Source organism: Lithobates pipiens, unplaced genomic scaffold (genome assembly GCF_037356315.1).
Source record: "Lithobates pipiens isolate NorthernLeopardFrog02 unplaced genomic scaffold, aLitPip1_a1.2 Scaffold_18, whole genome shotgun sequence".
In the NCBI taxonomy this organism is placed as follows: Eukaryota; Metazoa; Chordata; class Amphibia; order Anura; family Ranidae; genus Lithobates; species Lithobates pipiens.
In genome coordinates, this window is record NW_027507758.1 from 347,036,357 (window position 1) to 347,180,535 (window position 144,179).

General features: G+C 44.3%; 3 protein-coding genes across 6 annotated transcripts; 2 read left to right on the forward strand and 1 right to left on the reverse strand.

Annotated features, from left to right (window-relative positions):
- Nucleotides 1-11,053: 11,053 nt before the first annotated feature.
- Nucleotides 11,054-63,458, forward strand: SENP5 (SUMO specific peptidase 5). 3 transcript variants are annotated; one of them, XM_077487423.1, is made up of 11 exons: nt 11,054-11,658; nt 12,628-12,711; nt 16,889-18,363; nt 32,519-32,624; nt 32,948-33,095; nt 33,465-33,512; nt 35,148-35,225; nt 35,365-35,502; nt 42,037-42,120; nt 48,249-48,299; nt 63,167-63,458. In XM_077487423.1, exons 3-11 carry the CDS (start codon nt 16,914-16,916, stop codon nt 63,275-63,277), a joined length of 2,214 nt encoding a protein of 737 aa, XP_077343549.1. In that variant the 5' UTR covers nt 11,054-11,658; nt 12,628-12,711; nt 16,889-16,913; the 3' UTR covers nt 63,278-63,458. The 3 variants fall into 3 exon arrangements, with proteins under 3 accessions (XP_077343549.1, XP_077343548.1, XP_077343547.1); XM_077487422.1 differs by lacking the exon at nt 12,628-12,711 and having other exon boundaries at nt 11,056-11,658; XM_077487421.1 differs by lacking the exons at nt 11,054-11,658; nt 12,628-12,711 and adding an exon at nt 16,046-16,087.
- A 12,537-nt stretch (nt 63,459-75,995) lies between these two features.
- Nucleotides 75,996-90,800, reverse strand: NCBP2 (nuclear cap binding protein subunit 2). Of its 2 annotated transcripts, none has more exons than XM_077487424.1 (4): nt 90,662-90,800; nt 84,489-84,670; nt 81,956-82,094; nt 75,996-76,277 (listed from the first exon to the last, which is right to left on the reverse strand). In XM_077487424.1, the coding sequence occupies exons 1-4, from the start codon at nt 90,725-90,727 to the stop codon at nt 76,206-76,208; spliced, it is 459 nt and encodes a 152-aa protein (XP_077343550.1). In that variant the 5' UTR covers nt 90,728-90,800; the 3' UTR covers nt 75,996-76,205. The 2 variants fall into 2 exon arrangements, with proteins under 2 accessions (XP_077343550.1, XP_077343551.1); XM_077487425.1 differs by lacking the exon at nt 90,662-90,800 and adding an exon at nt 87,901-87,975.
- On the forward strand, nt 90,792-91,447 carry NCBP2AS2 (NCBP2 antisense 2 (head to head)). The gene is made up of 2 exons (XM_077487426.1): nt 90,792-90,912; nt 90,987-91,447. The coding sequence occupies exon 2, from the start codon at nt 91,031-91,033 to the stop codon at nt 91,343-91,345; it is 315 nt and encodes a 104-aa protein (XP_077343552.1). The 5' UTR covers nt 90,792-90,912; nt 90,987-91,030; the 3' UTR covers nt 91,346-91,447.
- Nucleotides 91,448-144,179: the final 52,732 nt, after the last annotated feature.

The window sequence follows — 144,179 nt, forward strand, 5'->3', positions numbered from 1 at the left end:
GGTCATGGTAGCATTGGGATTGTGACAGGGCTGCCGCAAGAAAGGAGGAATTTCCATGCTCAGCATTGCATGTAAGGTTTCTTGAGCTTTCCCCTTACTCATAAGGGCCCTATGTAGCTGTCTGTGGTGTCTGGCTGGTAATTCAGCTTTACATGATCATAAGGCACATCAGCGTGCCAGATATTTTATATTATAACTTCAAGGTTCTGTCTACAGTCACAGACACTATAAAGCCTTTTACATAAAAAAAAAAAGTTAAAAATAAGATCAAGCCATGTTAGTTTGGATCTGTATAAAGTATATATTGTAGATTATGCCAAAAATATGATTTTAGTATACTTTTTGAACCTCTGTTGGTAACACGCACCTACAGTATCTCACAAAAGTGAGTACACCCCTCACATTTTTATAAATGTTTTACTATATCTTTTCATGTGACAACACTGAAGAAATGACACTTTGCTACAATGTAAAGTTGTGAGTGTACAGCTTGTATAACAGTGTAAATTTGCTATCCCCTCAAAATAACTCAACACACAGTCATTAATGTCTAAACTGATGGCAACAAATGTGAATCCATCAGAGAGATAGCAGCAACATTAGGCGTGGCCAAATCAACAGTTTGGTCAATTCTAATGAAAGAAGAACGCACTGGTGAGCTCAGCAACATAAAAAGGCCTGGATGTCTATGGAAGATAACAGTGGTGGATGATTGCAGGATCCTCTCTATGGTAAAGAAAAACCAAGTGAAGGACACTCTCCAGGATGTTGGCATATCATTTTCAAAGTCTACAAAAAAGAGAAGACTTAAAGAGAGCAAATATAGAGGGTTCACCACAGTGGTGTAGTGGTTAGCACTCTCACCTAGCAGTAAGAAGAGTCGCTGGTTCAAATCCCAACCACGACACTACCTGCCTGGAGTTTGCATGTTCTCCCTGTGCCTGCGTGGGTTTCCTCCGGGTACTCTGGTTTCCTCCCACAATCCAAAGACATGCAGGTAGGTTAATTGGCTTCTGTCCAATATTGGCCCTAGTATAAGAATGGGGACCTTGGATTGTAGGCTCCTTGAGGGTTAGGACCAATGTAAGTGTGCAATGTACAGGGATAGGGACAATTGTAGACACTCACTCAGGTTGAACTAGATGGACTGGTGTCTTTATTCAACCTTACTAACTATGAAACTATGAAACTATGAAACCACAAGGTGCAAACCATTTATAAGCTTGAAGAATAGACAAGTCAGATTAGACTTTGCCAAAAAACATCTAAAACATGTATACCAGTTCTGGAAAAGCTTTCTTTGGATGGATGAAACTAAGATTAATCTGTACCAGAATGATATGAAGAAAAAAAGTGTGGAGAAGGCTTAGAACAGCTCATGATCCAAACCACACAACATAATCTGTAAAACATGGTGGAGGCAGTGTGATGGCATGGCCACGCATGGCTTCCAGTGGCACTGGGTCATTGGTGTTTATTGATGTGACAGAAGACAGAAGCAGCTGGATGAATTCTGCAGTGTTTAGAGATATACTGTCAATCCAGATCAAACCAAATTCAGCAAAGTTGATTGGACGACGATTCACAGTACAGATGGACAATGATCCAAAACACACTGCAGAAGCAACCCAGGAGCTTTTGAAGGAAAAGCAGCGGAATATTCTGCAATGGCCAAGTCAATCACCTGATCTGAACCCAAATGAGCATGAATTTCACTTGCTGAAAGCAAAACTAAAGGCAGAAAGACCCACAAAGAACCGAAGACAGCTGCAGTTAGAGCCTGGCAAAGCATCATCGTTGGTAATGTCCATGGGTTCCAGACTTCAGGCAGTCATTGCCAGTAAAGGATTCTCAACAAAATTTTTAACAATTAACATGTTATTTATGATGATATTCATTTTTTCAATTATGTTTGAGCCCCTGAAAATGGAGGACTGTGTATAAAAATGGTTGCAGTTCCTAAAATTTGTACTTGATATTTATGTTCAACCCCTTGAATTAAAGCTGAACGTCCGCACGTCAAATAAATTTGGATTGTTTCATTTTTGTTTTATTCTGGTGGCATACAGAGCCAAAAGTATGAAAATTGTGCCTGTGTCCAAATATATATAGACCTAACTGTATATAGCATAGCTTGTATAAACTATAATTTTCACGCAAACTAATTAATATACAATTATGCCGTGTACACACGGCTGGACTGTAACAGCAAAGGTCAGACGGAACGAGTCTGTCGGACAATTCGACAGTATGTGGGATTCATCGGACCTTTGCTGTCGAAAAATCAAACAGACTTTAGATTTAGAACATGTTTCAAATCTTTCCGACACTAGGGCAGCTATTGGCTACTGGTTATGAACTTCCTTATTCTAGTCCGGTCGTACATCATCACGGTCCACTCCACTGGACTTTGGTGTGATTGTGAGTAGACAAGTCCGTTTCGCCGGAACTCTGTCGGAACTCCGTTGAAAAGTCCTTCGGAGTTCAGTCTGGCCGTGTGTACATGGCATTATTGGGATTTTTATTTTTATCAAAGACTGAAGACTGAAGAATACATTTAGGTCTACCTTTTTGGAAAAAAAAATTTAATGTTTTTATTGGATATGTTTTATAGCAGAAAGTAAAAAATATTAGGTTTCTTTTTGTTATTCAAAAACGTTATTTTTTTTATTTTTTCATTTATAGTGCAAAAAAATAAAAACCCAGTGGTGATCAAATACCACCAAAGAAAGCAGCTCTATTTGTGTGAAAAAAATATGAATTTATTTGGGCACAGTGTTGCATGACCGTGCAATTGTTAGTTAAAGTAGCGCAGTGACGAATAGCAAAAAATGGCCTAGTCATGGCCTTCCGGAGCTTAGGTGGATAATCTACTTACAATTTCAGCAGATCTAGCATTGTTTCTTACAGAGAATATTGTCACTCTCCTCTTACAGGTCTTGTCCTATACCATCGTTCTTGCTTATGTCATGGGGAGCAGGATGCCTCTTCCTGGTTCCTGCAGCTGACGCCCCAATAATGCAGTGCCAGATGTCACACATGCATGGACACAGGACTGGAGCTGCGTCTGTTTACATATTTTTTATATGAATGGAAGATAGAAAGGTCTCCTGGGATACTGCTGTCACACATCCCAGAGGTACTACGGTATATTACTTTCTTACATTTATAGAACAATCATTAAAATAGCGCCACATATTAACCTCCATTTATAGATACAGTGCCAGATCCCTGTCTATATGTGTAGGATCTGTTTGCAAGAAAGCAGAAGGTACTATTGTCTAATGACTTCAGTATCCCAGGAAACAGGAGGAGAAGAGTGAAATGTTAACTTCACCTAGGTAAGAACGATGACGGACAGGACCAGCATAAAAAAGTAAAAAAAAAAGAAAAAAGGAAAAGAAAGGTCAGCTTTTTAATACTGCGGAATAAAAGATCAGAAAGTTTCAGTTTTATTTTTTTAATAAAGGTCTGCTTTATCCACTTTCGGGCCGCCGCACGACTATGTACGTCGGCACTTTGAAGAGGTATATATTTGTTATGACAGCAGCTAGCTGCCATAACCCAGATATCGTCTTCAGGCGGTGGTCCGTTTTACGATAATGGTAGCTTTACAGTGTCCCAGTGTGAAAGCAGCCTTAGACCCCTTTCACAGTGAGCTGTTTTTCCAGGCACTTTAGCGCTGTAAAAAGCTTCATCTGCAATCCCAGTGTAGAAGCCTGATTGCTTTCACACTGGGGCACTGCACTGGCAGGACGTCAAAGAGTCCTGCAAGCAGCTTCTTTGAGGCGCTTTAGGAGTGGTGTATACAGTGCTCCTAAAGCGCCCCTTCCCATTGAAATCAATGGGCAGCTTTGCCAAACCGCCTCTACAGCGGCACTTTTAACCCTTTATTTGGCCAGGGTTGTGGCTTGGGGCCCGCTCCCGTCCTTCACACAGCTCACAGGACCGCGGACAGAACCCCCCCCCCCCCCCCCCCCCTGGCTTACGGCTTACCATACGAGCCGGAGAGGGAACGACACTACCCCCACACCTTGGGGAACCAAGAAACGGGGAAAATCTGCAGTTATTTCCCCGCGAAGGGGCCAGAAGGCAGGACCAAGCCAGCTACACAAACATCCACTAAAGTACAGGCATCCCTCCCACTCCCCCCGGTCCTCAGACCCGGAACCTACTCACCCCAGGAGTCCCTCTCCCCATGAAAGCCCCTCTCCTCCTACAGTCCTAAAAAAAGCTGGGCTATGGAGGCCTATATTAATGCCCTTTCCACCAAACAGGACATAGAATTCTACATTGGCAGACTGGAGAGATCTCATAGCCCTTGTACACACGGTCGGACATTCCGACGGAAAATGTCTGATCGGACTGTGTTGTCAGATAATCTGACTGTGTGTGGGCTCCATCGGACTGTTTCTGTCGGAATATCCGACAGACAAAGTTTTAGAGCTGGGCTATAAAACTTTCCGACAACATGATCCGATCGGACTTTGTCTGATCATGTGTAGAGAATTCCGATCGGACAAAGTGCCACGCATGCTCAGATCAAATTCCTAGATCAAAGCTATTGGCTACTAGCCTGAACGTAGTCCCGTCGTAACGAAATAACGCCATCACATTATGTACGATCGTATCTTCCGACAACTTTGTCCGACCGTGTGTATGCAACACAAGTTTCGGACAAAATCCAAAGGATTTTGTTGTCGGAATGTCTGACCGTGTGTACAAGGGCATAGGAGGGAGGTCAGTGACCTCCGCAAGGACACAGGCCTCTGTATAGAGGACATTGAACATGCAGTGGAGGATTCTGTAACCAGAATCTCAAAGCATGAGAATATCCTACTAGAACATACAAATCAAATCCAACAACTGTACTATGGTTTGCATGACCAGGAGAACAGAAGCCATCGCAACACTATCCACATACACAGATTGCCAGAATGTGTATAAATTAAAGATTTGGCACTGGTAAACTCACCTTTTAGGCAGCAAGGTCCTCACTCTCAAGAAACCCTGGATACAGCGGGGTATACATGCCACTTACTCCACTTACGCCAGGGGGGTGTCAATCCTTATTCACAGGAATTTTCCGTGTGTTATTGAAGAGGTCCGCACGGACCCCCTGGGGAAGTTTGTGATCTTAGTGTTTACCCTGTATTCTCAAAGATACATTTTTGTGAATCTCTACATTCCCCCCCCCCCTTCTCATCCACATTACTGTATGATGTTTTAGACAAAATTTCACCTTTCTGTCCTGGGCGGGTGCTGGTGATGGGGGACTTCAATGCCACCCTGTCTCCAGACCTGGACAGGCCTTTGCCTGCTAAGAGGCAGTGTTTGGAGCTCTCCGGATGGGCTCGGGCGGTTGGTTTGGAGGAGGTCTGGAGGTGGAGGCACCCTGACAAGAGGGCGTATTCTTGTTTTTCAGCCTCTTACAAGACGGCATCCCGGATTGACTTGGCCTTCTCCAACCCCGCACTGTTAGCGGACGTGTTGGAGGCGTCATATCTCCCCAGTGGACTGTCTGACCATTGCCCGCTGACGGTGGTGCTTCGCTCCCCGGCCTCCCGTAACGCGGCACTTTGGCGGCTGGGTGCACACTGGGTTTCGCATCCTGACCTGTCCGACAAATTGCCGGAACATCTGGCGGAATTTTGGGAGGTGAATGTGGGGTCCTCTTCCCCTGCAACTGTTTGGGATGCTTTTAAGGCTTATGCCAGGGGCCAATATATTTCCTGTATTGCTGATATTAAGAAAAAACAGACGGGTATGACTCTCTCCTTACAACAAGCCGTTGATAATTGTAATGCCACTTACACGGCGAACCCCGACCCTGTAAATTTTGACTTACTAATGGCAGCTCAGAGGGACTTGCAGCTACACTTGACGGAAATTACCAGACTTGACATGTATAAGGGGAAACAGCGGGTGTTCGAACAGGGAGATAGGAATGGACGTCTGTTGGCGATGATGGCTCAACATGACCGACCCCTCACTCTGGTATCTGCCTTGCAGACTCCGGATGGAGACACCGTGACCTCCCCCTCGGACATACTGCGGACTTTCAGCGACTTTTATGAAAAGTTATACTCCTCAGGTCTCCCCACCGATTTTCGACCCGATTCACTTCATACCTTATTGGACCAGCTGGCGCTGGGATGGCTCTCGGACTCGGAAAGGGAGACCCTGGTCCGACCTTTTACGGCGCTGGAGGTCCTGGGGGCTATTAGCTCTTTTCCCCCAGGTAAGGCTCCGGGGCCGGATGGACTTCCGATGGCCTTCTACAAGGCCCACGGGACTCTTCTAGCGCCCCTACTGGCTCAGCTCTATACTGCCTGCCTGACTGCTGGTGCATTGCCTGCCTCCATGTACCATGCCCATCTAACATTGATTCACAAAGCCCCTAAAGACCCCACCTTGTGTGCTTCTTATAGGCCCATAGCCTTACTGAACTCTGACTTTAAAATATTGACCAAGCTTTTGGCCTGTAGACTTTACCCCATGCTCCCCTCGGTGATAGACTCGGACCAAACTGGTTTTATGCCCCGTAGGTCTACGGACATTAACCTCAGGAGACTCTTTACTAACATTCACGCCCACCATTTGAACGTGGGAACCCGAGTGGCCTCCTTGGATGTCGAGAAGGCCTTCGACACGGTGGAATGGCCTTTTTTGTGGGGAACCCTGCGGAAAATGGGCTTCCCCTTGTTGTTTATTAATTGGCTTCAGGTGATTTATCGGAGCCCGACTTCGTCGGTCCAGTTGGGGGGAGCCCTCTCCGCCCCCTTCAGGCTTTTTAGGGGGACCAGGCAGGGATGTCCTCTCTCTCCGGCTTTGTTTGCCCTTGCGATTGAGCCTGTGGCTGAGGCACTGCGTGTTTCGCCCCAGGTGTCAGGTTTGCGTATTGGGCTGCTGGAGGAGAAGGTGGCCCTGTACGCTGATGACATGCTGCTCTTTCTTAATGATGCTGGTCCTGCACTGAGGGGGGTGTTAGATGTGCTGGATACGTATGCGAGGGTCACTGGTCTCAGGGTGAACTGGTCCAAATCCCTTCTGTTCCCGATTGATCAGGGGGCAAGGGCCACTTCGCTCTCGGACAATCCCCTGGTCTGGGTTGACTCATTTAAGTACCTGGGGGTTCAGGTATCTCACTTGGCGTCGGATTACCTTACACTCAATCTTACCCCGGTTTTTTTAGATATTCAGGCCAAGCTTAAATCATGGAGTAACCTGCCATTATCGCTCTGGGGGCGTATAAATCTCCTAAAGATGAAGGTCATCCCCAGACTTACTTACCTGTTTCGTCACTCCCCGCAGTGGTTGCCTAAGTCGTTTTTCAAAAAACTGAACCAGATTTTTTCCTCCTTTATTTGGGGCTCCTCGTCACCCAGGTACCGCTTGACAACTCTGATGAGACCACGGACGCAGGGGGGCATGGCCTTCCCAGACTGTTAAAAATACTATCTGTCCGCACAGCTAGTCACGGTTGCCTGGTGGCTGCAGCCGGACCAAACGAACTCCTCCACTGCTCTAGAGGCCTCGGTTCTGGGTTCGTTGGAGGCCCTCAGGCTCCTAATATACCGGGGCCCTCGGGCTCCTTTTTCTTTGACTCCCTCCATGGTCGCTACTCTGCGAGCATGGCGGGCGGGGCTGGCCCTGGAGAGACGTGAACGTTCTGATGTGTCCCCAAATGCCCCACTGTGGCTGAATCCTGGCCTGTCTCACCTATACCAGATCCCTGACCCATACGCATGGACTAAGCTAGGGATTAAGCTTGTGTCGCATGTTGTGGAGCAGGGCTCTTTACTCCCCTTTACCAGCCTAATTTCCAGGTACAATGTACCTGGACACTATCTATTCCGATACCTTCAATTGGTCCACGCGTTCACAACACAGTTCCCAAACTCCTCCTGCAATCTGACACAATCGAAACTAGAACACACGCTTAGGACTGACTGTGACAGGAAACCTACTTCGGTTTTATACTCCCATCTCAAAACTGTGTCGCTGCCGGCTCTTGATAAACTTTGGGCCAGGTGGCAGACTGACATCCCATCACTTGACACGGATGACTGGGATGATGTGTGGGACCTTCCTTTCAACTCCCTGGTCTCTATTAGGGACCGTCTTGTGCAATTTAAAATTGTACACCGGGCCTACTATACCCCGTACAGACTCCATAGGATGAACCCTGCGCACTCTCCGAGCTGTTGGCGATGTGGTGCCTCCCCTGGGGACTTCTCACATATTTTCTGGCTGTGCCCTAGGGTCCAGCAGTACTGGGAGTCAGTGTTACATGTGATCAACAAGGTCACCAAGACCACGGTGCCTCTGGCCATGGAGGTCTGCATGCTGGGACTCATTGAGCCCGTGGTGCAGTCCACGGCCAGACGCACGATGATTGGTCTGCTACTCTTTTATGCTCGTAAAAATATTGCTATGCACTGGAAAAAGGCAGACCCCCCGTCCGTGGTGCAATGGAAGCGCCTGGTGAATAACAGTCTTCCCCTCTACAAAGATACTTACCTGCATCGGGGATGTCCAAAGAAATACGATAAGGTCTGGCATGTTTGGGTAGCTGACCCCGAAACTGCTTAGCTGGGGATGATGGTTGTGGTTGAGGGAGGGTATTGTTCCGTTTGTTCTATACCGCCATATATGTGCTCCCCTCCCCTTTTTGGGGGGAGCTGTCTTTTGTTTCTTGCTCTTATGGAACACGATGAGGGACTGTATATACTGACAGGAACTATGGGGGCAGCCAGTGGAGTACCCTTGTTGCTTTTTGCTATGACTATTGAGGTATTATGTTGCATTGACTATCTCTGTGTCATGAAACAGCTTTTGTATACTGTGAGCACTGTTGTTTTTCTATGTTGTTTGTTATGAAACTTTTAATAAACATATTTTTCAAAAAAAAAAAAAGATTTGGCACTGGTGGCCGCCTCCATATTTAACTAACTGCTGAACAATCCCAAGGAGACACCGATCAAAATTGACAGAATCCCCAGATCACTGGGGCCCCGCAATCCAAACTCTGTTTATCCCAGGAATGTCATATGCAGAATTCATTTTTCAATGTAAAAACTGCCATCATGCAAGCTGCCTGCACTCAAGACAGAGACCAGCTTGTTCAATGATACCCCCTCTCATGCTACTGACTGATTTGTCTAGACAGACTCTACACATGCAGAAATCCCTAAAGCCAGATACAGATGCTCTGCAAGCAAAATAGATCAAATACAGATGGGGATTCCCGTTCCAACTCTCTGAGTCCCACAACGGCAAGTCGGCTGCTTTCCACACCCTCTGGGACCTGGCTAACTTTATGGGGACCTTTGAACTAATACAGGTACCATACTGGCCCCTTAGATCTGCATTTGCATCGCATACTAGCCCATTATGTGGCACTTACCTGCAAACAAAGCCTGCGTTGTCCCTGCTGGTGGCAGCATCCATCTTCGCCCCTCTTCCTTGCTGGGCTGCAGACTCTGGCTCTGTGACTGGCAGGAGTTGCGTGACATCACTTTGCTGCATTTGATGGCACAGTGGCTGCGTTTGATGGGACGGTGGAGGCGTTTGATGGGCACAGTGGCTGCTTTTGAGGGCACAGTGGCTGCGTATGATGGGCATGGTGATGAAGTTTGATGGCACAGTGGCGGCGTTTGATGGGCACAGTGGCGGCGTTTGATGGCACAGTGGCTGCATATGATGGGCACAGTGGCTCCGTTTGGCACAGTGGCGATGTATGATGGGCACAGTGGCTGTGTTTGATGGCAAAGTGGCGATGTTTGATGGCACAGTAGCGGCTTTTAATGGGCACAGTGGCTGCGTACGATGGGCACAGTGGCAACGTTTGATGGCACAGTGGCGGCGTATGATGGGCACAGTGGTGATGTATGATGGGCACAGTGGCTGAGTTTGATGGCACAGTGGCGGCATATGATAGGCACAGTGGCAGCGTTTGATGACACAATGGCTGCAATTGATGTTCTTCTTTTCAGAATTCTTCAGTTTGTTTGCCCCCCTAAAAAAATCTATATATCTATACATACATATATATAAAATCTATATGGTATCTTTTATTATTTTTGGGAAAAATAGATGATTATAAGAGAAATAATAAAAAATAATTGTGATTGATGATGATAATAATGAAAATAGATGGTAAGGGATGAGTTGCCCTCACTGATAGAGACTGATCTCCCGCCTTGTGCTTGCAGCTCTGTATAATCTGTCCTCTCTGGAGCTCCAAGGACAACACACTACTGCTGGAAGTCTTCTGCCAGCTATAGTATTTACCCACCTGGGGCCAGTGACATCACAGGGGGCAGCCTTTTTTTTATTTATATAAAAAACTTTATTTAAACTTCAAAGTGGCCCACTGTGTAAAACCCTCAGCAGGGTCTTTGTCATAAGAAATGTAAATGACGGGATCGGGGCGGAATTTATAGGGATTGTCAGTGACCAGTGGCGAGTTTTTTTTCTGCTCGCGCTGGTGAATAAAAGACAGCGCAGATGGACCGGTGTTCTGACGAGACAGGTCCCCCCATCGGATAGTGTCCGCCCTATACTGCGCTTGCGCAGTACGAAGGACAAAGGAGATGCTCAAAGTCTCGGAAGATGACGATCAGCTGTACACGGTGCCTGTGCACTTAATAGTACATTTTGTCAGACGCTGCCGATGTTGTAAGCACGTCATGGGCTCGCATCGCTCGGCATATTTATATTCTAACTCTATGTCCAGTTGGATGTTAGGGCTTGAACCTGGGCTCAAGGCAGACTGTAGTATTAAGTGCGCAGGCGCCGTGTATAGCTGACATCAGCAGGTCATCTTCGGAGACTTTCGGCGTCTCCTTTGTCCTCCGTACTGCGCAAGCGTAGTATAGGGTGGACACTATCCGATGAGGGACATTACTCGACAGGACACCAGAAGATGTTCGCTGTGTTTTTCCTACAATGCTCGCGCTTTAGATGACGTCAGTATCAATAACAACTATACACATTATATCGCCCCGCCCCTTTGAGGGGCGGTGTTTCGTCAGATTATGCGACCCGGGGCCGCAGTACACAAGCCAGCGTCAGATGTAATCGCGGAGTTGGTGCTTCTCATAGGAAGACGACGTGAAGCAGAATGACGCTCTCTCGTGGACGCGCATGCGCAAGAGATTCGGTTGGAGAATTTGACGAGTTGGAAAATATGACGGAACAGCCGCCCTCCTGCCGATAGCGGTCACGTGCCGTGTTTCCTGGCTGTGCAGCGCACGGGCTTGTTTGTCCCTTGTGGTGAGCCGTACAGGAGGCGTCGCTGGGTGTTTTGGGCCGGGAGGCAGGCCAGTGTTGTGTATACTGGGGACGCCGTGTAGAGCGGCTCTTGTGTCGTGTCCAGCAGCGCTCGTTCAATGCCTTCTCCCCTGTCAGGAGCTTATGTGTAGCGCGGGACAGCCATTCCCGGAGTGGCCGCTCTCCCAGAGCATGTATGAGCCGTACTCTTCCGCTGTGCTCCGGCCTCCAGCCAGCCTCGGCTACTAAGCTGTGCTGCTGGTGTATGGGCCTGCTCCCTGTGCGCCTCAGCCGCTCCATGGCCTTGTAGCCGCCCCTGGTGTGTATCCGGTGCCTGCTCTTACTATGACAGGGGGACACCACTTAGCTTGCTCTTTCCAGGTAATTGCCACAACACACACACAACACATACCTAACTGTGTCATCTAATGATTGCAGACAGTCTTACCATATCATCCAATGGGTGGGCTGAGGACAAGCAAGGGGCCTAACCTGCCTGTTATATAGCCACGACCTGCCAGAGAGTTCTTTGTCATTTAGTTGTGATTAGCAGGCCTGTCAGGTTTTTATTACTGTCTTCTGTACCTCCATTACAGGGGAGAGCCAGGCCGAGTTCACATATACGGCTTCAGTACAGCGGTCTCATTTTGTTCACCGGTTCTGGTGCAAATGGTTACCTGAAATCGCACCTGAACCCAAAAACACACGGGATGCTTTTCAAAACCGCACGTGTGTGAACGGGCTGCATTAAAAGCCGTTTGCATGTTATGCAAATTGGATGTGGTTAACTTATCCGTTCCGCATATATGTGACCCAAGCCTTACTCTTTTTCTATCCAAGAGACAAAGAAAATCCCCACATTTTTGGGTTGTTGCCAGAACAGGAATAGAGGGGGAATCTTCCAGTTCAGGTGACAACAAGGGATTTTCCCTTCACTTCCTGTTTTGGCTATGGAACAGAAAGTGAATGGAAATTTCCCCCTATGATTAGGCTTATAACCCTTCCTTAAAGTGGAAGTAAACCCTCCTATCGTTTTCAGTCAAGGAAGCTGCCACCTTGGCCTCTAACAATTCAACTGCCATGATGCTGCACATGTGATCAGTTATGACACCAGCAATTGGATGGTTTGAAAATTTGGTTGAGCGCTCAACCAATGTGAAAGTTAGCATTTCCGGCATGCCGGGAATGTAAGTGTTTTTTTTTTTTAAACTGGGTTTACTCCCGCTTTAAGATCCCTTCACATTCAGTCACGTCTGTCTTATTTTAAAAAAATGGATGCAGTTTACATAAGTTTGTACATCTCTCTTGAGTTCAGTTTGCATCTGATTTATCTATTTTTATTTTTTTCAGAAACCAATCATGGGACAAACAATACAATGTGGAACTTTAGTCAGATAATCTTGCTAGATCACGTCAGGCTGCCCCCTTTTGCAGGTATAGCTACCCTGTTTCCCCAAAAATAAGACCTAGCGTGATTGTCAGCGATGGCTGCAATATTATTATTATACAGGATTTATATAGCTTGGACAGTTTAAGCAGCGCTTTACAACATTAGGGTAGACGTTACAATACAATACAATACAATTCAAGATGGGGAATCAGAGGGCCCTGCTTGTTAGCGCTTATAATATAAGCCCTACACCCCCTCCCCTTCAAATAAGCCATAGTTAAAGTCCTTGTAGGTCTTATTTTCAGGTTAGAGCTTATTTGGGGGGTAGGGTTTATATTGCAGCCATCACAACAATCATGCTAGGTCTTATTTTCAGGGGAAACGGGGTGTTAAACATAAAAAATGTCTATACTGTTTAAAATCTAGTAATACTGTTTCACCATGCTCTGCACATGCTCAGTTTCTTTCCATTTTAAAGTGATTGTAAAGTCTCGTTTAAAAAACAAAACAAAAAACTTTATAGTTCCCTCTGTGCAGTTGGTTTTGCACACGCAGTCTGGATCCTCATCTCAGGACCCGGCTTTGCTGCTCTTGCCCCATCCCTTCTGTCCAGTGCCCCCACAGCCAGCAACTTGCTATGGAGACATTAGAGTCACAGCTCCCTGTGTCCATTCAGGTACAGAGCCCCACCCCCCTCTCTCCCCTGATTGGCTAACTGACGTTGATGGCCGTGGGAGCCAATGGCGGCGCTGCTGTGTCTCAGCCAATCAGGAGGAGACACTCGTGGACAGGGATGGGGCTCAGGTAAGTAATTAAGGGGTTGCTACACACAGTTTTTTTTTTTTTTCCTTAATGCATTAAGATAAAAATAAACCTTCTGCCTTTACAACTCCTTTAAGCCTAGTACACACAATAAGATTAACGGAAAAAAATGATCATCCATATTTATTTTATTCTTTTGTCTTTGCATGCTAGTCTCCATAGCGAAAGCCAATAGGTTACTAAACTATGAAAGTTCTCATATGACAAAATGAAAATTCAGAAGTGATGTAATCTATTTGCATTGTATATTTGGACAAAACTGTACTGATTAAATGAAAATCGTACAAAAGTAAATTTAGTGTGTGTCCCTTTGGAAAATGTTGGACGAAAGCTGTGTACTAATGATCAGAATATGTTCCTTGCTAAAGAACATTATCACATTCTTATGGGTAAAGTGCTTCTTTTAAAACAGACATAAACGTGCGGCCCCTGTTTACATCAGTTCAGATTTGTCTTAAAAAAACAAACAAAAAAAAGGATGCGACCTTGTTTTCAGACCTGAACTGAAACGTATGTAAAGATGACCATCCGTTTACATCCGCCTTACCATAGACATACATTCCAGGTCAGTCTGGATCCCTCTGAAAAACTGACAGATCTAGTCTGAACCCCTGCGTGGAAGGTTCTTTACTCTATTACATCGGCTCCAGTTTTGATAAATTCTCAATGTATGGAAAGTAACACAAGTGATTCAGTGATTTTAGGATCAACCAGATTTTCATATTTTTGCATACGGGTGCCAGGTCAGCACAAGCATAGTTGCCTACGATTCAGAAATGTGACAGCCCATGAAATGTATGATTAAAGTGTGTATAAGGCTTGGTTCACACCTCTGCAGGTTTCATATATATTCCTGCACCCGCCAAAATTTTGAGCACAGGGATGGGGGTATTGTTTTGAGCATGAGAAATACAAGGAACAATGCCATCTTACAGATTGCACTACCGTATCAAATAATTACACACCCCCCTTTGTCCCTAGTGGTTTGTCCAGTGCCCTGCATACAGTTTTATATTATAAATACTATTCTTTCTGCCTGGAAACTGGAGATTGTCCATAGCAACCAAAAAGTGTCAGTTTACATTAAAAGTTATAGACCAGCTAGAAAACAGCGATAATAAATTGGAATCACTCGCAGAATTGAGCGATAGTAATTTGTGGGGAAGTTCGTCATCAAACACTATAAGTAATGACAGTGGCAATTCTGCAACTCAGCATATTTCAGTGTTTTTGATTACATTATTGAATAATTTTTATTATAATTTATGATTTAATATTTCAAATTTTATCATACCCGGGATGTCTATTAGACTCTTGTTTGGACAGATTTAAGTGAATTATTTCAAGAATTACAGGCCTACAATATAAAACGCCAAATTTCCATGCAAAATAATTGTACCGCTATCAGCACCTAAAATCTGAAATAATCGTACCGCCAGGGAGGTTAAAACATGTTAGCTGGAGTTCTGCTTTGTTAGTCAAGTCCATCTAATGAATAGTAAATGCGATCAAAAAAATACTTCTTTCAGGGCGATTGTCTGTCTGATAATCTGATCGTTAGTACAAAGCGTTTTGGAGAGCCGATCACAACAATTCTTGCAAAATTATCCAACGGGATAAGCACAATTTTTTTTTCTCATACGATAACAGAAGGTATGATTTTAATTTCACCAGTGCAGTATACTCCCATACAAAATCAACCGTGGAACTGTAAGAATAAATTACGTCATTGCAGGAAGTTGGATCCTTATGAGAATTTTCGTACAACTAGTAACCTATTTGTTTTCGATTATAACAATAGCATGCAAAAAAAAAATCGTTCTTACAATATTCTCATCATATGTACCAGGCTTAAATTTGCTAGTCTAAAGCCCCGTACACCTTATCAGATTTTCTGTTGATTTTTGTCTTCAGGTTTACCAAAACCATGTAGTGCAAAGGCTTGCCTGATTGTATACAATTTGAAACTCCTAAGGTTTGACCTCATATTATATGGTTTTGGTAAATCTGAAGGAAAAACTCAGCAGAAAATCAAAAAGTGTGTATGGGGCTTAACACTACCCTCCCCCTAGATTGATGGGGTTTCTGTTGCTCTTCCATCCAGTTTAGAGATGCCCTAAGACAGGAACTGTTTTACTGGCAGGATCACCAGGTTAAAATAAAATGTAGATGCCATATTTAAGCATGGGTAACCTGCAATATAATAGTTTTTTTGGGGAGCAGAGTGTTGTTTACCACTTTAAAAGAAAATACTATTTTAACAAACATAGAACTAAACTAGTAGAGATAAAGGAGGGAGGGATAGAGGAGAGATTTAAAAAACGAGGCTAGTCCTTAAGTAGTTAAGACAGGCAATAAAATCCATTATAAAAGTTTTATATTTTAGTGGCAAAACTAATCTGTACGGTTTAGACAGAATTTTTAACAGCAGTGGACAATTTTTGTGAGGGGGTTTTTATTTATTTTTTTGGACGGCACTAATCTGTAATGCATGCTGGGCTAGTTTATGGAATGTATACATCGTCATTTTTATATTTTTTAATTTTTTTTCAATAGATTTTTATTACGTTTTTCAAGTGAGAAGTACAAACGAATGGGGTAAGCAAACATAGCTTAAGAAAGTAAAGGTACTTCGTGAAAGTTTCCGCATGGACTATAAAGACAAAATATATTCGGGCACGTTCAAAGATGAAATAACTCTTGACATACCATCAGGTGGAGGAGTCCTTATAACCAAATATTCTCTAAACAAGAACTTATAAAAAAAGCTTTGAGTGAGGAGTAGTCAGACTGTATGTGTGTGTGTGTGTGTGTGTGTGTGTGTGTGTGTGTGTATATATATTTATAACATTTTGAAGCTCATCTAAACCCAGAAAACAAAAAATGATAGTATTGCAACCTCACATGTGATGCCTGCATTTGGTTTACTTTTTTCATATTTTTTCCTTTTAATTTTAATCTGGTAATCCTTCTGTTAAAACACTTCCTATACTAGGGTGACAATTGTACTGAGTAGCATTGTCAACCTAGGACAGGGAGTGTGTTAGGACTATGTAATACTGTTAGGACTTCATAATACCTCCCTCTATTCTCCATAAGAGGGGAAGGGGTTTAGTAGTCCTCAGATAGTTGGGAACAATGCTGAGAACAGTCCAGGGGCATAGAGTTTTTGGCTGAACAGCAATTTGATTTTGCACTTGTTGAACAGGTATAATATGCTTTTAATTATTTGCCAGACCAAAAGGAGAAGCAAATGAGACATTTGTTAGTTTAAAAAAATCCTTAAAGGTAAAACATCAGTAAAGATATTTTTAGTCCACGTAACTAAATATTGGAATGATTGTGATGGTGATTTTTGTCTAATAAGGTCTGTTTTTTTTTTTTTTTTTGTATGTTTAGGATATCCTCCGGTTCAAAATGGAAAATGACAGCAAATAAAAAGAGTCTTTGCAGAAAGGGTAATTTTTCAGACTGGTCTACATCATGGTCTTTATGGGGAAGCTTTAGTGGTTTTATCTTTAAAAGAAACAATGCTTCTTTACCCAAAAAGTCAACTAGTAAAACTGCTAGGCCACTGAAAAACATCAGCAAATGTCAGCATATTGGAAGCAGCCTTGTTAAACAAGTGAAGAAAAGAAAGATTGCACATCAAACCTCTACATCAAAGTGTGTGAAAAATAGCAGCAATAGTGGAAAAGTAGAGCCTGATAGAAAAAAGAAGGTTGCAAAAGACTTGAAAAAGATCTCCAACAACTCAAAGCTTGAATGCAGTAAGAAATACCATAAGTGTTCAGCAAACACTGAAGCTCAGACTGGCCTATTAGTGAAAACCAAAAAGCAAGTAAAAAATGGTTTAATTAATACTCCTGTTTCTGGCAACGCTGCTTTTGCTACAACAAAAAAGGACAATAAAAGGTTTCAGCTGAAGTTAGAATGTCCCTGCGCCCTTGTGACTAAGGAACACCACAAAAGACAAGTGTTAAGGAAAAAATCATTTGGAATTTTATGGTTGCGGAAATGCTGTAATTTGCTTATGATGCCTAAAAAATCATCTCCGTTTACAGGCCGTAACAGATTACACTCTCATAAGCTTGGTGCAAGAAAAAGCCTTAAAATATTAGGTTTGTGGCTGTGGTTTTGCAAACGATTTTGGAAGTGCCGTAAAAATCTAAACAGTAACTTTGAGAAATTAATTTCACATTTGAAGCTTAAGATTCGACGACCTATCAAGGTGGTAAGTAGGGCATACGATATGAACAATAACACATCAGGAATTTTATGCGAAATACAACCACGCACAACCAACACTTGCCTACGAGATGAGACTGTTAAGCTACAGAGGGTGGACAGTGAGACTCAATTTTCAAATGTGGCAGCAAACAGATCGATATCAAAAGATAACCAGCAGCCGGCCCTCTGCATAGGTGCTCAGTGGGGTTCCGAGGACAATTTGCAAAAGAAATTGATTGACGTTCCCGGTATTAATAGTTATCCTGATGATATGTGTTTGCTCTTAACAGAAAAAGAGGTATCTATATCTTCCCAGGAGGAAGGAGATGCACAGGGAGATCAGGATGAAGAGACAATGCTCCTGGCTCCTGATAAAATAAAGCCATGTACTAGTGAAACGGTTGACTTTCAGTACAATACAGAAGGAATGGAAAATGGAGATGATCCCTGTCCCATGGAAGTGGATGAGAACAGCAGTTCTGATGTATTTAATACAAAGCTACTAGACCACCCTTACTGTAAAAGTCCTTTGCAAGAGACTTTACTTGAAGAGCGATTAGACATTGCAGAAAAACAGGGCTTAAAGAATGGCCATAAAATAATCAGTAATGTCACTGATGATCAACTGGTGTCCTCGATTTGTGGTATATACAATCTTAAAATTAACTCCTACATCTCCAGTATGCACATCTTACGGTTTCTTAGGTGTCGGTTAATGGTACTGTTCTGGTATCAAGAAAATTGTACACTTTTAGGTGGTATAACCCAGAGCTGGACAGTTTTACTCCCTAATTTGGAACTGTTCAGCTTTGGTTTTGCTAATTTTTTTGTCAGCATAGGATACTTCTGTTTATGATTTTCAAACGCTTTGCATTTTACGTAGAACTAGTATGTTTGTTTACCTGTCTGATAGCAATACGAGGAATTGTAGTCTGAGCCAGCCAGGCACTATTGCTTTGAACAGTGCTATATGTAAACGTGCTTACATGTAGGTACACATAGTACTAAGGCTGGAGTTTGGGCTCAATCAGGTGGAATTGTTTAGAGACTTGGAACAGTAGTGAACTCTGCTTTTTCAGTTGTAGCTACAGGTAAGCCTTTAAGAAGTGCATGAACACTGTGCTCTCATTGGAAAGCATGCTGTCCATTGAGAGACCTGCGCTGAGGTAGAGACCCCCACCATACATGCGCGGATGTGAAGTTTTTGTGAGTCCGAACCTGGAAAGAAGACCAGGTGAAGATGGATTCCCTGTTCTTGGAGGCAAGTTTGTCAGCATGTGCTAGTATGCGATGCATGGAGGTTTACCTCCTGAGTATATTTTTATTTTTTTTCCTCAGAAAAACCTACACAAAGGCTGGGTTCACACTGCAGCTCGGAGTGACTCACAGCAGGTGTGTCTCTGGTCACAGATTCAGGTCCAATTTCAGTCGAAATTTTTGGCTGAATTTGGACCTGAATCGGACCAAAAGATGCACAGAACTCCTATACAATTCGCACTGGAGCCACTCTGGAGATGTGTGAAAAGCATTGTATGTCATAATGCACATGTGGAGGTCGGAAACTATTTTTTAAACATCAGTGAAAAAAAAAAAAAAATTATAATATATATATAAGTTTTTAAGGCGACTGTGTCGAATGCATATCATTACTCCAAGTTAACAGGTTTTACATAGTATTACAAGCTTGAGTAACACTCAAGGTTAGCGCTGACTTTAAGCAATACAGATAGATCACCTCCCTGAACCCAGGCTGTGATTAATCAGCAGCAGACTTATGAGTTTATCCCTCTCCTAATGCTTCCTGTCAGCATGCTTGCATGCCCCATACCTGATTAGGTTTCCTTTTTTGCCTCTACTCTAAAGAGGAGTACAGGGGGCTAATAGTCATATTTTATATAACAATTAAAAATACATTTATTTTTAATGGACACAACTAGAGCTGTATATACTTTTTCCATGGCATTTTTGATCACATACCAGTCTTTTAGATATAAAATTGATAGAAGGGATAAATCCTAGAACTTTTGCTTACCTGGTTCTGCTGCCATTCACAGGAATGTTTTGTCCATTAATGCTAACGCAATTGTCAGCAATCATACTGCTGGTAGCAATTGTGAAAATTCGTATTTGGCAGTTGGTAGAAATTGGAAAATGGAATCAGTGTAGGCAGTGACCCATTTGAATCGTGGCAGTTGGCTAAAAAGGAGCCATTGATCACACAATGTGAGCATGCACACCTTTTTATATGTAGACCCAGGATACTGTATTCATACATGCATGTGAATTACCCTCTTGCTCTCGGCGGGGAGGAGATATGTACATTTTCTTGGTATTTTGTCCAAGGATATAGGTGTTGCTCGTTTGTCAGCAGTAAACACAAGAAATCTGGTAACATTTTTCAGCTGAAAAGGTGCCGGTCACAGGGATCAGGTATTTTAAGATCCAGAGTATCTGCATTGCTTGTCTTTTAGTGTAGTATAGTGGTTTTCACTAATGTGGTTGTTTTTGGCTCAGGCTTCAGAGGGTTATTGGCCTTCCTCTGGATCAGCTGTGAGTAAAGGATTGGTTGAACAAGATAGACTTGTCCGTTTTTTTTTTTTTTTTTTTTTTTCCAATCTAACTATGGGGAGTTTGGGGGCCAGAGATGTCAACATATATCAATGTTCAACACAGATTGGTTTTACTAAATGTTGTATACATGTATGAAATCCTCAAATATGTTATCACTTCTGTAAAGGATCACAGATTGACCTACTGACTATTAATGTTAACCTCTTCCCTACCGCGCATAGTGATATGACGGCGGCAGGAACCCTTTGTCCCTCCAGGCTGCCGTCATATGACCTCTTTTACTTCCTGAGCCTCTAGGGGGCTGCGCCACTAGGCACCCGATGCACGCGGGCACCTGCGATTGCCAGTGAACACACAGATCCACGTCCTGTCAGAGAAGAGACCAATGGTGTGTTCCCAGTACGGAGGAAAACCGATCGGTCTCCTCCCCTTGTGAGTTCCCTCCCCCTACGGTTAGAATCGCTCCCTAGGATACACATTTAACCCCTTCCTCGTCCCCTAGTGTTAACCACTTCCCTGCCAATCACATTTACACAGTAATTGGTGCATTTTTATAGCTCTGATCGCTGTATAAATGTGAATAGTGTCAAGTGTCCGCCGCAATATCGCAGTCACGTTGAAAATCGCCACCACTACTAGTTAAAAAAAAATAATAAAAATGCCATAAATCTATCCCTTATTTTGTAGATGCTACAACTTTTGCGCAAACCAATCAATATACGCTTATTGTGATTTTTAACAAAAATATGTAGAATACATATCGACCTAAACTGAGGAAACCTATTATTTTTTTTTTATTTTTTTTTATGGGATATTATAGCAAAAGTATTGTGTGGATTTTTTTTTTTTTTTTTTTTATAGCACAAAAAATTAAAAGCCACAGAGGTGATCAAATACCACCAAAAGAAAGCTTCTCTATAAAGAAAAAAAATGATCAATTTCATATGGGTACAGTGTTGCATGACCCCCCAATTGTCATTCAAAGTGTACCAGTACTGAAAGCTGAAAATTGGTCTGGGCAGGAAGGGGGTGAAAATGCCCTGTATTGAAGTAGTTAAAATCCCCCAAATCTAGGCTTTAACTCAGACTAACCTGTGATCCTAGACAAAAGAATGAACCTTGCACCTAACCCTGAACCTCAATTAACATTTATGGTATAATCACCATAATACCATCATGCTAAAAAAGTTTTTTTTTTTTTTTCTTTCTTTATTTTGGGTTGTGGTAAGGACGTAGGCCCTCAGTCAGGTTTTTATTGCTGTCTCTAACCCAGTTAGAGCGATTTTTTTTATTTTACACTCTGTCCTGGAAACGATTGTCACCAGGAATGACAAATTAAAGGCGTATTGAACCCAAAATGTAATAATGTGGTGGCTACATTCATTTTCTTAAGCTTTTTGGCTGTTTTTACCTGTTGAATCTGGCCAGTAACAAACCACCTTTTCTTAGGCTGTGTGTGATATATATATATATATATATATATATATATATATATATATATATATATATATATATATATATATATATAAAATTCACTTTAGTACTGTGGGTCCTTTAGGCTCTTGTCGTAATGTGCGTGCTCGTGGGGAGTTGCTTCATTCCTGTGCCAACTGGATTGTACACGGAGCTGCACATGCATGGCTAAGTGTACCATTACAAGAATTGCTGGCAGGCAGAAAAGCATCTTTAACCACTTTCAGACCGGACCATTTTGCTGGTAAATGACCAGAGGTCTTTTTACACTTTGGCACTGCGCTGCTTTAACTGGTAATTGCGCGGTCATGCAATGTTGTACCCAAACAAAATTTGCGTCCTTTTCTTCCCACAAATAGAGCTTTCTTTTGATGGTATTTGATTGCCTCTGCGATTTTTATTTTTTGCGATATAAACGTAAAAAGACCGCAAATTTTGAAAAAAAATGATATTTTCTACTTTTTGTTATTAGAAAAATCCAATAAACTCAATTTTAGTCATACATTTAGGCCAAAATGTATTCAGCCACATGTCTTTGGTAAAAAAAAAGTCAATAATTGTATATTTATTGGTTTGCGCAAAAGTTGTCACATCTACAAACTAAGGTACGTTTTCTGGAATTTACGCAGCTTTTAGTTTACGACTGCCTATCTCATTTCTTGAGGTGCTAAAATGGCAGGGCAGTACAAAACCCCCCCAAATGACCCCATTTTGGAAAGTAGACCCCCTAAGGAAATTGATAAGAGGCATGTTGAGCCCATTGAATATTTTATTTTTTTGCCTCAAGCGATTGAATAATGACAAAAAAAAAAATTTTTTTTTTTTTTTACACAAAGTTGTCACTAAATGATATATTGCTCACACATGCTATGGGCGTATGTGAAATGACACCCCAAAATAAATTCTGCTGCTTCTCCTGAGTATGGGGATACCACATATGTGGGACTTTTTGGGAGCCTAGCCGCGTACGGGGCCCCGAAAACCAAGCACCGCCTTCAGGCTTTCTAAGGGCGTAAATTTTTGAGTTCACTTCTCACTACCTATTACAGTTTTGAAGGCCATAAAATGCCAAGATGGCACAAAACCCCCACAAATGACCCCATTTTAGAAAGTAGACACCCCAAGCTATTTGCTGAGAGGCATGTTGAGTTCATGGAATATTTTATATTTTGCCACAAGTTGCGGGAAAATTACAAACTTTTTTATTTTTATTTTTTTTTTAACAAAGTTGTCACTAAATGATATATTGCTCATGCATGCCATGGGCATATGTGAAATGACACCCCAAAATAAATTCTGCTGCTTCTCCTGAGTACGGGGATACCACATATGTGGGACTTTTTGGGAGCCTAGCCGCGTACGGGGCCCCGAAAACCAAGCACCGCCTTCAGGCTTTCTAAGGGCGTAATTTTTTGATTTCACTCCTCACTACCTATTACAGTTTTGAAGGCCATAAAATGCCAAGATGGCACAAAACCCCCACAAATGACCCCATTTTAGAAAGTAGACACCCCAAGCTATTTGCTGAGAGGCATGTTGAGTCCATGGAATATTTTATATTTTGCCACAAGTTGCGGGAAAATTACAAACTTTTTTTTTTTTTTTTTTCACAAAGTTGTCACTAAATGATATATTGCTCACGCATGCCATGGGCATATGTGAAATGACACCCCAAAATAAATTCTGCTGCTTCTCCTGAGTATGGGGATACCACATATGTGGGACTTTTTGGGAGCCTAGCCGCGTACGGGGCCCCGAAAACCAAGCACCGCCTTCAGGCTTTCTAAGGGCGTTACAGTTTTGAAGGCCATAAAATGCCAAGATGGCACAAACCCCCCCCCAAATGACCCCATTTTGGAAAGTAGACACCCCTAAATTTAGGGGTACACTAGTGAGACTAGGTAATAAATGGCGGGTGCCCTGAAACTATAAAAAAATAACTAACCAACCAGCGTCACCTGTAACAGTTATATGGTGATCACTGGTGAAAGGGTTAACTAGGGGGCAATTAGGGGGCTTTATGCGGTAGTATATGGGGGTCCCTGGCGCTATAAAAAGCTGCAGCGAACCTAAATACCTACCTGCCTAACTAGCGTCACCTGTGACACTAATACAGCGATCAGAAAAACGATCGCTTATTAGGCTGGGTTCACACTGGAGCGATGCGGGAACGCCACGAATGCGCGGCGGGTTCCCGCATCGCATGCCTCCCGGCGGCAGTTCACACTGCCCTATGCGAACTGCTGGGAGTGTCAGTGAAATGTTACTGACACCCCCAGATCAGTTCGCATATCGCAGTGCGATCTGCAAACTCGGATCGCATGGTGTGAACACCCATGCGATCCGATTCTGCTGCGGGCCAAAAAAAGGGTCCCGTGCGAATTTGCGGCGGGTGCGGCGGGTGCGGCGAATGGCTGAACTCGAATCGCACAGAGATCGGATGTGATTTGCACTGCAGTGCGGTGCGAATCACATCCGTTCTCATAAACCGCTGCAATGTGAACCCAGCCTTAGTGACACTGGCGACGGGGGGTGATCACGGGGTTAAACCTTTATTGGGGGGGTTAGGGGGGTACCTTAGAACTAAAGGGGGCTAACCCTAACTGCCCTAACAGTTATTAGTCACAAATGACACCCGCCGGGTGATCAGGGGGTTAAACCTTTATTAGGTAATAAATGGCGGGTGCCCTGAAACTATAAAAAAATAACTAACCAACCAGCGTCACCTGTAACAGTTATATGGTGATCACTGGTGAAAGGGTTAACTAGGGGGCAATCAGGGGGCTTTATGCGGTAGTATATGGGGGTCCCTGGCGCTATAAAAAGCTGCGGCGAACCTAAATACCTACCTGCCTAACTAGCGTCACCTGTGACACTAATACGGCGATCAGAAAAATGATCGCTTATTAGGCTGGGTTCACACTGGAGCGATGCGGAAACGCCGCGAATCCGCGGCGGGTTCCCGCATCGCATGCCTCCCGGCGGCAGTTCACACTGCCCTATGCGAACTGCTGGGAGTGTCAGTGAAATGTTACTGACACCCCCAGATCAGTTCGCATATCGCAGTGCGATCTGCAAACTCGGATCGCATGGTGTGAACACCCATGCGATCCGATTCTGCTGCGGGCCAAAAAAAGGGTCCCGTGCGAATTTGCGGCGGGTGCGGCGGGTGCGGCGAATGGCAGAACTCGAATCGCACAGAGATCGGATGTGATTTGCACTGCAGTGCGGTGCGAATCACATTCGTTCTCATAAACCGCTGCAATGTGAACCCAGCCTTAGTGACACTGGCGACGGGGGGTGATCACGGGGTTAAACCTTTATTGGGGGGGTTAGGGGGGTACATTAGAACTAAAGGGGGCTAACTCTAACTGCCCTAACAGTTATTACAGTCACAAATGACACCAATGCAAAAAAAAAAAAAAAAAAATGACATTGGTGTCACTGTGACTGGGGGGCAGGGGTAATTGGGGGGGTGATCGGGGGGTAAAGGGGGGGTGTGAGTGTGCCTGGCATGTTCTACTGTGTGTGTGAGTGTTGGTGCAACTTACTGATCCGCTCTCCTCCGTGTCGGAACGAAAAATACCGACACGGAGGAGAGAATACATCACTTCCTCTCCTGTGTTTACATTACAGGAGAGGAAGTGATGTCACCGGGGATTTCTATTCGTCGGGAGCGATCGCGAGGGGGTGGCCATGAATGAATGGCCGTCCCCTCGTCCGGGATCGCTCCCGAACGAATACCGACCGCCGCAGGCACCGGGCGGGGGCCCGATCGGGCCCCCGACCCGCGGGAGGCAAGGGACGTACATGTATGTCCTTATGCCTGCCCGTGCCATTGTACCGACGTACATCGGCGTGCGGCGGTCGGCAACTGGTTAATGAAGAGATATACAGAGTCTCTCTTGAGTAAAAAAAATAAAAATAAAAAACCTGCCTGCTAGGAATTTTGAACAGCTGGTTGGCTTGATCCTCTGCTGATTTTATCTGCGATTCAGTAAAGGTTTTGCTCGTTCCCATGGATTTATATATTTTCAGTACTTTGAACATACCGAAAATTAAGATTCTTTACCCTAAAATGTGGATTTTCATCCTGCTTCCACCACTAGGGAAATTTTATAACATAACCAAATGTGTGGGGCAAAGTGGCAGGTCAATGTACCTAGTGATTTTGGCTGATAAATCTGCCCCCAAGTTTTTATAGTACAGCAGTATAAAAAGATCTCTTTGGTTGTTTAATATTTGATAAACTAGGCCAGGAATAAAACGTTGTTTTTATAATCTGATGATTCTTGTGTTTTTAAAGAGAATTTGTCAGTATAAAATATGGAAGCTACCATTGCTAATCCAGGTCCATGGTTGTCAATTTTAGCCTTGCCTGTACTTGGTGTGTAAAAGGAAAACAAATCTGTGAAGTTTTGTCAGCAATGGCTGTTCCTATATTATTGTCCTGGCAGGTTCTTTTTTAACCCATTCAGTGCTATCGGTCCTGGCTGCATTCTGACCTTTTGTTGTACCTGTAACAGGCTAATGTCATGGTTTGTGGCCCCTTTAGGCCTCATGCACACTTGAGCTCAAAGGCACCTATTTTACAGGCGTTTGACACTACTTTTCTGCTTCTAAACACCTCTCCATGTTAACCTGTGTTCAAGCACACACAGGCATTTACAGGAGTTTAGAGACTGAAAAAAAAATCGGATGCGCATCCAAGAGGAGCATTTTGGCAGAAGAAAAATTCCAAAACGTGCCTAAAACGTTTGAGCGTTTTATTTCAGTAAAAACAAATGGAGCTGCACTGTGAAAATAAACGAACAAATTAAACGTGTGTATACAAATGATACACAAATATATAAATTGATGTGTCACCCCCACCCCCGATACACCGTAGCGTATATAGTTCCAGAAAGTATATTTCAATGAGTGGACTTTTTTTTTTTTTTTTTTATATTTGTGCAATATTAATCCAATATATAGACTTTCTGGGACTATATACACTACGGTGTATCGGGGGTGATGCATCAATTTCTATATTTGTGTGATTTGTCTATCATTTGTACACACACACTTACACTCACTTTGTTAGTTTATTCTCACAGCGCAGCTACATTTGTTTTTATTGTTCATCTGGTGTTGTATATCACTTTGCGTTGCAGCGTTAGTTGACACTGGAGCGTGGTTTGTTTTGTGGGTTTTTTTTTATTTTTTTATTTGTTTTATTTCAGTGGCCAATAATCTGGCCAATTAAACGCCTAAGCGTTTGACGTGTCAAAAATGTGACTTAAGCTTGCTTTTTTTTTTTCCTGCTAGGAGAAAAGCATTTAAAAAAAAAAAAAAAAAAAAAAAGCCTGTGTGTGCATGAAGCTAATTGCCTGCTTGCATTTTGTGATCAGTATTTAGGCACAAGTAGAAAGGAAGTCCTCATCCTGTATAGCAATAGTAGTAATATGATTGTAATTTTTTTGGGGACAGATAAACCTAGGTTTGGTAGATAATCTTCATCCCACAGTGATGCAGTATGTATGCATGTATGTATGTATGTTAGTGCTTAATCACTTCAAGCCTGGAAGGTTTTACCCACTTAATGACCAGGCCATGTTTTGCGATAGGACACTGGTACTTTGACAATTGGGCAGTCATGCAACGCTGTACCCAAACAAAGTTCATGTGTTTTTTCAGTGGTATTTGATCACTCCTGCGTGGTTGTTTTTTTTATTTTATTTATTTATTTTTTTTTAAAAGAAAAATGCCAACAGTTTATGAAAAAAAAAGTCCTTTCTGCTATAAAACATGCCCAATAAAAAAAAAATGTGATCTAATTTCTTCATCAATTTAGGCCAATATCTATTCTGCTATGTATTTTTGGTAAAACAAAACACAAAAACGATTGGCATATATTGGTTTGGTTTGTGCAAGTTGTAGCATTTGCAAACTATGGGATAGATTTATGGACTTTTTTTATTTTATTATTTTTTTTATTATTTTTATTTTTTTTAATTTTTTTACAAGTAATTGCAACTATCAGATTTTTATAGGGATTGCGTGAGCAAATTGACACTTTTTGGGGACCAGTGACACCAATACAATGATCAGTGCTAAATATGGTACACTGTATAAATGACACTGGCATGGAAGGGATTAACGCCAGGGGCGATCAAATGTGTTCTCTAAGTGTGATTACTGTTTGGGGGATAGTGTTCCTGATTAGCAAGAATCGCAGATCTCTCTGTTCCTGTCTGACAGAATGACGGTCTGCTTTGTTTACATCAGCAGAACGCTATTCGGTCATTCCACAGAGCGATCTCAAGAAGCCGTCGGCACCCCAGATCAGGTCACACAGACAATGTACAAGTACGTTGTTTTGTGCAGCCAGGCCGCCCTACCACAGTGTTTGTGCGGTGGGTGGTCCCGAACTGGTTAAAGCTGATTTCTAGTAATTCAGACCCTTTGTAATATATGCTTGCTTGCTAAGAGTTAAGTCCAAGAAGGTGCATGTCACCTTATGAGCTTATCTTTTATTTACTACTGACCATTTTATGGGGCTCCAGGTAGTAAAGCTATTGCAAACTCCTGGAGCTCCAACGCTGAACGTTCTGGATCTGAGACAGAATGTTCCCTCCTGTCCAATCAGAGTGCTTTGTGTTATGCAAACCCAAATCAGATCATTGGAGGAGTTCCGAGCACAGCCAGAGAACTGACCATGTTGTGCTTCCATACCTGGTGTAGTCATTTTTTTCTTAATAGGATAGCAGAGGGACTGGCAGGACCAGGAATTTTGCACGAAGGAAGCAATTCAAAGAGAAAAGTTTATATATATATATATATATATATATATATATATATATATATATATATATATATATATATATATATAAATATAAATTTTTTTTTTTTTTTTGGTACACAGCAGGCACATATTAGGAATATGAAATGTTGGGTTTACATATTCTTTAACCCCCTAGTATACCTGCACATATTACAAAGTGGCTGAATTCCTGGAGTTCGGATTTAATGTCTATGGGTAGGGAGATATTGGCTAGTGTGGTGTTTTTAGAAAAAAAAAACTTTGACCATTTGCCGACCAGCCACTGCAGTTTTACAGAATGGCATGGCTGGGTGAAACGTTGCCTTAAATTGCTTCGCCTTTTGGCCACTAGGGGCGCGCCCACAGCATGTACCTGTAGCTGGCGATCGCTCGTGGCAGAGCGAGAACCGGAACCTGTGTGTGTGTGAATGCACAGATCCTGGTTATCTCAGGAGAGAGGAGACTGAACGTGTGTTAATACAATGCATGAACCTCTCCCCAGTTAGAACACACCTAGGGAACACAGTTAACCCCTTTACTGCCAGTGATATTTATACAGCAATCAGTGCATTATCATAGCACTAATCGCTGTATAATTGTCACTGGTCCCAAAAATGTCAAATGTGTCCACTGCAATATCTTAGTCCCGATTAAAAATCGTAGATCACCGCCATTACTGGTAAAAAATAATAATAATAAAAATGCCACAAATCTATCCCCTATTCTGTAGACACTATAACATTTGCGCAAACCAATCAATATACGCTCATTGCTTATTTTTTTTTTTTTTTTACGAAAAATATGTAGAAGAATATATTGGCCTAAATTGATGAAGAAATAAAAAAAAAAGAAATAATAAACTTTTTGGGGATATTCCTTATAGTAAAAACTGTGTTGGGTTTTTTTTTTTTTTTTTTTTTTTTTTTTTTTTTATGTGCAGAACATAAAAACCGCAGATGTCATCAAATGCCACCAAAAGAGAGCTCTATTTGTGGGAAATAAGGGACGCAGACTTTGTTTGTTTGGGTACAACATTGCATGACCGTGCAATTGTCGGTTAAAGCGACGCAGTGCCAATTTGTAAAAAGTGCTCTGGTCAGGAAGGGGGTAAAATCTTCTGGGGCTGAAGCAAACTTCAAAATTATATACATAGTAACATTACTGCATTTGAAGAAAGACAGTTACAAAGATTTGTACAATGCAATTTTACGTACTTATTTTCCATATTTTTGAAATCATATTCTATATTGACAAACCAACATTTCCATTTAGTATGTCTCCAGATAAGCTCTGCCTTTTTTCTCCCATTTTGTTTTTGATCCAGAAAACATTACTGTTCACATTTAGAAATTATGAATTTGCATGCCAGATATGACTTTTTAAAAACTAAAAGGTTATGGACATCCCATAAAACTTTAAGTATGCAAAAGAAGATCCATGCTATTCTTGCTTTGTACTTATTCTTTTCCGTGCTGTGGTAAACAAAAAATAATCTAAGCATATATCCCAGCTACTTCTGCCCGAAATGGCTTTGTTATCCCTGACTTGGGATACAAAATCGCAATGCTAGAATAAAATATTTTACAGTTTCTCTCTCCCCCCACATTCAGATCTAGGGCATTGCTCTGTTGCAGTAAGGTGTCTGGATTTTAGGAAATTTTTGGAAGGCAAGCATTAAAGCAAGCCCATCCATACAATCTACCACTGTCTTTTTGTGACCCCCTTTACCTGTGCCGCCTTCTTCAACACTAAACCTGGTTCATTTAGAGTTTAATCCTGATATTGAGGACACCAGTTCTTTTCTTAGCCAGTTCTTGAGACCTTTTGTTCTCCATCTTATCTCCTAGTTAATCCAAATGATTTTACTCTCTGATTGAATGAGTAAAATGGAGGTACCACTAGTGCATATGGTTAGAACTTTTTGAACCAGTCCCTATTTAATGAACCACCAACCTGCTAGATATCTTATCATAATTGCTGTCCGCTCTCCCACTTTCTACATTCTGAGACCAGTAGTGCATGTGTATAAAATCTCTTGTATTCGGGGAAACCAAAACATTGGCCAGTCCTTTTTTAAATCGTTTGTTCCAGTGCAGGGACACATTCCCACCTTCCTCAAATCCTTACGTGATGCTCACAGTGTCACTTGTGAACAGATTAGTGTGAAGGTTTGGCAGGTATGTTTCTCGCCACTTTGTGACAGACTGCTTTAACTGTGAACAGAAGATCTCTAATCTACCACAGCCCTAAAGTAATTCTAAAGTCATGGTGTTTTTTTACCCTAATGCATTAAAGTTGTTGTATAGCCTTAAAGACCACTTTCACCTACAGATAAGCCTAGATTAAGGCTTACCTGTAGGTGCTTGAAATGTATTGCTTTAATATATTTACAATTGCCCCCTACGGTGATGATGTCTGCGCATGAGCACTCTAGAAAGGGCACGCGGTGCCGTTTCTAGATGGGGTCATGCCGTGACTGCCGGCTCCCGCACGCATGTGTCGGAGTGACGTGACCTGCCGTCACGTGACTCCGGCCAGTCACAGAGCCGGAGATTGCAGCCCTGGAAGCTTTGAGCCAGCGAGGAAATCGGGGACATTGCAGGCTTTAGTTTCAGGTAAGTGACACATAATGTGCTACTATGCAATGCATAGTAGCCCATTATGCTTTACCTTTGCAGGGAAACAGAGGAAGTAAAACCCATCAGGGTTTGCTTCCTCTTTAAGGTAAATAACACCCCACTATTTTCCTGCCCTCCATCTTTCAACACTTACCTGAGCCTGTTGGCGATCCAGCACTGAGCCCCATCTGAAGTCTTCTCTTGCTATTCTCACAGAGACTTGGGCAGGAGCCATTGGCTGCTGCCAGTCAAATCCTGTGAGTGGGCCAAGCCAAACCACACAGTGTATCTATAAGAAGCACACAAAGCGGCTCTAGAGTGAGCCCTCAGATGTGCCACAACAGGAAGCCGCTTTCTATGGTAGCACACTGAAAAGGAGGAGACCTGAGTGCTGGTGGAGAACCACAGATGAGGGTGATCAGGCTCCTCTGTGAAAAATTGTCTCACAGTAGGTAACTATAAACCTGTTCGGGGGAAAAAAATTTTAGTATTTACAATCACTTAACTTTGTTTTGCCTTCTAAATTTCCTGACAATATTTTCACTAATCGCTGTTCTATTCGAGTTCAAAATGGTTGCAATTTCTGCTTGGCATACATTTTTCAGGTATAATACGTTGTACTATTAGTATAATGGAAATTAACATTTTCTTCGACTTTAACTGTTCCCAGTATTGTGGCTCTGTGTGTATTGAAATTGGTTCAGCTGCCTTGATGGAAGCAACAAATGGGAACCCTCTGCTTTCTGCATGTTCAGTAAGCTATGATGCTGTAGCGCTCAGTTTTGTTAAACCCTGAGATTTGAGTTGCTGTGAGTTTTTGGTCACAGCTAAAAGGAAGCACTGAACAAAATCCTTTCATTTTAGTGCATGGGGGATCTCGCGAGTGGCTAAATCTGGGCGTACACTAGCAGAGTCTCAAAAATGAATATGAAAATTTGTACATAAATTCTTAGTACATTTGATAGTCATTCAATAGTAGTTAAAGATTTTGATTTTGGAATGAATTGAAATTGCCGAACAAAAACCACATTCACTGTTAGTCATACATATGAGAATATTTTTCCATTCTGCTCCTTTGCATTTTCTCTTCACAGCAATAGAAAATGAACATCAATTTGACGCCACTAATAATTAGAAAAACAAGTTTTTTTTCTTGCGGTGAAAAATGTCAAATCTGCTAGTGTATACACAGATTAAGAGTTAATGTTTTTTTCAATTTCTCATTTATTAATCTTTAAAATGCAAGGAGAATCTTTATCCTCATGTTCATGAATCTGTATTGACATGTATGTAGGTATTTAAATTTTTTATATTTTTTTTCCTTTTATATCCCAGGTCTTCTAAATGAGACTATGAAGAAATATGGTAGTTTAATCCCATTGTCTGAGAAAGATGTTCTGACTCGATTAAAGGAAGTCTTCAATGAGGACCTCTCCTACAGGTTTGATATATTGAAATTGGAGCTTTGGTGGTAGGTTTGATATATTGTTTTCTGTGAAAAGGAAATTTTGTCAGATTCCAGTGCTTTTTGTTCGATTCCACTATGCAGCAGCAGTCCCCAATCATTATGGCACCAAGGATCAGTTTCATAGAAAACAATTTTTCCATAAGGGGGAGGGGAATGATTTTGGGATGATTCAAACACAAGTGAACTAAAATAAGTGTTGAATTCTGACTTTTTTTTTTGGGGGGGGGTTATTTGGTTACAGTTAACTCCAAATTAGGGGGAATAAAATCATTTGACTTTATATTTATATTTCCAAGGGCTTCCTTCATCAACAAAGAAATATCAAAATACAGAGCCAAGCATTCCAAGACTACTGCGTGCAGTTTCCGTGTCTTATACAATAAACATGTGCTTGATATGGATGACCTCACTACCCTCGATGGACAAAATTGGATCAATGATCAGGCATGATGTGTTTGAATTTATTATCAGGTTTGATCACTTTGTAAAGTTGTAGTGAAGTGGCCTATCTTTGACCCTCGTTTTCCTGTAGGAAGTATAGATGTTGCTCTTTAGATGGCCTATAAATGTTTTTTTTTTTTTTTTTTTTTTTTTTTTATCTTAGCCTGTTTGAAAATATTCATTGATAGTCCACCAGAAAAAAAATAATGAGCAATTGTAAAATTGCAGCAGATGTGCCTGGTTGAATCTACCTTTTGTTGATTGGTAGGATAATTGTCAATTAGGTCTCTTAGGTGACCAGCTGAATTGGCTTTGGTTTAAATATCATCTTCTTCCTTTTTTAAAATTTTTTCTTTTTTTTTTTCTTTACAGGTTATTAATATGTATGGTGAGCTAATCATGGATGCTGTTCCAGACAAGGTATGTCTTACCATTAACCCCTTTCCAAAAAGTAAGTTAAAGATACAGCACTATAGTTCTTGTTTTTCATTGCATATGGAGAGAAATTGTGTACTTAAAGTGACACTAAAGGTTCGTGTGTGTTGTTTGTTAAAAAAAAAAAAAAATCATACTTGCCTCCACTGTGCAGTTTTGCACAGAGTGGCCCCAATCCACCTGTTCTGGGGTCCCACAGCGTCTCTTGCAGCTCCTCCCCGCATTAGGGAAGCTCTCTCCCGAGGGGGTTACCTTGCAGGCGCTCTCCTGAGTCATACACTTGGCGTGCATAGACACTGAGTGTATGACTCCGCCCCCCTAGCCTCCGCGTCATTGGATTTGATTGGCAGGAGCCAATGGCTGCTCTGCTATCAATCTATTTACTTGCCTGAGCCCTGAATTTCGGAGAACGCGCCCATGGAAATTCAGGGCTCAGGCAAGTAAAACTGGGGGGGCAGACACTGCAAGGATGCATTGATGTGAAGAAACGCGTAGGTTTAGACACTTTAAAGCAAAGGGTGTTTTTTTTTTTTGTGGACTTTTTTTTTTTTTTTGCCAGATCTTTTGCAGTGCATGTCTTTCACACCTTAAAGCTAAACTCCAGGAAGTAGAAAAAAATCTACCCTTGCAGTACACCACTCCTTTAATTCTATTTATAAGTAACCAATGTCTGGAAGTTGGCAAGCTCTGGCTTCTTCATAATGCTCTATTTGTGGGGGAAAAAGACATCAATTTTTTTGGGGGGGTATAACGTCTCACATCCATGCAATTGTCAGTAAAATCTACGCAGTGCCTTATCACAAGAATTGACCTGTCATTAAGGGGGTAAATCCTTCCGGGGCTGAGATGGTTAAAGAAATGTGAGTTGCCACAATAGTATGCCTATAGTATGTTCATCTTCAGGCATCCATTACCCATTATTGTACTCTTGGTTACAGAAGAACTCCAAGAAGGAAACTTTTTTTTTTTTTTAAATGCTTGCTTTACAAATAATTTAATCTTGGGTGTATACCACCCTCAGGATCACTGACTGTTATTTACAATTTACACTTTCTTTGAACGCTAATGTATAGTTTTTTCTAAAGTCTGACAGCAGACTTGAGGTTCTCCCACACACAAGCCCTGTCCATTCCTCCTCTCCCTGTCCGTTTTTAGAATGCTTTTGTTTTTAATGAGTGTCCAGAATGCAGGGTGTTCTGTTATTGGACAAAGGGAGAGGAGGGATAGCTAAATGACAGGGTAGCAACAGGTCCTTAAGTCTGAGTGCCCAAAGTATAGAAAAAAGCTATAAAATCCGCACCCAATGAAAGTTTTTATATTGTAAATAACAGTAGCGATTCAGTTTGTAACCCAGCTAATAAAAAATAAAAAGCCCTAGAATTCTTCAGATTGGAGCTCCCAGGTTGCAAACATGTTAGTGAAGCTGAGGGGACATCATGACTACAAAACAATAGGCGCTTTTGAAGAATTAGGATAGGTCTTTCTTTCTTTCCCTTTTTTTTTTTTTTTTTTTTTTTTTTTAATTTTTTTTTTTTTATGACCTGTTTGCTACCAAATGTAAACATTTTGTTAAAGTAATGTTTAATGCTTGATAATAGCTGTTTGTATTCTTTCAAACAGGTTCATTTCTTAAACAGTTTCTTTCACCGGCAACTTATGACCAAAGGTTATAATGGTGTAAAAAGATGGACTAAAAAGGCAAGCATTTTAATCTCGCCCATTTACATTTTTACATTACATGTAAAGATTTTGTTATCACAGCACAAATGATATGGTCTTTGACCTTTCTTTGATTTGAGCTTTTGACAATGATCAAATCTGTTTTTTTTCCCAACAGGTGGATGTGTTTAAAAAGATCTTGTTGTTAATTCCAATTCACCTAGAGGTCCACTGGTCTCTCATTACTGTGAATATACCCAAAAAGCTAATTTCCTTCTATGATTCCCAAGGCATACATTTTAAATTCTGCGTAGAGGTAAAGTGCATTTTATAAATTGAAGTTCATAATCTTATTTTTCTATCCTTTTTATTCTTAGGCCCCTTTCACACATGCGGACTGTTTAGGTCCGCCTGTCAGTTTTTTAGGTGGACCTTTACGGACGCTTCATGCATATCTATGGAACAACGGATGTCATAGGTGACATGTACTCTGACATCCAATTCGCTCTGATCCGCTGAATCCAGATGGAATGTGTTCCGTTCGATCGGATGAAAATGAACAGGCAGGAAGAGCGGAGCTCTGACAGGTCCATCCCTGCACAGTGAGCAGAGAAGGACCTGTCACCCGCCGGCTCAGGTGGGTTCAGTGGAGCGATCCCTGCTGAGCAAGCGGAGTCCGTCAAAACGGACGTGTGTGTGTGTGTAAGGGGCCTTCATGTTTGATGTCCTTTGTGCCTATGAAAAATACAGTAAGGGGGTCATAATTTCCTTATATAGAATAATGGCTCCTGGTGTTATAGTATGTTTAATTTTTTTTTTCAGTTAAATTGAACAGATTCCTTTATCACTGGCAACAAATAGAAATTAATGATATAAAATTTTTTGTAAAGTTTGGGAAATTATTCTTTACAATCTTTTTATTGGGAATTTTTTTTTGTTTTGTTTTTTTACTCCCAATGAGAGATTCCCACCCTTTTCTAGCCCTGTGATGCCAGAACAAACAATTATGGTGATCAGTCATGAACAGGACAAAAGGAACAGCAATTAAAAAAAACTTTAAAGGTTCTCTTCTTTCCACACTCTGTTTAAAAACCTGTTACTGTTTTTTCATTCAAAGCAAAGTAATATGTTCTTTGTCCCATCTTTATCACTTATTTCTCTAAGCGTCTTCCAGGACAGCCATTAGACCTAGGGCTCCTCCTACCAGGACAGGAAACACATTAACCCCCACCAGATAAATGGACGGTCCTCTAGGCCACATATCAGTATTCGTGTTTTCCTCTGGATGAGGGTAACATGTTTCCTGCAACTGGGTCTCATGAGCGTGGCAATGGGGTGGTATTCCTACCACCTTCTTAGGTCCCAGAGCAGCACATCCACCAGGGGAGTAGGTTTGTGGCTGCTGTGCCTGCTTCTCGGTGCATGTGGAATGCCAGCACCACGTGTTCGTCTGAGCTCCTGCCTGCAAGCCGCATGGTGGTAGTCTGCTTGTTTTCCATGCTAAACAGCCTGGCTGGAGTGTGCAGTGAAAGGGGAAGCCAAGCGCGTGGAGGGGCGGAACTTGAACTTGCCTTCCCAACTGGCCCACAGGAAGTACCCGGCAGGGGTCACTTCTTGTGCATGTGACGTCACCAACGGGCGCCGGAGACGGTAGTTCCAGTCTCTAAACGGCGAAAACTGGAAAGCTGGTGGTTTTTAAAAATGGTGAAACCCAGCAGAGGCTGCGGACCACTACAGGGGTGGGATGGACTCCTCTGCAATACTTGCACAGGCAGCGGAAGCAGGCCCTAATACCAGCACCTCACAGGTAAACACGAAGTGTATTTTGCTTGCACATCCTGTGAGTGTTCTCCCCCTTGTATCCAGTAGGGACTAGGTGAAGGGGGCATATTTTTCCTTTTCTCCTGCACAGGGTGTTATGGAGTGTATGTGGCGTAAAATGTATTGGGGGTAATTTGTTCTCTTGCAGGCCAAGATTCGGCACAAGGCCCAAGCGCAGCCACCAAAAAGGAAATGTGCAGTTTGTGGAAACAAATTGAGCTACTCATGGAGCATAGCAGTTTGGTGCACCTGTATAGACAGATATCCTAGTTAAGGATGACCTGGGTGTCTCCTGTCAGAAAATGCTGGCTTCTGTTTTGAGATGAGCTTACGTCTATGTTTAGCTCATTTAAAATGATGATTGACAAGATTCAAGTCCCCTCAGAGGGTCCATCACCAATTAGGACTTCAGCCGGTCCTAGCGCTCCACAGCAGGGTGAAGACTGAGGCTGAAGCCGGATCTGCCTGTTCTTCTCTGGAAGAATCGGTCAGATACAGGGCCCAGGGAAAGAGAATCTGCAATGATAAAGTTATCATTGGAAGATGTAGATGACTTATTAAAGGCTATCTATATGACACTTGATATAGAGGAGAAGATACAATTGTCTGAACATGACCTTATGTACAAAGGTTTGCATAAGAAAAAGTCTAGAGTTTTTCCCGTGCATAGTTCCCTCCTTGACACTATCAAGCTGCAGTGGGAAAATCAAGGGAGAAAACCTCTTTTGCGGTAACCTAAATAGGTGATTTCCATTTGAAAAGGACACAGCGCAACCATGGAACAAAAATCCTAAGTTAGATGCACCTCTTTCAAAAGTTTCAAAAAAACTCGGACCTATCGATTGACGATATGGGCACACATAGGGATCTGATGGATAAAAGAGGAGATATCCTTCGTCACAAAGCCTGAGACTCAGCCATTGGGAATCCTAAACCAGCTCTGGCCTCCACTTGTGTAGCCAGAAATTTAGAAGTACGGTTGACACAAATACAAACACATTTGTTGGGGGGTACCTATAGAGAGCAGATTATGCAATCTTTCCCTCCCCTCTTTTGTGCAGTGGAGTTGTTGGCTGATTCTTCCGCAGTCGGTAAGAATGACAGCAAGGACCTCAGCCTTAGTGAATTCGGACAGAAGATGCTTATGGCTTAAAACCTGGTCAGGCGACGCTGCCTCGAAGTTGCGCCTATGTGGTCTTCCTTTAACAGGCGATCATCTTTTTGGCCCAGGTCTGGAATACACGGGCCATAGAAAAAAGGCCTTTTCAGAGAAAGGGACAATAGGCACAAAAAACATTTGGACAGGGCAGAGGTAGAGTGGATGTCTTGTTTAACCCTCCTCAACAACCCGCCAAGCCACAGTGACTCGTGTCTCCCAGTGGGAGGAAGATTGATGGCCTTTCTCCCACAGTGGGCAGCAGTCACCTCAAGTCCATTCATCCTGGACCTAGTGACCAATGGGTACAGGCTGGAATTTTCTTGCCAACCACCAGAGTGATTATTGGTCACCTTCCCTTCCCAAGATCAGGTAAAAGCGAGGACCCCGGGTCTCCAAAACTGTTCCCCGTCGGATCAGGCAAGGGATTTTATTCACATATATTTGTCATCAGAAAGCCGTCAGGAAAATATCGGCTTATCCTGAACCTCCGGTCTCTAAACTGTTCTCTCAGGTACAAGCATTTTCGTATGGAGATGCGTGTTCTCAATCAAAAACCTGCTTCATGGCCAGTTTGGATTTGAGGGATGCCTATCTGTACATCCCTATTCATCCAGCCTTCCAAAGATTTTTAAAACTAGCGGTCAAGATGAGATTCAGCACTTTCAATTTCAAGCCCTCACCTTCGGTCTGTCAGCAGCCCCACGCATTTTTACAAAGGTGTTGGGGGTGGGGCTGGCTCCGCTAAGGTTAAAAGCGTTAACGATTATCCCTTACACGGACGACCTGCTAGTGGTGAGAGAGTCATACCAAAAGTTATTAGTGGATCTCCAGACTGTGCAGGACTTCAGTCTCTAGGCTGGTTAATAAACAAAGTCTTCCTTAATTCTGGCCCAGAAAGTGTCATATCTGGGTTACGACTTTTGCTCAGACCATAGTTTTTATCCCACAGGAGAAGGTCTCAAGAATGCTGCAAACAATATCAGCCTTACAGACCAGTCAGTCGGTCTTGCCGAGAGACGTTTCAAGAGCAGTGGGTCTGATGACCTCTTGCTTTACCGCAGTGACATGGCAAGATTTGATCAACGCCCATTACAGCTGTTTCTACTAAGGGACTGGGATGGAGGCGCAAGTTCCTTGGAATCAAGGGTCTTGTTACCCTCCAGGATAAAAAGAAGCTTGTGGTAATGAACACACCTAACGAGATCTACCATGGTCCATTCCTATATCCCAGAGGATCACAACGGATGCGAGTTCCTGGGGATGGGGAGCCCACCTCAGCAACACAATTGCACAGGGAGAATGGTCCTCAGGGGAAGCAAGAGCTTAATCGAATCCGAGAGAGCTTCTAGCGGTTCAGAGAGCCTTGCAGGCATTTCAGACGGAAATTGGGTCACAATCTCCAGATTCTATCCGGCAATATCGATACAGTTGCGCACCTCAACAAACAGGGAGGTACAAGGAGTCGGATACTTCAATCTATCGCCCAGGAGATTTTATCATGGGCAGAAGGCCTCAATTACAACAGTGCACCTGAAGGGGACAAGATACTAAGCTCCCAGGGTTTCTTCTGACAAAGTAGTCAAGATCCTGTTGAATTGCGGAAAACCAGTCACTAGAACCATATATTCCAAGGTTTGGAAGAAATTTAGCTAGTGGTTATCTGAAAATCAAAGATTAACTCGTGATGTTCCTTCAATTTTGGATTTTTTTTTTTTTTCAAGAGGGTGTCGACAAAGGTCTCGGTACTTTAAAGGTACAGGCGGCAGCTATCAGTATTTATTTTTTTTCTTTTGGAAAATCCCACTATAGCTAGATTCTTCAAATCAAGTTCTAGGTCCAGGCCAGTAGTGGTTAGAAGTTGTCCAACCTGGGTCCTGTCCCTGGTGCTTCAAACTCTGGTAGAATTCCCTTCTGAGCCCCTAGAGGATATTTCAGTTAAGTTACTTACCTTTTTTAAAAAAAAAAAATATATATTATGTCCATTACCTCAGCTCGTAGGGTAGGGCCTGTAACTCAGTCAGTGAGGGAGCCTTTCCTCACAATTTGAGGATCAGGTTGTTTTGAAATATGATCCAACATTTCTGCCTAAATTGGCTAGTGCATTCCATATATCCCAGGACATTGTACTGCCAACCTTTTTGTAGTTCCCCAAAGGGCGACCAAGAAACAAGATTTTGTTTTTTTAGATGTGAGAATTCTTGTCTACCTTGAGGTCACCAAGACCTTTTAGAAAAAAAAAACGCCTGCCTTGTTTTCTTTTCAGCAAAACACAAGTGAAAGAGCTTGCTTTATCCATCTAGCCAAGGTGGCTTTAGATGTGCTATTTCTATTTTTACAAAATTAGGGAAGTTCCCCACCGCCTTTTGTCAATATGCACTCAACAAGAGCCTTGTTTGCTTCTTGGGCTGAGAGGGCTGGAGCCTCACCGGAACAAATTTGCAGGGCTGCTGCATGGTCTAGTTTTTCGACCTTTATTAAACATCATCGCCTGGATCTCCTATCTGCTCAAGGTGTAAGGCTGTTTAGGCAGTAGTCCCTCCCTAGAATGGCAAGTTCAGGCTCATCTGTCTGTCCCGGAAGACGCTTAGAGAAAAGCTGAGTTAGACTTACCAGTAACTCCTTTTCTGAGAGTCTTCCAGGACAACTGGATTCCCACTTGGTTTTGTCTTGCAGTTATGTTTATTATGCATATATTTTACAGGGACGTCCTATGGTTCTCGAATATTGACATGGGGATGAGGCCTGGATAACCGCCCTTTTATCTGGTGGGGGCTAACATGTTTCCTGTCCTGGTAAGAGGAGCCCTAGTTCTCATGGCTGTCCTGGAAGACTCTCAGAAAAGGAGTTACTGGTAAGTCAAACTCCGGCTTTTCTATTCCCATTGCTCCCAAATTGCTTTGTTTGCCAGTCAAAAATACTTCCTTCCAATATGTTTTACATGATGCCTGATCAGCAAATCTCCAGACCTAAGCACCATTGCATGGTAGTGTGGGTTCCTAAGATTTAAAGCAGAGTTCCATCCATTTTGACATGTTCCTCAGGCCGCAATGCCCACTCGCAGTGCAGTCCTTAATGGATCTCCTATTTTATTCCAAATACCTTTATTTTTTTTTTTTTTTTTTTTTTTTTCTGTAATTAAGCGATTCCACCTCTATCACCAGGAGTCTTCAAGAAGCCTTCCCGACTGCACACTTGCCTTCTGATTCTCTGACAAGTTGCCATAGCAATGAGGCAGGAACTTCTGCCGGCACTGCTATAGCAACCTGTAATTAACAAAGTGCGCCATGCAATGTCATTAATGCGCAGGTGGTGCAAGCTGGGTAAACCGTTTCACTTAATCCCAGAAATACACAGGAGCAGCCTTCAGATGCCCACATCCTCAATGACCCCTGCCTGCCCAGAATAAATAATGAAAAATGTATAAGTTTAAAAGCTGAGGACAGTTATCACAATATCCAAATCGGATAGTACGAGTACTAGGATTCACAGGGGTGCTTTAGGTTAAAAAATGGTTTAGGAGAATGGAGCTCCGCTGTAACAAGTGGGGAAGGTAATTGCAGCAATGGAGGTTGGGTATAGAGAGAACTATTACTTTGACCTAATTGGGCAAAGTGACTGCTCCGCTTTAAAAACTGTCTTGGTGTTGTCTGTTTCCATTGGGGGTTTTTAATGGAGAAAATCTAACTTTTACCCCCAACATACTTTTGTAAGTTTTATGATTTCTATATCTGTAAATGAATCAATAGAATTTGTATTGCAATTTGTTGCTTGTTTTTTGTACGTTTTTACGTTTTTTTTTATTCTTCTCCTTACTGAAGTCTTCGCTAATTTATTATTTTTTTTTTTTCCCTGAATGTGCATCACTTGCAGAATATTCGCAAATACCTTATTACAGAAGCCAAGGAGAAAAGTTACCCAGAGTTTCTTGATGGATGGCAGACTGCTGTTACCAAGGTTTGTTGCAATTACAGTGCGGTTTTTGTTTTGTTACTGTTGGTGCTTGGGGACACTGTCTCTCTTTACAAGATTGACTACAAGCTACTAGTTGCTTTGGACACTTTGTCACATTCCTTTTACAGCTTGTGCTTTAGGGGTAGTTTTCAGTGCAGCTGAACTCAGGGTTGGGAAGCTATTCCTTTTCTGCACTGTTCATTGAGGCAAGCAGGAATTTAGAAAAAGCAAGGTTTTGCTGCCGTCACTGGCAAACTATAAAGATGAATTTCATTTTTTTTTTTTTCCTTGGTGACCTCAATCTATAGTCTTGCGACACCCCTGGTGCTTTGTTTCTCAATTACTTCAGTAAAAACTGTCTGCTACTTAAGCTGGGCTCTACATAATGGCTATTTGGATTGGTAGCTCCTCAGCACTAGCTTTGGAGACTACCTGGTCTCTGATTCCCCCATGTGCTGGGCTAAACGGGAATGTGCAACCAACAACTATTGCAGCAAAACACATTAAAAAAGGTAAAAAAAAAATCAAGCAGAGGCCCATCCTAGTATCACCCTGTAAGGGATGGTTATGAGCCCAACCCCCCCCCCCCCCCCCCCCCTTTCCTCCAGTCATCTTCCAGGTCAGCCCTTGAGAGATGGAGTTCCTCCCTTCAAACAGGAAACATGTTGCCAATTAATCTTTTAAGGCTGTCCCTGGTCAGTCTTTGTGTTTCCTTGTTTCCATGTTGCCTTGGGGACTGCTGGAGGCGCCATCTCTCAAGGGCTGGCTGTGGCATTGGTCTCAGGCTACAGCAGGGAGAGGGAGGTGTAAGCCTCTGAGCTGTGGGGGAGAGGTGTCCTTACTGCTTTCTAGGTGGAGGAGGTCAGGCTCAAGGTCGCAGGCAACTCCCCCTTTGCAGTGAGCCCCCCCCCCCCCGAGCCCAGAGATGCATTGTCCCCTGTGGGAGCTCTGGCGGGGGGGGGGGGGTGTAGCTTGAGCCGGAAGACATGGTGTGTCATGTCACAGGTGGGCGACGGGGAGCTGCGCAAGTAGGATGGATGGCCGGCTGGTGCCATTACATGTGGATACAGCACGGATGCCGCAGAGATTCCAGGATGCAGGAGAATGATGACATGTGTCCAGTATAGTGGGGACAGCAGCTAGGTGTGACAGTGGTCACTAGCTAGCTGGGGCTCAGCGGTGGGTTATTGGTGTCATCTGATGTGCAACTGTATTCATGATGTGGTGGAGTGTGCTTATTTCTCACCGTCGTGGAGTCCCCTGTGGTTTTTTTTTTTTTTTGTTTTTTGTTTTTACTTCTGGCAGGTCAAACTGTTGAATAACCCAAAGCCCACTCCCAGGAAGCAGTGTGCAAAATGTGCTACCAAGATGTCCTTGGAATACACAGAACCGCTATGTCAAGTGTGCATAGACAGACTGGTTAAACAGTCAGATGCAATCTACACCAACATTTTTGGATCTGTGGGGGATGACATGGCTTCTACCTTTTTAAGGATCTCAAAAAAAAAAAAAAAATGGAAAATTCTGAGGTAAAACCTCATACAGCTCCCTCGTGGAAGTTCCTCTCCCATAGCCTCACTAAGATCAGCTGCCTCTGGGTCGCAGGAGACCATGAGGGAACGAGCCGGTAGGGGCGCAGTTAGCAAAATAGCCACAGACAGCTCAGATTTGGAGCAGGAAGATGGAGAAGAAAAAAGGGGCCCAAAGTATAAAATGTCCCTAAAACAAGTAGCGTACTTGGGGCTATATACGAAACATTGGACATAGAGGAAGAAAAAGAACTTCAAAACCTGATTTACTGTACCGGGGTCTAAGGAAGAAAAAGTCCAAGGTATTCCCAGTCCATCAGGTCATGTCGAGAGTTTTGAGGAATGAATGGGCAGACTCGAAAAAGAAGCCCTTTTTTTGCAACTAGCCACAAGAAGCAGTTCCCTTTCGATCCCGATCCACAGGCAATATGGAATAAGAATCCCAGGTTGGATGCTCCATTAGCTAAAGTCTCCAAGAAGTCCTAGTTGGCCTTTGAAGACATTGGTCATCTGAAGTATTATATGGACAAGAGGGGTGATATTGTCCTGGGAAATGAGTGTTGGAAGCCTGCGCTTGCCAGCACTTGCGTGGCAAACCTTGACTTTTGGCTCGCCCAACTTCAATACCATATCAAGAATGGTACGCCTAGGGAAGAAATGTTTTGAAGACCCTACAGGTTCTCTCCAAGGCAGTCGGTTACATCCGCAGAATCCGTCAAACTGACAGCCAGGTTAGGGGGTCTAGACGTGGCAGCCAGGCGGGCCATTTAAATGAAGACTTGGTCAGTGGACCCTGCATCCAAGATGAGATTATGTAACCTCCCCATTTTCCAGAGATCTTTTATTCAGAACAGGCTTGGACGAAGCCCAAAAAAAAAACCTTCCTGCCCAAAAGTCGCAAATCTCCACAAGAGTTTTTTTTTTTCGTGGGCAAAGAACGTCCGCAAGAGAGATTATCCCAAGAAGCATTGAACAAGGTCACAAGGGGAAGCCAAACCCCAAAACAGTGACTCCAGAACACCAGTAGGGGGAAGGATGGCTACCTTCCTGCCTCAATAGCAGAAGACAGCCATCAAATTCATCCTAAACCCCATCGTAAGGGGTTACTTCCTGGAATTTAACGGTCTTCCTCCAGAGAGATTTCTATTGACGAAACTTTTCCAGGGATCCTGAAAAGGCAAGGGCTCTTCCACTGTTACTGGGGGGAGATGGTAGACCAGAAGGTCCTTACTCCATTCCCAGAGGAAATAAAAAAAGAGAGGGTTTCTCGCACGTTTTTTGTGATCCAAAAAACCTTCCAGGAAGTTTTGACTATTTAAATCTAAAACCCCTGAATCAAGCGATACAATACAGGAAATTACGCATGGAATCGGTATTCAGTCAAGAACATTCTTCCACCGGCAACCTTCATGGCGACCATGGCTCTCAGGGATGTCTATCTCCACATTCCCATACGAGAAAATTCCCAGAGATACTTGAGGTTGGCGGTGGAGATGGAGGGAAAGGAGTATCGTTTCCAAAGCAGGACTCTTCCTTTCGACTATCCTTGTCAAAGAGGATATTTACCCCAGTAGAAGCCCTGGCCCCTGTGAGGTTGAAGAAAATGACATTAGTGCCTTACCTAGATGACCTGCTCTTTGCGGCACAGTCGGCCAGTACAGCTGGTAAAGGACCAGGCAGAAGCCCAACTATGGCTGAAGTAGTTAGGCTGGATTTTAAACATTGAAAAATCCAACCTGTGTCCAACCCAAAACATATGGTTTCTGGGATATCTGCTTAACGCCACAGTGCAGAAAATGTTCCTACCTGCAGAGAAAGTTCAGGGTCTTAATAGGAGAGAGTTCTATACAGAACAACCTCCCAATATCTATCAGAGCTGATGTTGGTTCTGGGTCTGACCTCAAGAGGCTCTAGACGGAACAATCTTACTTCCAACCTGTGTGAAGAGGTCGCTCTGGTGGTGGAGGGACCACATAAATCTGAACCAAGGTCTGACTTGGTCTTTCCCAACCTCATGGAAGTTAACCACAGGCGTGAGCAGTTGGGGATGGAGGAGCCCACCTAGCAGGTCAGCCTGCTCAGGGGAAGTGGTCCCCGGAAACCAAGGCATCTTCAAACTGGAGGGAGCTTATGGCAATGGCCAAAGCCATAGAACACTTCCAAGACCAGCTAAGAAGTCATCACACCTTAATCCAGTCAGGCTACTGACGTGGCGTTGTCTATGTGAACAAACTGGGGCACGAGGAGCCACTCAATCCACATCTCCAACTGGATCTGTCGATGGGCAGAAGGAAGTCTGACGCTGGGAGCGGGGCGCTCCACCTAAAAGGGGGAAAATTATGTGACGGACTTCCTCAGCCACAAAGAGATCTCCCAAGAGGAGTGGGGGAAATTTACAGCCCACTGAGAGATGCCCAAAATAGATCTATTTCCATCCTGAAAAACCACCAAGGTGAAGCGTTTCTACTCGCTGGATCTGCAAGAATGGTGGTGACACTTCTGAGCACCCGGAAGCCTAACACCAGGGCAATCCACAGAAAGACCTGGAAACCTGGTGCGCTGAAAATTGACAAGATGGATACGCCAGCTGTCTTAGAATTTCTACAGCAAAGTGCTGATAAAGGTCTAGCGCTCAGTACGCTGAAGGTTCAGATAGCATCGCTTTTGGCATATCTACAACAGACACTACAAGAAGACCAATTGGTCTCTCGTTTTTTGTGGAACGTTGGCTAAGTACAGACCACCCAAGACAAAAATGTCCCACATGGGATCTGTCGGTGGTACAGAGGGGATCATCAAAAGCCCCTTTGATCCTCTACAATAAACATCTTTACGCCTGCTGACGCTCAAAACTGTCATCCTTGTGGCTATCACTACAGCACATAGGATAGGAGAAAGCCAGGCTCTGTCTTTCAGCGAGCCTTTTCTCAGAATTCATGATGACGGAATCGTTCTTCAAATGGACCCTGGATTCACACCAAAAGTGACATCTGCTTTCCACGAAACCCAGGACAATAATACTACCTTAATTTTGTAGTTCACCAACTAATAGTAAAAAACAATAACTAAGCTTGCTAGATGTAAGAAGATGCCTATTACAGTATGTTGATGTTATAAATGAGTTCAGAGCCTCAGATGCCCTATTCATCCTGTATGCAGGAAAACCAAAAGGTAAACAAGTGTCCAAGAAAACGCTAGCCAGATGAATCAAGTCAGCTATACTGGAATGCTACAGAGTTATGCAAGTAATACCGCCAAAAAAACTCCAGGGCTAATTCTATAAGGGCTTCAGCGGCCTCATGGGCAGAGAAGGCGGGAGCCACCCTGAAGCAAATTTTGCAGCGCAGCAACTTGGTCAAGATTCTCTACCTTTTTTTGTTCAACATTTTACAGACTGGATCTGATATCCAGTCAGGACCAGACCTTTGGTAGGAAAGTCCTCCAAGCCGTTGTTCCAGCCCTAGTCTGGTGGGTACTTGGTTATCCTTTCAAGGGCTAACCTGAAAGACTGGGGAAAAAAACAGCGTTAACCTTATCGGTAACGCTACTTCCAGTAGTCTTACAGGGCAGCATGATACTACCCTAATGTTTAACCATGTGGGGTTGTGTTGTGTTTTTTATGTCTTTCAGATTCCGGCCTTTGGTTCTCTTGGATGACTGACCAGGGACTTGAGAGACCCCTTTAAAAGACTAATTGGCAACCTGCTTCCTGTTTGGATGGAGGAACTCATCTCTCAAGGGCTGCCCTGGAACCCTGTTACTGGTAAGACTAACTCTCTGTTTTTTTACCTTGTGTACTGGGTGATATTGCCTAAACATGCTACCCACTTGCTCATGAACACTTCTCTGATGCCTGCTTGTCACTTGGTTTCCTTTTTTATTTGCTGTTTATGCTGATACATTGGACAGTGTGATGCTGTTTAGGCTAAGTACCTCCTCCCTTGCCCTCAAATGCTCAGATTTATGCAAGTGTTGTGGGGGCGACACCTGTGTAACATCCAAACTGTCAATGTTTTTTCTACTTTTTGAATGTGGTGGTGTGTGTTTTTTTTTTTTTATTTATTATGTTTGTGCTATTGTCTGACACCAAATTTCTATAAATAAAGATTATACAAAAAGAGAAAAAGTGAAATAAAAAGAAAAATTATTTGTCTACAGTGGTAGCCATGGAACAATTTCTGAGTCCAATGCCGTGACACAGATCCAGGCACGACTCTCTTTGTAGACGCTGTAAATAAGGCAACTCAGGCTAAAGCATCGGGAGCATCTACGTGCGATGAAATTGTTTTTGGGTCACTCCAGTCTATTGCAGCGAACTCCAGTTTACAGTGGTTTGTTTTAAACTTTATAGATGGTGTGTACTACCCTCCTGGTACACCTAAGCATTCAGAGCCCCTGGTAATCCTTTTGCATAAAGGTGACTGCCGCTGAATATCTTTTTTGACAAAAATAAAGTTAATCCATTTTTGTATAAAATGGTTATTTAAGAAAATGTACCGAATATTAATTTTACTTGCTATAGAAAAAGGTTTCATTCCTGCAGCTACTGATGACATATGTTTTTGTTGGGTTTTACTTTTTTTTTTTTTTTTTTTTTAACAGTGCATTCCACAACAAAAGAATGACAGTGACTGTGGAGTTTTTGTCCTTCAGGTGAGTCATGACTTTTTTTCTTTGCACTATGTTCTGTACTTTAAAATGATGAACTCCAGGTAAACGGTAAATACACAGATGAAATACATATGAGAACTGTTCTACCTGCCTTACAATTTTGTTCTTCAAGCTTTGAGATTTACTCAGCTCTGTCACACTGTACAACCCTGTCTAGCAGAGGAGACCTGATATTTCTGCTGCATCTCAGTAATACGGGTCTCCCCCATCATGTGACTGGACAGTAAAATGAGACATAACAGGCTTCCAATCTTCTGGCAGTCTGCACTTATCTATCCTAGTGTTATACTGCTTAGGCTACTTGTCCCTGTTCCAACTTAAGATACTTGTCTTGTATTTAAAAAATATATTCAAGGGTGTGTTAATGAACATAAGGTGTATGTTTTGTATCTTCTTGAAGTTCAGGTTTAAAGCCTGTCTCTCATCTTCATATGCATGTGATAACAGATTTAGCCTCACGTTTTGGGTGAAAGTGCGTTTTTATTTGTGTGCATGCTTGTGTAATATATGTATACCTCTAAGGCTTGATATTAGAATTTCTTTGTCATACATCATGGTACACAAAGCAGCTTCTAGTAATCCTTTGTAACAGGTTAATGCACCATGTACACTGGCAAAGTAACAAAGTCCTTTCCTAGGTATAACTTCTTCCCTGTAAGAAGGGCACCGTTTCTCTGTCAGTGTCTGAAGGTGATGATTACTGTTGAGAATCTGATAGAATCATGTAGAGAACTGCGCAACAGTGACTATCGCCTTCGGACAACTCTATAGGGTAGGGTGGATAACCCTGTTCGTATTTGTTGCTGTGAGTTTAAGGATTGATTTTATTTATTTTTTGCCTGGGGGGGGGGGGGGGCATTGGGGTATTGCAGCTGGACTAGTGAGTGCCCCCCGGAAGCCCTGCTGACACCCCTGCACAATCTACCTGTAAGGGTGATTTCGGACATAGTGCAGTGACAGGCGTTTTACTGCAGTGCAAGGTCTCACAAAATTGTGTGTCCCATTTGCCAAAACATCTTTCAGGACAGCACCCGAGAGATCATGGCTGCTCCTCCCTCAGGAAATGCCTCATCAAATCAAGAGGCCTCTATGTTGCTTACATCAGTGTTTTTTTTTTTTTGTTTCCTTCAGCCGGAGGAACACCTCTGGTGGGAGCCATGCTCTCAGGGCTTTCCTGGGAAACAAAAGGTTCTCACCTGTTAAATTTTTTTTTCATTTTTTTTTTTTGAGGAGAGTGATCCTCCCACTTGCCTCCTGCTGGACGGTCCGTGCGTTCCCTCTTCCTCTTCCATACTCGGGGATAGCCTGTACGGCCTGGGTGTGCTGCCCTTTTTTTCTCCCAGATAGGCGGTTTGCTGCAGTTCTCCACTGCCCGCACGCAACGTGGGGTGGCAGCGGTGCAAGGCTGAACTGCCGCCATTTTCTGGTGGTCGAGAAGAGCCCTCAGCTACATCCTGTGTAGTATATAGGAAGCGACAGCACTTCTGTGTCGGCACAAGGCATCCTTTCCACCCGCAAGTGCAGGGGGAGAGGGCAGAGTCACCTTGTGCCGTCTTAAGCTTCCGGGTTGGCGGTGGTTTTGAATCTGGAACCGGCTTTCTTTCACCACGTGTCTGCAGTGAACTCTATTTAAGAAAATGCAGCGTATAAGGGGGCAAGCCAAGGCACCAGCAAGGCCAAAGTAAGGGACTGTGTCCTTTGTTACTCTAGGCCATTTTCTCCTGTGGGGTCAAGAAAAGGTGCTCTGTCTGCGAAGAAAAAAAATAAGCGAAACTTGGACTAAATCACTATGCGTAGTTTGCATTTCAAATGTAGTCAGGGAGGAGTCTCCATCCATTTGTGGCGATCTGGTTACAACTATTAAGGATGGGCTCCGCACCACCTTTCAGGCATTTAGGTCAAAAATAAGAAGGAACCCAGGGCTATGCAGCTATCTTCAGAATCCCAAGGGGGCTCCCTAATACCAGCAGGGGGTCCGATCTCTCAGGACACTTCCAGAAAACCTGGAGAAAAATGGCAGATAACGCCTCTAAATACAAGATGTCACTAGAAGAGGTTGGTGGACTCTTGAAAGTAATCCATGCTACTTTGGGGATGGAGGAGGAAAATAAAGAGCTCTGCCTGCACGAACGCATGTATGCAGGTTTGGGAGACTGAAAAGGCCATACTTTTCCGGTCCATTCAATAATCCCAGACATGATTAAAAAAGAAACCATTTTTTTTCTAGGGCTCACAAGAGAAGATTCCTGTTTGAGGAAAATCCAGACTGTCTGGAACAAGGTTCCAAAACTGGATTCCGTCTTTTCACAGCTCTCAAAGTCAACCGACCTCGCCTTTGAAGATATGAGCCCATGAATAAAATGATGGACCTGATTCTTAAAAGAGCCTGGCAATCAGTGATGAACCATCTGAAACCAGCAATGGTAACAACCTGTGTTAGGAATTTGGAACACTGGATTAACCAGATGAAGGCCCATGTTATGGCGGATTCCCCGAAACAGATTCTGGACTCCTTTTCAACCTTGTCTGCAGCAGTATCCTACATTGCTGATGCCTCGGCAGAATCTATACGCATGTCAGCCAGGTCAGCAGCATTAACAAACTCTAAGAGGGCATTATAGCTATAAACCTGGCCAGGAGATGCATCAAAAAACAGGCTGTGTAGCATTCCCTTTGCAGGGGATTTGCTGTTCGATTCTGAGCTGGAATCCATTCTTGATCAATTGGCTGATTAAAAAGTAGTTTCAGGTGTAAAAGAAGCAGATGCAGACCCATAAAGGTTGTTTTTTTTTTTTGTTTTTTTGGGGGGTGTTTTCGGTCTCAAAGGACAGCAGGAAGGAAAAACGCAGAGCAAGAGGAAGCCATGGTCCTTCCAAAAGCCTAAAGGTAGGAGTGGAGTGCTCTTCAATCCTCCTGCAACCTCTGAAAAACCGCAATGACTTGTGCCCCCCCAACCCACCCCCCCCCCCCCCCCCTTTGGGGGAAGACTCCAGGAGTTTCTTTCTCAGTGGAGAGGCATTACATCAAACCAGTTTATTGTAAACATGCTCTCCCAGGGATATGTGATAGAATTCACGGAAGAACCTCCAAAAAAGATTCTTGGTGACAAACGTCCCAAGTGATCTGGCCAAAGCTCTCGCCATGAAGTCCCTAATCCGCAAACTGAAATCCTAGAGAGTCATTGTTCTGGTCACTACAGGGGAGTTCTTCCAGGGTTTCAGTTTGCATGTATTTCTTGTTCAGAAACCTTCAGGAAAGTTTCGTCTCATCCTAAATCTCAAGAGTCTAAATCAATCGAGTACAGAAGAATTCGGATGGATTCCATTTTCTCAATAAAAAAAAAACCTTGAACCAAGGGTGCTACATGGCATCAATAAATTTGCAGGATGCCTATCTCCACTTTCCTATTGCTGCCAGGTCCCAGAAATATCTGAGGTTGGCACTGAAAGTAGGGAAGAAGGTGGTACAACCAATTCAGAGCACTCCCATTTGTCCTGTCATCGTCCCCAAAAGTGTTCATGAAGGTATTGGCCGAAGCGTTGGCACCTCTCTCCGTCTAGAAAGAATCTCAGTGATTCCTTATCTGGACGACCTGCTGTTTTTTGTTCAAACCAGAGGAGTGCTTCAGAAGAACTTGGTCAGAGTCCGTGCTCACTTTGAATCCATAGGATGGATCTTAAACCTCCAGAAGTCAAATCTGATTCCCTCGCAGGAGGTGTTATTCCTGGGTTTCCGTATAAACTCATTGGAGCAAATGATTTTTCTTCCAGAAGAAAAACGGAAAAAGTTGGTAGAAGTGGTGTCGTTATTACAGTCCAGGCATGTTCTATCCATCAGAAAGATCATGTCCGCATTGGGAACCCTGACCTTTTCCATATTGGCAATTCAGTGGGCAAGGCTCCACTTCAGACCTCTGCAGAGTTTTTGTTAAAAACCTGGGACCCCCAGCAAGAGTCGCTGGATTCGTTAGTGAAGATCCCCACCACAGTGAAAAGGAGTCATTGGTAGTAGAAGAACCAGACAAGGTATTCAGCAGGTCTGTTATCCTTCCCAATCCAAGTAAGGTTTACAACGGATGCCAGCTCCTGGGGTTGGGCTCACATGAGCGGCCGTGAGCTCGGGGCTCATGGTCCACGATAGAAGTGGTAAGGTCCTCATTGGAGGGAAATAAAGGCAATAGAAATGGCCTTACTATCATTTGCAGAAGTTCAGGGACTGCATATACAGATCCTGTCGTACAACACCACGGCAGTGGCCTACATAAACAGACGGGCACCAGAAGCAGAGTTCTTCAGTGCCTAGCTGGAAGCATTCTAAGATGGGCAGAGCTCCATACTCTATGCTTAGCCACGGTCCACCTAAAAGGGGACTATAAATAGGGTGGCAGACTTCCTCATCAGCAACCAAGTATAAGAAGCAGAGTGGCGATTGAACCCAGATGTCTTCTATATGATCGTGAAGATATGGGGACGGCAAAGGGTGGATCTCTTTGCGACTCAGGAAAATACACAGGTGCCTCTCCATCTCCTTGAGCAGAAACAAGTCATCTCTGGGGGTAGATGCTCTGGCACACAGTTGGAAATGTCACCTCTGCTAGGCCTTTCCCCCTCTTCAGCTTATCCCTCGGGTCATAACAAAAATCGGGAAAAAGGATACAATAGTAATCCTGATCACTCCTTTCTGGCCCAAAAGGTTTTCATCCCTTCTACAGATGCAACTCGAACCGTATTGGCACCTTCAGTTGCGGCAAGACCTGATGCAAGGTCCCCTGCTTCACCAGAAAGTAGCAAAGCAAAAACTCACAGCTTGGCTTCTGAGGAGCAGCTTTTGAGGAGAAAAGGTTTTTCGGATAGGTTGGTTGCTACCCTCCTATCTAGCAGCAGAAAGAGCAATATATTCTAAAGTCTGGAAAGTTTTTCAACTCCTGGTGCACAGTATCCGTCAGATCCTTAAGAGATTGCCTCTATCCTGGAGTTCCTTCAAAAAGGAGCAGACAAGGGCCTAGCTGTCAGTACCCTCAAAGTTCAAGTTGCTGCACTGAGGGTGTTCTTGGAAAAATCTATTTCGTCAGAACCCCTAGTGATCAGATTATTTTAAAGCCCTCAATTTGAACCTATTCCAGACCTTAATTTGGTGCTTTTGATGCAGAAGGTTGTTTTTTCTGGTTGCCATTACTTTTGGCTCCTGGGGTTTCAAAACTGGCAGCCCTTCCTTGTAAGGAGCCACTTCTTCTTCATGTTCTTGAAGCCATTTCACCCCTTGTGTTCTGTGCTTTGGGATATCCCAGTTTGTAAGGATTACTAAAGCTCTGTATCCCATGATGTATACCAAGAAATTTATTTTACAAGTAAGCCAAAAGTTCAATTTCTTTTCATACATCAGGGGACACAGAAAAAAAAAAGACAAACCGCACGGCTGCTCAGCTGTGTTTTTTGCCATCTCGGCTGTTTGCAAGGTGCCTGAAGTTTGCCGCTCACATGGGAAAACACTTTCCTTTTGAAAGAAGGAGGGGGCATAATTAGCACGGGGGCAAGGCTATCAGACCTCGGCCACACGTGGAGGAAGTTTTTAAAGCACACTGTGTGTAGCTGCTGCTGGCTGTGGAGGGACACATGAGCAGGAGGTTGGCTTATTTCAGGTTTGGTGACACAGACATTGCCTTTGACACATTACTTTACTAGGCTAGGTATTAATAGCAGCTTATAGCACTGGACTATAACCTAGCAGTGTACATTCTTTTTGGTAGTGCCTCTGCTTTTGTGCTTCAGGCTATGAATGTAAAAGGGACCAGGAACTCCTCTAAGGGTTCTAAAGGGTCAATGTTTTCACAATAAACTAAGTCCATTTCCAAAAGAATGTCATCCTCCTGAGAGTGATGTGGCCGGTTAGATTGAGTCGTCGGGAGACTGTTGTTGCAGCTGCACTAGACACTTCAGTCCCTGTATATATCACACAGGAGATTTTCTCTTCTACCATTTGGAAAAGATCGATGCTATGATATCTCTCCATATTGGGTCTAAACATAGCAGATCCCCATCCAGTGCTCAGGACCCTCTTATTGAGGTGCAAGGCGATCAGGAAGATCTTCAAAAAGATTTGGAAGATACTAATATAGCCTCTTCCGAGGATCCTAATATAGAGAGAGTAGCATCACAAGACTGGTTGCTTGTGCACACTTACTAGTTTGGTTCGTTCAAACCTTTTTTTGCCTGTATCGCAGGCTCTTGATGAACCCACCTCTGGTTTGGGATCATTTAAACCTCCCCCATCTGGGGATGATTTTCCCATGCATTCATGGCTAAAAAAGCTTATGTATTCTGAATGGGAACATCCAGTAATGGATGCTGCAATTGCCTCAGTGAACGGTGGATAATGCTTGCCCTATCAATATAAGGCAAGATTCTGTCCAGGGGAGATGGTCCAAGTTAGAGAGGACCTTGCCTATCAACATTTTGGAGATTCAGGCAGTACGTCTGACCCTAGAATCTTGGACAGTCAGACTACGGGATTGTCCTGTCAGGATTCAATCCGACAATGCCACGGCTCTGGCTTGCATCAATCACCAGGGGGCACGAGAAGTCGTGCAATCCCAAAAAGAGGTGAATCATGTTCTAGCTTGGGCAGAACACAACATCCCTTGTCTATCGGCAATTTTCATTACAGGAATAGAAAATTGGCAGACTACTTGAGTCACCAACAATTATTTCTGGGGGAATGGTCTCTCTTCACCCCGACCTCTTCCTAGCGAAATGTCAGAAATGGGGTATTACACAAGTAGACCTGTCCGCGTTCAGGTTAAACAACAAAGTCGACAACTTTGTGTCAAGAATGAGGGATCCACTAGCATGCGGAACAGACGCTTTAGTCTTCCCATTGAATTAGTTTTCACTGATCTATGCGTTTCCTCCAGTTCTGCTACTTCCGTGTCTTCTTCGCACGACCAAGCAGGAACAAAAGGAGGTGATTCTGGTGGCCCAAAAGATTTTGGTTTACAGAGATCATAAAGATGGCGGTAGGAGTCCCTTGGAGACCTTCTCGCGCAAGGTCCGGTATTCCATCCTACCTTACGGATGCTAAATTTAATGGTTTGGCTATTGAAACCCACATTCTAAAGGATCGTGGGTTATCTCCTTCAGTAGTGTCTACTTTGATTAATGCCAGGAAGCCGGCTTCCAGAATCTGGAAGGCATATGTTTCTTGGTGTTGATCTAGGGGTTGGCACCCCAGGAAGTATGTCGTAGGTAGGATCCTTGATTTCCTGCAAATGGGATTGGAGATGAAGCTGGCCTTGAGTAATATCAAGGGCCATATCTCGGCCTTGTCAGTGTTTTTTTTTTTTTCAATGGCCTCTTGATTCCCACTCTCTGCTGCGTAGCTTTATTCAGGGGTTAACATGGATTATTCCCCCTATCAAGGCACCTCTAAATCCTTGGGATTTAAATTTGGTCTTATCGGCTTAGCAGAATCAGCCTTTTGAGCCTTTACGGGAAATTTCCTTGGTTCTTTTGACAAGAAAGATAATCTTTTTGGTTGCCGTTTCTTCTGCTAGAAGAGTATCGGAACTAGCAGCTCTATCTTGTAAAGAGCCATATTTGATCATGCATAAGGATAAGTTGGTTTTTGCATCCTCATCCTGAATTTCTACCAAACATAGTGATAGGTTTTCATTTAAACCGGGATATTATTCTTCCTTCTTTTTTCCCAGAGCCTCAATCTAGGAAAGAGAAGGCACTACATTCCCTTGATGTAGTAAGAGCAATCAGAGTCTATTTAAAGGCGACCGCTCAGGTTTGCAAAACAGATATTTTGTTTATACTGCCAGAAGATCCAAAAAGGGGACAGGCAGCATCAAAATCTACTATTTCCAAATGGATTTGTCAAGTGATTGTTCAAGCTTACGGCTTAAAGAAGAAAATGCTTCCTTTTCATGTTAAAGCACACTCAACCAGGGCGGCGCATCATCAGGCCTCTATGGCTCAGATCTGTAAGGCCGCAACTTGGTCTTCAGTTCATACGTTTATCAGATTTGATCAAATCGATGTTAACGGTCATGAGGATATTGTCTTTGGGCACAGTGTACTGCAGGCTGCCGTATGAGTCCTCTGGCCTCCTTTTTGCCCTACTTTTTTGTGGTCTCCCTCCCTTCAGTTGCCATTGCTATGGGACATCCCACATAGTAACCCATATAGCTCTGTGTCCCCTGAAGTATGAAAATAAAACAGGATTTTTAAAACGGCTTACCTGTAAAAATCCTTTTCTTTGATGTACATCAGGGGACACAGAGGTCCCTCTCTTCTTGGTATACATTTGTATTGCTTGGCTACAAAACTAAGGACTCCCAGTAGTGGGAGGAGTTATATAGGGAGTACACTTATTGCCTTAGGGTGTGCCAGTGTCCATCACCCATCGGTGGCCCTATAACCCACATAGTAACTACTATGGCTCTGTGTCCCCTGATGTACATCAAAGAAAAGGGTTATACAGGTAAGCTGTTTTAAAAATGCTATTCTTTTTTTTTTTCTTCTTGCTGCTTAAATGTTAGATGTAAACCTTTATGGTGTATAAAATGTGAAAAATATGCAAAGACCAATAATGGGGTTATTGTGTCAAATGCAACTTCAAATTCAGATTCTTATCCTCCAAAAAAGGGATTTACATGACCATGATCTAATGACAATGGAGCAGCAAGGGGCTTTTAGGGAAGCCCTGGTTGGCAAAGATGCCCCTCTGTTTATGGTTAGCTTTAAAGGATAAGTTCACCTTTTTCTAAAATCAATTCTCTTTTCTCTAATATTCACCAACCGACTCGGCTCCTCTCGTAGCCATTGGGTTGTATATCTTACCTCTAGGAGAAATACTAGGCAAAGTTGTAATACAACACTCAGAACTTTCAGTTCCTCCCATGGGTGCGATCTCTTAGGTATCAACCCTCCTGCCTGCTAGCAGACCTCAGTTTTATTTTGCCTAGTGAAGGAGAAAGACCTAGGAACCCTGCGGGCCCATAGGTGTGTGTGTGTGTGTGTTGTTTTTTTTTTTTTTCAGAAGCTTCGCTTTTTGCGCAAGATGAGAGTGATCCTGTGATCTTCTATCAACAGCTGGCTGTGTGACAGGCTGGTTCACTTATCCTTGTAATCTCTCCAGTCCGGCCATCGAGCGTGTGCAGGTCGCAGCTACGGCTCGGCAGGCCACAACATACCTCTGCTCCAGAGGTGGTCGGTGAGCTTTTATGCTCCGGGGCGTAAATATGACTGAGCTACTGATGTCTGCATCACAGTATGCCGAGGCCAGTAGCCTTGCCTGTACTGATCAGGAGTAGGTCTACAGTGGAATGTCTCCCAGCTCTTCAGAACTGGTAAGTACAGCTCTCCCTGTACTGACGGGGTTGAGCAGCTGGGCATTCCCAGGGAAGTCGATTCAGGGGCCCCCCCACCTCCCTATCTTATCTCCCCTTTCCCTATCTTTCCTCCCTTCCCGCCTCTGGGGGGGAATGCTGCATGTGGCTGCTGAGCTGTGTGTGTGTGTGTGTGTGTGTGTGTGTGTGTGTGTCTATATAAGGGGCTCTCTGTGGGCTTGCTGCTTCATACCCTGAAGATTCAGGAGCCAGCCGGTCCCCCTGCTGAGGTACCGGTCCCTTTTGGGTTCCGCAAGCCAGCATGTTCACCTATGGTGTTCCCGTATCTGACTTATTAGACAAGTTCACTTACAGGGAATGGGGTCAGACGCATGGACCTTTTGGTCCCCAGACACAGGGCGGTGCATTACCCCTTTGAGGAAAGCCTTCTCACGAAGTGGTTGGTTCCTCCGGTCGTGGACCCTCCAGTATCTAGGTTAAATAAGTAACCAGGATCCCGGTAGTGGGAACTCCTGCATTTAAGGATCCCGCGGACAGGAAGGCCGAGGCAGTGGCTCGTTCCTTGTTTACAGTTTTGGGGTCCGCTTTGCGACCAGTACTGGCATCTGCACTTGTGTCGCAGACACTGAGTGCGCAAAACTTTTTTTTTTTTTTTTTTTTTTTTCATTTGTGACATGGCCCTGGATACCTCCCTCTGTATCTAGGGCTTCAGTGTCGGCTGTGGTGCTGAGGCGCCTGATTGGCTGAAATGCTGATCTGTTGACCAGGCATCTAAAAAAGCCCTGACGGATCTTCCCTTCCTTGGCAAACGGCTCTTTGGAGCCTCTTTGGATGGCATTAATAAGCATGCCACTGGTGGTAACAGTGTATTACTCCAACAGGCCAGGAAGGCTAAGGAGTCGCGCTGTAGGCAAGGGCCCTTTTTTTTTTTTTTCGTTCGCTAACGGCTTTTCCGTCCACCTGGAGCTTTGGTATAATGTCCCCAGCCTGACAGGACAACCATGGATGGACAAAAACGTCCCTGGAACTGCAATTCTAACAAGCCTGCGATTATAAGTACTACCGCATGAAGGTTTGTCCCCACCCATGTCCCGGGTGGGGGGTCGCCTTTGCAAGTTTGCAGCCAGGTGGTCCCCTCGGTTTTCGACCAATGGACCTGGGACCTGATTTCTTCAGGCTACAAGATAGAGTTGCTCTCTTGGTTGCCAAACAGATTCTTCCCTTCCAGCATACCCGTATCCCCGACTCGCCGGGAGGCCCTCTTGGGGGCAGTAAGGGATCTGCTGAGTCACAGGGTGGTTGTACCGGTTCTGGAATCGGAACGTTTCCAAGGATTCTTCTCATATGTTTGTAGTTTCCAAGAAGGAAGGGGTACGTCCAATCTTGGACCCAAAAGCCCTCTATCACTTTAAGATGTAGAGGTTCAGAATAGAATCAGTCGCCCAGTAGCTGCTGCTCTCCATTTCGCCCTTAGACATCCAGGATAAGTACCTGCACATACCCATATGCCTGTTGCAGCAGAAGATTCTGCGATTTGCAGTCGGGGAAGCCCACTACCAGTTTGTGGTTCTCCCTTTTTGGTCTGACATCAACCCCCCCAGTCTTTACCAAGGTTTTGGCTCTGGTTTTGACGTTGCTACGGCAACGTGGGATCGCGATCGTGGGATATCTAGACGATCTCCTCCTGAGAGCATCTTCCACCTTAGACTCTGCAAAAATTTGAGTGGCTGTTGAACCTAAAGAACTCAGTGATTGTACCGACTCAGCGTTTGGAGTACCTAGGCTTTCTGCTAGACTCCATGGAAGCAAGAGTTTTCTCCCTTCAGACAAGCTGCAGTCTCTCAGATCCACGGTAAGACTGCTGATGAACCACAGGTGGTTGTCGCTTCCTGGGGCTCATGGTGGCCTCCCTTGTACCGTTTGTCCAGTTCTACACCAGAGTCCTGCAGAAGGAGATCTTGTCTAAATGAGACAAATCTCAGTTGTCCCTGGATCGTTCAATTCAGGTGAGCCAATCAGAGTATCACTGATCTGGTGGCTGAGGTCCCCGGTGATTCAGGCCGGAAAGTCGTTCCTACCTCTAAAGTGGACAGTGATTACAGCGGACACGAGTCTTTTCGGCTGGGGTGGAATAATGGAGGTTCAGTCGGCTCAGGGCCTCTGGTCGACGAAAGAATCCGATCAGGGTCCAGTCAAACAACGCCACTGCAGTGGCGTATGTCAATCACCAAGGGGGGACAAGAAGCTCAGCCGCAGCACGGGAGGTCGCGCACATACTTCGGGGGGCAGAGCAACATGTACTGGTTTTGTCGGCCATTTACATTCCCCGGGCGGAGAACTGGCAGGCGGACTGAGTCGCCAGATGCTGGACCCAGGAGAATGGACGTTGCATCCGGAGGTATTCAGGTTACTGTGCATGAGTTGGGACAAACCAGACGTGGATCTTCTGGCCTCCCGTCTCAGAGGGTGCCAAGATTCATGTCCAGGACAAGAGATGCGTGGGCGGACGTGTTGGACGCGCTGGTGGCTCCGTGGGATCAGTACCAGCTGATCTATGCCTTTCTTCCACTGAAGCTGTTACCACGTCTGATTCGCAGAGTGGAAGCCGAGGGGATCCCAGTAATACTGGTGGCCCCAGATTGGCCTTAGCGTCCATGGTACGCAGACCTGGTGATTCTGGTGGCAGACGCTCCCTGGCGACTGCCATTGCGAGAGGACCTTCTGTCTCAGGGTCTGATTTTCCATCCTGCTTTACCATCACGGGCTTTAAAGCGGGATTCCGCTGCTTTTTTTTTTTTTCCTTCTTACCTGTGTCACTGGTGGGCGATTGCTACCGTCGGTTAGCATTCACGATCGGCGTGTTTTTGACCCCCGGCGTGACTATGCTTTTGCTTCGGATAACTTTTAAAAAAGTAGTCAGGCGTTTTCCATTTTAAGTGTGGGCGTCTGAAGCCCACAGGCATTTACTTCCTCTATTCTGTGACGCTTGGCTCCCAGCATGCTCCGGTGGTAATGGCAGATACAGCTGCCTGCCCACTTTAAAAATGGCAATTTCGGGTACGCCCTCGTCACGTGACTGGCGTCCTCCCGAAATCTCACGAGATTTTGCAATTTCATTGTCCCCCATGGATTCTTGGGAAATAGCTTAGAAATTTCCCAGGGACCATTGCGAGGATGATAACCATGCCTACTCCCACGGGAGGACAGCCCGGAAGTCAGCACAAACATCTGAAATATAAGGTAAGTACGGAAATATTTTTTTTTTCAGGGTTCATTTAGGTAAGTATGCTATCATGTGCTTTTAATAACAAGAAGTTAAATTTTTAGGTACAAAACTGCTTTAAACGGCATGGCTATTGAGAGCCAGGTGTTGAGGAACCGGGAGTCTGTCAGACTCTGTGATCCCAACTACCGTATTTGCCGGTGTATAAGGCGACCCGGCATATAAGACGACCCCCTAATCTTACAGGACAAAAATGCTTTTAAATCTGTACTTACCATATAAGACGACCCGGCTTTCGAGGCTTCATATTTCTTCCTTCTTCCTGCATTTGCTGGAGCCAATCACGGTGAGCGATGTATTCTATTAATGAATACAAAGCCTGCTTGGATTGGCAGAGGCTGTAACATCATCAGCCCGCGCCACTCTGACTCTCCAAGCCAATCGGAGCAGGCTACAGAGTAGCCTGCTCGGATTGGCAGAGGTCGTTACTCCAATCCGAGCAGGCTTTGTATTCATTTGAATACATCGCTCACCAGGATTGGCTCAGCGGTATATACTGTATGTAGCCGAAGCTACATACAGTATTACCGAACACCCAGCCAGCATCCGAGGAGCTGACCCGGCGTATAAGATGACCCCTGCTTTTTGGCCAATTTTTTTATGTGTAAAAGGTCGTCTTATACGCCGGAAAATACGGTATGTTGAGAGCACGGAAATCTTCTTCTAGGAAGATATATCATCGTACCTGGACGGCTTACATCTCCTTATGTGAGGAAAAAGGTTGGCATCTGCGCTCTTTTTCCATATCCATGATCCTGCTCTTCAGCAAGGAGTAGACCAGAAATTGGCGTTAAGCACTAGGGCAAGTTTCAGCTTTGACTGTCTTTTTCAGCGACCCCCTGATGTCTCACTTGTAGTGAGTACCTTTTGTTCAGGGGGTCTGTCATGTAGTCCCTCTGGTGCGTCCACCATTACCCCCATGGGATTTGAACTCCACAAGGGCAATCAGAATGTCGTGGTCTTTCCAACACCAAGCGTCTGTTGCTCAGGTGTGTAGGGCGGCGATCTGTCCACACGTATACCAAGTTCTACAAGGTAGACGTCGGTGCATCGGCTGATGCCTGTTTTTGGCCGCAAAGTTTTGCAGGCGGCTGTATAGTTGCAATTGAATATGCAATATTTTACCTTTTTTTTTTTCTCTCCTGGTTTTTCAATAAAAACACAGTACCTTTAAGTCAATGCACTTTTGCATTACATTACGCAGTTTTTTTGCGGTTGTGGGTAGTCACTCCTGTTGGGGGTACTCTGATTTTTGTGGTGGATTTCTCCACGCACTGTTCTTTTTTGTTGGGTAAAGTTTCACTTGTTCCCACTTGCCACGGTGGATGAAGTGTTTATGCTGTTTTCCCACCCCTCGTTTGGCATTGCTTGGGGATGTCCCAATGGCTAAGAGAGTAGCTGTGTCGGTCGGTGAATATAAGAGAAAATAGGATTTTTTGTACTCGACGTAAAATCCTTTTCTCTGTAATTCACCGACTGTCACAGCACCCATCCCTCCTTTTTTTTTTTTTTTTTTTTTTTTTTTTTTTTCTTTACATTATACTGCTTGTTGATGTACTGAGGTCTGCTAGCAGGCAGGAGGGTTGATACCTAAGGGACCGGCCCCATGGGCGGAACTGAAAGTTCTGAGTGTTGTATTACAACTTTGCCTAGTATTTCTCCTAGAGGTAAGGTATACAACACAATGGCTAAGAGAGGATCTGTGTCGGTCGGTGAACATAAGAGAAAAGGATTTTGTGGGGAGTACAAAAAAATCCTATTTTTGTAAGTTAAAAAAAATGATCAACAGATTGTGGGTGCTATGCAGGGCTCAGGCAGACTCTGCCTAAGCTGTGTACTTGTACCTCATTTGAGCATTTTGTTACACGCTGTCAGGAACTTTCAATGGACTACCAAAGTGCTGTTGGTAGTTGTAGTTCCTCATTCACAGTACACTGTGAATGAGTGACGTGGCTGTGTCCCTTTTTTTAAATTCTGGCAGCAGACACGGAGAAGATCCCTGGTCTGCTGTCACAGCTGGGGACCTGTGCATGCATAACATGTTACATGTCCCTCTCTGAATATAGGTGTAATATGTTATGAAGGGTGAACTTATCCTTTTTAAACTTGATGAAGCACACACATCAAATTTTGTTCTAATTGAGGGCCCATGTATGTTGGCTTTCCATTTTTAACTTTTTTTATTTTTATTTATTTTTTTACCCCCAATCATAGTATTGCAAGTGCCTCGCTCTTGAACAGCCTTTCCAGTTCTCCCAAGAAGACATGCCTCGCGTGCGGAAACGGATATACAAAGAACTTTGCGAATGCAGACTTATGGATTAAACATCAAAGCTGCTCTTTCTTGACCTTTTGGAAAAGTTCAAGCTCTACTTGAATTACTGAATACTTCCACAACTTTAAAACCATGATTTTAGAAGGGTGGATAACCCTCCATCGTTACCTCAGATGTTTAATTTTCTTGGGACATTAAAATGGTCAGCATCACATAGCTGACGCTGAAATATTTGTGGCTTCAGTTTGTTTTGTGTATTTAATATTTATTATGTAAGCATGGAAATATGCAGACGCATGCAGCAGTAAAACAGAACTGTAGATTCAATGCACCTTTTGACTTGTAGATAAGTTACAAAGAAAGTTTTAATTTTAATGAAATGTATAAAATTAGCAGGTACATTTTCCTGTAAGCTCAAAAATCTGTATTTACTTGTAAATGTTATTCCTGTGGAAAAAAAAATATCATGCATTACATATATTTTGACCAGACCTGTTTATATTTACATTTTGTTCCATCTTTTATAGGTATTTGCAACACTTGTGTGCAAACATGTATTTTAAGAGATTTTCTTCTGCCTTAGCCATAGTGTTCTTTTAGTTTATTTTTGTGTGACTAAATCTAATCCTTTTTTTTTTTTTTTTCCTCAATGAAAGTTAATACAGATTAAAACAGGATCTCCAGGAAGTTTTTTTTTTTTTTTTTTTCCTCCAAGCTGTTTTTTCTGATCAACATGTTTTATATTGTAATATATAAACATTTTGTTAGAATATATAAACGTTAATCTCCAAGTAGAGCTCAAGCCAAAAAATACTTTTTTAGTTTTGAATAGTGTAAAGAGTGAGTCAGGTGTTAATGCGCTTTGTCCAAGTTGATATTGTTCTGCATATTCTGTCCATCCTGGACACCACCATTAAAACATTTTTTTTTATTTATATAACTGTCAGGTTGTTGCCTGTGGCCATACTGAAGAGGTTTCCTCCAAGTTTTGTGTCGATGACCTAAGGAAAGGAAGTGATCTTTCCAACAGGGCAACTGAAAACTGTAAAAACCTGATAGTTCTAACCTCGCTTCCATTAAGAGTCTCTATTGCGATCTAGTCAACCCAGAATGCAGTAGCTGGAGTTAATGCCATAGAGGGTTAATCAAGAAAATAAATTGGACCCAGCCATAGCCCTACCATTCATAGTATGGGTAATGTCATTTTAACCAAAAATAGCTTGCTTTTTTTTTTTTTGTCTATGCTGGTTTCATTTACATTTTCCACATGCAGCCTTTTTCTTGTTTGCTTAGTTCTTAACCATGTTGTCGGATTGTCATAGTGGGATCCCATACATCTTGGTCTACTATGGGTTACGGTGTGTTTGGAGGCAAGGCTACATTGCACCATGCAGGGTTTAACCCTTTTACCAATTGTTGCTATTGTTTGCTCATCCAGGCATTTTAGATATGGCACTTCAAATGAATGCCTTTTATCTTAATTTTTGCTGTTCTTGACAACTCAGGTGATGAGGAAGGCAATGCTATGCAGCTTAGGGTTGAACATGTTCAAAATCAGGCCAAAACTTGCATTGTGAGGTAAGGAGATATTAAAAATGGCCAACTTGAAAGTTAACTGGACCTGAGTTAAGCCTTGTACATGTGATCGGATTTCCATCGGACAAATCTGTGGAATTTTGTGTGAAGGGCATTGGCCGTGAACTTGGATACAGATGACAGAACTTTCTCAGCCAACTATTTTTGGTTAAAATGACATTACCCATACTATGAATGGTAGGGCTATGGCTGGGTCCAATTTATTTTCTTGATTAACCCTCTATGGCATTTTTTCAGCTCTTTACCACCACCCTTTGGGCAACTTCTGCTACTGTTGTGCTATGGTTAGCATTGGTTTGGCACATGCGTGTTTATCATTTTGGATTTTATTCGGACTTGTGTATACAAGATCGGATAATCTGACAAGACACATTTGTTGGACAGTTTTAAAGCATGCTATAAAACCTCAGAAATTATTTTTAGGGGGGGGGGGGGGGGGGCGGCGCTCACCTTGCCACTTGTGACAATGCATTGAGTTATATGCAGGGTCTAGAGCTTTAGTCAATCACTGTGGAACCCAGTCCCTGAAAACGTTTTGGGCGTGTGCCCTTCATGGGGGGGGGGGGGGGGAGAGCCTGGTTTTGTATACAGTCCAGGGTTGTGCACCAGTAATACAGGGTTATTGGGATATTTGACCATTACAGTGTAAAACAGTTCTGTTTGGAATGTACTCGCTTCACAATGCAAACCTTTCAAACTTGGTGCTAAAATTCAACCGCTCAGTCTCAGGTTGATGACAAGGTATTGCATCACACCACTGGAAGCACACTTTTAATGCCACTTCCACCTAGAGCCCTTATAAAGCACTCAGTTGCTTTCTCCTGCCTTTTTCCCCCATGAGGATTCTTTGCAGGATGCTCTACACCTTGGTTATTGTGTACTCCTGGATGCGCTGACCCTATATCCCACTCTACTTTGTGAAAATCCCACAAGGTAATACCTGCACTTGTAGCTATAGCAGAGACCAGGCAAAAGGGAGCCAATTTAAAGCAGCAGGCAAACGCACGCACAGAACATAGTCACCATGTATCCTTTGTACCAGAGCAGGACCCGGTTTTAACATCATTCCCAGTATATGATTCTAGCTCGAATTCTGGAGCGCAACAAGCAACCTAGTTGACAAAAGCAGAGTTTTCTGCATATTTGCTAGCCTTGCACAGATTGTGGCCTTAACCACTTCAATACCAGGCACTTAGACACCTTCCTGCCCAAGCCAATTTTCGGCGCTGTCGCACTGTGAATGACAAGTGTAATGACAGTTCCCACAAATAGAGCTTTATTTTGATGGTATTTGATCACCTCCTGTGATTTATTTTTTAATTTTTGTGCAACAAATAAAAGACCAAAAAACATGTTTTTTTTTTTTTTGTTTGTTAAAAAAAAAATATCGTAAATAAGTACGTTTTTATCAATGATGGGCACTGATATGGCTGCACTGATGGGCAATGAAAGGTGGCACTGGTATGCAGCACTAATGGGCACTCATAGGCAGCACTGATGGGTACTTATGGGTGTCACTACTAGACACTGACAGGTGCCATTGCTGGGCATGACTGGTTTTATTTTGGTACATGATGGTGCCAGTATGTTTGATGTGACCTTGGACACGGCCCCATAACTCTCTAAAACCTCTGTGACAGCCGTGGTCCTTCGCCGGTTGCTTTGGCTTAATTGCTGGTCTGCGGACCAAACGTCTAAGAAGGCTCTGGCGAATTTGCCCTTCCAGGGTGGGCGGCTTTTTGGGGCCACTCTGGGTGACATAAAGGATATTACTGGGGGAAAGAGTACTTTTCTCCCACAGGCAAAAAAGGCGAAGGAGCCCGTCACAGGCAGGGCCCCTCTTTTTCCACTCACAAGCGGTTTTTTTCATCCACCTAGTTCTGCGGTCAAGAGTTCCCAGCCCAACAAGGCTCCCGCGGGGGGAATTGACGCATCCATGGCAGCATAAGCCAAACAAGCCTTCAGCATGAAGGTTTACCTCCGCCCGCCTTCAGTGGTTTGCAGACTGGTGGGCTTCCCTGATTTCTGACCAGTGGGTCTGCAAACTCATTTTGTCCGGCTACAAAATACTTTCTTTCCTGTTGTCCTATAAACAGGGTTTTTTTCCTCCGTCTCGTCGGCAGGCTTTGTTTGGGGTGGTGCAAGACCTGCTCCTGCGGGGGTGATAGTTCCTGTACCAGCGTCAGAAAAGTTTCAGGGTTTCTACTCCAATCTTTTCATAGTGCCAAAGAAGGAAGGAGTCTGTCCGATTCTGGATCTCCAGGCCCTCAATTGTTTTGTGAAGGTACGGAGGTTCTGGCGTTACTAACTATGATCTCCTGCGAGCGATGTCCGCGTCAGACCTGAGGGACAACGTGGTGATCGCCTTGCAAGAGTTCGGCTGGGTGTTGAACCTCCAGAAGTTTGTGTTGCTCCCAGCCCAGTGCCTGGAATGCTTTGGGGTTGATTATGGACTCTGCGAGGGCAAGGGTTTCTCTTCCGCCAATCAAGCTTCAGACCCTTCACTCCGCAGTGCGGTTGCTGCTGTCCCACAAGTGTCATTCTCTGCGTTTCTGCATGCAGGTTCTGGGCCTCATGGTATCCATCTTCAAGGCCATCTCTTATGTCCAGTTTCACACTTGGGTTTTGCAGATGAAGATCTTATCTAAATGGGACAAATCCCCGGCATCTCTGGATTGCCAGATGTGCATGGGCTGTCTGTCCAGGGCTTCGGTCAGGATCCAGTCGGACAATGCCACGGCGGTGGCTTACGTCAACTACCGGGGGGGGGGGGGCTCAGGAGCGGCGCTGGAGGTCTCTCTGCGGTGGGCAAAACTTTATGTGCCAGCTCTCACTGCCATCTACATTCCGGGCGTCAAACTGGCAGGTGTACTACCTCAGCCGTCAGTTGCTGGATCAGGGGGAGTAGTGTCTGCAGCCGGAAGTGTTTTGTCTCATTTGCCAGAGATGGGGCACGCTGGACGTTGATCTCCTAGCCTCCTTCTCAATCGGAAGGTGCAGAGATTCGTGGCCAGAACAAGGGATCCCTTGGCGGATGCGTTGGATGTGCTGGTAACGCCGTGGGGATATTATCAGCTCATTTGTGCCTTCCCTCCTCTCAAGCTCCTCCCTCGTCTTCTGGGGTGTGTGTTTACTACCCGTAAGGACCGCTCCTAGGCGGTGCGGTGCTTTGCTTTTCTTTCTTCCTTCTCTTGAAGGTGTTGATATAGCCCTAAGGTCAATAATGTCAATTTTGTGTGGATACAGCGTTGCACGACCGCACAATTGTCATTTAAAGCTACAGTGCCATATCACAAAAAATGGTCGGGTCATTGGGCAGCCAAAGCTTCCAGGGCTGAAGTGGCTAAACAAACATTTTACTTTACTTAACCACGTCAACTCCGGAAGATTTACCCCCCTTCATGGCCATTTTTTTGCGATACTGCACTGCATTACTTTAACTGACAATTACTTGGCCACGAGGCACTATACCCAAATAAATATTTGATCACCTCTGCGTTTTTTTATCTTCTGAAAAAATAAAATTATTTTGAATTTATTTTTTTCCTGCTATAAAACATATCCAGTAAAAAAAAAATCGAATTTCTTTATCAATTTATGCCAATATATATTTTGTTACATATTTTTGGTAAAAATACCAACAAGCATTTATTGGTTTGTGCAAAAGTTACAGTGTCTACAAAGAATGGGGTATATTTATGTCTTTTTTTTTTTTTTTTTTTTTAAACTAGTAATGGCCGTGCTTAGTGACTTAGAGGACTGCGATATTGCAGCGGACACCGACGCTTTTTTTTTTTGGGAACCAGTCACTAGTCTTGGGTGTAAGGTTTGGCCCAAGCATAAATTCAGGCCGAACATTGGCTGTTCGCCCATTTGACGAACACCCGAATTGTCAGGGCTTTTTGACCGTTTGGCCTGCCAAGCGTCGCACAGTGCAGTGGAAGCCCTGATTGGCTGAAGCAATGAAAGTTTTGCCCAGTCAGTACACAGAACACTGTCAAAGCCATGATTGGAGAAAGTAATTATGACTGTGCCCAATCATGGCTCTTTGATCATAGCCCCCACACATCTCTATAAAAGTATCCTTCCCAAAGCAGCCATTTGCAGTGTGATATTGGAGTGGAGATAGAACAGGGCTCTGTTTATTGCTACTAGCAAATTAGTATGCTATTGTGTAAGTGAAATGTGAATATTCATGTTTACTTTAGTGTCAGTTTAGTGCCAATATAATGATAGTGCAGTGTGAGCTTTGCAACCATTCATTTTTACTTTGGTGTCAATTTACTGTTTCAGGCAGGTTTGCTACAGTCTATTGATGTGCGTTAGTGCACGTTTACGGCAGTATATTGAATTGGGTTAGTTCACTTTTACTGCCGTCGTTATACGGGGACAGTATGGCATCCTGCGCAAATTAAGTATACTGCAGGTCGGGCGGACGCGATCTCCGCCGTGACCTGCGATTGCCTTGTACACAGGCAGAACGGGGAACTGACAGTTTAACCACTTGCTTACTGGGCACATAAACCCCCCTCCTGTCCAGACCAAATTTTCAACGCTGACACACTTTGAAGGACAATTGCGCGGTCATAGAACACTGTACCCAAATTAATTTTTCCCCACAAATAGACCGTTCTTTTGGTGGTATTTGATCACCTCTGCGGTTTTTAAATAAAATTGAAAAAGACTTTGCAAAATTTTATCACAAAATCTTGTTTTTTTTTCTCCTTCAGTGATGTATGCTGATGAGGCAGCAGTGATGGGCACCACTTGTGGGCATTGATAGGTGGCACAGGTGGGCACTGTAAGGGGGTACTGATTGGCACAGATAAGGTGCCTGTGTTCCCTAATCTTAGGCACAGTTGTTACCTTAAGTCGCTTCATCTTTTGGCCGCCAGAGACAATGTGAGTACTCGGCAGCCGCCGGGTACCCACAATTGGTCATGATAGAGCGAGAACCGGGATCTCTGTGTGTAAACACACAGATCCCAGTTCTTTCTTTTCAAATGTTTTTATTGAGATTTTTAGCAGAGTTAGTTACAACAAGGGTTACAAAACAAAAAAAAAATAATAATATATAGTAATAAAAGTAACATAACACAGTATAATGTAGGGACAGGGTTTTCTCAGATTCAAATTTTGTAGGTTCACAACATACCTGTCCCTTTGAATGCTATGAGTTGTGTATAGGATACTGTGAAGAAAAAAATAAAAGTAAAAGCACAAACAAAAATATAACCAAACATTAAACTTAACTTGCAGTGGTAAACATTTCAATGTATACTGCAACATTAGAATGGGGAATTAGTTCAAAGGTCAGCTGTTCCAAAGATTTAGTATCGCACGGCGGGCAAGCTGATAGATCGGTTTCCTATAGATAGGATTGTATTTTGACCGGATCTAGTCAATGAAAGCTAATGCCATTGTGGCGTAAGTTTCTCCAGATTCTTCTTAGCTCCGATAGGTGGAGTTGGTTCGGGGATAATACCCCATGCGTGAAGTAACTTAATGCCTTGTTCCACAGAAGTGATTGTATGGTAGGTGTCGTTCTTCTGTATCAGTAGTTTAGATGGTTGTTTCCAACGGTATTCAATTTTATGATTACGCAGAGCTTTTGTAATCGTGGAAAGTTGTCTTCTCATATCTAGAGTATGTTTAGACAAGTCAGCATAAATCTGGATTGTATTATATGGTTGTGGAAGTGGTCCTAGATGTCGCACTTTATATAGGATTTGTTCTTTAACATGGTAGAAGTGTACTCTAAGTAGTACATCACGTGGTATCTGTGGAGGGAGAAATGACGGTTTCGGAATCCAATGGATACGATCAATTGTGAGCTCTAAGGCTGCTATAGCTGGCAGCAAGTTGGAGAATAAGTCAGTGGCATATTTTTTAAGATCAGACTGCTGTATATTTTCAGGGATACCCCTGATTTTGAGATTGTTCTTCCTTGAGCGGTCTTCTAAATCTGCGATTTTAAATTTAAGCCACTCTTTTTCAGCTTTATTTTCTTCATGAGCATCTATTAAATCATTAATAGTATTGGTCATGTCTCCCATAGAGTTCTCAATAGTGTGTACTCTTTCACCTAAGGAGTTCACTGCTTTGGAGAATTGATTTGTGAGTTGTAAAATATCCGTATGAAGCGAAGTATGTAAAGTTAATAGCATTTCTTTTAATTGGGTGTCCAGAATAGGCTGGTTATTAGTGGGGAATGCGGCTATAGGTGAAGCTATAGGAGTTATGACTGTGTTATCTTGACTAATATGAGGTATTTTATAGCTTACCTCCTGGCCTGTGAAATCCAGTTTGATACGAGTTTTAGCCGGGCTGCGACATGTAGGACTGAGGTAATCTTCCTCATGAGGAGATTCCAGATATGTTTTCTGAGGTGATTCCTCTAGAGCAGCATCAGGCCTGTCAGTGTATTGCGCTCTCCCTGAGGAGGCTGTTGCTGGTACAGCAGCTGTGAGAGGATCTGTGCCATCTTTTTTTTCTCCCTCCCGCTGACTGAGAGGAGAATGTCGTTAGTTTTTTCATTTTCCGTTCGTCTTTCCGCTTTTTTGACATCACCTTCGGATTCAGGAACTCTTCCGTTGTCTGTTCATATCTTTTTTACCGATATTCGCTGTGAATTGTCGCTAATATGCCCGTTCGTGTCACAGAGCTCTCTCACAGAGCTTCCATTCAGCTCATGCGCTGGCCACACCCCCCCCCCCCCCCCAGATCCCAGTTCTTTCAGGAGAGAGGAGACTGATTGTGTGTTCATACAATGTATGAACACCAATCTCTCTCTTCCTCTAGTTAGTCCCATTCCCCCTACAGTTAGAACACAGTGAGGGAACACAGTTAATGCCTTCATAGGCCCCTAGTGTCAACCCCCTTCCCTGCCAGTGACATTTATACAGTAATCAGTGCATTTTTTATAGCACTAATCATTGTGTAATTGTCAGTGGTCCCAAAAGTGTCCACAGCAATATCACAGTCCCAATAAAAATCGCAGCTCGTCACCGTTAAATTAAAAAAAAAAAAAAAAAAAAAAAGCCATAAATCAATCCCCTATTTTGTAGACGCTAAACCAATCGCTTATTGAGATTTTTTTTTTTACCAAAAATATGTAGAAGAATACATATTCGGCCTAAACTTTAAAAAAAAAAAAAAAAAAATGTTCCCTCTAAAAATGTGGGATATTTATTATAGCAAAAAGTGAAAGATAGTGTTTTTTCAAAATTGTTGCTCTTTTGTTTATAGGGCAAAAAATTAAAACCGCAGAAGTGATCAAATACCACCAAAATAAAGCTATTTGTGGGGGGAAAAAAAATTTAATTGTCAGCTAAAGCGACGCAGTGCCATATCGCAAAAAATGGCTTGGTCATTGAGCAGCCAAATCTTCCACGGCTGAAGTGGTTAATACAAGGGGAGCCTTTCAACCTTTGTGAATGTGCCTTATGGGAGGCTGCTGCTTTTGCAGAGTTTAATAGACTCGACTGATACATCCACCATATATCCTGCGGCTTTCTTAAATGAAGGGAGCAAGTCTAGAACTTCTTTCCACGAGGTTCTCCCCCTCTATATGGGCCCGAACTTGGTCTAACTAGACCTCCAGGTTGCACACCACTACCATGGTAGCCATTGCTAGCTTAACGTTGGTCCACTTCCCATGACCGCTTAAGCAACACCTCAATTTTTTTTTTTTTATCTATGGGTCTTTAGACCCCCATGTCTTCGAACGTGAGGTCTGTTGAGTTTGAGACTTGCGAGAGAGGCCTGTCTAGTTTAGGAACCTTATTCCATGAGCAAGATGGATCCTCACTAAAAAGGAAACCTGCTCAGAAAATATATTTTCTCCTCAGGAGACTACAAGGCAAATCCTGTCCTTATCTTCCTTCAATGTCTGGTACATTTGATCATACCGAGAAACATGTTCCTCCTTGATCTGCAGCATTTCGTAATTCACGCCTAACAAGGCATCTAATTCCTTGAGTGAGAGCTTGTATCTCTGCAATTTTGATCCCTTATCCAGAGCCTCCTTGGCTGAAGCAACCTCACTCAACTCCTCCAAGGAATCTGGATCCTCTTCTCCCGTTTTGTCACCCTCCTCTGGAGCAGAAACAGGGGGTGCTTCTGCTGGCTGGTGCCGGGCGTTAAAATCTGAAAGCATAGATTTAATTGCAGACATTTCTTTTTTTTACGTCTGAAAGCAAATCCTTGAAGACCCCGGATTTTTTGCATACTAGTTTGTCAATACATGACCTGCAAAGCAGCTTGTTTCAGTTCTCTTTAAACTTTACAGGACAGGAATCTCTTCCTCCCCCCTGACTTTCCTGGGGCTTTGGTATAAACCTGTAAAAAAAAAAAAAAAAATAATAAAAACAAACAAGGATAAGGCAAACCCCAAAAACCCCCAGTCAGTGGTCCCTTTACCATAAAGGGTACACCATCACAAAATCACCCCTGTGCTCTACCCCAGCCTGAACCTCTGGACTTCACAGCTCCATCACCTGGGTCAAAACCATTAACAAAAAGGGAGGGAGCCGGAGCATACCCACTCCCAGGGGAACTCCTTCTCCCCCCCCCCCCCCCCCCCCGCCTGATAGGATCAAACCCCTGTTGTCTTCCTGCCTGGGCCAGCACCACTGCCACATGGTTCAGCTGCCGGTTCTGGGATCACATGCTGCTCCTCTTCCTACAGCATATTGACTCCCACCAGTCTTTCCCCATTGTGGCCGGCGTTTGAAATACCTGCCGATGGCTCCAGCGTCCATGCTCCCTGCAGAACCCGGAATGGTGTGCCGGAAGCCCCCACCCATCCTCCTGCTCTCCACAGGCTGGATTTTTTTTTTGCCAGTGCCCACCTACCACCATCACCCGTCCCAGCACCTGTGTGCTTCCAGTTCGATAGAGGCAATCACTACCCCCTGCCGAAAGCCCTTCAGCAAACGTACAAGCCCACCACCCTGGGCTGTAGGAAAAGGTACCGGAATGCAGCCTCTCATTGCTGCTCCACCAGGGGGCCCAGGGCCTTGTGAAGCAAAAACGAAGTTCTGGACAGCCGCACTCCAGAATATAGCCTTTATTTATAAAAAGTCCACACAAGTCACAGCAAAAAAATAAATAAAATAATAAATAAAAAAAAAATAAAAAAAAGGGACAAACAAGCTGACACGTTTTACACATAGCTTTGACTAAGCACCGTTAAGTGTGAAACGCATCAGATCGTTTGTCTCTTTTTTTTGCTGTGGCTTGTATCTGTTGGACTTTTTACAAATAAAGGCTATATTTCGGAGTGCGGCTGTCCAGAACTTTTTTTGCCTCATGTTGCTATATGCTTAGCCAGCACTGGTGTTCCAGTTCCGAGGAGAGTTCTAGACCCACATTTCTACCTGGAGCGGTGATCCCCCTTCCCTTGGCCCAGGGCCTTGTCGACCTCTCCTGCAACCACAGGTAACTGCCCCCCCCCCCCCCCCTCCAAACAGTATCCCTCGCTCCGAGGAGAGGAGTTAAGTGACTACACAACCGCCTTCTCTGGGGGAGGGAGCATAAAATACTGAAGAGTGGGGATGCCGGGCCTCCCTTTAAAGGGTTTCCTGGAATTTGTGCGTTTCCTGCCTCTGGAGGTAGAGCCTGTCTCTCCTGTGCTGTCCTGGACAGACAACTGGAGAAAGTACGTTTTTTTTTTCTACACTCGGACAGACAATTCTCTCAAAGGGCCCACTTCTTGCAAGTTTACCACCCATTGGAGCCTTACAGATATCCTGTGCTAGTAACTAAACTAGGAGGCAGTAACCCGCAGTGAAAGCTTACTACATTATGATCAATTTTGTCTGAACTACTCGTTAATTTTTTTTATTTCATCATGGCCCTTATATGCAAACATGCTGGGTTCTATCACTAAAGCTCAGCACTGTCAATAAGCTTGTTGGCAGTCTGCATATAACTGACTAATTAGTCATTGGTTAGGTAAGATTTTAAATAAAGCAGTATTTCACTAGTAGCAGAGCTTTCAGGTGCCGATGTCATCACATGCGCTGCATGTCATACAGTTTGAGTATATGGAAGTGTTCTACATGTGTCATGCTTGTACTAACCTCTTTGCTTAGAAGGTCCAACTTTCTGGTAAACCTTTGATCCAAACATGGTGGTATTTCTTCATCATTCACAGAAGTCTCACACATGTTGCAGAATTTTTGGTGAAGCAGAATGATGAAGTTTGACATTTGCCACTTTTTTTTTTTTTAACCACTTTCCTCCAGTTCTGGGAGAGTGTCCACGGACATCCTCCCAGAACCCCACTTTCCACACACAGACTGTGGCACTCTGAAAGCTGTATCCATTGGACACAGCCAATCACAGATCGTGGTAAAAAGTCAATCACAGCGGGGCTTTACCATGTGATCAGCTTTGTCCAATCACATGAAAACAGACTTGCAAGTTATCGGGAGTCCTTTCTTCACATATTGTGTCAGTGTAAAATGTACCTACAGCCTTACTGGTTATCGGCACTCCTTTCCTCACACAGATTATCAGTGTCCTGATTATCAATGAAGCCTCATTAGCGAATTTTAAACATTTCTTATACTGTATTGTTATTTTAGAACTGAAGCTGGGGGGGGATCCCCAAATTTTCGGTCTTTTTTTCCCATTTTTTAGCAAAAAAGAATAAGGAACGCTCTGCCCTCTTTTTTTTGCATTTAGCATGGATTTGTGATGTAATCTGTACGTGGATATAACCAGGTCTGGCGTAAACTCTTGTACAGGTATACGCTTGTGCGCGAGTTTACACCAGCAAGGAATAGACCCACTATTATTATGGGCAACTGTACTCTGCAGCCATTGCTCATGGGTGCAGAAATATACCCACAATTTACACCATAAGCCCCATGTTCATGGGGCCTAAGACAGTTAACCTAGGCAACACCAATAATAGTGTAAAGTTTTTACTCTAGATTTTGGCTTGTAACTACTGTTGGTTTTTAGAAGATATAATCCATGTTCTAAAATATACCAGGTTAATCTTCATATGAAGATATTATTCCACACATGAGGGAGCGCAAAACACTATCAAAGTTGAAAGAAAAATAATTGCTAGTTATCAAACACACAAAAGACATGAAAACGTGTGCCCGTGCTACACAGATTACAGAAGAACCAAAAAAAAAACTTTACAGCTTTAAAGCCATTTTTAAAGGTTTATTTTAAAAATGTGAATAAGTGTATATGAACCTTCATTTTCATGTAGTAGGACTTAAAATATAAAGCCAAAATGAACAAAACACACCCTTATTTACTTGGGTCAAAAAAGGGAAAGAAATAAAAAATGTAAAACACCGCTTTCGCAAATAAACTTAACATCCAAGGAGAGCTTGAGCTTGGTTGTGGGCGTCTTCAAAAAGTCTGTACAACTTTACCATAGCCTCCCCTTCCTGCATCATAATCTTCACGGTACTCATCTCTGACCTGGAAAAAAAAAAAACTCCATTAGTTGCTTTGATTTTGCATATCCTACCCCAGACAAGTTTCATAACCCTTAAAAAGAAACTTGTTGGGGTATTGCTGACCTTTTTTTGTAAGTGCATGCTCCAGGGCTGTCAGAATTCCTAATTTCTGCACTAATGATCAGTGACTCAAAGTGCTGTATAAAATAGACAGGCAGGCATCTAGCACATTCAAAAAGGGAAGATTAGCAGTGCAAGGCTGCATATTTTCTTCATGAAAAGTTCCCTAGCCACCTCAAATGTACTTTGTAGTAAACTTGTGATGTACCTTCTACAATCTAAATATATTTTATATATTTTTAATGGAGAAAAAAAAAAAAAAAAAAAAAAAAAAAAAAAACAACTTTTGGGGGTCAAACAAGCTCCCCTTTTATTTAAAAAAAAATAAAAAATAAAAAAAAGGAGAGTGCAATCAATGTTAAAAGTGAAGTAAGCAGACCTCAGCAGCCCTGCACATGTGCAAGTGTAACATAAATGTAGGATGGAGTTACCGGGTTGAAGCGTCTGCTTACCTCCGTGCTGCTGGCACTCTGTAGCTTGAGGTGTTAAGGCTACAGCCTCTGCCTCAAAATTGCCACATCAGTGGTGGACAAGAAAACAAAGCACACCCCACACTACACTTGTAAGGGGCAGGTAAAAACACCCATAGCAACCAACACCCAAAGACATGACCTCCCCCTAAGTGCACTCCAGACGGTGCCTCCCCTACACAGTATGGGGTATAGTAGAGATCAACCAACCTAACTAGGAGCCATCTGCCAGATTATAGCATGGCAGAATCAGACCGTATGGTAATGCATTGTTGACTGGATGAAATCTGTTGAGATACTCCCGGGAAAATCCAGGTATGCCTACTGCTCCATTCCCCACTGGCCTGCGCTCCCTACCCCTCTGGTGTCTGAATGCCCCCACCATATTGCCATATATTGCCTATTCGGGGCCACATTCTATCCTGGCCCATGCTTCACCTGCCACAGCAGACATGTGTCAATCAACTACCTGGAACTCCAGATGCCTCTGCTCCAACCTCGCTGATACACAAGGAAAGGCCTGCTGTTAGAAATCATTTGGCCCCCGTACAACCAACCTGACGGGGCCCCCAAAATAATACAAATATGCAGCTTTGTCTGTGAATGAGATCTTCTACAGGTGCTCATATGGAATGCTGTGTAGCCCAATCAGAAGCCCTGAAAATGTATCTTTCTGGGCTTAGCTCTAGAATAGATGCAACAGCTATCTGAAAACCAGGATCTAGCGCTAAACCTAGGAGGCTGAAACAAGCATTTTCAGGGCTACCGATTGGGCTACACAGTATTCCATATGTATCCTGTAGAAGATCTCTGCTTTCACAGACAGCTTGTGATTCCAGTGCTAAATCGAGCAGGGGCCACAGAAACTGTTGAAGGTAGACTAGCCATGTCAAATGGCACAGGGATGGCTGTGGGATTAATGGCTGCTCTCCTTATACTGTTTTAAAACTATTCCGGGACTAAGGCCTCATACACACTGAGGCTAAAAATATGCTGGGCATAAAATTCCTGCCCTTAAAGTGGTTGTAAACCCTTTACAACCACCTTATGCTACAGGTAAGCCTATAATAAAAAGGTAGCTACCCAGGATATCTCCTAAACCTGCACAGTTTAGGAGATATTACATGTATGTGCCGATGTCATCGGGACATGCACACTAAAGCCAACTGAAGCAACGGCATGTATGTGCCGTTGCTTCAGTCAGCGTGCCGTTAGCAGTGGCTACCACGCACGGGAGTGACATCGCAGCTCTTGCCAATCACAGCGCCGGAGCTGCGATACCCGGACGTAACCCCTGGGAGAGATGTTGCCGGTGGGTGGGGATTTACAACCAGTTGCTACAGGGCCACCATGTACAGCATATGATGCTGTGTTGGCTAAATAGATATTAAACATATCAAGATTAACAGGCGTGTGCAATTTTGTAAACTGCACCAAACTATGGTATCAAATTGTCCATAGGCATTACTTTAAAAACCTTTACGTTAGCCGTTGAACAGATCTGATGCTAGAGTTATTGTTTTTACTTTTTTTTTTTTTATTGCAATCACAAGGGATGATTAACATTCCTTGTGATAGCTGGGTGAGTGGCAGGTCCTCTTTATGGAAATATCAGTGATCTATTAGACCCCCCCCGATACCTCCCCTGCTCTCCAAAGTAGCAGATAAGACACAGATTGGTTTAATTGGCTGCTTACCTAGCTGGTACCAGCCAGGTAAACACAGAACTAAAATCTTAAGTGATGTAATCCTCGTAGCCTCTGGCTTTATTGGTAACAGAAGGAATGCTACCAAACTGACCGCTTACAGTGAGAGCCTGAGAAAACAGGGGCGGGCTGTGGGTAAACAGAACAGCAGTGATAATTTTAGGGCCACTTTATACTGTATATTACTCTTCCACGGCTTTCCAGTATAAGGGGCAGAATTTGGGGGGGGGGGGGGGGGTGGTAAAAACACGAGTGCACATTCGGCCTAAGGCCCCTTTCACACAGTCTGAATGGGTCTGTCAGTTTTACAGGAGCCTTTGGATGTATTCCACGATCCATCAATGATAGTTATCGCGATAGTAATCACACAATACAGGTGCTGTGGCTCAAAGCACCTGTACCTGCTATATAATTCACCACAAGCAAAAGCCAGGCCATGGCATGGAGGAACGGTGGTACCCCCTTTGCAGCTCTGCCCAAGGAGGTGAAGCATAAATCTGCTTCAGGCATGCATACCTCCATCCAAATGATTTGGAGACACCAGCTCGTACTTTGAATGTCCGATTGGTTTTAGCATTTGCTTATAAGGTGAAACTTGGGGATGGGCTGTGGAAATTTAGGTATTTACATATACAAGCAGTAAATGAGCTTTAAAAGGCCAAGTTCACCAGCTCCCCTATGTACCAATATAGCATTAATGTACCCATTTTGCTTACTGGGCACTTAAATCCCCCTCCTGTCCAGACCAATTTTCAGCTTTCAGCGCTGTCGCACTTTAAATGACAATTGCAATCATACAACACTGTACCAAAGTAAAATTATTATTTTTTTATTAAATATTTTGTTAGAAAATTTTAAAACATGTAATTTTTCTCCTTCATTGATGTACGCCGACGAGGCGGCACTAATGGGCACCGATGGGTGGCAGTGATGGGCACCATTGGTGGGCATTGGAAGGGGGCACATATGTCTCCTTCCTCTTCGGGATCGATGTTCCTTGCAGATGAGCTGATCAGCTTTTTTTTCTCCTCACACTGTCAGCGTGAGGGGGGGAAAAAAAAAAAACACAACGATTACCGAGCTTTTGTTTACATCATGTGATCAGCTGTCATTGGCTGACATCTGATCACATGGTAAGGGGCCGAGACCAGCCCCTTACTCGGATCGGTGATCACCCGTGTCTCAGTGACCGTGTGATCACAGCGTGCACAGACAGCGCGCACAGGGGGAGGCCGTCATATGACGGCATCTCAGAAATTCAGGTCTGCGCTGTGGCTGTCAGTCGGCTATAGCACGGACGTCAAGCAGTTAAACACACTGCTCGATTACTTCTGCCTTAATTCCTGGACAGACTTTAGGTCATGACACAGGGAGTTGACCAGCTGAGGGTAGATGATGCAGGGTGTGTTCTAATGAGATCAGCTGATCAACCCTCCTGTGTCATGATCTACAGACTGTCCAGAAAGTAAGACAGAAGCAATTGAACAGTGTGCTTAAACAACTATGAAGAGATTGAAGTAAGCCTGTGTAACATTAATGGCAAGGTTTTTTTTTTGTTTTTGGTTTTGCAAAATACGTGCATTGGGGAGATGAAATTTGGGTGGGGGGGTGGGAAGAAGTGAACAAAGCTGAAAAATTTTATTTATAATTTTCCCCAGACACCCTAGAGAATAAAATGGCGCCCATTACAATACTTTAGGTCACACCGTATTTGCGCAGCAGTGCCAAACGCACTATTTTGGGAAAAAATACTCCACTTCTCCTTACCCAGCTCATGCCACACTTTATCTGTTTAATGTTACGCCATGTAAGTGGATACCAGAGATGTCATGCTTCAAAATTGCACCTGCTCTTGGAATGGCGACAAACTTTGACCCTTAAACATCTCCATAAGCGACGTTTAAAAATCTCTACAGGTTACCAGTTTAGGGTTAGAGGAGGCCAACTACTAGAATTATTGCTCTCGCTCTAACGATACCTCACAAGTGTGATTTGAAAACCGTTTACATATGCAGGCGTAGCTTATGCAAGTTCACGTTAAAATTTGTTTATTTTACTTTATATTTTTACACTGTCCCTTTAAAAAAAAGATTTTGACTCACTTTTATTCCTATTACAAAAAAGGCAATACAAAAAGACCTCAGATCTCACATTTACATATATATAAAAAAAAAAAAAGGACAATTTGTTTTTTGTATTGCCTGTAAGGCCGTTGGGCAGAAGTGATGTTTGACGTTGCTTCCGTCATCCAATGGCATTGAGTTGAGCCGGGCCATCATTCCCTCACTTACCTTCTTGCCTCACAGGGGAAAGGCCTGGATCATCTGCACCACTACCGACAGCTCCGGTAAGCGGCGGAAACAACCGGGAGGGGGATGGGGACCCAAGTGTTAGGGGGAGCTGCTGCACACAGAAGGCTTTTTATCTTATTGCATAGAATGCATCAAGTAGTAAAAAAAAAAAAAAAAAAAAAAAAAAAATAAAAAAACACTCCTGCCTTTACCACCACTTTAAGCTCATTTAGTGTTCGTTAAGAATATGTACCGTATTTAAATCGGCGTATAACACGCACTTTTTCCCCCTTAAAATCAGGGGAAAATCACGGGGTGCGTGTTATACGCCGATCCTCTACTGTTTTGGGGCTTCTGGGCGGCTTTCAGTCGCCTTCGGCGGCCCAAAACCATTGAGAATGGCCGAGAGCCGACCGAGATACACAGGACATCTCGGCAGCGCCATTTTTTTTAAATAAAAGCTGAAAATAAAACTGACAAGGCTGCAACGATAGACAAGGCTGCATATGACACTGACAACCCTGCATTCATGGGCATTTAAGTGTAAGTTTTTTTTTTCCTTAAACTTCCCTCCTAAACTTGGAGTGCGTGTTATACGCCGATAAATACTTAAACATCCAAAGCCTGGCCACAGCTTAAATTTAAAGCTTTAATATAACTAATGTTTTTATTTCACTCCCCAAAAGGACCAAATGTATGTACAGAACTTGGTTCTGTTCTGATCAGGGGCCCAGGTTACCAATGCTGCGTCATCCATCAACCTGGCTGTGTATGTGTAAAAGCAGCCCTAATAGATACATAGCAATGCTGGCTGTTATTTGTGAATGAGCATGTTGGTCCCCCTATCTGACCACACTGCTTAGAGCTAAAGGATGCATCTGAACGAGACCCTGACCATGGTAAAGCAGTGGTGGCAGGAAATTTTAAACAGTGCCTGACATTGCCATAAAGAATTAGCTTCCGGTACGTTAGACCAACTTGCTGCAATAAGCAGTTGGTCCCCTAGGGGGTAAAAATAGGGGTTTGTACTTGGAAAATTGTCATTTCCAGCAGACCACAATCACATAGGTGCTTTGGTTTGTGACAAATTCCCCCCCCCCCCCCCCCCCTTACCTGGCCACCCGATTTGCCACGTCCATATTGCCTTCCTTCTTTGAAGCCAGCATCCCAGTCTGTTCTGATAATCCGATCATCCAAGCGAGTACCATTGATGAATCTCATGGCATGCTCAGCGTCAGCTCTGATATAGTATCTTGAGGCAGAGTTGAGGCAAAACCTTTTTTGTATTATAAATAGAAGCTCTAGTCAACTAAAACTTATTTAATGACCTGTCAACATCCAGTAAATATCACTATGCTTAAAGTGAAAGTTCCCCTGCAGGAATATCCCCTATGCAATTTATACCCAATGAATAAATACATACCATAGCTCCTCCTGTTGGAAAAGGTGAAGGTCCTCCCAATAGAGCTGCAGCTGTTGGGGGGCCCTCTATAGAAAAATAGAGGAGCTCTAGTCTCTTGTGTGAAAATTAAAAGTCAGCAGCTACAAAAACTGTAGCTGCTGACTTAACAGCCTCTCACCTGTCCCACAATCCAGCGATGGGCTCACGCCAGCCAGGTTCACCTCCTGTCTGTCCTCTGCACCGGCATCTTCACTGTGGGCACCTGGCTATGACAGTTTGCTGATTCACAGGCAGGTGCACACTGCCCATACGCAAGTCATGCTGTGCATTGGTACCACAGTCTTCTGAGACCTATCACGTGTCCCAGAAGACTGCGGCAAGGGGGTGTGGGGGGAGACAGAAAACGTCCTCTTCCAATCGCCTAGGCAGTCAAAAATCAGATGGGAGGCCTTAAAGTGGAACTTCCCCTTTTGGGTGGAACTCTGCTTTAGGCTGTAAGCTGCTGAATTATGTTCAACATCGTTCATTCATTTTTTCAGTCATTAGTGGGGTCAAATCAACATTTGTTTTTTGACTGCAGCAACGAGGAAAATTGAAGGAGTAGGATGGAAATATTCTCTCAATCGTAAAAATTTCTAAATGTGGGTTTCGTTCGCTAAAGTTCATTCATTCCAACAATTCAATGTTAAAAGCAAACATATGAGCGTTTATACTGTATTAAGTATAACTACTGTAATGGTTAATGAGTTATACTCTGAATAGTCTAAGGTTATTAGTGGTGTACCCCAAGGTTCAGTATTGGGACACATACTTTTTAAATATACCATTTATATAGAGTTTGGAATTAAAAGTACAATTTCAGTCTTTGCAGTGGACACCAAGCTATGCAGCTTACAAGCTGATAATGCACTGTTTGAATGTAAATGTATGCACTTGGAGGCTTAAAAAGCACATATACATACTAGGGGGGAAAACTGGAGGAATCAATGGTGAAGAAGCATCTGGGTGTTCTGGTAGATCATAAACATAATAGTATGCAATGCCAAGCTGCTGTTTCTAAAGCTAGCAAAAGCTACCTTCTTGTATTAAGAGAGAGGTATGGACTCCAGAGAGAGATCATTTTGCCCGTGTATAAATCATTAGTAAGACCTCATCTGGAATATGCAGTTCAGTTTTGGGCACAGTTCTCAAAAAGGATAATTGGGGAACTGGAGAAAGCGCAGAGAAGGGCAATTAAATTGATAAGGCATGGAGGAGCTCAGCTATGAGGAAAGATTAGATGAACTGAATTTATTCTCCCTTGAAAAGAGGAGATATGATCAACATGTACAAATATATAAGGGGTCCATATAGTGAACTTAGTGTTGAGTTATTCACTTTAAGGTCATCACAGACAAGGAGGCATTCTTTACATCTGTGGGAAGATATTTCATCTCCAAATATGGAAAGGCTTCTTCACATTAAGCTGTGAAAATGTGGAATGGATTCCCTCCAGAGCTGGTTCTGGCCAGTTTAGTCGATTGTTTAAAAAAGGCCTGGATTCTTTCCTAAATGTACTGTACATCGTATAACTGGATACTAACATTTATAGGGAAAGTTGATCCAAGGAATATCTGATTGTCTCTTGAGGGATCAGGAAGGATTTATTTTCCCCTTGTTGAACTGGATGGACCAGATTAACCATGTAACAAAACAAAATATTATACTACTTTCAAACGTTTGAATGTACTGAACAATTTCATATGAATTTTCATGCAAAATTCTACTAGCGTATTATCAGCTTTAGACTCCATCCACACAGGCATTTTGCCACGGTGCAAATCCCAGTGGTTGGAATCTAGCAGAGCTCAGCTTGAGGAGAACTTGCATGGTTTGAATGACCTGAGATGCCTGGAGGAAGGGGGTGCATTATTGTGAAATTCAGCCTAACTGGCATTTGTAATGGGAGGACCTCCACCATTTACAACAGGCATAGCTCTGGTATGTACTGTTTATTCAATGTAGAATTGCAAAGTGAGGTTTCCTGAAAAACTAAATAGTCTGTTCCATAACCTCTCTAAAAAATGTTAACATCAGCTGCAGCTAGATTGAGGTTTGCTGTTAGAATGACCCCTTCACCAAAACAGACATACACAGGTACATAAACTCTTAGAATTATACATGTTTCAACACTTGGGTTTGCCTATTCAGCAAGGCTTGCAAAGTTAATTGTTTCACACCTAAAACCATCAACAAAAAGGATACTCTACAAAGCAGAATCCACAAGCAGTTTTCTTAATTTTATCCAGACCCATAACGATCTTTTTTACATCTCCACTCTTGCTGAATAATTCATGTATCTGTTCTTCTGTTGTATAAAATGAGAGGTTTCCAACATACAAAGTGCAGCTTTGTTTCAAAAGTTTATCTTGCTCATCTCTTTTGCCCTATAGTGAAGAAAGAATAATGAATAATTTGAAATATTTACAAAATAAAAAGTCTGTATATACAGTGGGTATAGAAAGTCACTCCCTTTAAAATAATCACATTTTGTTGCTTTGCAGAATGAAATGAAGACAGACACGGGGAGATTTAGTAAAACTGGAGTACTAAGAATTTGGTGCAGCTGTGCATAGTAGCCAATCAGCTTCTAACCTCAGCTTGTTCAGTTAAACTTGACAATAAGACCTAGAAGTTGATTGGTTTCTATGTAGAGCTGCACCAGGTTAGGCTCGCTCCAGTTTTAGTAAGTGCCTGTTCACACTACCGCGACTTGTCAGGCGACTTAGCCGCCTGACAAATCGCGCTCCGTTCTGTACTATGGAACCGTTCTAATAGGAGCGACTCAAGTCGCTCCGACTTAGAAAAAGGTTCCTGTACTATTTTTGGGGCGACTTCAGGCGACTTGCATTGACTTCTATACAGTAGTCGTTTTGCAAGTCACTGCTGAAGTCGTGTGCAGGTCGCGTCTGAGTCGCGCTGCAAGTCGTGTTGCCCCTGTGTGAACGGGCACTAAATCTCCAATGTTTTTGTTTTATCCAGCTGTATTTACACAGTGCGACTTATAACATCCAAGGGAAAGATAAACACCAACATGTCAGATTTGGGGAAAAAAAAAAAAAAAAAAAACACACACACACACACACACACACACACACACACACACACACACACACACACACACACACACCACAAAAAGCACAGGTCTGCAAAACAAACAGCCACGTATGTTTCAGGTTCATGCTACCAGTACAGAAAACATCAAAAGGGGAGTAGAATGAAACGGGAAAACGTTTTTCTACCAAAGTAGTCTGCAGATGGGGCTGAGCCTGCTAAATCCTGACACCTCCCAGCACCTGCGTTTAGCCCCTCCATCTCCCTCCCAACAAGTGCAGTGGCAGTAGATCACCGTTGCTTCCGATACATAGTACACAAAACAGCAGTGTTAGCAAGACCAGGTCTTATCTCTGCTAGCACTAGCAGGTACATTTTTATTTGTAGCAGTTCACACAATCCCTGACAGTCAGCAGCTTTTTTTTTCCCCCCTACTAGGTACCTGTAAAATTTAGTGTTCAAAACATCCAAAGAAAGGTACACTAGTGAAGGGGCCTACATGATTCTGAGCATATCAGAGAGCTAAGGGGAGTCCTCTCTGACAGAATCCCCCTTAGAATATGAACCTGTAGAGAGCAGCAGCACCCTGACAGATAGCTCAGACGATGGAGAAGAAGTTCCTGACCCTGTGCCCAGGTTTCTGAGGTGTTAGAATTGCATGATTCTTCTCATATGCAGCTGAGTGCCACGCTAACTTTTGGAGGACTAGGGAGTACCGGTGGTCTAGTACATCCTGGCCTTTTACACACCAGCCCTGCATTATCACTTGGTTACGTGATGAGTCCCATAAGTGCAGCCCAAGCTGATGTGGTGGTTAGCACAAGTAGCACTCCCGCAGCCACCAAGAATTTGAATACAGGCCCGTAGAGCCCATAGAGTCCTTCCAGATGCGTTTGCAAGTCCTATCTGGTAGCACATAGATTGTGCAGAATCCGTACCTCCCCCCATTCATTGGCCAACTCTGGAATTTAGGTGGAAACAGCAAAAAAAAAAAAAAAAAAAAGTAACTACTGCTCTCGATTTTTTTTAGCGTTTTTTTGCCCCCATGGAAGATCTGTATAGATCGATTGTGGACCAAATTTTATATGCCAAGCAGTTTTTTCGCCGCAACCCAAATTCAAACCTTGCCAGACTTAGCATGGAAGCCTGTAATGCAGGGATATGCAATTAGAGGACCTCCAGCTGTTGCAGAACTACAAGTCCCATGAGGCATAGCAAGACTGACAGCCGCAAGCATCATACCCAGAGGCAGAGGCATGATGGGACTTGTAGTTTTGCAACAGCTGGAGGTCCACTAATTGCATATCCCTGCTGTAATGGTTCGAGAGTTTAAAAAAAAATTTGGGCATAGCCCTCAACATGGGCATTACTAAAAAGAATAAGTCACTGTAATATTGGTCCACAGACCCCATTCATCACATGCTTGTGTTCTCTGCTGCCATGGTCAGGGGTAGATAAGAGACTAGAGTATGATTTATGCTTTTTCGACGACAACACACGATCATCCTTGGGGTGACCCCGAATATGATCGGCTCCACAAAATTTGGCCCCTCATAGGTCACCTTATCCAGAAATTTGCAAATGCGTGTACTCCCCAGCAAAACATCCGCATCGATGAATCCCTGGTCGCCTTGCATTCAAAATAGTATCTCCCCAGCAAGCGTACCAAATCTGTGGTCAAAAATGTATAAACTCTGTGAGAGGGCAAAAGGCTATACATGTGATTTTCAGGATTTACGAGGGAAAAAAAAGATAGTCACGTGGAGCCCCCCAGGTGTCCAGACTACATGAGGAGCAGTGGCAAGATTGTTTTGGACTTGGTGTCACCCTTGTTCCATAAGAGGTACACCTTTTATACAAGCGTGGCACTTAGACACCTCATGTGGCGCTGTGTAACCTAATCGCTGGGGCTTCAATCAATGGCGTTTTAAACACCTGACTTATAAAGGGGGAGAAAGCCTGCTTGAGAAATAATATATTGCTTGCAGTGAAGTGGAAGGACAAATGGGACATTTTTGTCCTGTCTTCCATTCACACAGACATGTCCAAATTACCACGACATCTGCTGTGGTTGAGAAGCCCCTCTCTGTCCACGACTACAACCTTAACATGGGAGGGGTGGACTTCAAGAACCAGATACTGCTACAATATAGTGTCTAAATAAATCAAAAAGAAAACCTTAGCGCCTAGAACGTGATAATGGGGAGCCTAAAAATCTGCTGACACTATATTTAAACAATCAGCTGTGCAGCGCTTAAAACTAAATACATTAAATGCATATATAGTGAAAATATATACATTTTCTGATGGCACAAATATCACTTCATATGTGAAATAAATACTGATCATGCAGTGAACACTTACATTTTATAAAACAATAAAAAAACTGAATTCATATAAAAACATAATTAAAAATGGAATATAGAATAAATTAGTCCATAAAGTCCCCACAATGTAAGTGCTCCATAAAAAGTGCTCAAAATGAATCCACTCCTCTGTGCTCAAAAAAGGATCCAGGATGTGCATCACCACAGTTGCTCCCCACCTGCAGGAATATTCTCACCTGTATCAGTGTGACCACTACAGCTAAGTAGGGTCCAAAACAGCCTGCTAGCCTCACCATGGGCTATAACAAGACAACTCCAGAGCTCCTCTCCACTCCTTGCTCCCGGGTGGCCAGTGATTACCAATGATAAATAGAGAAAAAAAAAACAAAAACAGATAGTACTTGTTTAAAAAGCATTTATTTGCATACAAAGCGATAAAGTACTCAGGTTTTTCTGGTGCTACAAGCACACCAGTCTGTAAACAGCAAAGATAAAAATCCATGTTTGGGAATCGCCTCTCCAATTCACACAAGCCCCACCGACACTTGGGGGTGGGTGGGGGGCTCCACGCCAATTAATAGTACCGAGCTCATCCATGCCCCTCCCCAATACGCGTCAATACAGGGTATCGTATCTTCCTCAGGATTAATAGCCCGCTCATCCTATTGAAATCGCTTTTCTTCTCATTTTAGTATTTGACCGCAAGTCTTTAAATGCCCTTCCATGGAAAAGTTTTAGCCCCATTGTGGTGTCACCAGTACGATATTTGCACATTGAAATTATATCCCCTCTCAAGCATCACCTCTCCATAGAGAATAAGTTCAGTTCTTGTAACCTTTCCTCATAACTAATGTCTTCCAGTCCCTTTATTACTTTTGTTGCCCTTCTCTGGACTCCCTCTCCAGTTCCACATTTTCCTGCCCTGAAATGCCAGGATAGTAAAATCCCCCCCACAAAATGACCCCTTTTGGAAAGCAGACACTCCAAGGTATTTGTTAAGAGGCATGGTGAGTACTTTGCAGATTTCATTTTTTGGCACAAGATTTTGGAAAATGAAGGAAAAATAAAGTGCCTTATTCTTTTTTTTTTTTTAAATCTTGTGATAAAAAATGATATCTGTAAAATATTCACCATGCCTCTTAATACTTTGGGGCGTCTACTTTCCAAAATGGGGTCATGGGGGGGGTGTACTATTTTGGCATTTCAAGGCCTCCAAAAAAGTCATAGCGAGGAAGTACACCCTTTGAAAGCCTGAAGGCTGTGATTGGATTTTGGGGGCCTGTACATGTGGTATCCCCATAAATCAGAAGAAGTAGTAGAACGTGTTTTGGTGTAAAATGCCATATATATCCATGGCATGTGCGAAAATTCTTAATAAAGTTACAATATTTTTTTTTTAACAAAAAAGAAGGAAGGAGTCATTTTGGGGGGGAGTTTTTATACTGCCATGGCATTTCAGCTCCTGAATAAATGTGATAGGCAGTTAGAAAGTTAAAGCCGAGTTCCAATTTCAATATGCATACCACAGTTTGTAGACGCTATAGCTTTCACACAAACCAATTGATATACGCTTGTTTTGGGTTTATTTTATTTTTTTTAATGGCGAAATTTGTGTTTTTTTTTTGTTTGTTTTGTAACAAAAAGTACAAAATATCGTTTTTTTTTTTTTTTTTTTTTTCAGTCTTTTTCCATTTATATCATTTAAAAAAAAAAAACACACAACAGGTGGTGATCAAATACCCTAAAAAAAAAGCTCTATTTGTGTGGGGGAAAAAAAAAAATAAGTGTATAAATTTCATTTGGATACAGAATTGCATGACTGCGCAATTATCAATTAAAGTAGCGCAGTGCGGAATAGCAACAAATGCCCTGATCCGGAAGAGAGTAAAATCTTAAAAAGTGCATCCTATGCATTAAGGTGAAAAAATGCCTGGCAGTCACCGGCCCCCTAGCCCCCCCATTTTACTTACCTGAGCCCTTTCATCTCTCCGGCAGGGACATGCTGTCCCCCTCTCCATGGGGTCCTGGCTCTTGATTGGAATGATAGCGCAGCCATTAGCTCCTGTCAATCAAATCCAATCACATGGGGGGCGGGGCTAAGTCCGGCATTCGTGTCTGTGGACGCAAATGCTGGACTCGAGAACGCGCCCACAAGGTAACCCCCTTAGGGAGAGCACTTCTCCTAGGGGGGTTATCTAATGTGGGGGGAGGAGCCACCGAGCTATCCCAGAAGAGGATGTTCTGGGCCACTCTGTGCAAAATAAACTGCACAGTGGAGGTAAGAATGACTTTTTTTTAATAAAAAAATAAATAAAAATCACACACATACATACACACACACACACACGGTCCTTTGCAATCACTTTACCTGATTGGCTTTACTTCCTCTTTTGCTCACTGCAAACCCTGCAAATTAAAAGCATAATGAGCTAGTATGCATCACATACTAGCTCATTATGTGACACAATATGTGACACTAAACTGCAAACGAATCCAGCGCTGTCCCCTGTGCAGGCTGCATCCATCGCCTCGCCCCTCTTCCTTCCAGGGGCGCAGACTCTGGCTCTGCGATTGGCTGGAGCCGTGTGATGTCACTACCTCACATGTGCACAGGAGCCATCAGAAATAGCACACGTTAGGGAAGAAACGGCATGGAGGTCCATGCATGTACTGGTTACATCAATTGGTGTACTACAAGTGAAATATCTCCTAAACGGCACACGTTTAGGAGACATATCCACTACCTAGAGGTAAGCTTTATTCTAGGCTTACCTATAGGTAAAAGTAAGGAGGGAGGGTTTACAACCACTTTAAGTCAAGTTGTTCAGTACAGTAAGGGATAAGCAGGCTTTCATTGAGGACCTCATTCTGAACGTGCTACCTACCTGACTTTGTCTGGTTTCTATGGAAACACTGACCAGGGCTAAAGCATGCAGAGCTCTTAATGGGTCCCTTCCTAAACACAGCACACACTACTGAACCGCTCCCCTCGCCTACCTTGAAATGCTGGTCCCGGTACTGACTCAGCTCCACATAGCTATCAGTCTTTAGAATGCTCAGCATCTTCCCGACCTCTCCAGCACGCCGGCCACCACGGCGCAACTGCGGTTTTCCGATTCCTCTTCTCGCGACAAAGACGAGCCAATGAGTAGAAGGCGCACACTATCACTTCCGAGTTCACCTAGGCCGCCATCTTTAAAAAGGGCAAATACTTATCTGCGAGTCAGGAAGAGTGCTGTGACTGACGGGTAAGTAGGTTGGTAGAAGTGGGTTGTGTACGGCCTGTGTGGGATCGGTACTGACTGCTTGGCTCTCTCCTCAGGGCTCCGTTGTCGGTGGACTGTGCCCGGACACAGGAGGGCAAACATGGTGCTCCGTCGGCTTCTCTTCAACCTCCTGAATAACCCTCAGGTGATTGAGAAGCTCTCCGAGTCTCGGCCTATCCGCAGAGCCGCCCAGATTACCGCCTTCGCCATCACCAAGGCCCAGCTGACCGGTAAGGACGCGGCCCAGCGCCTGCTCCGCTCCGACACCGTCCGACAACTCACCAAGGAGGCGGCTCCCCGGAACCTGGAGGACATAGGGCGGAAGATGGAGAGGGTGAAGGACACGTTCATGAGGGAGCTCAGGACTGGCATGAAGGAAATCAAAGGTGGCACAAAGGGGCCGGGGAGCAAGTGAAGAGGACATGGGGTGCCATGAGGAGCAGTGTACCTCCCAAGCAGCCTGCTCATTCATTTTAATGTATTCTAATCTTCACAATAAAAGTACAAGTTCACTGACTCCACTCTAAATGTCTACTATATCTCTGGGGAGGCCTGCATTATGTTCTGGGCAGGCCACCTTCCCTCTGAAGTACTCCTTTCCATCATTCCTAGGCCTCTTCTACATGGAAGCTTCTCAGATGTTTTCCTGGAGGTGAAATGTTCCCACTTGTCCTAACCCTCCAAATGGCACGCTACCATAATTGCTCTGTGAGGTGCCAGTTCCCGCTGTTGGCCAGACTCACCACCACAGTGTCGCTAACTTCCCTGCTTTCGCTGCTGCGGGGGATGTTTCAGGATACAGGGACTAATCAATGTCATTTAATCACTTGTGTTCATTTATAACTGAGGCATTGTAAACTGTGCTTACGATGTTTCAGTTTGTGAATGAACAGGAAGCCGATCAGTACAGAGCACTTCCTGGTCATTCACTGTCCAGTGCAGCTAAAGGCGTGTGTCTTTTGAGCTTTGGAGTGCACACTCTAATGGAATAGGCTGCGCACACAGTACCATGCCACCACTACTTGTGTAGCAAAGCGGCCCCATTCACATGAATGGGTCACAATGGGTGCCTGCCCCCACCAAACGTATAATTCCTTTTGAAAAGCGCTGTTGCATGTGTTAAACCCCCCGCTGCTGCCTTTGCAACCTAACTACCTCAGTACCACTGTACAAGTATATACGGCCTCATATTGAGGTGGTTATACCAGGCTGTTAAAGCAGGGTTCCACCCTAAAGTGGAACTTCCGGTCATCGGAACCCGACCCCCCTCCGGTGTCACAGTTAGCACCTTTCAGGGGGAGGGGGATGCAGATACCTGTCTAAGCCCCTGTACACACGGTCGGATATTCTGCCAACCAAATCCGACGGATTGTGTCCGAAACTGTTGCATACACACAGTCGGACCAAGTTGTCGGAAAATCCGATCATTCAGAACGTGATGACGTTATTTCGTTACGATGGGACTACGTTCAGGCTAGTAGCCAATAGCTTTGGTCTAGGAATTTGATCTGAGCATGCGTGGCACTTTGTCCGATCAAAATTCTCTACACATGATCGGAGTATGTCCAATCGGACCAGTTGGTCGGAAAATATTTCCAACGTGTTGGAAAATTGGGTCCGACGGATATTCAGACGGAATCAGTCTGATGCATACCACACACAGTCGGATTATCCGACAACACAGTCCGATAGGACACATTCCGACGGATTCTCCGACCGTGTGTACAAGGGCTAAGACAGGTATTTGCACCCTCTTCCGGGCATAGACTCCCACATGCCGTTTCCTGTCCCGTCACGCTGTCTGCTGGGACACATATGGGTCCCAAAGACAGTGCGGACCATTCCTATTGTGCTGCGCGACTCGTGCATGCGCAGCAGGGAACCGGGAAGTGAAGCCGCAACAGGTATTTGCACCCTCTTCCGGGCATAGACTCCCACGGGAGTCTATGCCGTTTCCTGTCCCGTCACGCTGTCTGCTGGGACACGTACGGGTCCCAAAGACAGCGCGGACCATTCCTATTGTGCTGCGCGACTCGTGCATGTGTAGCAGGGAACCGGGAAGTGAAGCCGCAATGCTTCACTTCCTGATTCCCTCACCTAGAAAGGCGGCAGCAGCAGCCGAGTGACTGCTTGGCTTCGGCTGCCGACATCGCTGGATCCTGGGACAGGTGAGTGTCCATTTATTAAAAGTCAGCAGCTGTAGTATTTATAGCTGCTGGCTTTTTTTTTTTTTTTTTTTTCAGTGACATTTTTGAAATCTTTTGAATTTTTTTTTTTTGTTCTCCTGGTGATCCGACCAGATATACATTTTAATCCCACCACCAACTGGCAGCATCAGCTTCCCTGCATACTGTAAGAGGAAGTGATGTTCTTCCCACTGTGTGACATCAGAAGCAACAATGACTGTCGCTTCTGCTTTCATTTTATTTTTTTTTCCTTTCATTAACAAGCCATTACTGGCATGTACAGTATCTGATCAAATCAATCTTGGTTTGATCAGATGCTTTGGAAGTCAGAGGAAAGCTTTGGGCTCCCACAGAGCTCCCTATAAAGAGGAGCTGTCGGAGCCCACGCTAAAATAAATTGTACAAATTTAAAGAAATAAATAATACAATTTTAGACCCCCGGCTGCAGCCTTTCCAGCTAAAGGAGCGTGGCAAAAATGTGGTATTAGCGCCCCCAATCACTAGTGTAAATAATCCCTAAGGGTACTTTGTCACAATTTTTTTTTTTTTTTTTATAAAAAAGCTGAGGCTTTCAGTCACATTTTTAAAATAAAAAAAATTATAGATAAATCCAGTTTACTTTTTTTTCTCTGTTTTGTTTCATAAACCAATTATAGGGGACAAAAGTATAAACATAAATGTTTCTTAACCACCTCAATACAGGACACTTTCACCCCCCTTCCTACCCAGGCCAATTTCCAGCATTTAGTTCTCTCACACTGAACTAGAATTATTCAGTCATGCAACACTACACAAATTAAGTTTTTATCACACAAATAGAGCTTTATTTTGGTGCTATTTAACCACTCTCCGCCCCGCCTATAGCAAAATGATGTCCTGGCGGTGGTTCAGTTATGCTGACTGGATGTCTTTCAGGAAACCAGCCGGCATGTGCGTGTGGCGCCTGACAGAGGCTCTTTACCACGTGATCACGGCTGATCACAGTGTAAACAGGAAAAGCTGTTTATCGGCTTTTCCTCGCTCGGGTCTGGCAGACTGGAGTAGAGGGATCGGCTGCTCTCCTTACAGGGGGGATTTGCGCATCCCCGCGGATACCCACCCAGGACCACCAGGGATGCTGATCATGGATGGCCACCAGGTGTGCCACCCTGGACCACCAGGCATGCCAGTCAGTACCCAAACATGATGCCAATTAGTGCCCATCAGCAGTGCCGTCAGTGAAGCCTATCGGTGCCACTCATAAGTACCCTTCAGTGCAGCCTCCTCAGTGCCCATCAGTAAAGGAGAAAACTTTCTTATTTACATAATTTTATAACAAACAAAGTAACTTTTTTTTTTTATTTAGCCAAAGAAAAAATACAGAGGTGATCAAATAGCACCAAAAGTAAGCTCTATTTGTAGGGACAAAATGATAAAAATTTTGTTTGGGTACAGTGTAGCATGACTGTGCAATTGTCATTTAAACAGTGACAGTGGTGAAAATTGGCATGGGCAGGATGGGTGGAAAGTGCCTGGTATTGAAGTGGTTAATCACCGCTGAGGTTTTTTTTTTTTTTTGCACTACAAATGGAAAAAAAAGACAGCGTTTTGGAAAAAATTAGTTTTTCTTAGTTTCTGTTACAACATTTTGCAAATAAGTAATTTCCCCCCTCATCTTCCAGGACAGGTACTTGAGACATGATTGGCTCCGCCTTCTGCAGGAAACACAAATCAGACACAATTTAAAAGGCCCCTCCCTTTCCCCTGACCCTCAGTTGTTTTGTGTTTCCAGACCTCCAGGAGTACGCACCGTCATGTTTGTTTCGTTGACTGATCTGGTGACTGTGGCTTGTTCAGATTACTTAGAACGGTTATGGCCATGTCTGCAGTATTTTCTGCTGTTTCAGAAGTCTGAGAAGGGTTCCCCCTGTTTTCCTGGTGGTTACTTGCATTAGGGAATCTTCTGCAACTTCCACCCCCAGCGTCATGATCCACCTTAGTACACCCAGAGAGCGCCAACTATTTTTTAGTTCGGCTTTAGAGGAAGTACTTGCTCGGTCCTCGGAAAACGGTAAACGTTTCCCATCTCGGAAGGTTAAGCCTCAAAGTAAGAGGCCTTTTCGTAGTTTTCAGGGAAAAGCCAACTTCAAACCAGCAGGTCAGCAGGCAAAGAAAAAAATGGTAGTTTAGCAAAGACAAAGCTAAAGGGTCTCTCTTTGCGCCTTCAACCCAGGCAAAAAGCACTCAGTGACGCCAAGTTAGGGGTAGGAGGAAGGCTGACCTTTTTCAGCGAGGAATGGGCAAAGGTAACAGAAAATCCTTTTATTCTCAAGATAAGGTTTCAGGTTGGAATTCAATCTCCCTCCTTCCCAGAGGTTTTTTCTCCCTCCCTACAGGTGTTTCTTCTGCACTGTTGAGATCGCAGAAAGGCCTCTCTAGACCAGGTCGTGCGGCTTCTAGGATACAATTATCTCGATCTATCCTTGTTGGTCTGATCGGAGCATCTGCAGGTAGGAAATGGCTTGGGCCCAGTGTTTCCTGGTAAAGATTACCACAGATGCCAGCTTGTGGGGTTGGGGGGCACACTCACAGGATTGGCAGGCTCAAGGAGCCTGGCAGCCAGAAGAGGCAGCCCAAACCTCAAACTACGGAGAACTGTTAGCAGTAGGAAAAGCTTTGGTTATTTTGAAAACCAGGGTTCATGCAAAGGACCTGTTGATTTTTTTCGGACAATGCCACGACATTAGCTTACCTCAACAAGCAGGGGGGTACTCGCTCAGACAGCATGCTAGGGTTGAGTCAGGAGTTCCTTTCCTGGGCAGAGGACAATGTTTCCTCAATCGGGGCAGCCCACATCAGTGGGTTGGCAAATATAGTAGATTATCTGAGCAGAGTAACTGTCACTTCCAGCAGTTGGGAGCTGAACCTGGAAATCTTCCGGAAGTTAGTGGTCAGGTGGGGAATGCCCAAAGTGGATCTGTTTGCTTCCACCCATAACAGGAAGCTTCCAGCTTATTTTTCCCTGGAGAGAGAAACAAGTCTCTAGGGAAAGATGCGCTCTCTTTCCAGTGGAATTTTCCCCTGGCCTACGCTTTTCCTCCAATTCCGCTATTGCCTCTGGCGCTCCAAAAGATTGTGCAGGAGCAAGCAGAAGTTATTCTGATTGCCCCATGGTGACCCAGGAGGAGTCGGTTCTCTGCACTGAGAGTACTCTCAGTAGAGTCCCCCTGGCCCCTGCCAGAGAGAAGAGACTTTCTACACCAAGGGCCAATGCTACATCCAAACCCTCAGATTTACTGTCTGACGGCTTGGAGGCTGAGCGGCGTATCCTACAATTGAAAGGATGTTCAGCTAAGATTATTGAGACTATTCTAGACAGCCATAAATTAGTCACAAAGAAGATTTATGGCAAAGTTTGGAGGACCTTTGTAGCCTGGCAAAAAAGGGCTGGAGTAGACTCGTTTTCTATTCCCTATGTTCTGGACTTTTTTCAAAGGGGAGTGGAAAAGGGGCTTGCTGTCAGCACTCTTAGGGTTCAAGTTGCTGCCCTATCTATGTTCATGGAGAAAAGACTGGCTGAGGATCCTTTAATTAAGAGATTCTTCCTAGCTAGGGCTAGACGTACATCCAGAGTAGTCAAGCAGGATCCCCCCTGGTATTTGTCGTTGGTATTGGACGCCCTTACCAGACCCCCTTTTGAGCCACTGCATGACGCCTCTTTAAAATTAGTCACCCTAAAGATGGTTTTCCTTTTGGCGATAACTTTTGGGAGAAGGTCTCTGATTTAGGTTCTTTCTTCTGTAAAGATCCTTTCTTAAGGATTTTAGACGACAGAGTAGTGATCAGGCCTGACCCTTTGTATTTGCCCAAAGTTTCGTCTGACTTTCACAGATCCCAGGAAGTAGTTCTTCCTAGCTTTTGTTCCTCCCCAGGAATCCAGAGGAAGAAAGGTTTGTTTTTTTAGATGTAAGAAGATGTCTTCTACACTACTTAGAAGTTACTAGTAAATTTAGGAAAGATTCCCAATTGCTGTTTACTTTTAGTGGCCCAAAAAGGGTTCCACGGCTTCCAGAGGTTCCATTTCCAGATGGATTAGAGAAGCTATATGTGGGGCCTACAAATCTTCAGGACAATCCCCTCCTTCCAGAGTTAGGGCTCACTCTACTAGGTCGCTAGCTGCCTCTTGGGCAGAAAGAGCAGGTGTATCATGGGAAGATATTTCCAAAGCTGCTGTCTGGGCCTTCTCTCATGCAATTTCAGGCATTATAGTGCAGATGCTCTCCAACCAGGACCTCTCCTTTGAAAGAAAGTACTTCAGGCTGTCGTCCCTCCCTAAGGCTGCTTTCACACTGGGGCGGTATTCAGGCGTTACAGCGCTAAAAATAGCGCCTGTGTAACGCCTGAAAAAAACCGTCCCCTTTAACTCCAGTGTGAAAGCCGGAGGGCTTTCACTCTGGAGCGATGCGCTGGCAGGACGGTGAAAAAAGTCCTGCTAGCCGCATCTTTGCAGCGGTGAAGGAGCGGTGTATTCACCGCTCCTATACTGCTCGTACCCATTGAAATCAATGGGACACCGCGGCAATACCGCCGGCAAAGCGCCGCTGCAGCGGCGCTTTGCGGGCGGGTTTAACCCCTTTTCGGCCGCTAGCGGGGGTCAAAACCACCCCGCTAGCACCCGCACACCGCCGCTAAAACGTCGGTAAAGCGCTGCTAAAAATAGCGGCGCTTTACCGCCGACGCTGCTCCCGCCCCAGTGTGAAAGCAGCCTAAGGTATAGATCTTGCTTATCCTCTAAAGTAAAACGGGGGGGGGGCCGTGACAGCAAGGTGTTTTTTCACCTTAATGCATAGGAGGCATTAAGGTGAAAAAACACAAACCTTTACAGCCCCTTTAAAATTGTGCACGCTTGTGAAATGGTGTCAAACTTCGGTATTTAAAAAATCTCCACCCAGCCGTTTATGTATGGTGACCAGGGGGGAAGTAGTTAACCTAGTACACATAATGATAAAATTGGATGAAAAATGACACTTTCATGGCGATCACGACAGTTCGTGTAAAAATATCTGCAGGGATAAAGACACAAATACGAAAAAAAATTGTGTGACCAGGACTATGCATGCTCAGAATGAAAGTGTAGTGCCTCCCCTGAAGGCGCTGCTTGGAAATTTTGGGTTCCACGCCTTGACTCCCAAGAACAATCTAAGCCCCTCTGACACACCTTCTGCAAGCACAAGTAACACCAGAAAGGTAAAATACCTTTCACCTAGCTGTGAGTTATTGCCAGTAAATAAACACACACACACCAGGTTAGGGATAAACTTAATCTATTAATGTAGATTAGCATAAATGGTAATTACAATAAAATTAAACACATATCAGACAAATTCAGACACAGGCTCCTAAACAGGGTAAAAAAACTATACCCAAGTAGAAAAGGGGAAAGAAAAAAAAGAACAGTACACTTCTATATCATTAGTTAAAATAAATGTAAATGCGTTCAGAATGATAGCTGCTCTATAATGGTTTTGAGTGCGCTCAAATGAATAGATGGGATACCGCCTTAACTGTCCAGATAAAGCTTCAAGGTAATTACAACTTGGGGCAGTCCTAAGTTTTGTAGGAGCTCATTGGTGTGAATTGCAGCCGTCAGTAAGGCCTGCAGGTAGCTATTTACACCCGCTGGTCCATGGGGATGAAAGGACCACCCGATCAGGTCTGCCTGAAAAACTGACAGGCAAACCTGATCAGAATGGTCATGTGAACGGGGTCTAACACCCAATACTGTGTGCAGTGACCTGTTAGCCCTTGTACACACGGTCGGACATTCTGACAACAAAATCCATCAGATTTTGTCCGAAACTGGTGTTGCATACACACGGTCGGACAAAGTTGTCGGAAAATCCGATCGTTCGCAACGTGATGACATTATTTAATTACGATGGGACTACGTTCAGGCTAGTAGCCAATAGCTTTGGTCTAGGAATTTGACCTGAGCATGTGTGGCACTTTGTCCAATCAGAATTCTCTACAAATGATCGGACAAAGTCCGATCGGATCATGTTGTCAAAATTTTTTATAGCCCAGCTCTAAAACTTTGTCGGTCGGATATTTCGACGGAAACAGTCCGATGTAGCCCACACACGGTCGGATTATCCGACAACATGGTCCGATCGGACATTTTCCGTCGGAATGTCCGACCGTGTGTACAAGGGCTTAGTGTTATCTCACTGACATTTTATGTTATATTTGTTTTATACTTCCTACTTTTTATTCATGTGCCTTATTGTCTGTTTTTCTTTACACAGCCCTGATTGTATATTCTAATATTCACTAGGTGATTAATATATTTCTGTGTGGGTTTTCTAATGCAGCAGCAGTGTGACACATTTATAATCACTAAGTTGTATTAACCACTTCACGCGAAATCTCGTGCCAAAGGCATCACCACAGTACCATTTTTTTAGAGCTATCGGTTGGCTTTTTCATGATAACTGATGCGGCTAATGAACCGCTCAGTCATTATGACTGGGTCTCCTGTCCTTCCGGGAGACCTGAGCGACCAACCAATGCGTCCGCCGGCTGGCCGGAGGCCCAAACGCAGACAGAATCGGCTGCAATTGTGTCTCCAATGTAACCCGGAACAACATCACTTCCGGTTTACTCGGCTGCCAAGGACAGTATTCCAAAATGCAGATTTTGGCATTTTGAATAAGTAAAAGTGCAAAAGAGGGATTTGGGGTCTTTTAGACCACAGATCCCTCCATAAAGAGTACCTGTCACTGTCTATTACTGTCACAAGGAATGTTTACATCCCTTGTGACAGCAATAAAAGTGATGAGATTTTTTATTTTATTTTTTAACCACTTGCCGACCGCCGCACGACGATGTACGTCGACAGAATGGCACGGGCAGGCATATGGGCGTACATGTACGTCCCTGCCTTCCCGCGGGTGGGGGGCCCGATCGGGCCCCCCCCGGTGCCAGCGGCGGTCGGTTTTCGTTCAGAAGCGATCCGGGATGAGGGGGCGGCCATTCATTCATGGCCACCCCCTCTCGATCGCTCCTGACGAATGGAAGTGAGGCGTGACATCACTTCCTCTCCTGTAATGTAAACACAGGAGAGGAAGTGATGTAATCTCTCCTCCGTGTCGGTATTTTTCGTTCCGGCACTGAGGAGAGAGGATCGGTGAGTTGCACCAACACGACACTTCACAGTAGAACATGCCAGGCACACTCACACCCCCCCTTCACCCCCCGATCACCCCCCCAATCACCCCTGCCCCCCCAGTCACAGTGACACCAATAGCATTTTTTTTTTTTGCATTGGTGTCATTTGTGACTGTAATAACTGTTAGGGCAGTTAGGGTTAGCCCCCTTTAGCTCTAGGGTACCCCCCCAATAAAGGTTTAACCCCGTGATCACCCCCCGTCGCCAGTGTCACTAAGGCTGGGTTCACATTGCAGCGGTTTATGAGAACGGATGTGATTCGCACCGCACTGCAGTGCAAATCACATCCGATCTCTGTGCGATTCGAGTTCAGCCATACAGATAGTATGGCTGAATTCGCGCCGCACCCGCCGCACCCGCCGCAAACTCGCACAGGACCCTTTTTTTGGTCCGCAGCAGAATCGGATCGCATGGGTGTTCACACCATGCGATCCGAGTTTGCAGATCGCACTGCGATATGCGAACTGATCTGGGGGTGTCATTAACATTTCACTGACACTCCCAGCAGTTCGCATAGAGCAGTGTGAACTGCCGCCGGGAGGCATGCGATGCGGGAACCCGCCGCGGATTCGTGGCGTTCCCGCATCGCTCCAGTGTGAACCCAGCCTAATAAGCGATCGTTTTTCTGATCGCTGTATTAGTGTCACAGGTGACGCTAGTTAGGCAGGTAGGTATTTAGGTTCGCCGCAACTTTTTATAGCGCCAGGGACCCCCATATACTACCGCATAAAGCCCCCTGATTGCCCCCTAGTTAACCCTTTCACCAGTGATCACCATATAACTGTTACAGGTGACGCTGGTTGGTTAGTTATTTTTTTATAGTTTCAGGGCACCCGCCATTTATTACCTAGTCTCACTAGTGTACCCCTAAATTTAGGGGTGTCTACTTTCCAAAATGGGGTCATTTGGGGGGGGGGGGGTTTGTGCCATCTTGGCATTTTATGGCCTTCAAAACTGTAACGCCCTTAGAAAGCCTGAAGGCGGTGCTTGGTTTTCGGGGCCCCGTACGTGGCTAGGCTCACAAAAAGTCCCACATATGTGGTATCCCCGTACTCAGGAGAAGGAGCAGAATTTATTTTGGGGTGTCATTTCACATATGCCCATATCATGTGTGAGCAATATATCATTTAGTGACAACTTTGTGTAAAAAAAAAAAATATATATATTTTTTTGTCATTATTCAATCGCTTGAGGCAAAAAAATAAAATATTCAATGGGCTCAACATGCCACTTATCAATTTCCTTAGGGGGTCTACTTTCCAAAATGGGGTCATTTGGGGGGGTTTTGTACTGCCCTGCCATTTTAGCACCTCAAGAAATGAGATAGGCAGTCGTAAACTAAAAGCTGCGTAAATTCCAGAAAACGTACCTTAGTTTGTAGATGTGACAACTTTTGGGCAAACCAATAAATATACAGTTATTGACTTTTTTTTTACCAAAGACATGTGGCTGAATACATTTTGGCCTAAATGTATGACTAAAATTGAGTTTATTGGATTTTTCTAATAACAAAAAGTAGAAAATATCATTTTTTTCAAAATTTGCGGTCTTTTTACGTTTATATCGCAAAAAATAAAAATCGCAGAGGCAATCAAATACCATCAAAAGAAAGCTCTATTTGTGGGAAGAAAAGGACGCAAATTTTGTTTGGGTACAACATTGCATGACCGCGCAATTACCAGTTAAAGCAGCACAGTGCCAAATTGTAAAAAGACCTCTGGTCATTGACCAGCAAAATGGTCCGGTCTGAAAGTGGTTAAAGGGACAATGGTAAATAAAAAAATATTCTTAAAGCGCTACCGCATGCTCGCCCACCAAAGAAAACGCATACATAAGTCATGCCCGCAAATGTAAACGGTGTTCAAATCACAAGCCACAATTGTTAGAGCGAGAGCAATCATTATACCAAAAGACCTCCTCTGTAACTTTAAACTGGTAACCGTTAAACATATTTAACCAGTTGCCGACCGCCGCACGACGATGTACGTCGATAGCATGGCACGGGCAGGCATATTGGCGTACATGTACGTCCCTTGCCTCCCGCGGGTCGGGGGCCCGATCGGGCCCCCGCCCGGTGCCTGCGGCGGTCGGTATTCGTGCGGGAGCGATCCCGGACGAGGGGACGGCCATTCGTTCATGGCCACCCCCTCGCGATCGCTCCCGACGAATAGGAATCCCCCGTGACATCACTTCCTCTCCTGTAATGTAAACACAGGAGAGGAAGTGATGTATTCTCTCCTCCGTGTCGGTATTTTTCGTTCCGACACGGAGGAGAGCGGATCGGTGAGTTGCACCAACACTCTACACACACAGTAGAACATGCCAGGCACACTCACACCCCCCCTTTACCCCCCGATCACCCCCCCAATTACCCCTGCCCCCCAGTCACAGTGACACCAATGTCATTTTTTTTTTTTTTTTTTTTTTTTTTTGCATTGGTGTCATTTGTGACTGTAATAACTGTTAGGGCAGTTAGAGTTAGCCCCCTTTAGTTCTAATGTACCCCCCTAACCCCCCCAATAAAGGTTTAACCCCGTGATCACCCCCCGTCGCCAGTGTCACTAAGGCTGGGTTCACATTGCAGCGGTTTATGAGAACGAATGTGATTCGCACCGCACTGCAGTGCAAATCACATCCGATCTCTGTGCGATTCGAGTTCAGCCATTCGCCGCACCCGCCGCACCCGCCACACCCGCCGCACCCACCGCAAATTCGCACGGGACCCTTTTTTTGGCTCGCAGCAGAATCGGATCGCATGGGTGTTCACACCATGCGATCCGAGTTTGCAGATCGCACTGCGATATGCGAACTGATCTGGGGGTGTCAGTAACATTTCACTGACACTCCCAGCAGTTCGCATAGGGCAGTGTGAACTGCCGCCGGGAGGCATGCGATGCGGGAACCCGCCGCGGATTTGCGGCGTTTCCGCATCGCTCCAGTGTGAACCCAGCCTAATAAGCGATCATTTTTCTGATCGCCGTATTAGTGTCACAGGTGACGCTAGTTAGGCAGGTAGGTATTTAGGTTCGCCGCAGCTTTTTATAGCGCCGGGGACCCCCATATACTACCGCATAAAGCCCCCTGATTGCCCCCTAGTTAACCCTTTCACCAGTGATCACCATATAACTGTTACAGGTGACGCTGGTTGGTTAGTTATTTTTTATAGTTTCAGGGCACCCGCCATTTATTACCTAATAAAGGTTTAACCCCCTGATCACCCGGCGGGTGTCATTTGTGACTAATAACTGTTAGGGCAGTTAGGGTTAGCCCCCTTTAGTTCTAAGGTACCCCCTAACCCCCCCAATAAAGGTTTAACCCCGTGATCACCCCCCGTCGCCAGTGTCACTAAGGCTGGGTTCACATTGCAGCGGTTTATGAGAACGGATGTGATTCGCACCGCACTGCAGTGCAAATCACATCCGATCTCTGTGCGATTCGAGTTCAGCCATTCGCCGCACCCGCCACACCCGCCGCACCCGCCGCAAATTCGCACGGGACCCTTTTTTTGGCCCGCAGCAGAATCGGATCGCATGGGTGTTCACACCATGCGATCCGAGTTTGCAGATCGCACTGCGATATGCGAACTGATCTGGGGGTGTCAGTAACATTTCACTGACACTCCCAGCAGTTCGCATAGGGCAGTGTGAACTGCCGCCGGGAGGCATGCGATGCGGGAACCCGCCGCGCATTCGTGGCGTTCCCGCATCGCTCCAGTGTGAACCCAGCCTAATAAGCGATCGTTTTTCTGATCGCTGTATTAGTGTCACAGGTGACGCTAGTTAGGCAGGTAGGTATTTAGGTTCGCCGCAGCTTTTTATAGCGCCAGGGACCCCCATATACTACCGCATAAAGCCCCCTGATTGCCCCCTAGTTAACCCTTTCACCAGTGATCACCATATAACTGTTACAGGTGACGCTGGTTGGTTAGTTATTTTTTTATAGTTTCAGGGCACCCGCCATTTATTACCTAGTCTCACTAGTGTACCCCTAAATTTAGGGGTGTCTACTTTCCAAAATGGGGTCATTTGGGGGGGGGTTTGTGCCATCTTGGCATTTTATGGCCTTCAAAACTGTAACGCCCTTAGAAAGCCTGAAGGCGGTGCTTGGTTTTCGGGGCCCCGTACGCGGCTAGGCTCCCAAAAAGTCCCACATATGTGGTATCCCCGTACTCAGGAGAAGCAGCAGAATTTATTTTGGGGTGTCATTTCACATATGCCCATGGCATGCGTGAGCAATATATCATTTAGTGACAACTTTGTGAAAAAAAAAAAAAAAAAAAAAAGTTTGTAATTTTCCCGCAACTTGTGGCAAAATATAAAATATTCCATGGACTCAACATGCCTCTCAGCAAATAGCTTGGGGTGTCTACTTTCTAAAATGGGGTCATTTGTGGGGGTTTTGTGCCATCTTGGCATTTTATGGCCTTCAAAACTGTAATAGGTAGTGAGAAGTGAACTCAAAAATGTACGCCCTTAGAAAGCCTGAAGGCGGTGCTTGGTTTTCGGGGCCCCGTACGCGGCTAGGCTCCCAAAAAGTCCCACATATGTGGTATCCCCGTACTCAGGAGAAGCAGCAGAATTTATTTTGGGGTGTCATTTCACATATGCCCATGGCATGTGTGAGCAATATATCATTTAGTGACAACTTTGTGAAAAAAAAAATAAAAAAAAAAAGTTTGTAATTTTCCCGCAACTTGTGGCAAAATATAAAATATTCCATGAACTCAACATGCCTCTCAGCAAATAGCTTGGGGTGTCTACTTTCTAAAATGGGGTCATTTGTGGGGGTTTTGTGCCATCTTGGCATTTTATGGCCTTCAAAACTGTAATAGGTAGTGAGAAGTGAACTCAAAAATTTACGCCCTTAGAAAGCCTGAAGGCGGTGCTTGGTTTTCGGGGCCCCGTACGCGGCTAGGCTCCCAAAAAGTCCCACATATGTGGTATCCCCGTACTCAGGAGAAGCAGCAGAATTTATTTTGGGGTGTTATTTCACATACGCCCATAGCATGTGTGAGCAATATATCATTTAGTGACAACTTTGTGTAAAAAAAAAAAAAATTTTTTTTTTTGTCATTATTCAATCGCTTGAGGCAAAAAAATAAAATATTCAATGGGCTCAACATGCCTCTTATCAATTTCCTTAGGGGGTCTACTTTCCAAAATGGGGTCATTTGGGGGGGTTTTGTACTGCCCTGCCATTTTAGCACCTCAAGAAATGAGATAGGCAGTCGTAAACTAAAAGCTGCGTAAATTGCAGAAAACGTACCTTAGTTTGTAGATGTGACAACTTTTGCGCAAACCAATAAATATACAATTATTGACTTTTTTTTTACCAAAGACATGTGGCTGAATACATTTTGGCCTAAATGTATGACTAAAATTGAGTTTATTGGATTTTTCTAATAACAAAAAGTAGAAAATATAATTTTTTTTCAAAATTTGCGGTCTTTTTACGTTTATATCGCAAAAAATAAAAATCGCAGAGGCAATCAAATACCATCAAAAGAAAGCTCTATTTGTGGGAAGAAAAGGACGCAAATTTTGTTTGGGTACAACATTGCATGACCGCGCAATTACCAGTTAAAGCAGCGCAGTGCCAAAGTGTAAAAAGACCTCTGGTCATTTACCAGCAAAATGGTCCGGTCTGAAAGTGGTTAAACGTCACCTATGAAGATTTTTAGCTACCGCCATTCCACAACTGTGTGCAATTTTTAAGTGTAACAAGTTAGGTATCTATTTACTCGGCGTAACATCATCTTTTACAATATGAAAAAGAATTGGGCTAACTTTACTTTTTTTTTGTATTTTTTTAATTAAAAAAAGTGAGTTTTTTGCCCAAAAAATTGCTTTGAAAGACCGCTGCCCAAATACCGTGTGACATAAAATATTGCAATGACCACCATTATTCTCTAGGGTCCTTGCCTAAAAAATGCTATACAATGTTTGGGGGTTATAAGTAGTTTTCTAACAAAAAATACTGATTTTAACTTGTAAACAAGTGTCAGAAATAGGCTTGGTCTTGAAGTGCTTGATGCAGTTGGAGTTGTTCATTTATCATTTTTATTGTATTCTGAATTTGTGAACAATTGATTGATTAGCGTGGGGAGGGATGCATATTTTTATTTTTTAATTCTCCTGTAGTGCAAATAAAAAACAGCACCCATTCACATCCATTCATATCCATCTAAACAGAAAAAGAATGCTGACTTGTTAATTCACATAATTGGTTCTGAAAGGGCACGGATATAGGTCAGATGTAAAGGGGTGATCATATCTTTCCATCCGCCCGACTTTAGACCTATATAATGTGCTCCAGTCTGGATCCATCTGAATAACTGACAGACTGAACAGCCATGCAAAAGGACCCTAAAATGGGGGCAGTAAAAATGCTGCTCAGCCACTAAAAGAAAGCAAACTTAATGCATGAACTTAGTTTTGCAACTTTAACATGATAGTAAAAGTCTTCATATCATTGCAACCATTTATAAAATTGTTGTATTTTCTCCAATACTAAGACTTCCTATGATCTCCCACTTCATGTAATGCTAAAAATGCTGTATATTTTGTAATTAAAATATTTTAGAAAATATACTTCATTTTGGCCACTAGATGGAGATGATGATCGTAGGAAGTCATAGTATTAGAGCAGTGCTTTTCAACCTTTTTCTAGTCAAGGCACCCTTTAAAATGATGCAGAATTTTGAGGCAACCCTAGTAGTTTTACATATTGCCACAGCATCCACACATGTAGGACACCCAACATTAGAGATGATTTATTCTTGCAAAGCAAATACACTTATGCGTACTGGTACTGATTAGTATTCCAGCATTTGTTCCATCTCATTTTCTCTTCACCACACAGCTAACGTGAGCCCAGTGTGGACAGAAGGGTGGGTCAAACAAGGATGCTGTGTGGGTGTCAGACGTCCTCCTTATCAACCAATGATGTCAGCAGTTGTTTAGAGGCTGGCCCACATGGTGCCCAAAGCTGGTGGTTTTATGTAAGAAAATAGCAGGCTTGATCCACCCGTTGGCTTATACACAATTTTTGGGAAGTTTATAGGTATTTTGTGAAGGCACCCCTGAAGAACGCAGAAGGCACTCTACTTTAGAAAGGCTTTATTAAAGGGCCATTTTGTTGGGTAAATTCATGTTTTTGTTTTTTTCAGTATACATTGAGCATTTAATTCATTGTGGAGTGTTTTATTCTAAAAGGAAAACTGGTCCAAAATAGTAAAAAAATATTACCATTCAAGATTTATATAGTGCCAACCGTTTGCGACCTACTTTACAACATGCGGGCAGTACAGTTACAATACAAGAGGAATCCAAGGGCCCTGCTCATTAGACCTTCAATCTAAAAGGGAGAGTCAAGTGATACAAAATGTATTAACTGTGGAGGATAAGCTGATGGAGGAAATAAAAGTACAGGTGCCGGGGGCGTGGCTAGCCGCGGAGCGAGATGGCCGCTTGAGTACTGGGCTCCGCTCCACGTCAGGCTGAAAAAGCAACCACGGACCGACGCACCCATCCTCTCTTACCTAAAAAAGAGAGGAAGGTTGTGGGACACACAGCGGCATGCCAGGACGGCGCCATCCGCCACCACAACCGTGCCGCATGACCGAATACTTCGGCCGCATGGAACACAGGGGAAGCCAAGATGGCACCGACCACAACACAGGCTCCATGTCGCACGGGCCAGCACCGCGCGCTCTGCTAAACAACCATACTTCAGCAGACCGGACAGACAGAGAGGACGCTGAGGAGATGGATAGTCTACCCCCTCCATCATTAACCATAGGGGACATGCCACAGGAGAGAGGTAAGAGGCTGGCCTCCTCCCCCTGTAATTCTCACAAAGCTCACATGGCCAAAAAACACCATGGAACTGACCCTTGCTCTGCTCCTGCTACTCCAACTCCTTTATCCACCCTGGCTAATATACCAGTGACTGATAACCCTGTATCAGAAAGCATGTTAAAATCCATGCTGCTCACCCTACAAAAAGATCTACACAGGGAGCTTTCCCTATCCCAGGCCCATGACAGGCTGGACTGCCTGGAGGATAGAGCAGACATGACAGAAGAACATCTCTCTGACACGAGTAAAGCTCATAACGAGCTCCTTGATGTGCACGATCACCACACAGATGAGATTTAGAAAATAAAATTGAAGCTCGCAGACCTCGAGGACAGGTCCAGGCGAAACAACATACAATTTAGGGGGGTCCCTGAAACCGTGCAACCTACTGAACTTCAAAAATACCTACAGCAACTCTTCCTTACCCTGCTTCCTAACCTCACCCCCCAAGACATGCTTATTGACCGGGCGCACAGAATTGCGAAACCGGACCACCTCCCGGCTGAAACACCCCAAGATGTCCTAGTCAGGATCCATTTTTTTTCAGATCAAGGAGCAGCTCCTTCATGCAGCCAGAAATCTCAGGCCCCTGTTGGCTCCCTACGGCAAAATATCTCTCTTTGCTGATTTATCACCCGCCACCATGGAGCTCCGAAGAGCGTTTACACTGGTCACGTCTTTACTCCAGGAGAACAAAATCACATACCGCTGGGGATACCCCACCAAACTCCTAGTCACCTACCAACAAAAAGTCGTTCCGATTCTATCCCCCAAAGATGGCTACAAGAAGCTGACTAACTGGGGCCTGCTCCCTATCCGCGCAAATTCTCGCAACTCAGATAAACACCCTGCAACATCACCTCCTCCTCCTCGATGACCTCCAAAAAGAACCAACAAAGCCTGATGTCCCCTACGAAGGACTTTGTCCCAAGCGTGATTAAGCATGCCCGGGGCAACCTTTCTGTTTTTACCCCCCCCCCCCCCACTGAGTTAGCTAGTGCCAAGCACACTCCAGTAAGTATTTTTCTTTACCTCAGGTGTTCTACAAGTTTGTTTTGACTGTTCCTTTTTGTGTTTTTATTTTGTTATTTCTTTCTCTCTCTCTCTTATATCGGTAACCCACTGGTGTCTAGCACTCTCTGACCGAACTACCAGTCCCTGAGGATTGTTTAAACTCTGGAACACGTACGCACTAGGCGATCCTGCTCTCTCCATCTTGATCTATCAAGAGGGAGTTCACAACATGTATATTGTGTGTGTTAAAGTGTAAGGTTGACTATATCTGCTTTTTATGATACTTTGTTATATACATATTGTGATCGCACTCAACGCCTGTGCACTGTCCGGCGTATCTCAACATTATGCCAATCAAAATAGTGTCCCTTAATGCCAAGGGGCTTAACTCCCCTTTCAAAAGAAACCTCCTTTGGAAGGAAACATGCATGCAACAAGCTGATATACTATGTGTGCAAGAAACACATTTTGCAAAGCCTAACCCACCAAAATGTACACATAAAAACTACTCTCACTACTTCTTTTCCAATCATTGCAAAAAAAAATGTGGAGTAATGATAGCCGTCAATTCTAATATGACCTTTATTCCACACCAAATTGACATGGATGAGGAGGGCAGGTTTATAATTATGTCAGCCACGATTGACAATCACCCCATAACGTTGGTGAATGTCTATGCGCCCAACACATCCCAGAAAAAATTCTATAAACAACTCAAGGCCAAATTACAACTGTTCAATTATGACTCCCTAATTATCTGTGGGGATTTCAACGACATTCCTGATCCCATTCTAGACTCTACCAACCCTAGCAGGAAGGAGACCTCCGTCCTTTCCACGTTTATGGATAATGAAAATCTCTATGATCCATGGAGATGTGCACATGATGTTGAGCGCGACTACACTTTTTATTCCCACCCTGGCAACTCTTACTCTCGGATTGACCTTTTCCTCACAAACAAAAAAGCTCTACTGTCCGCCTCAGAATCCAACATTGGTACAATCACGTGGTCAGACCATGCACCAATTTCCTTGGTCCTGTTGCCCCAACATTGCCCCACCAGCCATTCTGTTTGGCGCATGAACTCGTCCCTGCTCACCAATCTGAGATATGAAAACAAAATTAAATACGAGATTGAGAGTTTCTTTGAGAACAACTGTGCATCGGTGGCTAATCAAGCTACAGTTTGGTTGGCCCACAAAGCTTTTCTATGAGGGCTCTTTATGAAATTGGGTGCCCAAGAGCGCAGGAGACGAAATGTAGAAATAGATAAGATTCTGCAACAAATCAAATCCCTAGAAATAGTCCATAAAACCAACCCTACTAAACCAGTGTTAGATTCCCTTCGCGACCTTAGACGCGAACTTACTGAACTACTACACCACAAATTTGACTACTACATCAAAAGACTAAAACTAAAATCATACGCCTTCAGCAATAAATCTGGAGCCTTCCTGGCCAAACAAATTAAACAACAGCACCGTCGTTCGAAAATCCCATACCTCCTAAATTCTAAAGGAGCACGCATGACCAGTCCCCTGGACATAGCCAATACGTTTGCATCTTTTTACACAAAACCTTTATAACCTCCAAAAGACTCAGGACCTCCGATAAATACCGACGACATTGACTCCTTTCTCACCTCTGTTCAACTACCAGCATTGATGCAGATGCAACTGCAAGACCTAGCCGCCCTATTCTCACAAACCGAAATTCAGACCGCTATCAAATCACTCCCCCTACACAAAGCGCCAGGCCCAGACGGTTTTGTCAACGAATACTATAAACATTTTACTGACATCCTCCCCCCTCATCTGTGCAATGCATTCAACCAATACGTATCCTCTGGCACAATGTCAAATAAATGCCTAGAAGCCCTCATAGTAACTCTCCCCAAGCCAGGTAAACCTTCGGATACCCCAGGGAACTTTGGACCCATTTCACTCCTAAACACAGACATCAAATTGTATGCCAAACTACTAGCTCTCCGACTCTCCACGGTGATGACCCAGCTGATCCATATAGATCAAGTGGGCTTCATTCCTGACAGACAAACTTCAAACGGTACCCGAAAATTTATTGACATTATCCAATGGGCAAAGCATACCAAAACGCCTTCTCTGCTCCTCTCCCTGGATGCAGAGAAGGCGTTTGATAGAGTTCACTGGAAATTCCTAGATGCTGTCCTAAGAAAGTTTGGCATATCAGGCACGCTCCTACACGCCATCCTCTGTCTCTACACAAATCCCAGTGCATGAGTTTGGACTTCGGGAGTCATATCAGACCCTTTCTATATCACTAACGACACACGCCAAGAATGTCCTCTTTCACCCCTAATTTTTGCCATGGTCCGATCTGATCCCAAAATTAAAGGCATCACAATAGGTCCAACGGAACATAAAATAGGCCTATACGCGGACAACGTGATAATCTCACTCTCTGATCCGCAACAGTCATTGACTGCAGTACAACAACTCCTAGATCAATTTAGCGCGATTTCCTTATATGAAGTGAACCACGGCAAATCCTTTATGCTAGCCTTAGGCTTAGAAAAATTTACTATACAACAAATATCTACAACCTCCCCCTTTTCCTGGTCTAAAAACGCATCTCTGACTTACTTAGGAATTCATCTGACCTCCACCAGCAAACATCTCCTGTGCACTAATTTATCAGCCCTAGTAGAGAAGCTTCATAAACTATCCAATGAAATGAATCACCCATTTGTATCATGGGCCGGTAGGATTGCTTTGGTTAAAATGTTTATTCTACCGCATATTTTATATATCTTCCGCACTCTCCCAATACCATTCCTTCCGGTACACCTAAGAACTCTTCAATCCCTCCTCCACGCATTCATCTGGCACAACAAAAAACCCAGGATCAAAAAATAAAATCTGATGACCTCAATCCGCATTGGGGGGTTTGGGTGCCCCCAACATAACCTTTTACTACAAGGCAGTCCTTCTAGACAAACTTAAACTATGGTGGAATACGTCTACCCCATCCAACTGGGCACAGATAGAAGCGGTAGCAATGTCTCACTTCTCGCACCCAGCGTAAGATATTATCCACTGGACACTATCTCTGCCTCCCTCAGAGTGTGGGCCTCACTTCCCCAAATGTCGAAAGGTCTACCCCACTCCATACTAGAATTTATCCCAACTCAGTCGCTCACGCTTGTTCTTCCTGACCTCCCAATACAACCATGGATCGACGCAGGCATCACTGATCTCGGAAAAATTTTCTCCACATCGCACTTGAGATCTTTCGCAGATCTCCAATCCTCCTATAATATCTCTTCAAAATCCTTCTACATCTACTTAAGGATCAGATCCTTAATCAACAAAACCGAATGGAAGAACCACCACGGGATCCTGCACAGTACGATTACGTATTTCACCACAAAGGATCATGCCTGTCAAGGCATTTCGCACATATATAAAGAACTGTCTCGACCTACAGAGGATCCACTCCAATCACAAATCCTAAAATGGACTGAACGTATTCCATCTAGCCCACCTAACAGTGTGTGGTACCATGCTCTCTCTTTACCTGCCAAGTTTCGCACTGTACGGCACACTGGGAATCTTTACAAAAGCTCTTCCAACACTGGTACTACACACCCAACAGACTTGCTAAGATCTTCCCAGATGTATCACCCTTATGTTGGAGAGGTTGCGGGTCCTCAGGCTCTCTTTTTCACATCTGGTGGGAGTGCCCGAATCTTAAAGACTTCTGGACCCAAATTCGGACCGTTCTTCACTGAATCACCCATACTACAATGTCCTTATCACCTGCGGACCTTCTTCTTCGTTTAATGATTCCCTCCTGGCCAAAAAATCCCAAACAGTGTCCACTCATATTCTGATCGCCGCCAGGTTGGCACTCGCTAGGAAATGGAAAAACTCACAACCTCCCGATATCCGAGAAGTAATTACCATCTTAAACTCCAACTTTAAACTGGAACACAGCTTCTCCAAAGCTCAACTTACTACAAAGAAATTCCTCAGGGACTGGGATCCTTGGATCAACGATCCGAGAAGTACGCAACTTACATAATACCTGGCACTAGTCTTACCCATTGAAAAATCTGTTCAGTACCGTACTCTTTCTGTTCTACCTTATAGGTTGTTGATAGGCACACAGAATACTTAGAATTGTGCAAATAGCTTATGTTACCACTATTACGTTCTACTAATGTGATTGCCTATCCACTTCACAGTGTAAATTGCCTTTGTTAATGTTTAATATCCGCTCTTACCACAAGTGACGATTGTTAATATCCATATACCAACCCGTTGTTGACTTACCTATGTAATGAGGCTCATACATTCTATTAATGTAACAGACTATACTACTGCATTATCACCTCTGTAAAGCTCGTATATATCTGTTTACCATGGAAAAATATTAATAAAAATCTTAAGTTAAAAAAAAAAAAGTACAGTTTCCAGGTGGGGTCAGGATAGGCTTCTCAAAAGAGAAGGGTTTCAGGGATCGTTTGTGGACAATGTAGAAGATAGTTGGACAGATTGGGAAAGGGAGTTCCGGAGGATGGTAAAAGTCCTGTAGGAGAGTTTAGGAGGAGGTGAGTAGAGAGCAGGAAGTCTTAGGAGGAAAAAAGATAACAATTTGGTTGGTATTTGGGGACAAGGTTAGTGATGTAATGGGAGGGAAAAGTTATAGATGGCTTTGTAAGTTGTTGTTAGTATTTTGAATTTATTTGGTGGGTGGCAGCCAGTGGAGGGATTGGCAGAAAGGGGTAGCAGACACTGAATGGTTGGTATGGTGGATGAGTCTGGCAGCAGCATTCATGATGGACTGAAAGGAGTTAGGCTATGTAAAGCTAATCCAATGAGGAAGGAGTTGCAGTAGTCGAGGCAAGAGATGACTAGGGACTGAATAAGCAGCTTTGTGGTGTCATTGGTTGAGAAGCGGCATATTCTAACAAGCAAGGCCCTCTGATTCCTCTTGTATTGAATTGTGTTGTGACTGTAATGTCTGTGTTCTGTCTGTGGGGCCGAAAGGAGAGTTCAGAGTCTAGGATTGCACAAAGCTCCCTGGCATGTGGGGACGGTTTGATAGTTGAGCTGTTGATTTTGACAGAGAAGTCAGGGCATGTGGGGGAGGAAATATTATGAGCTTGGTTTTTGGACAGAGGGAGGTGCTTGGGACTTTATATGAAGCGTGGCTAAGAAGGCAAGTATTCAAACACATGTTTATTAATTCCAAAACACATAAACATAATTGGATAAAATTATAGCATTGTAGGTAAGGATTAGGGATGAGCCGAACACCCCCCGGTTTGGTTCGCACCAGAACTTTCGAACGGACCCCAAATTCGTACGAACGTTAGAACCCCATTGAAGTCTATGGGACTCGAACGTTTGAAATAAAAAGTGCTAATTTTAATGGCTAATATGCAAGATACTGTCCTAAAAAGGGTTTGGGGACCTGGCTCCTGCCCCAGGGGACATGGGTCAATGCCTAAAATGTTTTTAAAAATGGCCATTTTGGCGGGAGCACTGATTTTAATGACGATTAAAGTGAAAAAAAAAGTGAAATATTCCTTTAAATATCGTGTCTGGGGGGTGTCTATAGTATGCCTGTGAAGTGCCACGTGTTTCCCGTGTTTAGAACAGTCCCTGCACAAAATGACTAACAGAAATAACGTAATTTAAAACTGCTTGCGGTTTTAATGTTATATCTGGTTCCTGCAATATGGTTGAAAATCATTGAGAAAAATGGCATGGGTAGCCCTCCCTGCCCATTACCAGCCCCTTTGAGGCTTGTACGGATATTAAGGGGAACCCCGTACCCATATTAAAAAAGGAAATACGTGTGGCCCCCAGGCCCTATATACTCAGAACAGCAGTATACAGGCAGTGCAAACAAGACAGGGACTGTGTAGGTTTGTTGTGTTAGGTAGAATCTGTTTGTAATTTTCAACTGGTACATTTTTAAAGTGTAGCTCCAGTCAAAAAATCTATTTTTAAGCTTTTTGGAAAACATAGGAAAGGGTTATCACCCCTGTATAATTTGTTTTGCCGTCCGTCTTTTTTCATCTCACTTGCTGTTGTCTCCTTCCGTTTGCAAGTAGGAGATGTTTGTAAGTCGGATGTTTGAAAGTAGGGGCCTGCCCTATATGCTCTGCAGAAATGGCAGAACAAGGTGTTGGTTTTGCCACAACATTGTAAGCCCTCAAAGTGACTCTTGGTGGGCGCTGGAGCGCCCTGCTGTGAACGATTATATCAAGAATTGTAATTACATGCCATTGTTGAACAGTGGTAGAAAAATTGACCTTTGGTGGTTGTGGTGCTGGTGCCACAACACTATAAGTCCTCACAGTTACTCTGGGTGGGCACAGGAACGGGCCCTCCTGTGAAATATATCAAGAATTGTAATTACATGCCCTTGTTAAACAGGCGCTGAAAAATTGGGCTGCTGGCACTGATGCTGGTGCCACAACACTGCAACCTCTCCCATATGCTCTAGTTGTAGTGCAGGAATGAGCCCTGCTGCAAAGCATTGCATCAAAAATTGTAATTAAACGCCCCTGTTAAACGGGCAGAAAAATTGGGCTGGTGGCATCACCCCGAACCAAAAATGTTCTTCCAACATATCAGCGGAGGAGGAAGAGGATAGACAATCAACATAACAGGACAGTCACTCAGCATCAGCATAGGCAGTCTTGAAGGGATGTGATATTTCAAAAAAAATTATTCGGTTACATCAGCTTCAGGTGCTTGGTAGCTGTGGGTGATCCAAGACTGATTCATCTTGATGAAGGTCAGTCGATCAACTGAGTCGGTGGACAGGCGCACCCTGTGATCGGTAACAAAGCCACCAGCAGCACTGAAGGTGCATTCCGAAAGAACGCTGGATGCAGGACAGGCCAGTAGCTCAATTGCATACTGTGCAAGCTCTGGCCAGTGATCCATCCTCAAGACCCAGTAAGCCAGAGGATTTTCGGTGGGAAAGGTGTCCAAGTCTGACCTTGCCCCTAGGTATTCCTGCACCATGTAAATCAGACGCTGGAGATGGTTGCTGGAACCAATCATACCTTGGGGCTGCGGACTAAAAAATTGTCTGAAAGCATCGGCCAGACGGCCACCTTCTCCACCGCTCCTTCTGACCCATGCCTCAGCAAAACGTTGTCCAGGACCAGGAGTTTGTAACCTCCCAGTCTCTGGGAACGCGTTGCACAGACCTTTCTGCAAGGCCTCCCGGAGATGTCTCATCCTCTGCTCCCTCTGCAACGGCAAGATCAGGTTGGCAACCTTACCCTTGTACCGTGGATCAAGGAGAGTGGCCAGCCAGTAATGGTCCCTCTCCTTGATCCGAAGAATACGAGGATCCTTCCACAGGCATTGCAGGATCAGGGAGGCCATGCAGCGTAGGTTAGCTGAGGCATTCGGTCCGGAGTCCTCTGGGTCACTAAGGACAACATGATCCGCAGCTACCTCCTCCCAGCCACGTACAATTCCACGGGTTTCTTGGGACTGTAAATCATCCCTACAAGACTGCTGCTGCTGCTGCTGAGTGCCAGCCTCCACCTCCATGCTGACACAATCATCCTCCTCCTCCTCCTCCTCCTCATCCTCTTCCTGTGTGATGGGTGGCACAGCAGGAACACTGTCTGGATAAAGGGGGCCTTGAGAGGCAAGGAAGTCCTCATCTTCCTGCCTCTGTTCTGCCTCAAGTGCCCTGTCCATTATTCTATGCAGTGTACGCTCCAAGAGGTGGACAAGAGGTACAGTGTCACTGATGCATGCACTGTCACTGCTCACCATCCTTGTGGCCTCCTAAAACGGTGACAGGACAGTGCATGCATCTCTGATCATGCCCCACTGGCGTGGTGAGAAAAAACTGAGCTCCCCTGACCCTGTCCTGGTGCCGTAGTCGCACAGGTACTCATTGATGGCCCTCTGCTGCGTGTGCAGCCGCTGCAGCATGGCCAATGTTGAGTTCCACCTGGTGGGCATGTCATATATAAGGCGGTTCTTGGGCAGGTTCAACTCCTTTTGGAGCTCAGTCAGCCGAGCACAGGCATTAAATGATCGGTGGAAATGCACACAGACTTTCCTGGCCTGCTTCAGGACATCCTGTAAGCCCGGGTACCTGCCCAAGAACCGCTGCACCACCAGGTTAAGGACGTGAGCCACACAGGGCACATGGGTCAGTTGTCCCTGTCGGAGGGTGGAGAGGAGGTTGGTGCCATTGTCGCAAACCACTATTCCTGGCTTAAGCTGGCGTGGCATCAACCACCTCTTGGCCTGCCCCTGCAGAGCTGACAAAACATCCGCCCCAGTGTGGCTCCTGTCCCCCAAACAAACCAGCGCAAGCACGGCATGGCATCGTTTTGCCTGCGTACTTGCATAGCCCCTGGAATGCCTACGGAGCACCGCTGGTTCTGAGGACAGAGCACTGAAAGAGGCCATGGAGGATGAAGAAGAGGAGGGGGTGGAGGAGAGAGGTGTGTCACAACCAATAGTAGCATTTTGGAGGCGTGGTGGCGGAACAACCTCCAACACTACTGCACCTTGTCCTGCATCCTTCCCAGCTGCCAGAAGAGTGACCCAATGGGCAGTGAAAGACAGGTAACATCCCTGTCCATGCCTGCTGGACCATGAGTCAGCGGTAATATGCACCTTACCGCTGACCGCCCTGTCCAGCGAGGCAAGGACATTGCCTTCCACATGCCGGTAGAGAGCCGGAATCACCTTCCATGAGAAAAAGTGGCGTTTGGGGACCTGCCACTGAGGAACCGCACATTGTACAAACTCACGGAAGGGGGCCGAGTTTACCAACTGAAAAGGCAGCAGTTGAAGTGCTAGCAATTTAGCCAGGCTAGCATTCAACCGCTGGGCATGTGGATGGCTGGGAGTGAACTTTCGCCGGTCCAGCAGCTGGGGCAGGGACATTTGCCTGCTATAATCGGACGTGGGTGTACTGCTAGCAGAGTGTCCGGTAGCACTTGGCTGTGGGACACCTAATTCTACACCTTGATTCCTCTCAGAGCAGGTTTCAGAGAGGACTGAAGGTCTAGTGGGGTTGGAGATCCCAGCTGATGAGGAGCAAGGAGAGGTCCACTTTGTTCTTTGGTGTGGGTCTTTGAGGTACGCTTGCCAACGAGCTGCGTGGCAGGTTAACATATGTCTGGTCAAGCATGTGGTGCCCAAGCGGCTGATGTTTTGGCCACACGAGATACGCTTGAGACATATGTTGCAAATAGCAGCGGTGCGATCTGATGCACTCGTCTCAAAAAAGGCCCACGCCAAAGAACTTTTAGAATAACGCGCAGAGGCAGCGCCCTGCACAGGCGGAGCTCTGCGGTGTGATTCAGTCGGTGTGCTGCCCCTAAGCTGGCCCCCGGAGGGCATTCTGCCTTGTTGGACATGTGCCTCCTCCTCCTCCTCTCTCCTACCAGGCACCCACGTGGAGTCAGTGCCCTCATCATCCCCTCCCTCTTCATCGCTGGAGCAAACCTGGCAGTATGCTGCAGCTTGTGGAACATGACGGCCAGATTGCTGTCCTTTTTGAGCATCCCCTCTCTCTGCATTCACGCTACTGCCTTCCTCTAGCTGAATATCATCATCAGAGCCTACAAAACACTGGGCTTCCTCCTGGAGCATGTACCCAACACTGTGCTCAAAGAGTTCAGGAGACTCCTCAGGAGGATGTGGTGGGTCTAGGGAAGGAATCACTGATGATGACATTGAGAGGAGGGAAGACGATGCGTTGGCAGCTGCTTTGCTAGTACCCTGCGCCTGGGTGAGAGAGGATGAGGATGAAGAGGGCTTGGTCATCCACTCTACCAAGTCGTTGGCATGTTGCGGCTCTACATGTCCAGCTGCCGAAAAGAAGGACAAGCGTGTCCCATGGCCACGTGCTGATGATGACGATGCACCGCGTCCACGACCAGCACTGTTGTCTCTAGACACAGAGCCTGCTTGCCCTCTTTTATCGGCTCTCGCCTGTCTGCCTCTTCTTGCTGGCCTTCCAGACATGTAATGGCCTGAAGGGAGATGGGAAAACCAGCAATTGGGTAGTGTATATTGTGCTATTGAGGCACACACAACATCCACTAACTCCTGCAGATGGCTCAATTAGAGAAGAGCTATGTAGGTGGATATAACGGTGTATACTGTGGTCAGGGCACGCAGACAGCATGCACAATCTCCTACAACTGACTGCAAGCTCTATTTAAAAAGAGCAAGATAGTTAGCTATATAGGTGGATATAGCGGTGTATACTGGGTTCAGGGCACGCAGACAGCACGCACAATCTCCTACAACTGACTGTAAGCTCTATTTAAAAAGAGCAAGATAGCTAGCTATATAGGTGGATATAGCGGTGTATACTGGGTTCAGGGCACGCAGACAGCACGCACAATCTCCTACAACTGACTGCAAGCTCTATTTAAAAAGAGCAAGATAGCTAGCTATATAGGTGGATATAGCGGTGTATACTGGGTTCAGGGCACGCAGACAGCACGCACAATCTCCTACAACTGACTGCAAGCTCTATTTAAAAAGAGCAAGATAGCTAGCTATATAGGTGGCTATAGCGGTGTATACTGGGTTCAGAGCACGCAGACAGCATGCACAATCTCCTACTACTGACTGCAAGCTCTATTTAAAAAGAGCAAGATAGCTAGCTATATAGGTGGATATAGCGGTGTATACTGGGTTCAGGGCACGCAGACAGCACGCACAATCTCCTACAACTGACTGCAAGCTCTATTTAAAAAGAGCAAGATAGCTAGCTATATAGGTGGATATAGCGGTGTATACTGGGTTCAGGGCACGCAGACAGCACGCACAATCTCCTACAACTGACTGCAAGCTCTATTAAAAAAGAGCAAGATAGCTAGCTATATAGGTGGATATAGCGGTGTATACTAGGTTCAGGGCACGCAGACAGCACACACAATCTCCTACAACTGACTGCAAGCTGTATTTAAAAAGAGCAAGATAGCTAGCTATATAGGTGGATATAGCGGTGTATACTGGGTTCAGGGCACGCAGACAGCACGCACAATCTCCTACAACTGACTGTAAGCTCTATTTAAAAAGAGCAAGATAGCTAGCTATATAGGTGGATATAGCGGTGTATACTGGGTTCAGGGCACGCAGACAGCACGCAGACAGCATGCACAATCTCCTACAACTGACTGCAAGCTCTATTTAAAAAGAGCAAGATAGCTAGCTATATAGGTGGATATAGCGGTGTATACTGGGTTCAGGGCAAGCAGACAGCACGCACAATCTCCTACAACTGACTGCAAGCTCTATTAAAAAAGAGCAAGATAGCTAGCTATATAGGTGGATATAGCGGTGTATACTGGGTTCAGGGCATGCAGACAGCACACACAATCTCCTACAACTGACTGCAAGCTCTATTTAAAAAGAGCAAGATAGCTAGCTATATAGGTGGATATAGCGGTGTATACTGCGGTCAGGGCATGCAGACAACAACCACTACAGAAGAGCAAGAATGCAAAATCGTCCGATAACGATTGGTGTATACTGTGTTGAAGGTACACAGAACACCCACTAACTCCTACAGACGCCAACACACTACACAAGGCCGCCGCGCTGGCGGCCTTATATAGAGTGGGGAGTATACTACACAGCCTGAGCTATGATTGGCCACAGGCATCCTGCCTGTGGCCAATCATGGCTCTCCTCGCTGCCGGCGCTGTGATTGGCCAAGCATGCGGGGTCACAGTGCATGCTTGGCCAATCATGAGCCAGCAATGCACTGCCGATGTTCGAGTTGAACGTATGTTCGACTCGAACACGAAGCTCATCCCTAGTAAGGATAACTCTTTAATGATTAGTATATACAGTAACAACATGATTCCCAATATAATGGTAAAAATGACATAGATGTATAATAAATTGTTCCAATTCACAATGAACACAATTGGTCTTAAAAATGATAATAACTTTGATGGTAAGTATCATGATTGCAATGACATAGCAGAAGGCTGAGGCTCTACGTGTTTCGTGGATCTGTCCACTCATTAGGAGCAAATATGAAATGGATAATTCTGTAATAAGACAAAAATGCAGGGTGAACTGATGGTTGGCATAAGGGGGGGAGGGGAGGGATTGCAAAGAGGAGGGATAGGGTCATTCCCAAACACTCCTACCTACATGTAAATGATGTATACAAGAAGTGATATAGACGGCTAAGGGCACAGTATGGCTGTGGATATGCAACCACAGCTTCTGGGAGATGTTTGTTCCCATGGTGCCCTTAACCATCTATATCGCTTCTTATGATACTTACCATAAAATTTATTATCATTTTTAAAACTAATTGTGCTCATTATGACCTGGAACAATTTATCATATATTCTTGTAATTATTACCATTGTATTGTGAATCATGTTGTTACTGTATATACTAATTGTTAAAGGGTTATCATTGCCTACAATTTTATCAAGTTATGTATGTGTGTCTTGGAATCAATAAACATGGTTGAATACTTACCTTCTTAGCCGTGCTTTCATATAAAGTCCCAATCACCCCCCTCTTTTCCGGCCAGGAAAGGGGGTGGGGACAAGCGAGCGCCCCTCTCCCCCCTAAGCCGTACCAGGCCGCGTGCCATAAAACATGGGAGGGTGCTTTGGGAAAGGGGGGCCGTGCGGCCCCCCCACGCCAAAGCACCTTGTCCCATGTTGATGAGGACAAGGGCCTCTTCCTGACAACCCTGGCCGTTGGTTGTCGCTGTCTGCGGGCGGAGGGCTTATCGGAATCCGTGAGCCCCCTTTAATAAGGGGGCCCCCGGATCCCTGCCCCCACCCTATGTGAATGAGTATGGGGTACAATGTACCCCTACCCATTCACCTGTGAAAAAAATGTAAAAAAACACAATAAAGCAGCAGCACAGTTCACCGACAAAACGCGTCCTCTCCTGAGTCACAGTGATAGTCTCTCTCCATGCCAGGTGGTCCCTTCAGTCCAAACAACACTGACAGTCCGGCTCCTGGCCTGCCTTGTTCCCATTCCGCAGACCCGCACACAAGGATCACACAAAATGCTCAGGCACCGCCTCCGCCAGACCAGCCCCCCACCAGTACCGCCCGAACACACTGTAGCAGACACTTTGATGGTCTCGGCCGGCTCTGGACCCAAGCTGCGCATGCCCAGTTCCGAGCCAAGCGTCGCAGCCATATTTTTTACTGGCAAACTTTTCCTCTTACTGGCAGGAGAAAAGTGCCTGTTTTTTTACTGGCTGCCAGTAAAAATACTGACGGTTGACAACACTGCCCACAACATGATGCTGCCACAACCATGTTTCACGGTGTGTTCAGGGCATGGGCGTACCATGAAATCAGTGGGCATGCCCTGGGGCAGTGGAGCCCCCCCCCATGTAGTAAAAAAAAAAAAAAAGTAAAAATTTTTTTTTTCCCTCCCTATGTGCACTGGTATCCTAGCGCCGGGTGCAGGGCAATATGGGAAACGCAGCGTCTATGCAATCACAAGATTGCAGACGAGGCGCTTAATTTGCCCAAAAAAAAGCGCTCTGTGGCGCAGCCAATCGTGTCACAGCTTCCAGCGCGATGGACTGGCCGAGCGAGTGCATACAATTGCATTTTGTCACATGGGCGGTGCTTCCGACGTCACTCAAGGAAGTGATGTTGGCACGGCACTGCTCTGTTCTCTGTCCCGCCTGAGAGGATCAGGTAAGGCTGCCGCATGGCTGCTTACAACTTCAATCTTCATTATTTATTCATTTATTCAGCGCCCCGCCGGTACCCCCTCCACATCCACAGGGTTACTAAATCTAATTTAGCGGGGGTTTGGGGGGGGGGGTTAATGCTGCCGACCACCGATAATAACCCTTTTTTTTAATATTGTTTAGTGGGGGGGGGGGGAATTAATGCTGCCGACCACCGATAATAACCCTTTTTTTTAAATCTTGTGTAGCGGGGGGGGGGGGGGGGGGGTTAATGCTGCCGGCCACCGATAATAACTCTTTTTTTTTAGAAATCTTGTTGGGGGGGGGGTATGCTGCCGACCACCGATAATAACTTATTATCGGTGTTTGGCAGCATACCATATAAACAAGATTTTTAAAAAATCGGTTATTATCGGTGGTCGGCACCAGCCGCCACTGCCCTGGGGAAAAGTGGGCACGGTTTAAATTGCGCTAAATATTGGGCATGGCTTAAAGGGGTGTAGTCAGAGATTACTTACATAGTGCAGAATGTGGTAATGTTAAATAGGGAATGTACAGTGCAAAGTGTCTAGCTGTAGGTAGTATGTGCAGGAGAGGGGTATGGAATGTATGTTGATGGGTATTATGTGCCGGAGAGGAGTGCAGAGTGTACAGCAGTGGATAGTATGTGCAGGAGAGGAGTGCAGAGTGTACAGCAGTGGATAGTATGTGCAGGAGAGGACTACAGAGTTTATGGGGTAGTGGGTAGTATGTGCAGAAGAGGAGTGTGGAGTGTACAGCGGTGGGTAGTATGTGCAGGATCATGTCAGTAGGGCAGTGAATGGTTTCAGCACTTCTTTATTGTTATTATTTTAGTTTTTTTTGTTACAGTTAAATTTTTCATAATTTTTTTCAAAATGCTTTTTGGGGGCCAGTGGATGGTGTCAGTAGAGCAATCAACAGTTCCAGAATTGTTTTATTTTTATTATTTTATTTGTTATTATTTTTTACAATTTTATTTCAATATAATTTTTTTAAATAGATTTTATTCACAATGCTTTAGGGGGGGGTGGTGTCAGTGGGGCTGTGGACGGTGTCAGTGATTTTTTGTTTTTAGTACGTTATTTTCTATTATTTTGTTTCAATTTTATTTTTATTTGTTTAAATACTTTTTTTTTTTTCACATTGCTTTTGGGGGGGGGGGGGGGGGGATGGGCATTGGTCTGTGTCAGTGGAGCAGTGGATGTTTCAGTAGTTTGTTTTTATATTATTTATTCATTTATTTTACGAATTAATTTTTTTTCACAATGCTTTTTGGGGAGGAGGGGGTTGGGCCAGTGGACGGTGTCAGAAATTTTTGTATTTAATTTTTTTCACATTTTATTATTATTATTTATTGCAATTCTTATATTTTTCTTTTTTTATCGCCCTGTTGGGAGGCTTTAGTGAGATATCAGGCTCCTGTTCATTCATAAACTGAAACATTGTAAACACAGTTCACTATGCTTCAGTAATGCTGTTTCAAGACTTGTCCCAAATTACACTGAGAAATCACAGGGCTCTGCGTCCCCTTTTAGATGCGCTATGGGATAAAGATCTTCGCTATACCTGCCGCTTCCCATTCGCACTCTTGGTAACCTAAAATGGTAAGGAACCCGGATGACCTCCGGATAACCTCCCGGAATTTTGCGATTCGCTGCAGCTGGACCGGATTGAACTCCCGGAGTGGTATCAAGCAAGCGGGATGGCACGGGGGTTTGAAACCCCACGAAGCAGGGCACACTCCTCCAGAAACCCACCAGACATTTAGAACAGCGTATATCTAACCTTCTGAGACGTACGACCTTCTGAGATATACGACCTGTTAACATTTTTTTTCTTTTTTGTTTTCCACCATAGTTTTTGTTTTTGCTTTCATTCAGTTCAGCACGCTTACCTACCAACAACCGACACTAACCCCCTTGCAGGTGTATCGCTCTGCCCCTCCTCATCTGCACCTTTCATGGGGAACCAGGACAAAAGCCAGTTGGTAACGCCACTGTCACTCTGCCTCTTCTGGGGGGACAGGTCTTCATACTGACTGATAGAACTATGTAGGTACAGCCTCAGAAGTGCAGGCTTATGATCCAGGACCATTTGCACAGGTGACCCAATGGCTGTATTTACTAACACCGTCCATTAATCCTTGCAGAGAACAGACGCTTTCCCTGAGCGCACATCAGCCCCTGTTATCAGTACCATTGCCTCCACAAGGGAAAGGGCGGGTGACATTGGTACCACAGGAACTCTGATTGAACCACCCATCACATGAAAGTGATGGCGAATATATCAAAGCCCCACAAATGACAGTGATTCTGATATTAAGGTAGGGGGGGAGAGTGAAAGGGGGGAACCAAAAGGACCTCTACAGTGATTGATCGGGTCTGGCAGGTCTACAAAGTTTGATATACCTCCAGGTTGATTTTTTTTGATTTTCTATGTTGGCGGCAGTGTATCTGTGGCTGGGGAGATGGGTGAAGCTGTTGAGTCTCTAGGCCCCGCTCACTCCCCACCATATGTTAGTTTGCGGTGAATTTAGACATAATGGTTTTTGTTTGCTTGTTTGACAACATTGGAATTTATTCTATTTAGAATGATTACGGAAATATGTAACACACGAATAGGCACTTTTCATTTGCTAAGGGGCAGAGGTATGGCTGTCTCATCACTTAGTTTCTTTTTGACCTTTTGATTTGGAGATTTTCATTCGTCCCTTTTTTTTTCCACCCACCCCCTTTCTTTCCCCTCCCCCCCCCCCCTTTTTTTTCTACTGTCTTAATCTGGTTGGGCCCTTTCTCTGCTGCGGGTCTCCTCCGCTACCACAAAGTGGGCTAATCGTTGCTCTTAAATGACAGCTTGGGTGGACGGCACACTATACTCCCATTCTCCCTGTCCTACTCATTCTCCCTGTTCTCTTCTCTCCCTGTTCTATTCACTCTTACTCTCTCTCTTCATCTCCCTTCTATACTTCTACTAGACGTACCTATCCTTTTGGGTAATTACATTTTTAATAAGGGACCGGTTACTCCCAATAAGGAGCTTAATTTGTGCTTAATTTGAATACTAAACTTATTCTCTCTCAGCAACCTCTGTGATTGCCAACTCGACGTCTCTCTCTGGGCCTGAAAGATGGCATACTCTGCTCTTGGAAAGGTGCCCACAGTGGTCTCCCATAACGTTAAAGGGTTAAACATACCAGAAAACGCTCTACTCTCCTGAGGGAACTGAGAAAAGGTAAACCCAAATTTGCATTTCTTCAGGAGACTCACTTTAAGACTAACCATATTCCCAGGCTAACGGACTCATACTTAACGGAGGCACACCATGCCACTAGTGATGTCTCGAAGTCAAAGGGAGTGTCGATCCTGCTGAGTAGGGATGCCTCCTTTGAGCTAACGGATAAATTAGTGGACCCAGGGGGGAGATTCATTTTTATTAAGGGCAAATACTTAGGAGTTCCCACCACACTAGCTAACGTCTACTTCCCCAACTCGGGCCACTTGACTTTCTGTCACAAGATAGTGAAAGGGTTGGAGGGCTTCAGTGTGGGTCGTCTAGTCTTGGGCAGAGACTTCAACGTCCCCCTCAACCCACTAGTTGACACCTCCACAGGGAAATCGTTTATAACCTTCCGGATCCTTAAACGCATAAGAACTTCTGCATGCACTAGACCTAGTAGATACATGGCGCTTCCTACATCCAGACGACAAAGACTATTCATTTTACTCAATCCCGCACAATCGTCACTCGAGGATTGATTACCTCTTCATATCCCAGAGGGATCTACACCTAGTCAGGGAAGCCCACATAGGGATACAGACTATCTCTGATCACGCCCCATCTGCGAGCATAGACCTGGTGGAACCCTCCAATGGAAAGGGACATTGGAGATTGTACTCCTCACTCATCTCTGACCCAGCTCTACTACCCGAGTTACGCACCAAACTAAGTGAATTCTTTAGCCTCAATGCGTCACCGGGAATGGACCCAATGACAGTATGGGAGACCCACAAATGTTACATGAGGGGGAGTTCATCAGGCTGGGAGCACAGAGGAAGAGGGAACGGGACAATGAAATTTTAAAACTGACACAGACAATCAAACGCCTAGAAACCTTAAGCCGCGTACACACGGGCGGACTGTCTGGCCTACTTAGTCCCCCGAAACACATTTCAGCGGACAGTCCGCTCGTGTGTGGGCTTCAGCGGACTTTTTCAGCGTGCAGTCTGGCGGACTAAGTATTTCGGAATGTTGGAAATACTGTCCGCTGGACTCGCATTTCGGCGGACAATCCGCCCGTGTGTGTGCCAGTCCGTCGCAGACCCCGCTGCCTGGTATGGACTTAAAGGGGAACCCCAACGCCGAAAAAAATCGGCGTGGGGGTCCCCCCCAAGTCCACAACAGACCCTTGTCCGAGCACGCTACCCGGCCGGCCAGGAAAGGGGGGCGAGCTAGCGCCCCCCCTCCTGAGCCGTACCAGGCCGCGTGCCCTCAACATGGGGGGTGCCTTGGGGAAGGGGGGGCCGCGCGGCCCCCCCACCCCAAAGCACCTTGTCCCCATGTTGATGAGGACAAGGGCCTCTTCCCGACAACCCTGGCCGTTGGTTGTCGGGGTCTGCGGGCGGGGGGCTTATCGGAATCCGGGAGCCCCCTTTAATAAGAGGGCCCCCGGATACCGGCCCCCCACCCTATGTGAATGAGTATGGGGTACAATGTACCCCTACCCATTCACCTGTGAAAAAAAGTACAAAAAAACACAACACAGGGTTAAAATATTTTATTGCACAGCTCCGGGGGTCTTCCGTCTTCGGGGGTCTTCTCGCCGGACTCCTCCGCTATCTTCTTGTAGCTCTTTTGCTAGCGGAGGAGTCCGGCGAGAAGACCCCCGAAGACGGAAGACCCCCGGAGCTGTGCAATAAAATATTTTAACCCTGTGTTGTGTTTTTTTGTACTTTTTTTCACAGGTGAATGGGTAGGGGTACATTGTACCCCATACTCATTCACGTTGCCTCGACGCTCTCTCCGGCCGGAATGCCAGGGACGCGCTCCGCTGCCACTTATATAGGGACAATGGGGCGGTGTCACATGGCTTTATGTCACATGGGTTGGTCACATGGGTTGATGTCACATGGGGACTATGACATCGTAAGGGGGCGGGGTCACCATGTGACCAACCCATGTGACATAAAGCCATGTGACACCGCCCCATTGTCCCTATATAAGTGGCAGTGGAGCGCGTCCCTGGCATTCCGGCCAGAGAGAGCGTCGAGGCAACATCTCCTGGAGAAGAAGAAGAAGAAGAACGGAAGGCAGCGGCGACAGAAGACCGGGCCACCGCCTGTAAAAGAGCTATAAGAAGGCGCGGTGGCCCAGCAGAAGAACCGAAGAGGGGGACAAGACCCCCGAAGTTGGGAGAAGAGGCCGGCGGCGAGGAAGAAAGCCGGACTCCTCCGCTAGCAAAAGAGCTACAAGAAGATAGCGGAGGAGTCCGGCGAGAAGACCCCCGAAGACGGAAGACCCCCGGAGCTGTGCAATAAAATATTTTAACCCTGTGTTGTGTTTTTTTGTACTTTTTTTCACAGGTGAATGGGTAGGGGTACATTGTACCCCATACTCATTCACATAGGGTGGGGGGCCGGTATCCGGGGGCCCCCTTATTAAAGGGGGCTCCCGGATTCCGATAAGCCCCCCGCCCGCAGACCCCGACAACCAACGGCCAGGGTTGTCGGGAAGAGGCCCTTGTCCTCATCAACATGGGGACAAGGTGCTTTGGGGTGGGGGGGCCGCGCGGCCCCCCCTTCCCCAAGGCACCCCCCATGTTGAGGGCACGCGGCCTGGTACGGCTCAGGAGGGGGGGGGGGGGCGCTCGCTCGCCCCCCTTTCCTGGCCGGCTGGGTAGCGTGCTCGGACAAGGGTCTGTTGTGGACTTGGGGGGGACCCCCACGCCGTTTTTTTCCGGCGTTGGGGTTCCCCTTTAAGTACATACCAGGCGGCGGGGTCAGCGACGTCTCCTTCGCGGGCCCCGCCTACCTGGAGACGCGCTCGAAATGAGCGGACTTTCCTCCGCGTGTGTGGGCGAGGCCGTTCATTTCAAAAGTAGGGCGGATAGTATGGCGGACTTAGTCCGCCGTATTAGTCCGCTCAAAAAGTGCCGTGTGTGGGCAAGTCCGTTCATTCGAAAGTATGACGGACTGTCCGTCGGATTGTCTGACGGACTAAGTTGGCCAGACAGTCCGCCACGTGTGTACGCGGCTTTACACAAACAATCCCTGTCCACACAATAGGCAGAATCCCTTCTTGACGCAAGGAAAGCTCTCAGATTCTCGACGTAGCCTATATTTTAAGGAAAACATTTATTATGAGCAGGGAGACAAACCAGGGCACCTACTCGCCAGGGCTCTAAAAGGCCCAACAGCAAACAACACCATCACAGGCATCCAGAACAAAAGGGGGCAAATAGACAGGACCAATGATAAAATAGCCCAACACTTCCAAGAGTTCTACACTAATCTTTATAACCTCCCACCTCAACACAGGCCACCAGACATACAGGGAAATAGGCTCCAGGCGATACGAGACTATCTAAGAGATTCTGGGCCCCCCTCGCTCAAAACAGACGTTGGGGACTCCTTGGATCACCTCATCCGAACTGAGACTAGCTATTAAAGACCTTAAAACAGGCAAGAGCCCGGGCCCAGATGGTCTAACGGGTATATACTACAAAACATTTATAGATAAACTGGAAGGGCAGTTGAGGGATGCCCTAAACACACTTTCGAAGCCAAGACAAGTCCCCTCTGATTTCCTATCAGCGTACATCACAGTCCTACCCAAACAAGGTAACGACCCTCTTCATTGCTCGAGCTACAGACCTATATCCCTCTTGAACCTCGACGTCAAATTATTAGCGAAAATCCTCTCCAATAGATTGAAACCCCTACTACATGACTTGATAGGCCCACACCAGGCAGGATTCATGCCTGGGAGAGAGGCCAGAGATAATGTGACCAAAGCATTGAATCTAATACATGCCGCCCCGGGAGCGAAAAATCGAGGGCCTTCTCTTGTCTACCGATGCAGAGAAGTCCTTCGATCGAGTAGCTTGAGATTACATGTTTTAAACATGTAGACATATAGGCTTGAAACCTGGTATGCTGACATGGATAACCTCCCTATATCAAAACCCCTCAGCCAGATTAAAAATAAATGGCACCCTCTCCAACAAAATAAGTATACGCAATGGTAGGAGGCAAGGGTGTCCACTTTCACCCCTGTTGTTTATCCTATCCTTGGAGCCATTCATTAGGCATGTTGTTGCAAATGTGACCATACAGGGATTCAGGGTCGGGATGAGGGAATTTAAGGTGGCCGCGTTTGCGGACGACCTTCTGTTCTTCTTGACCAAGCCGCATTTCTCCATCCCCGCCCTCATGAAGGAATTCACGACATATGGCTTCATATCTAATTTGAAAATAAATTACACATAGTCGGGGGAGATTAACATCTCACTCCCAGAACACGCTCTACAGCTCTTCCCTTTCAAATGGGAAATACACGCTATTAACCACTTGCTTAGTGGGCACTTAAACACCCCTCCTGCCCAGACCAATTTTCAGCTTTCGGTGCTCTCACACTTTGAATGACAATTACTCAGTCATGCAAATCTGTACCCAAATTAATTTTTTGTCCTTTTTTTCCCCACAAACAGAGCTTTCTTTTGGTGGTATTTGATCACCTCTGGGTTTTTTATTTTTTGCACTATAAATGAAAAAAGACAGAAAATTTTGAAAAAAAAACATTTTTCTTTTTTTGTGTGATAAAATTATGCAAATTATAAATTTTTCTTCATAAATTTTGGCAACAATTTATAATGCTACATATCTTTGGTAAAAATAACACAAATTAGTAGATATTATTTGGTCTTTGTGAAAGTTATAGAGTCTACAAGCTGTGGTGCGAATCATACCAAATTCACATATCATGTACTGGTGGCCTATCTAATTTCTTGTGACCCAAACAAGCCAGGAAAGTACAAATACCCTCCAAATGACCCCTTTTTTGAAAATAGACATTCCAAGGTATTTAGTAAGAGGCATGGTGAGGTTTTTGATGTTGTCATTTTTCCCACAATTCTTTTCAAAATGAAGATTTTTAATTTTTTAAATTTTTTTTCCACAAAATTGTCATTGTAATAGGTTATTTCTCTCACATGGCATGTGTATACCACAAATGACACCACAAAATAAGTTCTGCTACTCCTCCTGAGTTTTACGATACCACATGTTTGGGACATTTTTTCACAGCCTGGCCACTTAGAGAGGCCCAACATACAGGGAGCACCATCACGTGTTCTAGGAGCATAAATTACACATCTAAATTGTTGACTACCTATCACACTTTTGAAGGCCCTGGAGCACCAGGACAATGACACTTAGCACTGATGTGGCACTGATGACAGATGGCACTGATATATGGCACTGATGACAGATGCCACTAATATAGGGCACTGATGACACGTGGCACTGATGACAGATGGCACTAATATGTGGCACTAATGACAGATGGCACTAATACGTGGCACTAATGACAGATGGCATTAATAGGTGGCACCAATGACACATGACACTGATGACAGATGGCACTGATACGTGGCATTGATGACACGTGACACTGATAACAGATGGCACGTGACACTGACAGGTGGCACTGATGACAAATGGCACCAATACGTGGCACTGATGACAGATGGCACTAATATGTGGCACTGATGACACGTGACACTGATAGTGCCATCTGTCATTAGTGCCATATCAGTGTCACGTGTCATCAGTGCCACATATTAGTGCCATCTGTCATCAGTGCCATATGTGACACTGCTGTGGCACTGACAGATAGCACTTATACGTGGCACTGATGACAGATGGCACTTATACATGGCACTGGGGACAAATGGCACTGGGGACAGGTGGCACTGGGGGCAGATGGCAGTTTATTTTACTTTTTTTTTTTTTACTTACGGCCGCTGCAGCCGTTCATCTCTCCCTCCTCACACGCTGTCTGTGTGAGGAGGGAGAGCGGCGCTGAGAGATGATCTCATGTTTACATATGAGATCATCTCTCATTGGACAATCCGATCGCGCTGTAAACGGCCAATCACAGCGGGTACATGGCCAGTACAGAACTTCCCCGATGCGCGCTCTCAGGAGCGTGCATTGTGGAAGTAAATAGGAGGACGTCCAGGGACGCCCTTCCGGCAGGTAACGTCCGCGCTGTAGCCGTCTTTCAGCTATAGCGCGGACGGGAAGTGGTTAAATACCTTGGGGTAATGCTGACGCCCAACTTGACCTCTCTTTTTGCAAGAAATTTTCCCCCGCTCCTCAAAACGATTGCAAAGGACTTAAATACCTGGCACGTTAAATATTTTTCATGGTTCGACAGGGTAGCTATATGCAAAATGACCATTCTTCCTAAAGTCCTATATCTGTTACGCACCCTCCCTGTAAAGATACCTCAAAGCTTCCTTAGATCCCTGCAGACCATACAGATGCAATTCATATGTGCCCATAAACTTCCACGCATTAAATTCTGTTTATTAGCCAGAAGCAAACCAGAGGGAGGGAGGGGGATCCCCGACTATAGAAGGTACTATCATGCCACACATGTGGCCAGAGTGATAGACTGACACTGCCACACGGAGGCCAAGGATTGGGTATCAATATAAAATTACTCTAGCCCGATTCCCCTGCGGTTTTCCCCCTGGATCCCTTATGCCAAATACCCCCAAAAGTTAAAGGAACATCCAGTGATAGGCACCACATTGGGAATTGTACATCAACTTATTAAAAAAAAAAAACAGACTTTCGCCACTCCCCCCCCCCCCCCCCCCCCGAGTCCCTTGACCCCTTTGCAAGGCAACCGGGAATTCCCACGGGCTTAACAAACCACTCTCTGTGCTCCAGAGATAAAATACAGCCACTTCTAGCAGGTCAATGTTTTCACAACAAGAAAATTAAAGATCTGACCAATCTCAAGGAAGATAATAGCTTGCCTACTCTACCGCTGTGGACTTATCTCCAGGTCCGAAATTATGTGAACATGACCACTCGCAAACGATACTTCATTAGGGAACTTACAGACGTGGAGGCAATATGTTTAAAAGGAGAGCAGGTTTCCGAAAAACACTTCAAAAGCTTACAAGTGGTTAATAAATATGTCAGACCCGGGCAGTGACAGGCTCAGGGAGAGATGGTCAGAGGACTTAGACTTGGCAATCACAGATGCCCAATGGAAACGGGCCTGCACTATGGCACATAAATGGTCCTTGAGCACAAAGATGCAGGAAACAGCGTATAAAGTCCTGACCCACTGGTATGCAACTCCAGACAAAATCCATAAGTGGTACCCGCAGGCAACGGACATTTGCTGGAGGTGCGGCAAGGAAAAAGGTACCTTGATTCATGTCTGGTGGCATTGTGAGCCAATTAGCACGTTTTGGGACAGAGTGATAGAGTTAACGCATAAAATCACGGAGACCAAGCTCCAGCTTGATGCAGCATGTTGCCTATTGCACATCTCAAACTTTTCCTATAGGAGATACAGAAACTCACTCACTAGACACCTTCTAAATGCGGGCAAGTCCCTCATTCCACTGTCGTGGAAATCCACGTCGGTCCCCTCCACGTCAGACTGGCTACAAAAAATTGCATACATATGTGAAATGGAAGATACCCAAGCTCAATCCGAGGAGAAGGTCAAACGCTATCATGCCACTTGGTCCCCGTGGTTTGTTTTTAGACATTCTGGAGAGTACCAAAATTTGATCAACCATTGATGGTTTGCTCAGGTGACACCATTAGAGGCTGATAAGCTTGGGGTGTACCTCAACCTAGACTAGACACCATGCCAACCATCGACATTATACCAAAATCACTCCTTTCTTCTTAACTTTTCTATTCTTACTCTCTTCTCTTTTTCTGCCTCTTTCTTACATTCTCCATACTACTCGCTATGCGCATAACAATTTTGATCTCAAGAGTTGGGTAAGGGCGGTAGAATATAGTAGGCCACTACTGGCCGCAGTTTGATTGTGATGTTAACAACTAATGACCGTGACCCACAGAAGAGGATGGTATGTTCCTGTTTATTTTATTTCATGTTTCCATGACAAGTTATGTACCAAACATGATGTGCATACACTATTCTTATTGTTACATGAACTATTTTCTTTCAATAAAAATTCTTTGATGTAAAAAAAAAAAGAGAGATGCTGATTCTCCACAAGCATGACAAGAGGTGCGAATTATAACTAAAAAGTCCACGGTGCATGCAAAACAGTTTACCAAACTGAAACAGCAAGATGTCTCTTTTATTTGATCTTTTCTGGATGAGTTTATTTAACAGATCAGTGAGGTTGATTATTTGTTGTAAAATAGGTAATTGCAACTGAGGGATACCACACTTGAAGGTGTTTGTGTGCTCACACACACTGGCAGTTTTAACAGTGCCCAGGGACGGTTTTCTCCCTTGGTCCGATTCCTCTGTATAGGGTGAGTGGTCAGAACTGTGCCCTGGAGTGGTTAAGCATACCGCTTCCCAGACCGCTTCCCAGACCACTTGAAAGAGATGGTCCCCATATGGATCATCTGTGGTCTAATACAGTTTGCTTCAGTGTCAGTGCAAACTGTGCCTGAGCACAGAACTCTATAGATGACCGAGAACCAAGGATCGCTGTGATCTGGTTGGCAGAGGTGATAATGTAAGTGTGCCCAGGCTTATAACCCAATGTGAGGGCAGACCAGTGGGGAGGGGGGCAATCGAACTTGGACATGTTTCAGGTCAATTGTGCCCAGTACGATTACACCCTGTCGCTAGTTTTCTCCAGCAAGACTCTTTTTAGGCAGAATAATAAGAATTAACAGACCTTGGTTGCCTTGGAAACACCTCAGAATCTTTATGTGGCCAATAGACGTTAACATATGCTGTTAAACATAGAGTAGCTCAGTTGGCTCCGCTCATGTTCTGCCGTCTTGTGTGCTATGTGCTTCCAGCACTTCCCTTTCATATATTATTCCAAGTGCTGCGGTTGTTGCTAGGTTACCAGCCCACTGCTACTACTGCTGTACGTGCATCCAAAGTACATTTCCTAAACCACCAATATCACTACATTGATAATAAGGGAGGACAATAGAAATAAATATATACACACACATAAATACACATATGTAAAAGTGAAGTGTGGGAATCTAAAATAACAAACATTTATACTCGCCTGGATGGATGCTGCATCTGTCCCCCGCTGGCTCTACATTGAGAACTGAGCGATCAAACACAGCTGATCCCTCAGTTCTCAGTCATCAGTGAGCAGAGACTGAAAGTGACCTCCTCTGCTCCTCCAACGCGGTGCACTGAGAGGCTGAGCAAGCTGCCGGTAAGGCATCATTTGTGGATCCTGGCATTATTGCTGCGATCCCTACAAAGCCTGGACTGGCTCTGTGATGTCAGCCAACAACTTTTGCCTCCTCACGGCTGAATCTGGGTCACAAGAGTGCAGAAATAAGTGCACTCCTGTGACCCACAGGAGAGAAGTATGGCCAGAAGAGCTTTGGCCATATTTCTCCTTTAAAGGGACTAGCACATATAGTAACACTTTGCATTCTATAAAAAATATAAGATCACACATATAATAATGCAAAATTAAAGAAAAAGGAAACCTACAATCAAAAAACAAGGAGGCTGCTATTGCTGACTGCCTGGAAATACAGTGCCTTGCGAAAGTATTCGGCCCCCTTGAACTTTTCACCCTTTTGCCACATTTCAGGCTTCAAACATAAAGATATAAAATTTTTATTTTTTGTGAAGAATCACCAACAAGTGGGACACAATTGTGAAGGGGAACGAAATCTATTGTATTTTTGAAACTTTTTTAACTAATAAAAAAATGAAAAGTGGGGGCGTGCAAAATTATTCGGCCCCCTTGCGTTAATACTTTGTAGAGCCACCTTTTGCTGCGATTACAGCTGCAAGTCACTTGGGGTATGTCTCTATCAGTTTTGCACATCGAGAGACTGAAATTCTTGCCCATTCTTCCTTGCAAAACAGGTCGAGCTCAGTGAGGTTGGATGGAGAGCGTTTGTGAACAGCAGTTTTCAGCTCTTTCCACAGATTCTCGATTGGATTCAGGTCTGGACTTTGACTTGGCCATTCTAACACCTGGATACGTTTATTTGTGAACCATTCCTTTGTAGATTTTGATGTTTGGGATCATTGTCTTGTTGGAAGATAAATCTCTGTCCGAGTTTCAGGTCTTTTGCAGACTCCAACAGGTTTTTATCCAGAACGGTCCTGTATTTGGCTGCATCCATCTTCCCCTCAATTTTAACCATCTTCCCTGTCCCTGTTGAAGAAAAGCAGGCCCAAACCATGATGTTGCCATCACCATGTTTGACAGTAGGGATGGTGTATTGAGGGTGATGAGCTGTGTTGCTTTTATGCTAAACATATCGTTTTGCATTGTGGGCAAAAAGTTCGATTTTGGTTTCATCTGACCAGAGCACCTTCTTCCACATGTTTGGTGTGTCTCCCAGGTGGCTTGTGGCAAACTTTAGAGGAGACTTTTTATGGATATCTTTGAGAAATGGCTTTCTTCTTGCCACTCTTCCATAAAGGCTAGATTTGTGCAGTGTACGACTGATTGTTGTCCTATGGACAGACTCTCCCACCTCAGCTGTAGTTCTCTGCAGTTCATCCAGAGTGATCATGGGCCTCTTGGCTGCATCTCTGATCAGTCTTCTCCTTGTCTGAGCTGAAAGTTTAGAGGGACTGCCAGGTCTTGGTAGATTTGCAGTGGTCTGATACTCCTTCCATTTCAAAATGATCGCTTGCACAGTGCTCCTTGGGATGTTTAAAGCTTGGGAAATCTTTTTGTATCCAAATCCGGCTTTAAACTTCTCCACAACAGTATTACAGACCTGCCTGGTGTGTTCCTTGGTCTTCATGATGCTCTCTGCGCTTTCAACAGAACCCTGAGACTATCACAGAGCAGGTGCATTTATACAGAGACTTGATTACACACAGGTGGATTCTATTTATCACCATCAGTCATTTAGGACAACATTGGATCATTCAGAGATCCTCGCTGAACTTCTGGAGTGAGTTTGCTGCACTGAAAGTAAAGGGGCCGAATAATTTTGCACACACCACTTTTCAGTTTTTTATTTGCTAAAAAAGTTTAAAATATCCAATAGATTTCGTTCCACTTCACAATTGTGTCCCACTTGTTGGTGATTCTTCACAAAAAATTAAAATTTTATATCTTTATGTTTGAAGCCTGAAATGTGGCAAAAGGTTGAAAAGTTCAAGGGGGGCGAATACTTTCGCAAGGCACTGTACTAGTTGCCTTGCATACTGATCCTCTAGCTTCCAGTAAAGCTTTTATGAGAGAATTACAAGGGCTGCCATTGTTGACCCTCCTATTGAAAATGCTAGTTGACTGGCTGGTATGCTAGCCAATGGCTCCATGTCAGCACAACCTGACGATGTGTGTGCTGCCATGGAGTTTGTCAGGAAAGGAAAATTAAGGTAAGTATAAAGAACAATTTTCCATTGTCTGCATACTTGTTCTGGGTCACTGGCAGAAGGTCAGAATGGCAGATCGGCAAATAGCATGTTCAGGGTCAGCAATGGCAGCTTCCACGTTTCTCTCATGGCACATTTACAATACTTGCCTTACTTTCTAAATCCCTAACCTGGAAGAGACATGCAGATCAGGAAGATGGGGCAAGGACAGACCTCCTGCAGTACATAACTGTGGAGGATCCCTCACTCAGGAAGTACTAAGGCTGGATTCACACCTATGCAGTTTTAGTGCATTTTGCAGATTTGCACTACAGAACTTGTTCCATAGGAAACCATGGGAAATGGACTGTAGTGCAAATCTGCAAAATGCAAAAAGCACTAAAACTGCATAGGTGTGAATCCAGCCTAAGGTTATTGAATTGCAGACCCGATGCGGCACCCCAGACGACGACAATAACAAAAAACAACCTGAAAGAGTTCATTGAAGCAACAATTAGACAAGAATCTTGCCCCTTAGCCCTTTATTGTTGTTAAAAACATATCAATTAAGCCAATAAAATTATATCTAAAATGAATAACCATAAACCAAACCAAGAGCTTTTAAATAAATACTAACATGAAAAGCTTCGGGATGAAGAATCAAGCTAAACACAACCAGTCTGTTTAACCACTTTTTAACAACATTTTTTGCGATTCGGTACTGTGTCGCTTTAACTGACAATTGTGCGGTTGTGCAATGCTGCACCCAAACAAAATTGATGTCCTTTTTTTTCCCATAAATAGAGCTTTCTTTTGGTGGTATTTGATCTCCTCTGTGGTTTTTATTTTTTGTGCTATAAACAAAAAAAGCGACAATTTTGAAAGAAACACAATATTTTGTACTTTTTGCTATAATAAATATCCCCTTTAAAAAAAAAGTTTAGGCCAAGTTTAGGCCAATATGTATTCTTCTACATATTTTTGGTAAAATAAAAAAAAAAATCACAATAAGCCTATATTGATTGGTTTGTGCAAATGTTATGGCGTCTACAAAATAGGGGATAGATTTATAGCATTTTTATTATCTTTTTTTTTTTACTACTAATGGCGACGATCTGCGATTTTTATCAGGACTATGACATTATGGTGGACATATCAGACACTTTTGACACATTTTTCTGACCATTGGCATTTATACATCGATCAGTGCTATAAAAATGCACTGATTGGAGTGTTCTGTTGGGGGGGGGGGGGGGCATGCTTCCCCCTGTCAGAACACAGCAGTTCAGTGGGGGAGACCGCTGGACTAACCCTGCATGGTTAGTACAGCAGCTCCGACTGGAGCTGTCAGTTTTTGTTGTGCAACCCAAAACAACTTGAGTGTGTACCTGGCTTTAGGCTAAAGGAAAGCTGTGTTGAGAGAAATGTATGGACTTCCCACACTCACTTTGGGAAACACATGATTGTCATGCATATCCAATGGCTTTATCTTTTTATAGTCACTGTAGAACAAATATGCAGATCAGGAGTTTTGATCTGACTTAATGCATTTTTGTCCTTGAACAGTGTCTCGGGAATTATTGATATTGAAGACAGCCTGGAAACTAGTATTTTCTGAAAGAGAACAGTAATGGATATCTACATATTTCTCTCAAGAAAGCATATTATATATGGGGACAGGGTGTTGAATCAACTCATGCCTTTGGAGGTATCATCCAATATTTTCAATATATTCCTATCTTTGTCTAAACATTTCTCTCAGTACAATTTTCCTTTAAAGACCCAAGAAAAAAAATGTAATATATTTTTGGTTACCAGTTCGTATGTCTGCATTGGTTTTCTTTTTTTTTTCTTTTTTAAAGTACCTTTTATGCATGTCTAGAAAAATCTCTTAAGATTCAGCAAAGTTCTTGTAACTTTCTTTGCAATTAACTGAAATTTCAACCAATGTTATCAGATTTAAGCCCTTGTACACACGGTTGGATATTCCGATGGAAAATGTCCGATCGGACCGTGTTGTCGGATAATCCGACTGTGTGTGGGCTCCATCGGACTGTTTCCGTCGGAATATCCGACGGACCAAGTTTGAGAGCTTGGCTATAAAATTTTCCGACAACATGATCCGATGCGCGTCATTTCCGATCGTGTGTAGCCTAGTCCGATGGACAAGGTGCCACGCATGCTCAGAATAAATTCTGAGACGGAAGCGCTCGGTCAGGTAAAACTACTGCTCGTAATCGATATAGCACATTCCTCACGCTACAATGTTAAAAATTCTTTCATGCAGCGCATTCTCTTTTTCTTTACAATGCTACAAGAATGAAGTTGTTTTGCTGCTCATATTCACACACACTTCTCCCAAACTTATTTCTTTATTCTTTTTCCTCATTTCATGAATACAATATTTTAATTCGTCACATCTCCCCAATCATTTTTAGTTTTTTTTGGGGTTTTAAATTTGGTGGTTGGTTTTTTTAATCAACATCTCCTTTTTTGACAGTTTGTTGTGTGTCAACTTACCACAACACCATTATTATCTTTTTAATTCATTGTTTTCTTTTTTAATCTAGAGGAGGTTGTTTGGTGTTGGTGCCCCTTGTTATTAATTTGACTTTGTATTTTTGAAATGTACCTGCCTACTCACAAATAAACTGTCCTTTTTGAAGTAAAACACATAGGCAAGTATTTCTTCAACCAAAAAAAACCTTTATTTAGGTGTCAGTAACAAATAAAGAGGGAGGCAGCACTGGAGAAACTGGGGAGATTAGCGAAGCCTTTGGCCCCCAGGGCACACATCCACTATTTAAACGCAAAAAATGGTGGGCAGAGGAGTACATATCTGAGGGAGAGCAGTCTGGTCCTGAAGTCCAAGAAACCCGGAACAGCAGCAGATGACATCTATGTTCCCAGGCTGTAGTCCTACAAGAGGCTGCATCTTCTGTCAGACCAGACTGAACCCAGGTTATCACTCTCTGGTCTTCCTTCCACGCTTTCTTCCAGGCTGTGGCTGCGGTGCTGGGGGTGTGGCAGAAGGAGGTGGAGGAGTATGGTCCAAATCACACAAGTGTGTTGCTTGTGTGATTTGGCCCAACAACCCCTTGTTGAGGGTGTGTATGATGAGCTCCTCACACAAGAGGTGTTGCCCCTTCTCCATTTGCTGGAGTTTGCAGGCAGCCAAGGTGGCAAACGCCTCTTGATATGTGGGGGTGGCTTTGAGGGCCGCTAAAGCCTCCTCGATGAGCTTCAGAGCCAAATCCTCCACATTCCCCCCCTTTCTGGCCCTTTTGTGTGGAAGGCGGAGAGGAGGACTTGGGATTCAGTCAGGCTCCTACGCCTGCCTACCAGGGCAGGATTAACACAGGGGCTATTGGAGCTGTAGCTCCAGGCCCCTACCTTAAGATAGGCCCAGCCCTACTCTGTGTGTGTACACATGATTGATATGTAAATTGCAGGCTGCATTGATATGTAAATTGTAGGCAGCAGGCGGCATTGATATGTAAATCGTGGGCAACAGGAGGCATTGATATGTAAATGGTGCCACTATCACTCCACCATCACCATATCAAACTCCACCATCACCTCTTCTGAATGCTACTGACATTAGAGTGTAAACATAAGCAAAGATGAGGTGTGCAGGGGGACTGGGGTGCAAAGGTGAGCAGAGGCATGTGCACTCCTCTCCTGCACATACTACCCACCACCATACACTACCCACTCATCTCCTGCATATACTACCCACCGTCATATACTCCACACTCCTCTCCTGCACATACTACCGACCGCTATATACTCCGCACTCCTCTCCTGCACATACTACCCACTGCCATATACTCTGCACTCATCTTCTGCACATACTACCCACTGCCATACACTACGCATTCATCTCCTGCACATACTACCAAGCAATGGCTGTGTTTCATTTTTAAAATAATGATTATGCTGAAGTTTGTACTGTATATGTCTCTGAGACTCTGGCTTGCAGGACAGCAATTTCAGCATAATTTATGAGTACAGGAAGGCTTTTGTTTTGTTTAACCATGCCCAATTAAGCCACTCCTATTCACCCCATTGTGATCCCACCCACATTACTACTCTACTTAAGCTACCCAGAGGCACCCTCCCCCCCCTCCTATCTTTCATCCCCCTCTCTCTCACACCTTCTCCCTTTCACCCAACTCTCTTTAACTACCCCCCCCCCCCACCACCACCACCTTCTCTATTTAATGTCATTTGTTAAATATCTCATTTGTTTTACCAAAAACTTGTTTGCGTTTTTATTTTATTTATTTCCAAAAAAAGGCAAATCAGAATACTCAGCACCAGGCCCATGATGCTCTTAACCCGGCCCTGCTGCCCACCGCTTGGCTGACGCTTACCCCTGCCTCCTCCTGGCTGCCACTTTCCACAGCCACCTCCTGGCTGCTGCATTACACACCCTCCTCTTGGCTGAGGTCTTCCTGTGTATGAAAAAGGGACATCGTTTTAGTTTTTGGTTCATCAAACACACACAATTTTCAGCTCAAGATTGTTGCAAATTGTTAACAAATAGAAAAGACTATCATTCTGAGCCCAGCATTTTTCATTCTTGGCCCAAAGGTTTTGGCCACTACTGTCTATTGATATGTGAAACACTTTCTAAAATCAGCAATTAGTGAGCAAAAATCAAGTTAACATCATTCATTTTTACTCCCAAAATATGTAGAACAATAATATACCTGGCTCAAGCTGGGCTCCTCCAGTTCTTCCTGAGTGGAAGGCCAATGTTGGGCAGCGGAAGACTCTGCAGGTGTGGAATGTAGCGTAGAAGGACACATGGAAGGAAGGGTAGAGAGGGATTCCCTGACATCAGCCTGGTCTGACAGAAAATGCATCCTCTCATAATACCACAGCCTGGGGACAAACTTCATCTGCCGCAGCTCCAGTTTGAATTGGACTTCAGCACCTTCCTGCGCTCCCTAAGATATGTACTCCTGAGGCCACAAATTTTTTTTTTAAATAGGTGGTGTCTGCCCTGGGGACCACCGGCTTCACAAACTCCAGCAGTTTCTCCATCGCTGCCTGCCTCTTTAATTTGTTACTGTAGTGTGGATGCGTAGCTTGCCACAGACAGGGCAGCTCCCTGTACTTATCGATGAACAGAGTGAGGAAACTATGGTCGTTAAACCCATCCATATTCTCTGCAAGACAAACCCTAATGTCAGGCTAAACTTGACTAAATCTTGTCCCAATACAGGCCTCAATCTAGAAGCAGTATAGGCTAGTGATGTACAAACTAAAAAATTGTACCTTCATTTGCATGATCGGCGCGTCAGCTTCTCCCTCTGCTCACAGATCGTATGTACGACAAACGCGAGTTGCGTTTTATATGCAGTGTGCATGCGTGAAACTCCTCCCCGCCCCTGACGTTCTTTCTAGACTATTCCCCGCCCCTTCTCTTTCGGCGCAGTGGGGAGAGCACATGGCGGAGACACAGCAGGGGCATGATAATTCCACTAACAAGGAGGAGAAATAGGAGGACAGCCTGGAGCCAGAAACATCCCGATCCCAGGGGAGAAGATTTAAGGCCTCAAATATGTCTTTTGGATAGATGTTGGAGATGGTGGACATATTGAAGAGGGTCGACTATGATGGGAAGTATGGACCTTACCCAAACCCAAATATCAGAAAGGCCAAGATCATGACTAAAGTTGTGAAGAATCTTCAGAAGAATTTTGGGATACGACGATCCAAGGATCAACTGAGAAAACGCTGGTCAGACCTGAAACTGAGGGAGCACGATCAGTACAGAAGGATCAAGCGAGTTCTTCAAAAAAGTAGTTGTCGTGTGTTCATATTATTATTATTGCTTGCATACTGCTCCATGTGCTTTGATTTAATGTTGTACAGTTTAAACTGGCCACTTTCATGTTCATGGGTTCAATCGTTCATAATAAACATCGTTCGTTAGCCCACTCCAAAACGATGTTTTGTCAAATTGCACTTGACTACATTTGTTCACACAACAGGTAAGTATTCTTGCTTTAGAAAGTGTCAAAAATAATGTTTTCACCTTTGAACTCTGCCAAAAAACACAATTGTACGACACTTCCAAGCAATGTTTCATATTCCTATTTCTGCCCTCTGTATGCCAAGTATTCCTTTTTTAAATTCTCATAGGGGAGAGAAGACTCGGGATGTCTGAGGACACCAGGGACCCCACACCTCCCAAAGAAGGGGAAATACCAACACCAGAAGCAGAGGAGGAGGAGGAAGGAGAGATTGTCGAAATGGGCACCACAACAGGTGAGTGTCGGAGACCACAGCTTCAGGTAAGCTAATCAATGTATGTCTGCATATTTATAATACATGGTGTGTTTTTTTTTAGGTGATGTGGATGTTGTGGAAGAAGAATTGCATTTTACCAGTGAAAGTGCCCAGATCCTCATTGGGGAGATAATGGGGTGCAATCACGATTTAGAGAATATACAGAAAAACATCAATGATGTTCAACAAAAAATGAAGAACATCATTGATGTTTTGGGGAGAGTCTGAAACACCCCAAACTAGCTAGCATCATTTTTAAATTTACAAAAACACTTTTATATTTTTAGAAAAGCCAAATTTGGAAGATGCACACAGTGTGTTAACATGTACTATCTCCCATCATGGGGGATCAATGTACGTGTTTTGTGGGTGCAACCCCTTCCTTGCTACTAAAGTGGCTGAGATGAAGGGG

Excerpts from the sequence above, each read along its gene's own strand:
- NCBP2 (XM_077487424.1), bottom strand. The coding sequence starts at position 90,727 with ATGCTGAGCATTCTAAAGACTGATAGCTATGTGGAGCTGAGTCAGTAC. Across the intron at positions 82,095-84,488 it reads TGTGGATTCTGCTTTGTAGA|ATACTATATCAGAGCTGACG; the intron begins GTATCCTTTTTG and ends CTCTGCCTCAAG. Across the intron at positions 76,278-81,955 it reads GTGGCAAATCGGGTGGCCAG|GTCAGAGATGAGTACCGTGA; the intron begins GTAAGGGGGGGG and ends TTTTTTTTCCAG.
- NCBP2AS2 (XM_077487426.1), top strand. The coding sequence starts at position 91,031 with ATGGTGCTCCGTCGGCTTCTCTTCAACCTCCTGAATAACCCTCAGGTG.
- SENP5 (XM_077487421.1), top strand. Across the intron at positions 35,503-42,036 it reads ATTTTAAATTCTGCGTAGAG|AATATTCGCAAATACCTTAT; the intron begins GTAAAGTGCATT and ends CATCACTTGCAG. Across the intron at positions 42,121-48,248 it reads GGCAGACTGCTGTTACCAAG|TGCATTCCACAACAAAAGAA; the intron begins GTTTGTTGCAAT and ends TTTTTTTAACAG.